Source organism: Podarcis tiliguerta (assembly GCF_965153285.1).
Source record: "Podarcis tiliguerta genome assembly, chromosome: 7".
NCBI lineage: Eukaryota > Metazoa > Chordata > Lepidosauria > Squamata > Lacertidae > Podarcis > Podarcis tiliguerta.
The window spans coordinates 36,396,809-36,505,987 of record NC_139540.1 but is presented as its reverse complement, the minus strand read 5'-3'; the positions used below and the strand labels follow the sequence as shown (position 1 = coordinate 36,505,987).

The 109,179-nt window shown below is 42.5% G+C and overlaps 4 protein-coding genes and 1 long non-coding RNA gene across 11 annotated transcripts; 3 read left to right on the top strand and 2 right to left on the bottom strand.

The window, feature by feature from the left end:
- The first annotated feature begins 5,325 nt into the window (after positions 1–5,325).
- UBXN2B (UBX domain protein 2B) lies at positions 5,326–20,011 on the top strand. 4 transcript variants are annotated; one of them, XM_083450277.1, is made up of 10 exons: positions 6,124–6,213; positions 6,253–6,294; positions 8,133–8,236; positions 8,796–8,846; positions 11,252–11,417; positions 12,692–12,778; positions 14,336–14,445; positions 16,154–16,291; positions 18,845–19,006; positions 19,183–20,011. In XM_083450277.1, exons 3-10 carry the CDS (start codon positions 8,163–8,165, stop codon positions 19,343–19,345), a joined length of 951 nt encoding a protein of 316 aa, XP_083306403.1. In that variant the 5' UTR covers positions 6,124–6,213; positions 6,253–6,294; positions 8,133–8,162; the 3' UTR covers positions 19,346–20,011. The 4 variants fall into 4 exon arrangements, with proteins under 4 accessions (XP_083306400.1, XP_083306401.1, XP_083306402.1 ...); XM_083450274.1 differs by lacking the exons at positions 6,124–6,213; positions 6,253–6,294 and adding an exon at positions 5,326–6,043; XM_083450276.1 differs by having other exon boundaries at positions 6,103–6,294.
- A 9,872-nt stretch (positions 20,012–29,883) lies between these two features.
- On the bottom strand, positions 29,884–38,323 carry CYP7A1 (cytochrome P450 family 7 subfamily A member 1). The gene is made up of 6 exons (XM_083451168.1): positions 38,180–38,323; positions 36,286–36,526; positions 33,426–34,042; positions 32,315–32,445; positions 31,806–31,981; positions 29,884–31,341 (listed from the first exon to the last, which is right to left on the bottom strand). Exons 1-6 carry the CDS (start codon positions 38,257–38,259, stop codon positions 31,042–31,044), a joined length of 1,545 nt encoding a protein of 514 aa, XP_083307294.1. The 5' UTR covers positions 38,260–38,323; the 3' UTR covers positions 29,884–31,041.
- A 19,342-nt stretch (positions 38,324–57,665) lies between these two features.
- Positions 57,666–71,603, top strand: SDCBP (syndecan binding protein). Of its 2 annotated transcripts, none has more exons than XM_083451364.1 (9): positions 57,666–57,828; positions 64,713–64,778; positions 65,660–65,738; positions 66,673–66,782; positions 67,376–67,534; positions 68,002–68,177; positions 69,294–69,465; positions 70,333–70,424; positions 70,938–71,603. In XM_083451364.1, the coding sequence occupies exons 2-9, from the start codon at positions 64,728–64,730 to the stop codon at positions 70,990–70,992; spliced, it is 894 nt and encodes a 297-aa protein (XP_083307490.1). In that variant the 5' UTR covers positions 57,666–57,828; positions 64,713–64,727; the 3' UTR covers positions 70,993–71,603. The 2 variants fall into 2 exon arrangements, with proteins under 2 accessions (XP_083307490.1, XP_083307491.1); XM_083451365.1 differs by lacking the exon at positions 57,666–57,828 and adding an exon at positions 58,410–58,524.
- Positions 71,604–72,363: 760 nt separating this feature from the next.
- Positions 72,364–108,961, bottom strand: NSMAF (neutral sphingomyelinase activation associated factor). 3 transcript variants are annotated; one of them, XM_083450981.1, is made up of 31 exons: positions 108,545–108,961; positions 98,555–98,644; positions 98,375–98,453; positions 98,215–98,282; positions 98,078–98,114; positions 96,934–96,984; positions 95,520–95,591; positions 94,359–94,406; positions 94,214–94,266; positions 93,388–93,517; positions 91,661–91,732; positions 90,973–91,081; positions 89,636–89,812; positions 88,298–88,377; positions 87,603–87,693; positions 87,452–87,515; positions 87,206–87,257; positions 85,930–86,050; positions 85,079–85,210; positions 84,365–84,407; positions 82,326–82,489; positions 81,593–81,701; positions 80,722–80,786; positions 79,355–79,422; positions 77,978–78,045; positions 77,613–77,736; positions 76,524–76,604; positions 75,357–75,507; positions 74,209–74,311; positions 73,582–73,691; positions 72,364–72,689 (listed from the first exon to the last, which is right to left on the bottom strand). In XM_083450981.1, exons 1-31 carry the CDS (start codon positions 108,598–108,600, stop codon positions 72,595–72,597), a joined length of 2,763 nt encoding a protein of 920 aa, XP_083307107.1. In that variant the 5' UTR covers positions 108,601–108,961; the 3' UTR covers positions 72,364–72,594. The 3 variants fall into 3 exon arrangements, with proteins under 3 accessions (XP_083307107.1, XP_083307108.1, XP_083307109.1); XM_083450982.1 differs by having other exon boundaries at positions 81,593–81,692; XM_083450983.1 differs by lacking the exon at positions 108,545–108,961 and adding an exon at positions 108,069–108,123.
- Positions 84,402–85,296, top strand: LOC310682594. Its single transcript, XR_014514033.1, has 2 exons — positions 84,402–84,610; positions 84,945–85,296. It is a non-coding gene; the product is annotated as an uncharacterized lncRNA (long non-coding RNA).
- Positions 108,962–109,179: the final 218 nt, after the last annotated feature.

The following is a 109,179-nucleotide window of genomic DNA, read 5'->3' as shown; positions in this document are numbered from 1 at the left end:
TCCTAATGCAAACTTCCAAGGTTCACGCCAAGGCCACAATAGATTGCTTTGTAATTGATTGCATTATTTAGTTCAGAAGCTGTCTCAGTATCAAATGTATTACTTTGGAGATAAGCACACACTCAGCTGTGTTCAAATCTATTTTATTGCCTTGCTTTCTGAATTTGCATGCTGTCTATGCAGTCCTCCCTCCCTCCCCTATTCCTCCTCCTTCAACGGGACTAAAAATGCCTTAAACCTGAGTTCCTTGTTTTAAAAGATTGGTAGTAAGGGCTATCTTCTCTGTATCACACTTATTCAGGTCACATCTTTGGGTCAATGGAATATGACTTACGTTTTTACATATGCTGGAAGCCACCCAGAATGCCAGGGGAAACCCAGACAGATGGGCAGGGTATAAATAAAATCACCACCACCACCATCATCATCATCATCACTAGGTTCATATCTCACAATGCTTATTGATAAGTTTCTGGTGTTCAGAAACTATGGTGATGTAGCTACTAGGATGGTGTGCACTGAATATAAATGGCCAGGCATTTGTATTTTATTGTTTGATAGCTCCCTGATTGAAAAATGATACTACATTTGTGTGAATATGAAATAATGAGTCCTGATCAGAGACACGTTTGGCAGTAGATATATCAATTTTAACATAAAATATTCTTCTTAAGAAATGGCTTTCTCCCACATGAAATCCAAAACTATTTGCAGCATTAACACTCAGAAATGAATTTCTGACAGTGCTGAGCTGATCAGAGTCATACTTTTTGAATGATGGTTCAATTTCTAGAGCCAGAGAGAGAGAGAGAGAGAAAGAGAGAGACAGAGGTCCTCGGTGTTACTGAAGGATTGTACAAAATTCAAATAACCTAGATGAGTAGGTTATAGATTCCAACTATCACAGTAAATCCCTTGTTCTATCAGTTCCCATAAAAAGGTTTCTTTGATTGGGTGATTCAGCACTGCACATGTTAATGTGAGCCCACTGAATAGCTCATGAATATATCCCAACCCCATTCAGGGCTCTACTCTGAGACTTGTTTCACTTAATCATGACCCAATATACAAGTTTGGCATAGCTGAGTCCCCACCACTCCTTTTATTAAGGGCAATTTTGCTCTAATGCAAACTGAGAATGATGACATAGATGCTGACTTGTTTAAATTATATTATTACATCTGAAGACTTTACTTTCACCCTTTAAACCTCACATGTAGACAAACATAATGAATGAAGTCTGACCTGTCTTATAGTACAGCTTTGCATAAGATGTTCAGATCAAATACTAGCTTTGTTTAGCAACCCTAGACCATGGTGGAGTACATTTTCATTCTGTTTTAAGATTTAAACTTAAGATTTAAACAATTTTGCCTGGGGCACAGAAAACTCTCCATCTCGGATAGATCAGTTGTATTTTTGCCATCTTGAATTACGTCATTTCAGATGCTAAAGACAAATTTTAACTCACGAAATTTACAAATTATACAAATTGGGAAGAAATGTACAGATATAGGGGAAATTTAGCTGTATCGTATTATAATTAAAAACAATATCGACAATTGAAACCAAGAAAACAAAATCCAGGCTAGATAGATACGTTTCCGATTTTATTCCCATTACATACCAGGCAGAGGGCTTTCTTGGCAGTGGCACCCACTCTGTGGAACACCCTCCCACCAGATGTCAAGGAAATAAACAACTATCTGACTTTTAGAAGACATCTGAAGGCAGCACTGTTTAGGGAGCTTTTTAATGTTTGATCTTTTATTGTGTTTTTAATATTCTGTTGGAAGCCGCCCAGAGTGGCTGGGGAGGCCTGGCCAGATGGACGGGATATAAGTAAGAAAGTATTATTATTATTATTGTTGTTGTTGTTGTTGTTATACAAAGGAAGAGCCAAATGTGCATTTATAAAATAGAGATAGAAAGTAGGGGCAGATGGGGGCGTGGCACACCGGGCACCAGGGGGGATCTCAGGGTGGTATGGGGGGCTGTAGGGCAGCACGGTGGTTGCTGGGCATCTTCGGCGCTGCAAGGGGTGCAGCCACTGCCCGTCCCTCAAAACACCAGCTACCGAAGTTTTGGCAGCTCTGCTAAAAATAGCACAAGAAGTTTGGTGGCTCCCCTAAAACAAATTTGGTCTGCCCCAGGCGCTAAGCGGGGGTTGCTATGCAGCTGCAAGCTGAAAAGGATTCCCCACCCCTAGTCTAGAGTGTGTAACAGATTCCAAACTGAATTTAGACCAGGAGTGTGACATTGTTGCCACTAATGCCATGACAGGGCTGGTGCAAAATCCAGTCACACACACACACACACACACACACACACACACACACACACAGTTTACATGACTGAATGCAACAACCTTAGTGCATGGGAAGAAAGTAGCAGAGTAGCCAATGCATCTGGTCCATCTGCCATGCAGAGTTCCAAAGTAAAACACACACGGCGGCAGAATTCTTCACTAACAGTTTGCTGAGGTTTAAAAGTGTACAGGTCTTACTGGATCCCCAGGAAGGTTCACAAACTTCAGCTCCTAAGAGCATGTCCAGTTGCAGAAACAAAGAACAGGAAAACAGAAAGAAAAAAAACTGACTGATAAACTGAGCTCAGAGGCAGGAGATATATTACCCACCGCTGAGTATATGACCTTGAGTCTCACATGACTGGCCAGATTAGTGACCCATAAAGCTCACAATCCTTAACATACCAATCCTTAAGAGCCCCACTGTTTCTTCTCAAGCATGTGTGTGTGTGTGTAGACTTTGCAGCTGGCTCTGGAGGAAGGGAAGGCAGGTACATTTAGCCAATGGGGCCAGACATCTTCCCCGACCTAAAGAAGACCCCTGGGAATGATGCTATGTCATGACAGAGCCCTCAAGATCCCACCAATTTTGGCAGTGGTGGAAAGAAGAAAAAAGAAAGAAGAGCAGTTCAGCGCACTGGTGGGGATGTGAACTGCCCTCACTGGTCATGAAATTGATTGTTTGATGAGTGGGTAATAGTTACCTATTCCTGAGTAGATCTGCTTGGATCAAATGAGGGCCGGGTGGCTGTGCCATGCGTGTGTGTGCATGTGTCATAACCACTTCAGTTGCTCACACCCAGCCTTGGAGGGTTGCCCAAGTGTAAATTCATCCCTTATGTCAAGAAATGTTCGCCACTCCAGCTTTAGTTTTAGCATGGTCCATTTATGGGCATCATCTGCTATAAAGGAGCCTTTAATTGTTCATTTCAGCCTGAAGTGTCTGGAACATCTTTTCCCAACCCTATTGGAAAAGCTCTAAGTAACAGAGTCCTCAGTCTGAAATATTTGCTATTTAGCACCTTTTTAATATTCCACATAGAGTTTATATTTCACTTGAGCCCAATCACAAATCTTGGCGTTCTTAGGGGTAGATGACATGAAGAGTTTTGTGAGTTTCTGCCACTAGGTAAATTTGGTGTTCACTTAATGTCCTTTAAGCAATTCAAAAGGCAATTTTCCTGTAAAAGAATAAGGAGTAGTTTAATAAGCAAACAGTTATGCAGATAGCCTCTTCCCATGGTTGTTGCTGTGAATAAGACCGTTGCATACTCTCTTTTTCTTCTGTGTTCATTCTTCATCTAACCCATTCCCTGCTCTTGATTGTTTTGATACTAGCAGACAAACAATTGTAACCACAGCTGCTTCCCACTATGGTTTGGGTGTTGTCTTGATGCAAATGAAAGGAGGCAGGGAAGTTACGGCTGCCTTTGCCTCCAGAGTGCTTAATGCATCAGAAAAGAACATGTTCTGTCATTGAAAAAGAGGCTCTAACATGCTTCTGGGCAATGTAACACTTCAGGACTTTCTTGTGATATAAGGTTAACATTTATCACACATAGTTCAAGTCAAGCAACCTCAAGAATAGGTAAGCAGATCATCAGACTTAGGGACTTCTATTTCCAAATTGATCATCTCCCAAACATTTGGACTACCACTGCAGATTGATTATCCTGTGTTCTGATTTTAAGCCAAGAGGGCATCAAATAAGATGCGGATGAAGCATTGGTAATTAAACAATAGCCTCATCCACCCAAGGGGCGAGTATACCTTCAGAATGGAAAGTAGCCCTGACCAAGAGCCTATTGATCTTATATAAGCAAAAGATAGTAATGCAAAAAGAAGCTATCCAGACCTCTGAAATCATACGGGCAAGTAGCAAGTGAATTGTGCCTCCTCAGTGAGATTTGAAAAATTGAGAATTGAGTAATTCCAACATTTCCACAAGCAAGATTAATTAATGTGGTCCATGGAGATCACATAGGCATGTCTAACTAAAAGATGAAATAATCAAAGCATCTGGTAGCCAGGGATGAACAAAATCGTTGAGGAAATAATCAGGAACTGTATTGTGCCTTATGTGATAAATTTTAGGTGATGTTCACCACTCCATTAATTCCATTAATTCCAACAAACCGTGGGAAATATTAGCTTAAGATATAATGGAACACTTTCATGACCAAACTGCAAAACAAAGATGTATTATCATGATGGTGATTTACTATTACAAAAGGGCAGAAGTTTCATTTTCTGACAAAATTGCTAGACATAATTAAGTTTATGTCTGCAATCTTTCCAGAGAAGGTCCTCTCAAGGAATTAGTGTCTGGCACAGGTCGACAGTTTATCTCATTTGAAATGGGATACACTTCTGCAACAATGAAATAAAACACAGAACTTTTTTCATGTCTGAAAAGTGTCCCCATGCTAGTAGTATCAGCAAAGGCATGGGAAATCAGCTATCAGTTATTTGCAATACAGGATCCACTATTTTGGGCCAATTTCCTCTGGATTTCTCTGTCCCAATAGTTAAATGCCTCTCTGTGAAACACCCCCTTTCCCCTTTGCAATGTGTCCCTTGCAGTCCAAGATAGCAGTAAAATATCAATTTATTTTAGGAACGGAAGCCTCCATAACCTGTTGGGTGCCTATCTGACGTTTTTCAGTGAGTACTAACAACATCTATAGTACAAACAGACCAAAACCAACATGGTGTAATGGTGTATTGAACCACCAGAATTTGAATTGGCAAATATGTAGTCTTATTTTCAATGAGCCATAGGAAAAACAAACATGGTAAAGAAAAAAGTAAAATGGGTCAACACCTTCAGCCATTTAAGTGCTATTTCAGCACCACCTAGTGGCAAACTGTTTCTCTGTAAAAAGGGTTTAAAAAAGATAGATGCAAGATATTGTATTGGAGAGAAATGATAGCAGTTTACAAAAAACAGAAAAATTATCAATAAAAACCGTTTAAAATAACAATATAAAACATTTGCAAAAATAATTAAAATCAACGATCAGCTAAAAACCAGTTTATAGCACTTGTCAACATTCTGTACGTCTGAATAGACTTGCCTAAACAAAAATCTTTTCAGCAGGCACCGAATACAGTGACGGCACCTGCCGGACGTCAATAGTCAAGGGAGTTCTAAAGCGTGGGCACCGTCACACTAAAAGATCAATTTCTTACAAGTGCAGAACGAATATTCTGTGGCACCTGCAGCAGTGCCAGTTTCGCAGATCGAGGTTATGGGGCGAAAGAATAATAATTATCATTATCCCTTAACCGGAAGCAAGATTGGTCGCTGCACCCTTTTTTTTTTTTTTTGGTTGGCACCACCTGACCCGATGAAGAGGGACGGGGCAACGAACGCAGACTGCGCACGCGCACACGGCACGGAGTGGGGCCAGAGTTCGAGGCTTAGCGAGGGGCGCGCGAAGAAGTGGTCCAGCTCCTGAGATCTCGTTGCCATAGCTACACGCGCTGCCGGAAGTGCTCCTCCATGGTCCCGCCCAGCTCCCCGAACCTCTCCGTAGCGCAGAGCTCAGGCTCCTGGGAGAGGCTCCTTGGCCGCTGAAGATGGCGGACGGCGGTGCGAGCGCCGAGCAGGAGCAGCAGCAGCAGCAGCAAGAGAAGGCGGAGGACGAGGATACAGGACCCGGCACGAGCGGGATGCGGCGGGAGAAAGGGCCCCGTGGAAGCGGGCGGCCCCCTACCGTCAGGGACCTGCAGGTACGGGGAGCGGAGTGGGGCGGGCGAGAGAGCCGCCGGTGTCGCCTCCCCTTCCTGGGAGTCGCTCCGCCTCGAAAACCGACGGTGCAGGTGCTCCAGAATGGCCCGCCAGGGTTGTGTAAGAGAGCAAGCCAGGAACTGTCGCTTTCTGGGAGAGTTTATAGCAAGCAGGCATTTTTTCTTGGCAGCCGCCGGGTGCTGTCCCCGCACCTTCTTTTCCTCGCAACTGATGGCGACACGCCTTGCCTTAGGTAAAACCTCCGCCGATCTCACCGTGTTGCCAAACACGGGTTGTACCGGGGGGGACTGTTAAATATAGGTTAAGAGCTGGAAATGTCGTTTCCTCATCACTCCCTAGTGAAATGAAATCGCATGGGGAAACTGCTCTGACAGTGCATTCCTCTGCATTTCTTTTCAAAAGTAATTGTCGCTGAGCTCAGTGGGGCTTGCTCCCAGGTAAGAGTGCATCAGGTTTTGGCTGGGGATATTTGCCTCAGCAATTCAAGTTTGTGTGTGCTTTTTTTGCACACCAGGTCAGACTCCAGGAACGATTTTACGAAATAAATCAAGGTAACCATATAGAGTTGCCTGTTGATGTCAGAATCTCATATCTAAAGTCTCAAACTGTGATATGTTATTTGTGGCTTCACAGTTCTATGGAGCATTAAAATGTTTATGAAAAACATGTTCTTGCCCTAAATTTTGTGCCTTCACCCTGAAGCAGCTTGTCATTGAAATGGCATCTGCCTCTCTTCATATAAATGTTTGTTGTTTCTAATCCAGATTTTAAAAATCCATTGCAGTGAAACATCAATACTCGGGGAAATTAAACTATAATACTTTAGGTTTTCTGTGTAGAAACAAACCACATAGCAGCATTTTTCTTTGTTTAATTTTTGCTTCTTGTTCTTTGGGCCACTTGTATTGATATTAATAAGATTTATTATGTAAATTACATGCAGCTTTTTTACTCTCACATCTTTGCCAAGTGCAAACCCACATCCACCATTCATTGAAAACAACAGAGAGGGCAAAAATACACATGCAAAAATACAGCAGGGACATATCTGTGTACTTTTATAATCATGAAGTTAATCTTCATAGGCTTTAAATCAAAAAGTATTTTGATAATTGCCTAGTTCGTGAGCTGGGATAGCTCAGTCAGTAGAACTTGAGACTCTTAATCTCAGGGTTGTGGATTCGAGCCCCACATTAGGTGAAAGACTCCTGCATTGCAGAGGGTTGGACTAGATTGCCCTTGTGGTCCCTCCCAACTACAATTTTATGATTCTATATAGCAAAGCTCATAATATTTCTGCCTCTTGCTTGGACTTCAGTATATATTCTATAATAATTGCTTAGACATATCATCAACTTCCACTGTGTCTACAGCAAGAAATGAAACCTGTGGCCCTCAGATATTGTTGGACCATTGGCCCCACCCAGCATAGCCAATGGTCATGGAAGATGAGAGCTGTAGTCCCCAGTTCCTGGTCTAGAAGTCAGAAGAAGTTGGCCTAATTTGCTTGTCATGTTAAACCATAGTTTAAAACAAACTATGCTGAAAACAAACCATAAGCCCAACGTTAGACAGCACCACACTTGTGGTCAGCAGGAGTGAGAAGAAGCACCATGCACCAACATGCTTCTCTTTCATTTATATTAATTTAAAAATGGTTTTATGTAATATGTGAGCTAGATCATTGTGTCTAAGCACATGCTTCTTGTTCACTTATTACATTATCCTTACTATACTGTTTTATTCTGAAAGTAAAATCATGTTCAGTCATATAAGGAAAGGATTTATAGCTGTCATGAAGAAATGTTATTAATTGTTGTGCTATCAAGTGTTGCTCTTTTGTGACATTAGTAATTTTTACTTGGCAAACAGCTGTTCTTTCAGCATGTGATTGGGGGAAAAGGTTATTTTTTAAAAAATAGTTCTCATAACCATGCCTACCCAATGATCTGCATATTTAACCGGTATGAATTAGTCACCTCTCTTTTAAAAGAGAACTACATGTAGAATACATGTAGTTAGTTTTTTTGGTCTGTAGACATTGACTAAAGCATCTGGTTTTTGGTATAGCTGGCATTGGCTGGATTGTATGAAGATGAAATGAAAAGACAACCGTCTCATTCTGAGAAACCAACAGCTGGAGTGAGCAGTCATCCGAGATTACCAGTGCAAAGGTAAATAAGGGCTTTTATTATTTTTATATGACACTGTCAAACAGTTCAAATTAACTGTGATAGTTCTTATAAGTGTGCATTTCAAAAATGCAAATATTAAGCAAGCATTTTAAAAATGTAAAGGAATCTCTTCCTAAATCCCTGAAGACTCAATCCTATGTACACTTGTATGGGAGTAAATTCCATTGTGCACAGTGGTACTTTCTTCCAAGAAAATGTGCATTGGATTGCAGTGTGAGTTGCTGTCTTTCATCAGGGAACCAAAGGGCCATGGAGAACCTTCTACATAAGCTCTACTGAAATGCATGAAAGTTGATGAGCAACACTGGGGCAAGGTGATTATAATATAAAATTTGTTGTAGACTGGTTCTTGTACAGCATTTGCATGCTATTCCTTTATTATAGCAAGAGTCTTCTAACTTAGATTTGACTGTCACAACCTATGAACTCTACAGAGGTTGGATATCACAAATTTATTTTCAATATAAAAAAAAAATTAAGATTGGTGGTGTAAAATTAATGGAAGTTTAAATGAATATTTCTTGGCTGACTTCTTCAGAAGCTTGCGAACACCAGAAAGAAGTATGAGTGATGACAAGGATAACAAAAGGTACCATAAAATAAGCATTTAATTGATTTATAATATTCATAAATAGTGTGTTTAAGTTTTATGTTCCTTTTCCCCTTGAACTTTTCTTGTCTTTTTATTATTGTTGTCATCATCCCCAGCTGTAATAATACAGTGGTACCTCGGGTTACATACACTTCAGGTTACATACGCTTCAGGTTACAGACTCCGCTAACCCAGAAATAGTGCTTCAGGTTAAGAACTTTGCTTCAGGATGAGAACAGAAATAGTGCTCCTGCGGTGCGGCAGCAGTGGGAGGCCCCATTAGCTAAAGTGGTGCTTCAGGTTAAGAACAGTTTCAGGTTAAGTACGGACCTCCAGAACGAATTAAGTACTTAACCCGAGGTACCACTGTAGTTGTCATCCTCAATTGTTGCGGATCCTCTCACATTGAACGTGGGGTTAATATCATAAGCTAACATGAGAAGAGACAGTGGAGGTATAATGGCTTTGAGGGCTTCCACAAATTAGTCTAATCCTCTTCTAAAGTCATCTAAGTTGGCAGCCATCACTACCTCTTGTTTGAGTGAATTCCACAGTTTAACTGTGCTGTGTGAAAAAGTACTGTCTTTTGTCTATCCTGAGTCTTCCAGCATTCAGCTTCATTGAATGGCTGAGTTTTCATAAATCATGCACAATTTTATGCCCACCCACTCCCGGCATATTTGACTATTTTTCTTGAAAACAAAACAAAACTCCCAAATGCTGTAACCTCTCATCATGGAGTCGTTACTCTTAAGTTTGACTGGGTGCTCTGCAAGACACCCTTCCAACTCTTTTGATTCTAAAAGATGATGCTTTTTCGTTAGTAGGAAATGGTGACAGGATAGGTGGTTGTTGGCATCTGTCTGTGTTGAAAGACAATGGAGTTCTCGTCCGGGGGTGAAATCAAATCACTGGAGAATCACAGCGCCCGCTGTGGCTGCAGAGACTGGTAACTTGTAACTGCTGCCTCTTGCATTGTTTTTGCTGAGTTAGCAAGCCTGGGCAGTGTGTATGGAGAGCTGCTCAGACAGCAAGGCCTCCCTCTCAGCCTCACTAATGTGGTCCAAAGGAAAGCAGAGCAATACATTTGGCACCAGCTTGACTGCAGGGGTTGCTAGAAGGAGGCATACAAGATGCCATCCAACTGTCTTAGGAACTCCGTTCCATATTTTTTTAGAGTTTACTCCTTAGCCTTTTCTTCCTCTGAAGATGCCCCATAAGGCAGCAGGTAGAATAGGTTATACACTCAGTCTTTATTTCTAAAATATGCTTCCTTAAACCAACATCCAATATAAGATGCACATCTTACATGTTGGAGGTATAAAATCTAAATATGAAATAATTAGTCTAATTTTTCACCTTTCTACGGTGTTTTGTTTTTGTGTGGTTTTCGTCTCTTTGTCCCTGGGGAAGTTTTTTCAAGAGCATGTCTGTGGGCCATATATGAAATCTCAATTGCATCTTGGAACCTGACACAGGTGCAAACACCCAGTCATGATTTTTACTTGCTGTCAGATTTCTCTAGTTCTTCAGCAGCAACCTGTGCCCAATCACTTAGTGTTGCTGAGGATCTTCTGGTCTTCAGAAAACTTTGAGGACGGATGGGGTTCAGGGAATTCCCTTGTGTGAAGCTCCCTTCTATTTGTGCCAGGGTTGTGTGAGAACTTAAGAGTAGTCCTGCTGAATCAAAGCAAAGAGGTATCCAGTGCAGCATTCTGTTTCCACAGTGGCCAGGCAGATGCCTGTTAGAATCCCAGAAGTAGAACACGCAGTAGCTCTCTACCACGTGGTCCCCAGCAACTCAGATTCAAAGGCATATTGAATGCACCCTATTATTTTTATGAATATCTGGACATCTTAAAGAAGTACAGATAAATTTGGAGTTCCTGACTGTTTCCAAACTCTCTCAATCTTTTAACAGCACATAAGCTGTAATGTGGTTCTAATCAGAATATGAAAAAGTCAGGAAATTAAATGGTATGGGATGGTGGCTTTTGTTAAAATGAAGATATTAACCAGAATAATATTTTTTCCTAACATTACCTGGTAAGGTTCTTCCAAAAATATTGATTCCAACATGAAGTGAAAATAATTCCAATATAAGGCATTAAAAAGCTTCAGGGATTAGATATTGTACGTAAAAATAAAAACTTGATTTCTAAATTAAAAACTATATTTACTTGTTGAAGTTATTAAATGTCTATCTTGCCCTTTCTCCCAAAGGAAGTTCCCGACCCAGAGAGCATACAGTTGAAAGCAGGGTGGGACAACCCAAGGCACTTTCCCATCTGAAACAGAGTCCTGATTCTGGCACTGCACAAACTAATGTACTTCTGTTTGAAAATTTCTTAATACTTATGACCAACAAATGCTGTTTGCTTTCTTTCTTTTTTTAAAAAAAGATTTTATTCAGGTGATTCAGAATACAGAGGGCTCAGTGTTGTTGCCTCATCCAATAATATAGCATCCAGTAAAATTGTCGCTGAACTTTTCAAAGAAGCAAAAGAACATGGGGCAGTCCCATTAGATGAAGTATCAAGAGCATCGGGGGATTGTCATAAAGCTAAAGTGAGTACCAGTACATGCAATCATTTTTTATGGGAAAAGCGCAATTGTTTTAATGCAAAAGTGCTTTTATTTAACAAGTATAGCACTTGATTCCTTTTTAAAAATTATTTTTAATTACTTTCATTACAAAATGTGAGCTGAATTTAGAGAGGCAGCGGGTAAAGTGTACTCCAATTCATAATATTTGCCTGCTTTAAACCGCTTTTCTGCCAGACAGGAATTGACAGCAATTAACACTAGATGCTAGTGTCCCAGGTTGGGAGGTTATGGGAGAGGGTCATGTGAAAAGAAAAGGTGCGGCTCCAGTATCTTTTGTACTGAAAATAGTATGGAAACACTGCCTACAACTGAACACAAAGTCTAAACTAGTCCACATGATATGGTAAATATCACCTTAGCAACTACTAGCCATTTCATTACATTGAACAAAATGAAAGCCACTGGATGTGGTAGTTGGTGACCACCCCCAGGTTCATGTTCAAACTGGCACATGTCCCTGACAACTACTTTTCATACTTTGCCTGAGTTGAGCCATTGCACCAGCCCATACTATATGCTAACCATTATTTAGAACTCACACCAGGTTGCGGATTCGATTCCCCCTACGGGCCAGCTGCCTACTCCTGCATTGCAGCTGTGTTGGAGTAGATGATCGTCAGGGCCCCTTCCAATTCTGCTATTCTATTCTATGATTTATTAATTTCCAGATATCCAACAAACAAGCCATAATTTAGAGCTGCTTGTCTGCTTTTTGTTTTTCTATCTGCTTAGCACTTCTTAGATCTACTCCTATCTCTGTGGAACAGGAACTTCTGGAGGTGTTGTGAAAGCTGGGACACTGGTTTGCTTTTCAGTTTGAGCATCATGCCAGAGCATACTTTGCAATCCCACTTCAAACTATGCTTTCAGATCCTGTTTTACTGGTTGATCAAAACGACATCATTTGGCATGCTTGAGTTTTTCCTGTGTGCTATAGGAAATTACTTTCTGCTCACCAGAAGAGAAGCGTGTCACTATCTATAAAAATATTGTTTTGAGTTGCTTATTACTTAATTTATATGAAGATTAAACCAGTTGTCACTGACTTTTGCCAAATCTCTCCCCCCCCCCCCGGTGAAGACTTTCTTTCTAAGCTGCAGGGTGCATTTTTTACAAAGTATTTACTTAACTAAATAGTGATCTGTTAATATTACTAGTAGTCAGTTGGTTTAAAATAAATGCAAGTAGTTACTGCAGCTCTATAACTCAGACCTGTATTTTAAATATTTTATTAGTCATTTTCTGGTGGTGGATACAGATTGGGGAAGTCAACGATGAAGCGCTCTGAATATATCTATGGAGAAAATCAGTTTGGACAAGATGTAAGTATAAATACGATGAACATAATTTCTTGTTACATGCAAGAGATAATTAACTTTAGGAACCCTGTCTGTGTAACATATGACATACCCAACTGCAAGAGAAATTCCTGATAGCTTGTTCCTTATATCATCAATATATACCTAAATAATTTTATAGAACCATAAGTTTCATTTGACAATAATAATTTTTTGAACTCCAATGATGCAAAAACAAATATTTTAAAGGGAATGTAATTATATCTGTACTAGGGACTCAGAGTTTTAGAGTGAGTTAGGGGAAAGGAATCAAGGTGCTTCTCTTATCGATCTGAGCTCCTATTTGAATAAAAGCTTCACTTTAAGTGATATGTCCAAAATATAAGATCTTAGTCCTTAAGCCAATGTATATGAAGTGAAAAATACAAAGTGATTCCCTCTAACTCAGGGGTCAGCAAACTTTTTTAGCAGGGGGCCGGTCCACTGTCCCTCAGACCTTGAGGGGGGCCAGACTATATTGGGGGGGAGATGAACGAATTCCTGTGCCCCACAAATAACCCAGAGATGCATTTTAAATAAAAGGACACATTCTACTCATGTAAAAACATGCCCATTCCCGAACCATTCGCGGACCGGATTTAGAAGGTGATTGGGCCGGATCTGGCCCCCGGGCCTTAGTTTGCCTACCCATGCTCTAACTAGACATCATGCCGTATTTGTGGTTTCTTCTGAATGAACAATAGAATACATTACCATGTGTTGCCTGACCACATCATGGTTTGCACTAGCAAATACCATCCCATTGTCTTCCTTGTTGGTTAATATTTCATAAGGGCAGTGAGGATTCATGTGTGAGAATTCCCATGCAGTGAAGAGAGTGAGGCAGTCCTTGCTCATAAAGAGCTACAGAGGCACAGCAGAGCTCTTCTGGACACTGAGTTGGAGCTAATGTGTCTTTGATTACATTCTGATGGCATAAATTCATAGGCAAGTGCAACACATTCCTTTTAGACTATGGGTTGAACCCAATGTTAGTTCTACACATAGTACGCATAGTAGATGCATTGAAATTAATGGACATAACTCACTTGGGTCCATTACTTTTAATGGGTCTACTTTTTGAAGGCAGCCCTGTTTAGGGAAGCTTTTAATGTTTGATGGACTATTATATTTTAATACTTTGTTGGAAGCCGCCCAACAATACTATTCTTATTACAGTGGTAACTTGGGATGTGAATGGGATCTGTTCCGGAGCCCCGTTCGCATCCCGAACAGAACGCAAGACGCGACGGCGCATCTGCGAAGCACCACTGCGTATTGACGGTTTCCCGTAGGAATGCATTGGCGGTTTTTAAAAAAAGGCGCAAGACGTTTCGTCTTGCGAAGCAAGCCGATAGGGAAATCCGTCTTGCGAAGCAACTCAGAAAACGAAAAATTCTTTCATCTTGCGAGTTTTTCGTCTTCCGAGGCATTCGTCTTGCGAGGTACCACTGTACTGGAAAACAAACCAAGATGAATATAATGATCAAACATCTGGTGTTACTTTTTTACATTTTCAAAGTACATCTGATTTATTCATAGGTTCAAATTTTACTTAAACTGTGGAGGAACGGTTTTAGTTTAGATGATGGAGAGCTGAGATCATACACGGATCCAGTGAATGCAGAGTTCCTTGAGTCTGTTAAAAGAGGGTAAGTTTATGGTATTTGTGGCTATAGGAACACATTGCTTCCAGTGCAGTGGAAGAAACTGCAGCTGGAGAGGAAATCCAAGAAGCCTCAGTAGCTAAGTATAAGTTCTAGGGTCAATTAAAGAGATGCTGCTTGGTTTGGAACACTTCCTTTTCCACAAGGTCTTCTGTTTTAAGTTGATGGCCTTAGCAGTACCTAGGCAAGGCTTCAGTGGTACCCTAGACAGATCCATGCAGGAATCAGGCTAGATCATAAGACCTGAGCTCAGATATTGTTTCAGCAACCAAGTCTCAAATAGAGCTGCAGCTTCTATTTTGTCTGCCTTTGAAGAGAGGAGCATCTTAATTTATAGTGGCCTAGTTTGCTTTAGTAGTAATTGGTGGAGCGTAGGAGGCTGTGGGTCCACTAGGCCAGAGGTTGGGAAACCTCAAGCCCAGGGGCTGAACGTGGCCCTCCAGGCCTCTGTCTCCATCCCCAGGCTGTGTCCCATACCAGCCCCATTCCTCGCCCTCCTCAGGTGCTTTCTCCTGGTTGAAATGTGGCCTTGAACTATGATAATGCATCCTGCTTACCTGGATAAAGGGATAAGCCTCTTAGCTGCAATATAGCCTACTCTACAAAGGTGAGAGCTGCATCTCTTTTTTCCAACCTCACCCACAACTGGGATGCAGCTCCTTCAAGGTTGCCTATGAGGCAATGAAGCCCTCAGGCTGTAAAACGTTCCCCATTCCTGCACTAGGTCTTCTGAACTGAGTCTGAGGAAGGCAACATGGCTTCCTCACCCTGTAGAGGTATTGGCACAACCAGCTCTTCTGGTGAGGTGTTTCTGTTTGGCTGTTTACATCTTGAACTGGGAGCAATTCCCTCCCCAAATCTCCAGCTGAACTGCTTGAAGAAGAGTTTTATTTTTTTAAGAGTGAGAGATTGGTCTCAGGATCAGAGGGTTTAGCATTTGGAGCACTAGACCATTTTGATAAAGAAATGATAAATATTTAGGGAAGGGATGGTAATTTGCAACCAGCTGGCACCAAAAACAAGCTGTTTCCAGATCAAGGAAATAGATCACAATTACCAGGGAAGTCCATATATCCCATAAATGACATGTGAGGAAGCGTGTTTATTATATATGTTGCTTTATGGAAAGGGTTGGTTTTGATAGAGGACTTTTTGTATTGAAAATGTACCAAAAAGGATTTTCTCTTATTAGGGGCTGTATCATCCTCAGCCACTGAATAGGATATGAATACCCAGCTCTGTAACATGGTGATGACTCTTCTAGACAGTCTTTTATTTTCAGTCTGCGGCTTCAGCATGTAGCAAGTGAAGTACATATAATTTTGCCTTTCTTCCCCCGCCCCTTCCTGACCATAATTTTGCCTGTAGCATTTCTTATGTATGCCTGATTAACAGCACAATACTATACATGTCTACTGAAATTAAGTCTCTTTGGTTCTTATTCTGTGGTAAGCGTGTATAGGATTAGATCTTAAACAAGCCATTTTATCTGCATTGTGGAATGTATGTGCTGATAACAGAGAAGATTAGAGCATACTGGATCTGAACTATTGTTATCAATATTTAATATTTTAATGACATGAACCAGACAAAATTGAATGCTTTTCAGTTTCATCACTTGCTCTTCATGCTCTTGCATAAATCAATAAACTTGCTTAAATTGGATATTTTCCCTTTTGTTTCTGCTGTTAAGAGAGATTCCTGCAGAACTTCAACGTTTGGTGCATGGAGGCCAAGTTAATCTGGATATGGAAGACCACCAGGAGCAGGAATATGTAAGGCCTAGATTGAGATTCAAAGCTTTCAGTGGAGAAGGCCAGAAACTTGGAAGGTTAATTTTTTTTCAAAATCCTTGGTTTATAAAAATACAATTATCTTGTATTCTTGCCATTGATACAGTTGATGATTGGAATATAAAATACCAAAAGCCATTCTATTATCTTCCCCACCCCGCTGCTGAAAACCACATTACCTCAGAAATCTGTTGGGGACTTTATACCAGTAGTGAACAGGGCTCAGAGCTACAGTCAAACCTCAGTTCCCAAACGCCTCCCTTTTGGAACGTTTCGGCTCCCGAACACTAAAAACCCAGAAGTAAGAGTTCTGGTTTTTGACCGTTTTTCAGAAGCTGAATGTCCGACGGGGCCTCCACTTGAGTGCAGGAAGCTCCTGCAGCCAATCAGAAGCCGTGCCTCAGTTGTCAAACCTTTCGGAAGCCGAATGGGCTTCCAGAATGGATTACGTTCGACAACCACGGTTTGACTGTATTGCCCTCTTGCTCATGCAGACCCATGTCTGGCATGCATTCATTCCATTTTCTTTTGCCCCTCTTTTATCTGTGTCTCTCTTCCCCAACTACATCCTCCTTCTCACCTCTTGTTATCCCATGCAGCAATTAGACTGGAAAAATAGCTTCCACTGGCAGCTGTGAAACCTATTATTATTATTATTATTACTTTGCCTATCTGCCATGTGGGGGGGGGGGCTTAACACTCTCCTCCTTGTGTCTCCTCACAAGGGTCTCTCCCTGCCCAACAAACAGCAATTCATTGCTGAGTGGAAGGGGAGGCAGGATGAAAGTGTAGGCCCTGCTGACTACATCTGGCCTACAGGCTGCAGGTGCCCCACCCCTGCTATAGGTCTTCTGCATGCTATGCAGGCTATATGCTTCTCACTTGCCACCCCATTCCAACAGTTTGTTTTAATCTTTTAAGTTAATCTTAGCATTTGTGTTTGGTTACCTTACAAAAGCAATTAGACTAAGGATGCTCAGTGGGACTGAGTAAACATGCATAAGATTGGGCTGTTCCTCGTTTGGAGCTTTTTTCCTCCAAGCTAATGGTAATTATATGCCTGGTATTGCTAAGTGAAATACATTTCAATTGCTCTGCTGTTTTAAACTGGTTTCCTTTATTATTGAAGGCTGGCAGGTTATGGATGTTGGGTTGGATCTAGATTTCCCTGGAGCAGAGTTCTGCTTCAAGGACACTGCTGGAGGAAAAGGACTAGGAATTTATTTTGTCAGTTTCTTCTTCCTCTTGAAAAACTGTTCCAGAGGATTGGAACTATGTTGTAAGTATAGTGGTACGTCGGGTTACGAACTTAATTCATTCCGGAGGTCCGTTCTTAGCCTGAAACCGTTTTTTACCTGAGGTACCACTTTAGCTAATGGGGTCTCACACTGCCGCCGCGCCACTGCACGATTTCTGTTCTCATCCTGGGTCAAAGTTTTTAACCTGAGGTACTACTTCCAGGTTAGCGGAGTTTGTAACCCAAAGTGTTTGTAACCCGAGGTGTTTGTAACCCAAGGTACTACTGTAGTTCTTGGAGCTGAAGAGGGAATTGATGAAAATTGCCTTCCCTCTGCTGGAATGGTAGTTCTTCCATTAACAGACAGAGCCTTTTTCTGTTTGCAGAAGGGCATGTCTGAACATCTTTTTATGGCTGTTGGAAGTTTACATATACTGGTCCTGAATATGAAATAGCAGTATGTTCTGTCAGTGTTGAGATTTCTTACTGCTTTCTGACATATTATACAATAATTGGCACTGTGCTTAATTACAAAATGCAATGTTAGAAGTGCGGAGAGGTGCAAAGAAGAGCTAATTTGTCCGTAGCTAGGGGGCGCAATTTGGACGGTTCTGCCAGGGGCGCAAGATCACCTAGCTATGGGTCTGGTGGTAGAGCATCTGCTTTGCATCCAGGACATCCCTGATTCAATCCTCAGCATCTCAGGGTACTGCTGACAAAGGCTACTGGTTTGAAACCCTAGAAAGCAGCTGTATATCAGTGTACACAGTACTGAGCTAGACGGACCAGTGGTCTGACTTGGCATAATAAGACAGTTATGTATGTTCTTATTTTATTTTATATTTTGTGAGTGTAGATTTACAGTGGTACCTCAGGTTACAGACGCTTCAGGTTACAGACTCCACTAACCCAGAAATAGTACCTCAGGTTAAGAACTTTGCTTCAGGATGAGAACAGAAATTGTGGCGCTGCAGCAACAGAAGACCCCATTAGCTAAAATGGTACCTCAGGTTAAGAACAGTTTCAGGTTAATAACAGACCTCCAGCACAAATTAAGTTCTTAACCTGAGGCACCACTGTACTTATAACCAGTCCCTTAAGCGACTGAAATGTTTTTAACATCCAGTTCAAATCCTTTTCTTTGTATTAAACAAATGCAATAGCACAAAATTTAACTAATTATGTTTTGATGAATTGTATGACAGCATTTTTAGAAGGCACCCTTGCACTCTCTTTGTAGACACATTCATTTGCAAGTAAGCCCCATTGACTTCAGTGGTACTGGTTGGCTTGTAGATAAAGTCTTTAACATTTCAACTGTCTTTCAGCTATTTCTCTTGTTTCTTAATTTTAGCCTTACACCTGAGATTGTCAGTACACCATCTTCCCCAGAGGAAGAAGAAAAATCCTTCCTTGATGCTGTGGTTCTGATCGATGACTCTGTGCCAACAACTAAGATTCAGATTAGGCTAGCAGATGGAAGTCGTTTAATACAAAGATTTAATCATACCCATAGGTAAGCTTAACTGTTTAACTGTACTGAAACATTGGATCTTAGTTCCAGATTATCACAACTTGTCATCTGAAGCTTATTGCAGTATTCAGAGCTGATGAGTGGTTTGTTTTTAAAGTGCAGAGCATATTGTATTGATCCAAAGACTAAAATCTACATTGTTATACTTTTGTCAATAGGATTATAGATATTCGGAACTTTATTATCCAGTCTCGCCCTTTGTTTGCCACCACTGACTTTGTGCTTCTGACTACATTTCCACACAAAGAACTTACAGATGAAAGCCTGACACTACAAGAATCAGATATTCTGAACACTGTGATTCTTCAGCAGCTAAAGTAAATCTTGAGCCTTTCAGTGCAATATCGCTTCTGTGAATGGATAATGTTGCATATTGTTCCTCAAAAATGCTTCCAAGGAGAAAGGGGAAAAAATGACAGAGGAAAACTAACTGTTTCCCACTTTAATGGATCAATTGGCATTTAGTACTGTTCTGTCTTCCAGTGATAATTCGTCTGAATTGGAATTCAGAGATATGCTAATAAATATTAATTGATTTTTGTATTCTTTCAAAACAGCCTGTATAAACTGGTGTGAATTCAAGTACTTATTTTATTGGGTGGGGGTGAGGTGGGGGTTGGGGGTAATTTATAAGGGTGCAGAAGCCATTTTTGTAGAAAGAGAAAGGGCCTCTTTTCTGGTAAGACTTGAACTGTGGAAGAATTTTATGCTGCATCAGCTAACAGCCATTAAGAATTTAGGGTTGCAATCCTATGCTCCTTTATTTGAGAGCAAGCTCATTGATCTCATTGGGATTTTCCTCTGAATAGACACTAACAGGATTGCACTATTTTATCAGCTGAGATATGTGTATGCCCCATCGTATGAAATATTGGAAATATTCTGTTCATAGGTTGTCTTCCACATATCTAGCATAATATAAACACATTCTTTAATCTAGTGCTAGTGAGATATTTGGCCTGTTGCGCAGCTCTTATGTCTGGGAATTCAACAATTTATGGTGGGACGCCACCGTCTCTGCTTAAATAGAAGTCCAATTTGCACCTTATCGTATTCAAATATCTGGCCAATATGTTGCTTAAAGTAACTTAAAGTTTTAACATAAAGACAATTAGACCGATATCATTTTTATACAGATTGTTAATAGTTGGCTTAATTTGAATCCTGAGACTCTTTTTAGAAAAGTAGTCTTTTTGGAGAACCTTTAGCTATATATCTCATGCTCAGTATTATTTGACTGATGAAAAATGGCACTTCCAGTATAGCTTGTTGCTGTTTTTCAAAGCAAAAATGAAGAAGGGGAATACATTAAGAGAAGTGTGTCTTACGTCAAAATTGGTGTGGGGGTTTTTTTTAACTATAAATATTTTTTCTGACTAATTTTGTGTTGGTCGACCATGTTTTTTGCCTTTTGATCTGTATAGCAGCTTCCCTTGAAATTCACACATGTATATATATATATATATATATATATGCAGGTTTTGGTGTCCTCGGGTGTCTTCCCGTGTAAAAGTTGGGAAGACACCCGAGGACACCAAAACCTGCATTCCTGTACCCGTGAAAATCTACGAAAACATATATATATATATATATATATACATTTCAAACAAATATTTGGAAAGGTTTAGTAGAACTTGGGGGAAGATTTTGTAAATCTAATGTCTGCATGATTGAACCAATTGCAAATTCTCCTGTGGTAATCAATAAAAAGAATGTTTTAACTATATGGCTTCTACATGTTTTTTATATTTCATTTTCTTTAAAAAAAAAGTGGAAATGTGCCTGTGTCTTGAATATGTGCCTGCTTTGAATCTGAGGAACAGGTAAGTGGAACCACAAGACAGCTAATGGGTTTTAAGTTAACTTTTTGAAGACAATGGTGCTTGTGTGTAACCCATTGTAAACCTAAGTGTTACCATTCAGATGAACTAGGTACATGCCCAAGATTCCATGCCCCAGGACCTGACACAAGGGTAGGACAAAGCCACTTCCGGCTTGCCCCAGGAGGTGGGGTTGTGGGCGTCATGCCCCCCCCCACGTGAGCGGGGGCTGGTTTAGCCCCCGCGAGAATAGGAATGGGAATCCCCGGGAATCCCGGGGGCTTCCCTCCCCAGCCAGCCAATCGGCTGGCTTAGGGGGCGGGGCTTGCCCCTATTTAGCGCCGGGGCGAGGAGGCTCGCCCTCCTTCTCAAGGCCTCCTACCCAAATATCACAATCATTTGGGCCTCGTTGATGGAAAGGCGGGTGTGGAGAGACAGCAGGTGCCCGATAGCCATGAATAGGGCCAGGAGAGCCCTGGATCGGGCGGTGGTGCGTAGAGTGGCAGCCCTGGGTGGAAAGGTGGTGGAACACCCGGGCATACGTTACAACAACGAGGCCCTCTACCGGTTTGATGGCGTGCATCTGTCTGATGCTGGGAATGATGTTTGGCTGATGGATGTAGCAAAGGGTATAGGGGATTGGTTTCAGGCATGAGAGGATTGGCGGCGAGCGTGTGCTCGTGTGGCAGTAGGCATTGGTAAGAAGGGGTTCAGAGGATGCGTGTGGGGGGGGAGGAACGCCATCACCTCCCCCCAGTGAACGAAGGGTGGTCCGTTAAAGGATTCCGGGGGGGCGTGGCCCTGTCCGAAGCCTATGGAGGTGTGGGGGACGAAGGCACGCCCCAGAGCGGAAACCGGGGGAGCTCCTAGCTGACGTGCCTCGGCGGGTGACTCCCCCACTAAGGTGTTAACCCTTCACCGTGTCTCCAGCAAATGGGCTGGAGCCGGATAGTCGGTAGGACCAATGCCTAAGCCAATGCCTCTCATTCCTGAATTCAATAAAGTTGTGGCCTAATTCGCCCATTTAACCTTATATCATGGTGTCTCGTGTCTTTAATTATCCTGGTGGGGGGAGGGAACTCGCCACGCAATATTGTGTGAGTGTGTGTGTAGAGGTCTGAGGCATTCTGCTGCTGCTGCTGCTGCTGCTGCTCCTAACATCGCCAAGTAAGATCTATTTTACTCCCTCTTCTGCCCATCCTCAGCCTACTGGTGCTTCTAAAGTGGGTAGAACCACCACCTCTCCCTTTTGCAATTCAAATTCCAGCCTTGGGGCTTTCTGAAGTACTTAGAATACAGCCCAGGTGCAGACACTTATAGGCTTGTGCTGTAATGTGATTGAGAGGAAAAGAAAGCAATGTTTTCAAATGGCTGCTTGTGGGGTGGAACTGAAGATAAATTTGGGTGAGATTCCTTAACTAATAAAGTGTCTGTTTCAATTGGGGATATTAAAACATTTTTTTAAAGCCCCATGCTAACTTGAGTAGGCATGGCCTGTAAAATGTTAGCAACAAGCTCGTTAACTTTTCAAACAGTAAAGCTGTGAAAACCAGTCATACTGGAGAATAGTCCCTTTAACTTTCCCTTTAAATTTTCGTCTCCACTCAAAGGCAGGCTAGGAGAAAGAAGCTTTTGTAAAGGGATGCAAACAGGTAAAAGCAGGCAGGACAGAAGCACCTTTAACATTTCATTTCTACTACAAGCCAAGCTGTGTGGTGAAGGCTGGAGATGGAGGACAGTGCAGGTAAAGTAAAGTTTTTGCTTTACATTAAGCAAAACAAAATCTGTTTTTCTAAGTCACTCACTAGATATTTTATTAATGTATTCATTTTGTTTAAATAAAAATAAGTGTGGTCTTCTTGGTTTAGCAGCCAGCAAGCTTCTCAAGAGGTCCTTACCTTGAAATAACCCTTGAGGCCTAACTTCCTACCTTTCTCGCTTACCAAAAGAGAACTTTTTTTACCTCATATGCCTTAAAGCATTTCTGGCTAAATTCATTTTGAGAGAATATCTTCATTATCAATTATTATAAGGCCTTTTGTTTTGGTCAAATACCAAAGTTAGAAATAATCCAAATTACAGCATTTGTGACTTGCAGAATTTGGTGTTCATGATTTCTTCTGAGCTAAACCTGGAGAAGATTAACTGATCAGTGAGGTAGTCAGGGATAGGAATTGTTAAGTAGCATTGGTCCCATGATTAACCAGTACTGCTTTACTTGGATTTAAGCCAGTCTACATGAAAAGGTGCCATCCAGCTTGGAGGCTGTTTTCAACCTTTAGTCTCTTGCAAAACCATTAATGTAGATGAACACAGCCCTTGTTAGTGCAATGAGCATAAAAAATTAAATAGAATTAACTTTAAATTAGGCAGGCTTTTTGGATAAGAAGGATATTTCAACTGAATTCTTGCTAATTATTTAACAACTTCAGTAGAATGTTGCATATTACTATCAATTTCAGTTTTTAATAAAGTTGATTTAGCATTCTCCCCTGTCAAAAGGGCCTCTTTGACATCTGTGTCAATGTGATTTCTTATTCCTGTCACAGTGCTACAGTGACATGAGAAGTTAGGTCAGCTGATCACCTCTCTGCCAAATACCTATTAACCATGAAACACTTTAAAACCACTGTCAGGGTACTTTAAATAAGCTGCCTACTAATGATGGGATATAATATGTGGCAAGTATGACTCTATGGGTGCTCATTCAAAAATATCCAGGAACTTAAGCTTGTGCTTTAAGATTGTACATGAAGCACATACACAGGAATAAATAGCACGAGAGAGAGAGAGAGCAATGCTTATAATTTCCTGCATGTCACTCCATGATTTTATTAGGTGACATGAAATGGCAGAATTCATAATCACGTTAGTGTGGTGCAAGATACAACACAGATGACTTACATGCTTTTGATACTAGGAAAATTCATGAGGAATTTAAAACATTTTAGCAATCTTTATATTCTCCAGTCCCTACAAATTAATCTGACACAAAAAAACTTATATCAGTTATTATCTACAGAACAAAATATCTTCCTAAATTCTAGAATTACTGAAGATGAAATCAATAAAACTTGTGATGGTGAGATCATCTCAAATAATTTTTCTTACAAAATTGTTGTCAACTCTTATAGACCAATCAATTTGTTAAATCAAGATAAAATCAAGATAAAAAAATTCATAGCTGTACAGTCATACCTCATGTTACGTCCGCTTCAGGTTGCGTGTTTTCGTCTTGTGTCCCGCAGCAACCCAGAAGTACCGGAATGGGTTACTTCCAGGTTTCGCCGCATGTGCAGAAGTGCCAAATCGCACTGCGCACCTGCACACGTGCGGCGCTTCGATTTGCAGGCTTTTCATGTTATGGATGGGCCTCCATAACGGATCCCGTCCGTAACACGAGGTACCACTGTACTTACTAATCACTTGAGTACAATCCTACCATCATTGGCCCATCAAGATCAAGTGTGGTATATTAAGGGTAGGCAAATATCAGATCCAATTCACAGACTATTAAATATTATATGGCATAGCAAACAACATGGAATACCTTTAGCTATTTTAAAATTACTGTAGATGCATTGAAAGCTTTTGATTCATTAAACTGTTCTTTTTAAACTGCAGCATTAGAATGGTTTCATTTTAGAAGTAGATTCTTAAAGACTATTCACAAAGTATATTATAAAAGCATAGCCAGCATTAGACTAAACGCCTTTGAAAATGGCTACATTAAAATTGGAAGAGGTACTAAACCAGGCTGTCGTCTTCCTATGGAACCTCTGGCAACAGCAGTGAGGTTTCATAGTAAGAATTCAGGCATTAAGTGTTCTGAAATGGTTGGTGTACAGCAGGGATGTCCAACCGGTCGACCGTGATTGACTGGACAATCCCCGGATGATGATTGCAGTTGATCGTAGGATCCCTATTGATCTGCAATAGTGATAAGCCCCCCCCCGGCCGTCGTTCAAAAGGGAGTTTTGCCAAGTAGTTTGAAAACGAAAATAGTTGTTACTGTTGCATCGTTTCTCTAGGCGAGCGATGTTTCCCCCCCCTCCCCCCGTAAAAAAAGCTCCTCCTCCCTAAAAAGCTCAACAACTTTGGCTTTGCCCTCCCCCCCTTAATGGGTAGATTGCAGTCTTTTGGGAGTTGGACGTGCCTAGTGTACAACATAAAAGTTTGTTTGCAGTTTATGTAGCTCTTTTGATTTCAGATCCAATTTCATCCATCACTAAAATTAAAACTTTATTAATTCAATATGGGCATCTATCTGGTTTCTCAGTCAAATACTCTGAAGTACATATTGACAATGTAAGCATTACATTCTAAGAATTCCTCAGTTTCAATCACCTGGCAACTGCGTGTGGCTCAATAATCAAGGTCTTTTTATATCTGTAAGGTGTTGCTTATATCTCTATGTCTTAACATAATATATTTTGTACTGTAATATTTCTGGGCATCTATTTAATGGAAATCACTTCTGTTCAAAGGTTCAAGGATAATTGATGGTTCCATTTACTATACAAGTGATTAAAGATACCTGGATTACTGAAGGCCCTTGACCAGTGCTAGTCAAGGCTATATTTTCAAGGCTGACTGTTTATACTCAAGGCTGACTGCTTATCAGCTAGCTACTGACAATACACATTATCTGGTATATTGTAAAATACATGTTCTTCTGTAAAGCTGATGTTGATAGCCTGAGGCTCAAACTACACATGACACGGTGGCAGATAGAAAGCAGAGTTGGGAGAAAAAGCAATGGGGCCTTCCTCACCTGAGGCCTCACATGTCTGATCCCAGAAGTGAATAAATCTGGGATAAAAGCACATAGGCAGAGGAGCTGCAGAGGCTTAAGCAGCAAGCAAGGAGAGTGTTCCTCACATTTCACCCACAATCCTCCTTTCTGATCTTTAAATTGGGGTGCCTATGTCATTGCAATAGATTCACGTTAAAAGCATGTGTAGTTTGAGCCCGAGTTAGGGTGGTGTAGTGGACAGGGTGTTAAATGTACAGCCGTACCTTGGTAGTCAAACGCCTCAGTTGTCAAACAAATTGGCTCCCAAACGTCGCAAACCCGGAAGTGAATGTTCCGGTTTGTGAACGTTTTTTGGAAGCCGAACATCCGACGTGGCTTATGCGGCTTCTGATTTGCTGCAGGAAGCTCCTGTGCCTTGGTTTTCGGACCGTTTCAGGAGTCAAATGGACTCCCAGAATGGATTAAATTCGAGAACCAATGTACAACTGAACCAGTGATGTGATGTGAAATGACAAAGAAAGCTAGAGTACTTCATTTTAAAGGAGAATGTAAGAACAGTAAGCTGTTGGAATGGAGAGAATCATTTGGACAGGGCCAGCCCAATACATTTTTGCACCTGAGGCAGACTACAAAATAGTGCCCCCCTCCCCGCCAGCGAAGAAGGGTTGAGGGAAAATACACCAGGAACAAGCAAGGAAAGATCTACATTGGGATCTGCTTCCCCTGTGGATTCTGCCACCTGAGATGGTCACCTCACCTTGCCTCCTAAGTGGGCTGGCCCTGCATTTGATACGAAGTCTGTGACGGGGTGTGGAATCGTTTTCAGCCAAAGGCCTACAGCCCCTCCTGGGGAACCTTCTGGGAGCTGCATAGGTAGGCAAGGTCATAGGCAAAAATGGGTGGAGCAGTAGCCTTTATTCTGGTCATCCTAAAGTCAGAGGTTTCAGCACATCATCTCTCCATCCAGGCAAGCAAAAGGCATTATCACAGTTCAAGAGCATAACCTAGCCAAGCAAAACACACAAGGAAGGTGTAAAGCAGGGCCAGCAGTGTGGTGTGGCCTGAATGGGAGAGACTCTGCAGTGAGTCCCATGGGCTGGCTAGAGAGTCCTAGAGGGTCATGTATGTCTCTGAGGCCTGAGGTTCCCCACCCCTGCCATATAGGAAGAGCAGGGAAAATGTACTGGGTCTACATATACTACAAATTGTTCCTGGGATGGGAGAGGCTGACCCCTTTAGTTCAGGCACTGGGGACTTCAAGGTTGGATTATTGCAATGCACTGTGTGTATGGCTTCCCTTTCACTTGACCTGCAAACCCCAGTTAGTGCAGAATGCTGCAGCCCAGTGCCAGGCCTAATTTAGTGTGTGGGGTGGAGGTTCCCATTGCTGATCGAAATAAAACAAGGTAGGGTGCTTTAACTTTTCCACCACAGGACATTTCAAAAGTTGCCTGGGCACATGCCATTCATCCGCTGTGAAAAGGCAATACATTCAGTGTTTCCTGAGTTCAGATTTTTCCTCCCAATTCTCTTGACGAAGCAATGACCCCAGAGATGGCTTTAATGTTTGCTAGTCATACTTGCCATGTAGTGTTTGCATTCAGATAAAGACTGCTTGATAGAACACCTGCATAGAACAAACTTGCAAAAGGCATGTTCCAAGTTTTCACACTGTGTGTGCTCTGAGGCAGTTCTTGTAGCCTGTTTACTTTGCTGAAGTCCACAGGGGGTTGGATGGCTTGCGCTCCTCCTCACTGCACATAGGTCCAGAGCACCTAAATTCCCCACTGTGTGGTCACAGGAAGGTCATGAGATAGCAAAGTTGGTGGAGCATTAGAACATGGGACTCTTACGGTTGTGGGTTCGAGCCCCACATAGGGCAAAAGATTCCTGCATTGCAGGGAATTGGACTAGATGACCCTGGTGGTATCTTCCAACTCTACAATTCTGTGATTCTATGAGGAGGTCTCTAGCCAATCAAAACTCAAGGCCAAGTGACAGAGCTGGCCCTCGTCAAAAATGGTTGTGATGTTTCCCAGGAAATGTAAATTTAGATTTAATCCCAATTACAAAGAGTCGGACACGACTAAACAACAACAACAACACCCACAGATGGATGGAGCTTTCTGCTTCTTTCCCAGAGTTAATAGCTAACTAGTGGTATATGCTTTCATTAGTTATAGTAAAGGTTCTGTAGACTTTTGTGGTAGACAATTTCCTACTGCTGTGGGAGGCAGTTCTGCCACTGTAGCTTTTCCTGGTCCCTTTGCAATTCATTGCTCAGAGAGCAACACATAGTTGTAGGACTTGTGCAGTATCTGAGCTACAGGGCAAACGGGGTGCTCCCTGTGGCTTTGCTAAATCTGACCACCCCTGGCTTATCTAGTTAATGCTCCTGTTATCTAGTTAATGTGGCCTGCCAGAGGTTTGAAGGAAGTCCACAAGGAAGTGATAGCTCTCCTCCAATGTTTGCCAAGTGGTGATTGTTATTAATTAGCTAAGCAGAGCTTGCAAGTTCTGAGGCACTTCTCCTATAGACAGACAGTGAATGCATTATGCACACAAAATGGCACCATCTGCACACAAGATGGAGGTACCAGGAGGCTTTGGAGGTGGGGGTGGAGCCCCAAGGTTTGCCGGAGCACAAAAAAAAACGTCAGGGTGGAAAACTCAAGTGGAGCAGGGGAAGAGACCAAAACCAGCTTATTGAGGACAGATCATGGTCCATGTGCATGGAATGCTGACTGACTGGGGGGAAAATTGAAGAGGAGGAGGAGGAGGGATGTAATGGAGTATTCTGGAAGTGGGTGAGGTTTGCTGGATGTAGCCCTGAACAGGAACTATCCACACTACAATAGTACCTTTTCACTAGTGCCTTTTGAATATCAGGTGGTAGGGGGCAGAAAAATGAGAAATAAATACAAGCTTGCTTCTGTATTTCCCAGAAGCATTGGCTTGGGAATGCCTGGAAATAACCCACGTACAAGGCTTGGGAATTTTCCTTCCAGTTGCAACTGGGGAAGTCAGTGTCCAGTTGAACTTAGGAAACATCTATGTATCAGTAATTAATAAGCAGATTATTATGGCCTATGTTGCTACTTCATAAGTTAAAAGATGAATTTGACACTGTTGGTCATCTTTTCATGAATTGCACTGAAAAATCCTTTGTATGTTCTCGGGTAATTTGGACAGAAGAGCCTTGTAAACTGAAGTTATTGCAGGTTAAGTAAACAGGAGGGTTCCGTTCTTCATATTAGGCAAACTGGTGTAGTTCTGTTGACTTTAATGATGAAAGGGTCAGGTGCCAGATGGGAATTAGCCAGAGTGGGGTTACTATTGTCTATTGGTACTCTAGGGCATAGCTGTCAACTTTTCCCTTTTCTTGCGAGGAATCCTATTCGGAATAAGGGAGTTTCCCTTAAAAAAAGGAAAACGTTGACAGCTATGCTCTAGGCGAGAGAACATGGTACATATTTTTAAAATATTTTGCTGTAATAGCATGCTCAGTTTCTGGTAGTATACAATATCTAAGGTCACTTGGAGATGGGCAATTTTGGTTTGGTGGCTTTCTCACTTTACCAGTTTTAAATTCCTGTTTCTGTGCTTTGAAACACAGCTGCGGCCATTGCCACCAGCCGAGCAGCTTTAATGAAAATTAATCATTTCACTGCAATGTCTTTATTAAAACTCATAAGTTTAATAAACACATTTTTGTATGTGGTTTTGACAAATATACACATTTTACAAGCCATTTGGAGAGTGACAGTTTTGGAGGATGACAGTGTTTTGGATCATAATCATGTTTTGAAAATTGTGAATTAGGTAGATTTGCCTTTAAACACAAACTGAGTCAAATTTGTTCTCCATCTCTACTTCCAGTAAGCCTATTTATTCTGCATTTCATCTGGTTACAGTGCATTAAGGAACTGTTATCCCACACTTTCCAGTGCATTTTCTCATCACTTTCCTTATCGCAAAAAACATTTTTTTGAGAGAAGTGGATTTGTTGTGCGAGACCTCAAAATCAACTTTAATTGTACAACCTGAATTTGCCAGTATGTGGTTGAATCCCAGCCAAAAATATGATATTTTGTAAGCACCCTGTTTTTTGTTCCCTGACCGTGTTGCTACATAATTATAAGCAAAACATCCCACCAGCTGTATGCTCATGAGCAAGGATAGTGCTTTTTCTGAGTTTTGCCCAAGATCATTATTTGCATCCCAATGGCTGAGTTATTTCTTTATTTGCTTGATTATATATTTCACAAGACTGATCAGACACCTTTGCAAAGTGATTGAAATATTTTATTGAAGAAAATGTAATCTGAAATGAACAGAAATAAACAATGTACACATATATACCTCATTTGGAGAAGTGTGACGGTTGGAACATGATACATTTAAGAATCTCGAATGCCAGCATATAGTAACCTTAAATAAGCACCATCCCTGCCTGCATAAGCATTTTACCCTCTTCCAAAGATCAGGACAAGTTTTGTACCAGCTGCCCTGATGACGCTAAATCATAACCCCTCTTTGTCTGTTTGTCTGCAAGTTTTGTTTGCGGCATTATGCAACCAGCTTCTACAGAAAGAGATAAAGTAACCTCTCCGTCAGCTCAAAAGCTTGGTCACTTATTTACTTACTTGCAATACATATATATACATATATTTAACCAAATACCTATGGTAAAAAACAACAACACAGAACATTCAAACAGATTAAACAACCATTGGTTTAAGCAACAGTTCCCACCCCATTTTTCACCTGTTGCAGCCCACTCGCTCCCCCACTGCCTCTCACGCAAGTAGGGTTCCACTTTGTGACAACAGACTCATGCTGGGACTTTTGAGCAATTTAAGACCTTTCATCCCTATTCTGCAATCCATTCAGGCTCTCATCCTGAGCAGTATTTTTAATACTTATGAATGGTTGCCTACAGGTATCCACAGCAAGAAGCATCTCACCCCTTGTCTATAGAAGCAACTGGGCAAAAAAGCAAACACAAAATAAAAGGATGGTGTCAATAAGGCCCAGATGCTTTTTCTCTCCCCTTCTCAATCTTGACAAAAATCACAGGCCTCAAAATCAGTAGCAGGATATACAGGTGGATTTGCTGGTCTCTTCCATCTCTCTTGTCCTTACTAGCCAGCACAAAACTCTGTTGTCCGAACACACATTCCTCACATTGACACCCCTACTATGACCCAAAAACTCCACTGGAGACCCAGCAGTAGCACATAGAGTAGATATGTATAGCATTTCTTGTTATTTTTGAGCCTATAAAAAAAAGGAAACATTTTCTATACAAACCATATTAAGCAACAGTCATAGTTTCTCCCAGCCCTCATTATTCCTCCTAATACATTCCATTGCCATTATTACATGAATTTTTTTACCCCTGTGGGGACCAAATATACAAACATTTTTCTTCCACAAATTCATAGGCATTTTAATCTGTACTTGAAATCAATGTCACTTGCAGGTTGTAAAACACCAAGTCCGACCCGCGATTGGTCTAAAGACGGGCATGTCACATTCTTATCAAGAAGCTCCACTTCAAAATAAGATAGCAATAAAGTCAAAATTTGTTTAATTTCATGAACGGCCAGTAATCTTCCAGGACATTTTGCAAGTCCCATTCCAAAAGGCATATAATAATATTTTAATTTGCGACCATTGCGGTAAAATGTGGTCTTTTCCTTTCCATTTTCCTCAAGATAGCGGTCATACTTGTATGTCTGCCAAAAAAGTCCAAAATAATGCAGTTTTAAACTCAACATCATTTACGAGTTCCTCCAAAAGTTGTCAAATGTTCTACCATTCTTTTTCAATGAAGATAAAATAAATTCATCTCAGTTAATTATTGAAATACAAAATAAATTACAGCTAGCAGTTCTGTAATTATTAAAGTATTAATCAACTCTTTTGTGCTCATGAAATTGGAAAAGGAGAGGGAACATTTTTAATCATATTTTTTTTACCAAAGTTTCTGCTTGTTTGGCATACAACTGCTGCTGCTAAATGTTCCTTCCTTGCTTCACTCCAGAATGCCTCTTTTAAAGAGCTCTGGAATTCATCTAGCAAAAAACCAGCACTTGTGTGCAATAAGAGGCAACAATATTGATGTCAAGTGGTTGGCTGCAAGCACTAAGGCAATTCTGCTGATGTGCGCAGCTTTGTTTTGAAGCTGTCAATTACTCACCAGGGGATCAGAGTAGATTTCTGGATCAAAATGCAACAGCTGGGAATAAAGAGCTATGGTGTCATCTTTGCGGATATTGTAGGAGTTGCTGTCTAATCGCAAAACAAAATCTTCCTTAGCAACTCTGACTGTCATAGATGCACTGGACAGCCTTATTGCTTCCTTGATAACACTATCTGTGTAGGAAAGAAAGAAAGAGAAACCTTCAACCTACAGTATACACAGGTGTGCTGCTGCTCAGATTGCAAAATTCAAAGTAATGTGATGGACACAAATAAAAGAAAGTCAATGGGGAGAACAACAAAATTCCTTGGAATTTGTATGCTTCCACCAAACGCTATTGTAGTTAGAAAGAAACTGATTGTTGTCACATATTTAGGATAACGTGACTGTAACTAAGAACATTAGAGAACTGACCAGTTTCAATCATATAAAGGTTCCTAAATATTGGACTATGTTATTTTATCGTTAGCATGTAAAAGTAGAGGATTCAGGTTAAGCAACTATACCTAATATAGGCATGTCATCCAGCTGTTTCCGGTTCAAAGAAATAGGTTTCCTGGTGGAGTCTATCTTTATCTCAGCATCTTCTAACACCCGTTGCACCTCTTTAATAGCTGCTTCCATTGCTTTTGGATTCCTGAAATTTAAAAAGTACATTTTTTTTTTACTTTTTAAAAACTTTTTTTACCTGAAACCATAGTACAATTATCACTATAATCTAGTCCATGCAATTAGTGCAAGAAAAAGAAAGTGCGAGTCATTGTCTGCAGGTGCATCCAAAAGCAGGGGAGAGTTGCAGGCAGGCCTGAATTATCAAGGATGGCATGATCATCTAGTTGTATCTTGGAGGCTTTGAGAGATCCAAGCTGGGATTGCCTGCTCTAGGTACCCTGGCCCTAGCACTGAATGTTGTTTTTCATACCAACTCAGTATGAAATGACCACTTTGAACCACACCCTCCAAACATGTAACACCTACCTAAGTAACTTGCTTTTGGCCGAACCCTCATGCCCGTCCCCACTCCTGGGAAATATACAAGCAGGACATCAGGGCAATAGCCATCTTCAATTACAGTTGTACCTCGGGTTATAGACGCTTCAGGTTACAGACTCCACTAACCCAGAAATAGTACCTCGGGTTAAGAACTTTGCTTCAGGGTGAGAACAGAAATCACGTGGTGGCGCAGCGGCAGCGGGAGGCCCCATTAGCTAAAGTGATACCTCAGGTTAAGAACAGTTTCAGGTTAAGAACGGATCACCGGAACAAATTAAGTTCTTAACATGAGGTACCACTGTATTTGTTTGTCCCCAGAATCTAGTTTTTAGATGTGCATCGCTTCTGAACATGGAGCTACCATAACTAAGGACAACTCTGGGATAGCAGAGGGAGAGGTAAAAAGAACAAAAGAAATAAAGGTGCAGTCTTCATCCCACTCACCTGGGAGTAAGCCCCATTGAATTCAATAGGACTTACTTTTGAGTAGACATCATTAGGCTTGCACTGTCCAAGACCAGAGCAGGAAAATGCAGCTCATTAGCGGCGACATGTCCACCATGTTACATTCCATCTGGTAAATGGTAAGCCAAAGTCAGTAGCATGGGAAATGTAGCTACTTACCTAATAAGAAAGAATAAAGTCCAAAAGGTTGCAGGTATTGTATTAGACTGTGAAGCCCACAGAACTGCAAGGTGGGTCTTTGCTTTTCCGTTTTCATCAAAAGTGGAGAGAGTATCATTGAAGAACATGCGGCGGGAAATGAGCTCAGAGATGTTGTTTCTTTTTTTAAGGGTCTTGTGGAGCAGAGCATTAGCTAGCTTCTCTCGTGCACTGTGGGCACTTTTGAACAGGTGGATTGGTAGGCCTGCCACAAGGGCCGGAATGACTTGGTCAAATGCCTTGAAGTTCTCCAGGGTACTGAGGATAGATGCTCTGTGGGCTTCTTGGTTGGCAGAAAGGCGGTTGTCATGGCCCACTGGGTTAAAATCTGTGCCAAACAGTGTTAGAAACCCAGCTTCAAACATCACACGGCAGCAGAATTCATAAAGTTTATCAGTTACCCAGTCACCGGAGTCAATTCTCGATGCATTTGGTTCTACCATGACATAGTGCAGGTTTTCCATCATGGACTCAGCGAGAAAGGTTAATGCATTACCCTGCAGGTTTCTGGTGAAGGTCTGGTGTATATTCTCAGTGGTGTTTCCATCATCTGGGTCAATACTACCATGTCCAAATGCCTGTTGTGAAAAAATGGGGAATGTTACAATTTATTCACAATTTATTATTTATCCGATCCCTTCCCCCTGCCCACACCTCTGCCTGCTGGCATGTGGGAGCAAAATAGTTATTCAGGCAGGCAGGCAGGCACAGCCCTTTGCATCTCATAGGGCACCATTTATGAAAAGCATTCCACCTCTGAGGGCCTTTGTTGGGAGGCTGCACCTTGAGATACAGCTGAAAAGCTGTGTCTAAGCAGAAAACTGCCTGCAGCGCTTTGGATGCTGCCCTAAGTGAAGAATAATTTACAAGTGAAATCAGAGGCAAAATATTTTCTCCATAATTTAGTACAGGAATAGAAATCATTAAACATGGATGTTGATGGATGTTGACAGATAAAGTATGACCACTTAGAACCCCTATCCAGTATCCATTTAAGGCTTTGTAATTGTCTCCAAGAGGAGTTGGAACAGGCTGTAGTTTTGCCAAGGAGGATGGCAAAATGATATTAAGTACTAAATTTGAGAGTAATCCTAAATCTTTTCTTCCAGATTTCGAAATCCATCATCTTAATAGCTGTCTGGTGAAGACGGTTTATGTTTTAAGGAGGACAGTGAAGCCAATTAACCATACAAACTTACTGTTACCAATACCAAACAAACACACACCCTGTAGAAATGTACTTCAGCTTTCATAATAACATTCCAAATTTCATAGAAGACAATAGATAAGGCTTGGACACTGAACCAGTAATCCAGAGCATACTTGACTGGAAATAAGTACCACTGAGGGCACCCTCTTTTCCATGCTTACTTTGAAGAAAGCCCTACTGGACTCATTGGGCCTTAATCTAGGTTAGCATGGATGGAAATGGAGCCTGAATCAATCAGATTTAGGTCATGGTAAGACTCATCTGGTGGAACGTTAATCTGTGCATTGTTGCTGCCAATATGTATTCATTTACTTCAAATTAAAATAAAACTTACCTAGACATCAAAACAAATCAATTCACAGCAACTATATCGTAAACTAATATCTATTCCAGCAATCTGTGGTTCACAATCCTATACATGTGACTCATGAGTAAAGCCTAGGAATTTAAATGGGGCTTGCTTACTGCCAAGTAAGTGCACAAACACTGCAGCTTGATTTTCTTAAATGGACCAATATTGATTCATTTAAATATGTACTTAAAATCAATTTTCATGTACATTAAGGAAGGATTTAAGGCTCATTGTGGAGACAGTTATATTATTGAGATACGGATATTAAGAGAAACTAATCACAACTTAATGAGAACCTTGGGTTCCACTTCCAATTGCACTTTAAAAAGGTAAGAAGGATCTCCCTTAGCTCCATTAGGATCTGGCATGGTTTGGCAGCCCCAGAAAGAAGAGGAGAAGGAGAAACACGGAGGAACAGATGGGGGAGGGCTGGACAGCTAACATGACTCGACATGAGAAAGAAGGGGTAGAAGACCGGCTAGCTCTCTCCACCATCCCTCTCATGGAGCACAGAGCCTCAGCAGGGAACTGGGAAGATTTGACCAGTCAGAGACAGAGGCTGATCAGGGCAAGGTGACATTGAAGCTGGAGACAGAGGGGCAGGACACAGTCTTGTCTCCAATAACCAGGTGCCATTATCATAGGTAGGATCAGGCACATCTGCACAGATGGAGCATCCATGTGCAGACGTGGTAGAATCATAGTGTGAGAGTCTTGTGAGAGAGCTCACTCCAGATCATCTTTAAAAGTTGGTGGGAAGAGCACTTCAACTGTCAGGGCACGTTCATAGCTTCCATTCAGTTATGAACTTCTGGTCTCGCTCGTGTACCTTGGAAACTTGACTTCTGGAGCTTGGGCTTGCTGCCAAGCTTGCACTGTTACTAGTCTGAGTAAAGATCATTTCAAGTAAGAGTCAATTTCAGTCTGGTGGGTAGGGAACCTCCGGGCCCTAGGCCAAATTTGGCCCAGCAAGTGCCCCAGTTTGGCCTGTGACGCAAACTACGTCTCACTTGTAATGTCAGCTCAAATTTGCTGTTTGGTGGCACAACTTTTATATTGGGTATTTCTCCCTTCTTGGGGCATTTTAAGTTCAGTAAGCTGATATTTGTTTAGCTTGCTCTGTTGTTTTAAGATGCCCAATAGTCTATTTTTGTACATATTTTGTTGCTGCTGATTTTATTTCATATTCCATAATTCTGGTGTCTGTATAGATGAAGGATAGACCATGAATATTTTTAACAGGTAAAGTTAAATGCTACCTTTGCAGAGATTGCAAAATGGAACTTTTTCCAGTCCAGGTGTCTTCCGTGTCCTTTCACTGCATGATATGAAAAGGGGTCAGTGAGAAAATGAACATATTTTCCAGCCAATTTGCAAGTAAAAATGGGACCATATTTTTTTTGTCTTGTCCTGAGGAAGTTGAGAGGATTGGCACCAAACTGCAAAGCACAGCCAAGATACGGCAGTAGCCCATTCTCCAAGGGTGGCTCACTTGGACGTCTGCAAAAGGCAATATATGCAAGGTGAAGATTATGGCTGTAAATTAATATACGACCTTCAAATCTGCTGCGCAAGAATCTATTTATTACACACATCCATCACTGCTAGAAGGAATTGCCCTCCTCTGAGTAATAAATGCACTAAGAAGGCAGTAGATAACTGGCAAATAATGACTTTGGTACAATACAGAAGCTTGTTATAGCCCTGATAATGAGAATGCATCAGACACACTGTAAATCAAATTTGATGAAATTTACCTTTGCTTTTAAACATATCACTTCTACCTTGTTTACTCTTGATTGGTGTGTCTTTTTATTTTAAATAGAAATTGTAGTTCATGGCAAATTATGTTTACCTGGATAAGTTTTATTACCAAATGAATATTACAGAGCATGCATGTGTGTTGGGCAGAGTTGAGATATAAATACGTATTTTTAAATGTATTTTCTATGTGAAAGAAGCCACCTCTGAGAGTCTGCTAAGCCCAGACTTGGCAGCTGGTTTGCTGCAATAGATGCAATATCTGTTTGGTTTGAGTGCTCTGCCTTGTTTGCTCTTTGGAACAATAGATCTACTAGTATTGCTGCTGTGTGTACGTCTGTGTAGAAATCAAGCCTGCCAGCTTTAACTGTGTTGACTGTTCTGCATATCTACTACTCAACTACTGCTCTGATTTCAGAGCGAAGATTCTCATGCAAAAGCAGCTGCTTTCATGCATAGCCAATGCACCTGTCCTCATTCACATTTTATTGCTAATTCAAGCCTCCTTGAACAGCCTGGTTGAATCTTTAGAAGCCTACACAGATGTGTTCTCTCCCTCATCCAGTCATCAATAGTGATGCACATGTAAAACAGCAAGTAGGGAAAATTTAATGCAGTATTGTGGAACGTTACTGATCATTAATCTCATGGGCAATGAAATAATCTGAACCCATCAAAGAAAGATAAACGAATTATTGTTGGCTTCTTTCACACTTAGAGCTTCATATTTGAACCAAGGTTGTAATTTGGGGCAAGGAACGGAAAGCACATGCTGAATTGCTATGTCTTTGGATATATTCCTCCATTTGGATGTCTGCTGCAGATTACATTTTAGTAGTACAACTTCTTATCGTTCAATAGAAAGCACACACAGATAACATTCATCTCTCTCTCTCTTTAATCTAATGGGCAAAAAACAGAAACAGTATAATGACAATGTAGGAAAAGTCATTAAGCATCCTGTTTACATTATGCAGACCAAAGGAACAATGCTAGCCACTTCTGATAAATTAGACACTCTTTATTCCAATTCACATAATTAATTAGCTGACACAGATATGTTGCATGCATTTGTTCCTTTTCTTTATATTTATTATGTGCCTAGTTTAAGTAATTGGGAGCATCTCACCTTTTTTGGAAAGCATGTACACATAAAAAGTGAATCATTAAATAAATAAATAAATAAACAAACTAGATACCACCAAACCAGACTGTTTTTCTTAAACATACTAATTTCATAAAATTATACATATGTTATATAATTATACACATTACTAATATATGTAAATATAATATATATCATTAATTTTAATTAACAAACACAAATGCTAATGTGATTTTAAACAGAGAAGAAAACTTCATGAAATAATGTATTAAAACAATCCTTCTTACCTCCTCCTTATTCCCAGAACAAGCCATAGCATTAAGCACAGAATCACCACTATTCCCCATATCAAAAGCAATGAAACCATTTCAGACAATTATAGTGAAATGTCAAGTATGAAACAATGGTTTACACTGAAGCCCAAGACTGATATAGAAGACGACAAAGGGCCACTTTTTATATTCAGCAGGAACACCTATTCACTTAACTGTACTAAAGTAACCCATGTAAGCTATTAATTAACCATTTCTGGACAAAATTTCTGTGCCTGCTGTTGGACCAAAATCTATGTAAAGACTAAGAGAGAATTGGATTAGATATCTGAGATGGTGGCCTTGAGCTGATAACCACAGTGTCAGTGAGTGGCCAAAGTAATCAAAGAGCTTTAATAACTGATAATGTAAAGGTCTCTCAGACATGTTTTGATCTATTATGTAGATTTAGCAAGTACAGTTTATAGTTCAGTTTTAGCTGTAAGTGAATTAGCTGTTTAATTACCTTACCTCTGTTGTGTTGCCAAGTTTTGATTTCAAATTTTTGTTGTTATGGAAACAGGAGTGGCTAAGGATAAAAATGATAGGTTGGCATGGGTCCAAGATTCAGTTTGATGAGTCACAGGAGGAGCCTAGCTGAATTGCTGATGCACTGAAATACCAAAGTCATTGCTAGATTAATGCTGATGCAGGAGAAAAACATTCTCATGTAGCCAATAGTGCTTATCCTGTTGAGTTTGTTCAGCTAATTTTTTCTGATTAATTTCTGGAGGTGTAGTGAAATTGAGGGACGCAGGTGGCACTGTAGGTTAAACCACAGAACCTAGGACTTGCCGATCAGAAGGTTGGTTGTTCGAATCCCCGCAACGGGGTGAGCACCCGTTGCTCGGTCCCTGCTCCTGCCAACCTAGCAGTTCGAAAGCACGTCAAAGTGCAAGCAGATAAATAGGTACCGCTCCGGCGGGAAGGTAAACGGTGTTTCCGTGCGCTGCTCTGGTTCGCCAGAAGCGGCTTAGTCATGCTGGCCAATAAAGCGAGAGGAGCGCTGCAACCCCAGAGTCGGTCATGACTGGACCTAATGGTCAGGGGTCCCTTTACCTTTACTTTAGTGAAACTGATGCTCATCACACTAGGAAAATATCTAGAAGCAGCTAGGTAAATTATGATTACCATGAGCAATTCTCACTCCTTAGCATGCACAAACTTAGGAAGTGGCCATATTGTGGGGGTAAATATGAACCGTTTGACCCATGGGGGGGGTAAAATAATGAATTGGATAGGTGCCTGGATTCAAAATGCGGGCTAAATTCACTGTCCAGAAGAGAGCCCCCAGTAGCACAATTTAAACTCTCAAAAGTTTAGCAGTATTAGAACATGGAAATATAGGTTGTTAGACCCTTTTATCCCACTTAGTTGCATAAACACTCTCCTCTTTCTGCCTCTCTTGCAATGAACAGATCACACATTGTTAAGTAAGTTTAAAATTCTTTACTTACAAAACATTCCAAAGGTCAGGTTCATGCATTTATCTAAGCAGCAAGGGGAACACCGGCAGAATATACAGAAAGTTAGCGTCAAACATGTGGTCTGAGCTTGCTTAGACATGTCTTCCTTGGTCAGTTACAAGATTGGGAAACTAAGATGACCTTAGAAATCCAAACCCAGGTGCAGAAATTGAAAATGTTGCTTTTAAAGAGTGATTTACTTACAAAAAAACAACAACCTCATAAGCTTTACAGACAAGCTTTTTAGGAAGCATATAACCCTTTCCCTCACATTGGTTCCAATACAAATACCACAACACACACACACACACACTTTGGGGGGGGTCTGGGAAAGAGGAGGACTATTCAGTTGACTAAAGAGATTTCTAGAAGCAGAAATGCTTCTCCGCTTTCTGCTTAAAGCTAAATAGCAATTATTGGTTGTTGCTCAATTGTTCACATCTGGTAACAGCACCCTAAGTAACTGAAGTAGTATTCCCCTGTCTTCGTCTGCCTTCATTTCCCACTTCCTCTGTAGTCTCACATGCATCTTTTTCGATATTGTGAGCCCCTTTGAGTACAGACTCGCATTCTTTGTAAAGTACCATGTACATTATTTCATTTTAAATGTGTATATTGCCCTTCACTTGTAGATCTCAGGGTGGTTCACAGCATAAAAACACAAGCTAAAAACACAAAATCCACAATAAAAAGAATAAGAACAAAACAAATAAGTAACACCTCACCCACAAACACCTTTAAAGGAGTATAGGATGTTAATCAGCCAAAGACTGATAATGGTGCTAAATAAATAAATATTAATAATATAATTCACACACAGTGGAACGTCAGTTTTCGAGCGTCTCGGAAGCCGAACAATTCAGAACCTGAACGCCAAAAACCCAGAAGTAATTGCTTCCGTTTTCAAACGTGCCTTGGAAGTCAAATGTCATTTTTCCCCCCATTGACTTTGCAGCCAGCCCATTGGTCCTCAGTTGTCAAACATCTCGGATGTCAAACGGTCTTTCTTCTGGAACGGATTACATTTGGCAACCGAAGTTCCATTGTATATGAGACAGTTAGGGTTTCATAAGCAAGTCAATTGAAGAGATATAATCTGTAAATATATGGTCCCCAATTATATATTTGGAGAATGATCCTTCCAGCCTATAGACCAGGTATAGCCAACAGGGTGTCCTCCCTTATGTTGATGTACTACAACTTCCACAAACCCATAGTTACAATTTCTCAGCCTAACTTGTCTCACAGGGTTGTTGTGAGGATAAAATGGAGAGGAGAAGAAATCGTGTCAGCCACCTTGAACTTTTTGGACGAAAGACAGGATATAAATGTAATAATACATAAAATAATAAATAACCCTCTACCATAGGCCATGGTGTTTAGAGTCGATGGGAGTTGGAGTCCAGTAATATCTGGGGGGTGGGGAGTGCCATATATTATACTCCTTTAAAACCCATCAAATATATACAAGGATTTACACATTACACATACCACATTTATTGTAGGGTGGAGATTAATAAGTGAGAACAGGGTACATATATGTGGGGGAAATGAGGACAATGAGCCAAATGTGTCATTGTTTCTGTTGTTCTATATTTTAAATAATAAATATTCCTTCTCAGGACTTGAATGTAGTATGGAAAGGGTGGACAGCTGAAAGTTTTATAGACAAAGGAATTATGTGTACCTCTTCCAATTTCCAGAGATCCCCTCATATTTTTCTTTCAATTTTTTATGTAAATGAACAGCTATCTTGAATAATGAAAATATTCCTTCAAAGTTAAAGCTTTTGAATTCTTCTTCCCCTCCAAACTGGCCCCTCTAGGTTCTACGAATGCATTTTCGGTGGTTTCTCGATGAGATAATGAATACTAATGAAGCTTTTACTTGAAGTCTATTTCTTAATTCCCAATACACACTCTACCATCTGCCAAGTGTGGCTTATATTTTTAAATGATTTTTACTTATCATAATTAATTTTCCATTAATAATACAGAATAACTAATTTGCATCTGATTAAGCAGCATTTTATTATTTATCAATGTGTGTAATTCACATTATGTTAAGTCAAGCATATTCATTTTCTCAAATATTCATTTTCTCAAATATCAAATAACACGAAACCCTAATCTCCAATCAGCAACAGACTCCAGGGTTTCAAGCACTTACTCAGGGCACAACCTGAGTGTAAAATACCCGCCCCCCCGCCCCCCCATCTGGATATTGCTTTAGTTTACCAGGAGAGCTCCAAACCCCAGCACAGAGCAATACATGTCTTTATGTATCCAGCTTCCAGCCTGCTTTAAGCGCACTTGCACACAACTCTCACTGTTGTTCTTTTACATAGCAAGTAGGTAAGGGGAAGGGGAAGAAAGAGCAACTCATAAGTTCTACAGGACAGAGCAACTTCTTTGGATATGCTAAATTGTGGCACTTAACTAGCCAGTCAAAGCCATTACCTTGACAACGGAATTGGCTTGGCAAGCTTCACATTACACATTCTACCCTCACAGATACAAGATCACGAGGTTTGAAAGGAGACCCAGAGTTTCATCCAGACTGCCCCCCCCCAAAAAAAACCCTCATAACACTAAACACTAATTAAACACAACTTTATTTACCTGCATTGTCAATACTTTAAGGACATTTCCACATGTTCCCCTCCTGTAATATCATCAACCGGCAAATTAAAGAGCAAGGTAAAGGAATGCTGCAATTCTCTCTATCTGAGCTGAAAAATCAATTTGGAATTTTAATTTATCAGTCATACACACACAAACATCAAATAGCATGGGGGGAAAATGGGAAGATGTCAAGCTAAGATGCTACACACACCATAATACTAAAATATAATTTAAAGATTTCCAGCAGAGGGAGGCAGAACCCTAAGTGTACCTTAACATCATGATCATTAATTTAATTTCACTAGCAGCTATTGGCCCCTTGGTCTTTACACCAATGTTGCATTTCCTGTATGCAAGTATACAGTGTCAAGCAAAAGGGAAATATTGAAGGAAAGTGCTTTACAATTTAACAATAAAGTATTTAGGATCAAAATTCCAGCAGTTAATAATTAAGCATTCAAAATTCACTGTGAAGAAAAAGGAAATGAAATCCCAGTGTTACATCACTTTCTAATTTCTAGGATTTCCACTTTGCATGCTGCAACATGTGACTGCTTGTGTTGTGCTTGCTCCAGCAGAGGGAGCAAGAAGTCTGAAACAGCCCTTTAAAAGCATCCAACCATGTATAATAGGAACAAATTAGCCCATTGCTTTCAATTTTAATGCTGTGTACCGACAATCTGCCTCTGTAACTAGCAAAGTTGTATCACAATAGTTTTAATTTATAGAACGAAGGTTGGAAGTACCAAAAATACTGGAATACAGGAACATTTTGGTTGGGGTAGCTCAGCTGGTAGAGTATGAGACTCTCAATCACAGAGTTGTGGGTTCAAGCCCCACACTGAGCCAAAGATTCCTGTATTGCAGGAGGTTGGACTAGACCGGGGTCAGCAACCTTTTTCAGCCGGGGGCTGGTCCACCAACCCTCAGACCATGTGGTGGGCCGGACTATATTGGGGGAGGAATGAATGAATTCCTAAGCCCGACAAATAAACCAGAGATACATTTTAAATAGAAGCACACATTCTACTCATGTAAAAACACCAGACACGCCCCACAATAACCCAGAGATGCATTTTAAATGAAAGTACACATTCTACTCATGTAAAAACACCAGGCAGGCCCCACAAATAGCTCAGAGATGCATTTTAAATAAAAGCACACATTCTACTCATGTAAAAACACGCTGATTCCCAGACTGTCTGCAGGCCGGCTTGAGAAGGCGATTGGGCCGCATCCAGCCCACGGGCCTTAGGTTGCCTTTCCCTGGACTAGACGATCCTTGTGGTCCCTTTCAACTCTACAAGTCTACGATTCTATTGTTCTTTTTCAGCAGTGGCTATGTTCAAACATTGTGGCACACAGAGTTGAAAGTTGACTAACCTCACCCCTGTCCACAAGGTCATTATAGACAGGTGCACCATTCCGTATTGGTTTTGTTTGATCCTGTATTGTTAAAAGTCATAGTATTTATTGTTTTCTAAAATATTTATACCCTACTTTTCTAGCTTCTTTAGTTTCATGGGCTAACTTAGTCTTTAATGTACACACCACTGTAGTCTTTTGTTTCATGGTGTTACATCATACTCTCATGGCCAATCTTCAATAAAATGAAAGTCAGCTTCTGTTTTGGAAATATAGTTATTTTTGTTGCAGCCTGCCATGAAACATTGCTTGATATCTTCCAGATGCCCAGGGGTGTCTGGCGGAACTCTCACGGAAGCAGAATGCTACATTCTATGAAACATGACCCGATCTGGAAAAGCACTGTTGTTGTTCTTATAGTCTTATATTATAGATTAGGTGGGTTACTTAAATAGGAAACTAATTAATACTTGGCCCAGTAATTTTTATCATACTATGTTGAGTATTTTTGGGAGCTGAACTGGTGAGATATAAAATAATCAATCGATCAATAAACATGAAGTTCAAACATGCAAACAAAAATGTTAAGAGGCAGGGAAGAATGATTGCGTAATCCCATTACTGTGTCTTGAGGTAAAATTCCACTTGAGGTTTTAGTTACGGTAATAGCATGTTTGCTCTGCCCACTTCCTGATAGGCCTTTCCTGTCTTTGATTCTCTGACAGGGTCCAAATTCCTGTTTCTTTTTATAGTGATGCGGAAAGCAGCAGTAAGTGCATTGTCATGACCTGCTGTGCTTTTCCTTTCTTTCCTCAACATGCTGTAATTTCTTTACTGTGTGGCAGATGGAAACGGCAATTCATAACTATATAAATAATAGTTTGTGGGTGATGAGAAAGCCACAGAACAAATGAGCTATCATTGCTCCTCTGTAATAAACACCGTGAAGACAGGTCCACAGGCTTTTAGGTGCAGCTATGGTTATAGTAATTTAATTGACCCTCTTTCCTAAGTTAAACAGCATCCATAAGCCTTCAGGAGCAACCATCTCAGTCCTGAACCAGTGCTGGAAGTTTGTGGACAATTGGATGAGGGAGAATAGACTAGGATGTGATATAGACAACATGGAGGTACGTAATACTGGTAAGGGCAGTGTGTATTTTTTTCAGGGGGTACTGAAAAGGACGCAGTACTGGCACCTATTTTGGTGTTGTTGTTGTTAAATAGTGTGGCATTTAGGGGGAAAGCACTGGGTAAGGGAATGTCATGCACCTGATAGAAGCATGTACCTGATTGATGGAATCTCTGTGATCTTGATCAACCAAAGAATCTGGGGGAGCATTGAAAACGAAGTCACTGTTGTTCTGAAGTGTATCTTCTTCCATCTTTGGCTAATAATAGTCCCCTCCCCACTTCTCCCTGCCAAACTTTGTTACACTGGTCCATGTATCTGTATATTCCAGACTTGGTTACTACAATTCACTCTGCATGGAGCTGCTGCACATTTCCAGTGTGTTGGGATGCAGGCACATATTCAAACCAGTTTGTGCTAGTTACTTTGGTTTCCAATTTGCTTCTAGGCCCAGTTTAAGGTATTGGTTTCAGCTTTCAAATGTTACACAGCCGGGGATGCGAACACCTAAAGGACCTTTTCTTCTCAAATGAGCTCACTTACCAAACCAGATGGATATTTCTGGGAACCCTGGACTTAAAAATGTGGTATCCTACAAAGTCATGGATTTCAAACTTTTTTCTCTGGGCTACACTTTCAGAATGAAAATTTGCTCGTGCCACACTGATTTTTTTAAAATAGGAAATACATTGGGAAACAAAACAAAACAAACAAACAAACAAAACAACTCCCAACAGTGGTTAAAAAGCTATCTATCCATATTCTGCAATATATTTTTTTATACTATTCTACTATACTATACTATACTATACTATACTATACTATACTATACTATACTATACGACAGTCAATGTTCCTTTGACTGTCCTTGAATCTTCATGCCACACTTGCCATCCTCTCCTGGCAAACCCTTTGAGAACCACTGTAGACTGTATCACAGTAGAGCCCTTATTCGGGGGGAGGGGGGAATCCATTCTCAAAAAAGAAAAGGAAAAGACCAGGGCATGTGGTGCAGCCTGATTTTGAATTGGCTAAAAGAAATGAAGTGAATGGGTGAATGGGTGCATTTGTACGAAGTCATTGTTCTGATGTTCTTGAAGTACGAGAACTGAGGGTGCATTCCGACATGGAGAATATTGGGTTAGTTTTCCTGTTTATAGAGCTAGCACTTCTATGCTAACTTTCCTTTCACACTGCAGTTGACCTGCTGCTTTATGGAACTGTGGCTTTTTGACAAGCATAATAGCATCTTGCACTAAATTTCATTCACAACAGAGGGTGTGATGTGACACAACAACAAATATCATTGGCAGTGGTGTGCGTCAATGGACTAGGTTAGCCCCCTAAAGGGTCCAAGAGCACTCCTGCCATCTCCTCAAAACCCACCTGGCTTTGGGAAGGTGGCAGCAGAGCTTCAGCATCCTGTCAAGTGGCCTGGTGCCTCCTTCCCAAAGCCCGGGAAGCTTCTACCTGTCTTAGGGAGGGAGGTGTGATGCGCACACATGCAATGTCTGCCCCCAACTCAGTCAGCCTTGCAAGCTGCTGCCTCTGGACCTAAATGGTCCCCTACAAAAAAATTCACCGCCCACCACTGCTAATAACTTTCATTCACCTATACACATATAATATATGGGCAGCATTATCACTTTTTATTGCTTCATAAATAGAATATTTTGAGTATTCAGTTGAGTTTAATATTCGTAGTTTTAACAAGGCCTAGTTTTAGGACAGCATCTGAGTAAACTAGCTTGAGGAACTGTACACTTTTGTGTAATTCTTTTCATAGAATCATTATCTGGATTGTCTTAGTTATAGAGACCTAGGGTTATTTTTGGCATTTTCAATGTATGAATATCCAACAGCATTGTTCTTTGTTTAACACTGTATTTACATTTCTCTCAGGTTGCTAAGTCACCTGTCCTTGTGCAAATATTTTCAAAGCCTACATGATAAATGATTGCAAGGAAAAGGTAGTGGAAGGTAGTGCAACTTCTACCTCCAGCCATTTTTGCTCCTCCACTTTTTCACATTTCTTCCTGTCTTCTTGTACACTTAAGGCCAGGCCAAAATAACATCAGCAGCAATTTAATGGAAACAGAAACTAATTAAGAAAAGCACAAACTATCCTACAGCTGAGTGTATTTTGTATAGGTTAAAAGGTAAAGGGACCTCTGACCATTAGGTCTAGTTGTGGCCAACTCTGGGGTTGCGGCACTTGCTTTACTGGCCGAGGGAGCCGGTGTACAGCTTCCGGGTCATGTGGCCAGCATGACTAAGCCGCTTCTGGCGAACCAGAGCAGCGCACGGAAACGCCGTTTACCTTTCCGCCGGAGCGGTACCTATTTATCTACAGTGGTGCCTCACAAGACGAAATTAATTCATTCTGCGAGTCTCTTCGTCTAGCGGTTTTTTCGTCTTGCGAAGCAACCCTATTAGCGGCTTAGCGGATTAGCGCTATTAGCGGTTTAGCGGCTATTAAAGGCTTAAAGGATTAGCGGATTAGCTGCTAAAAGGCTATTAGCGGTTTAGCGGCTTAGAAAAAGGGGGTGGGGAGCGAAAAAAAATCTCAAGACTCGCAAGACATTTTCATCTTGCGAAGCAAGCCCATAGGGAAATTCGTCCTGCGAAGCGCATCGAAAAATGGAAAACCCTTTCGTCTAGCAGGTTTTCCGTCTTGCGAGGCATTCGTCTTGCGGGGTACCACTGTACTTGCACTTTGACGTGCTTTTGAACTGCTAGGTGGGCAGGAGCAGGGACTGAGCAACGGGAATCCCCGCCACGGGGATTCAAACCACAGACCTTCTGACTGGCAAGTCCTAGGCTCTGTGGTTTAACCCACAGCGCCACCCGCGTCCCAGTTATAGGTTAGTGAGGCCTAAAACACAAGTAATTAGGTTCTCTGTGACTCACAGCAACAGACAGGGAAGACTTGTTCTGTTAGTGGAGCTAGAATATCAAAACGTCCCCTATAGCAGTCAGACTATCTAGCCACTGAGCACAGTATTGCCTACTCTAGCAGCAAGCAATCCAAGGTCTCAGAACCAGCTCTTTCTGCTTTCACCAAGCTGGTGACCTTCAGCTCCCATCATGCCTGACCATTGACAATGCTGGCTAGACCTCATGTGAATCCAACATCTCAAGGATGCCAGCTTGGGAAAGGCTGTATGATCCTGGAGATGCCAATGATTGAATCTGGGGTTGCTTGCATGAGTTCTAATATTCAGGTTGTCTCCCTGTCCCTGCGGGTAGATAGGGAAGAAACAAGTTTGGCATAGATCCTATTTGCATTTGTCCTTGATATTTTTTGTTTCAGTGTTTCCAACTTCAGACTGAAAGTCTAATCATACACGCGAAAGTTTCGTTGAAAAAACTGGGATTTAGCAAATTGAGATTTGCCTGCAATTATATATATGGCATATATATGTGTCAGAGCTGGCTCCAGGTCCCAGCTCACAGAGGACCAACGCTAGCCGGCAGTAATGTACAAAAGTCTTTATTGAAGTACAGTTTCCATTTCCAAGCCGCAGCGCCCCAGCTCTACGTCTAGGGTTAGATCGGCGAAGCTCCATCTGAATCTCCGCCCCCTGTACACCAGTTTAAGACTCTAGCCTTACTCCACCTCTTCCGTCTCTCCTTTCTCCTCTGGGTCCTGTTACCCCCCGGGGTCCCTTCCTTCCTGGATTCTTCTGACGCTGACGTTGACCCCCCCTGACTCCTCCCGCTCTTTCCGGCGGGCTTTGGGACCTGGCTCCCTATCCGGGCTGCCAACTGTGCCGCCCTCCTGTACATTTGAACTTGGCGCGCGCGCGCAGCCTTCAACCTTCCTCTTGACCGTTTCCTCGCTCCCCGATGGAGGCGTGGCCAATCCTGCCTCATGTCCTCCCGCTGGCAGTGCGCCGCCTGATCCCGATGCCTGGGACTCCTCCCCCCTACTGCACTCTGGTGTGGACGCTGGTCCTGATTTCCAACTGCTGCTCTCTGAGTCCCCTCTGGCCCCTTCTTCCTGGGGTGTCCCCCTCGGCACCCCCCTTGCCCTGACCATGGGGGCCCCTTTCTGTGAATCTTCCGATTCGCTGGAAAGACTCGGAGACCTCGGACCGCTGTCATCGCTAACATTTCCTTCGGACTCCTCCCCCTCGCTCTCTATTTCCTCCCTTTCCTGTGCCTCTGCTCCTGAACCCCTGACATCCATCCCCCCCTCGAAGCCCCCCCTTCCCCCCTCCCCTCCTTCAGGTGTGGGTGCTGGGTGCTCCGTCGTTGTGGGGGTGAATGCCAGATACAGTTCGTCCCCCGTGGCGTGCATCCAGCCGGATAAGTCCGGCTCGTCCTCTGTGCTCTCGCCGACCTCGATTTCCTCTGCTTCCATCTCTTTGCCGCCGTGCTCGAACCCAAGGTCCTCCCCCAACACGTCCATGTCCGTCTCTCCCCCGGTCTCCTCTGGGGACGTTGCCTGCCAAGGACCCCTCAGCCACTTCCTGCGCCACTGCTCCTCTGTTCGATCGTCCCACCAATAAGAACGGTCTGAGGCAGACCCCGCGGGTGATCCCTCCGGGGAACGTGTTTCTAGTGCCGGTTCTTCGTCCGAGGTGAACCCCTGGAACGTGCTGGCTGACAATGTGGGTGTGAAAAGCCAGTCGTCGAAATACGCGGCTGGCATGTGCCTGTGTGGGAAAATGGCATGAAACTCTTCCTTGAGAAGAGGCTCGTCCAAGGCATAGTCCGGCACCCAACGGTTGGCGCTGGCCGGGGTACCTTCTCTGGCGAGAAAATATTCTACTCCCTCTTCCCCCCATCTCGAGTCTAAAATCTCTGTGACCTGGTTGATGGGTTCCCTTCTTGGCGACCCCCTCCTTGTGGGCGTCTCCCTGAGCGGGTCTGGTGCCGTGCCCGGCTCCTGAAATCTGTGAGGAGCTTTGTAGGGCGTGAGCACTGATCTATGGAACACTGGGTGCATTCTGGATCCCTCCGGAAGTGTCAACCGGAAGGCCACTGGATTGATCTGTGCCTCGACTTGGTAAGGTCCTAGCTGCTTATGTCCGAGCTTCTTCTTCGCTAACGATCTGGTCGGCACTGCCTGGGCTGCTAACCAAACCCAGTCTCCCACCTGTATGTCTTCCCCAACCCTTCTGTGCTTGTCAGCCTGCAGTTTGTATGCGTGCTTTGCTAGTTCTAACTGCCTCCGAAGCTGTTCGTGAACCTCCTGCAACTCTGACGCTAAGGCTTCCGCTGCCTGTGGCTCCCCCTCCCCCAGTCTCTCCAATCCCGGGAAGGTTCTGGGATGCCTCCCGTTGTTGGCGAAGAACGGTGTTACCCCCGTGGACACGTGCTTCGTGTTGTTGTAGGCGAACTCAGCGAGCGGCAGGTAGTCCACCCATGTTGCCGGCTGCTGATTTGCGTAGCATCTCAGGTACTGCTGCATGATGGCGTTGACTCGCTCCGCTTGTCCGTTGGTCTGCGGGTGTCTTGCCGACGCTAGGTTGATCTTGACGTTCAGGAAACCCATCAGCTTCTGCCAGAAGTTCGAGATGAACTGTCGCCCCCGGTCGGACAGGATAGACCGTGGCAGACCGTGAACCCTGAACACGTGGTCTATGAACAGTTTGGCGGTCTGTTCCGCCGTGGCCACCTTCGCGCACGGAATGAAGTGGGCCATTTTGGTGAACATGTCCACCACCACTAGCACTGCCGTCTTGCCCCTCGAGCTGGGTAAATCCGTGACAAAGTCCAGGGCCACCCTCTCCCACGGATTGCTCGGTGTCTGCAGCGGTTCGAGCAGTCCCGCCGGCGGTTTGTGCACTGACTTGGCCCTTTGGCAGGTGTCGCACCTCGAGACGTAATCCGCGACTTCCCCACGCATCTTGGGCCACCAAAAATCTCTGGCTACTAATTCTACCGTCTTCTCTTTGCCAAAGTGCCCGGCGGTGGGTGCGTCGTGCAACTGCTGCAGTACTTTCGCGTGGAGGTCGTCTCCCGGTACGTAGAGGGCCCCTCTGCGGATGAGCAATCCGTCGCGTATCTGGAACTCGTCGTCCTTCGCCGTGCCCCTGTGCACCTCCTCCATCTTGGCTTGTGCGAAGGGGTCCTCTTGCAGCGCTCGACGGACAGCATCCAGGTCCACGGTTGCTGAAGCGCACGCCCACGCTTTCGGTGCGAAAATGTGCTTGGCCGCTGCTGGTGCCGCCTCTTCGAGGTATTGCGGCTTTCTGGACAGTGCATCCGCCATGATGTTGTTGTCGCCTGGGATGTACTCTATCCTGAAGTCGAAATCCGCAAAGAACTCCGCCCATCGTATGTGCCTCTGGTTCAGGAACCTTGCCGTGCGCCAGTACTCCAGGTTCTTATGGTCCGTGCGGACCTGCACCGTGTGTTTGGCTCCGATCAGGAAGTGCCGCCACGCCTTGAATGCTGCATGAATGGCCAGCAACTCCCTGTCCCAGATGGTGTAGTTCTGCTCTGACTTGCTGAGCTTCCTGGAGTAGAAGGCACACGGTCTCCAGTCCCCATGCGGGTCTTGCTGTAACAGTACTGCTCCCACGGCTCTGTCTGAGGCGTCCGTTTCAACCCTCATTGGTCTGCTGGGATTCACATGCAGTAGCTGCTCTTCGGACGAGAAGAGACGCTTGAGTTTCTGAAAGGACTGCTCCGCTTGCTCCGTCCAGATGAACTTCTTCTTCTTGGAGCTGAGCGTGTCGGTAATGGCCGCCGTCTGCATCGCGAACCCCTTGATGAACTTGCGGTAAAAGTTGGCGAAACCGACAAACCGCTGGACCTCCTTCCGATTGCGCGGGCTCTTCCAGTCCAGCACTGCGCGAACCTTGGCGCTGTCCATGGCGAGCCCCGTGTCCCACAACTTGTAGCCCAGGAAATCTACCTCCTTCATGTCGAATTGGCACTTCTCCAGCTTGGCGTACAGCCTATGCTCCTGCAGTCTCTGCAGAACTTCCTTGAAGTCTCCCTCGTGGGTCTCCTCTGATTCTGAAAATATCAGGATGTCGTCCAGGAAGCAGACGCATTTCTTGTAGAGGAGGCCCGCCAATACGTGATGCATGAAGGCTTGAAAACAGTGGGAGCCATTTTGTAATCCAAAGGGCATAACTCTGTATTCATAGGTGCCCAGGGGCGTGAACATGGCAGTCTTCCACTCGTTGCCCTCCCGTATGCGAATCAGGTTGTACGCCCCTCGCAGATCCAACTTTGTGAAAACGCGTCCTTTCCTCACCGTTGCGAGCAGGTCGTCTATTTTGGGCATGGGAAAGGCTGTGGGCTTGGTTTTCGAGTTTAAAATTCTATAGTCTACCACAAGCCTTTTTTGGGGCGTGTCCTTCTTCTTCACAAAGAAAACAGGACTGCCCCCTACTGCCTTCGACTCCTGGATGAAACCGCGCTTCAAGTTGAGGTCTATGAACTCCCTGAGTTCCTGCAGCTCGTCTTCAGACATGGAATACAGTTTCCCGGTTGGCAGCGTCGCCCCTGGCAGGAGGTCAATCTTGCAGTCATAGGACCTGTGGGGAGGCAGCTTGTCCGCTTCCTTCTCGCAGAAAACCTCCAAAAACGCTGCGTACTTGAGTGGCACTGCTTGCAGCGTTCCTAATTGTAGCTGCGGGTCATCCTCTTCCCCTTCCGGGCTAGGCAGAATGCAATGTTCCGCACAGTAGGAGGAGCCGAAGGTCAGTTGGCGCTGGTACCACGCCAATGCTGGGCTGTGCCTGTGCAGCCAACTCATGCCCAATACTACAGGCGTGTCCGACAGTTGGGTGACATTGAAGCTGATGACTTCTCGGTGATTCCCAATTTGCATCACCATCGGAGGCGTTTGCTGCACCACCTGCCCCCCCAGCAATTCCCTGCCATCCACCGTGACAACCTTCAGAGGCAGCGTGGCTGGCAGTAGTGCTATGTTGTGCTGTTGAATGAAATCCAGTCCTATGAAGTCTGCGTTACTACCAGAGTCAATGGTAATCGGCACTTCCATAGTGAGTCCATTGGGTAGTTGGAGCAATGCTGTGAGCTGCACCACTGGTTTGGGCGGGAGGGGGTCTGTGGGCTGCAAAATTTCTGGGGATTGCTTCACTGACTTGTCTGGCTGGACCCCAGTGCCTCTTCCTCCAGCCAGACTCTGTCGTTTCCCTGCTGTGGTTCTCTCTGCTGAGTTGCGTCTGTTACTTTTGCTGAGGCTGCAGTGTGCTTGTGGAGCCTCTGGGGACACTCTTTTGCCATGTGCTGAACACTGTCGCAGATGTAGCACTTCCTGTTCCCTCTAGGAGGCTTCGTTTTGACTGCTCCCGGTGTTAGGGCTCTGGTAGCTGACTGAGCCCTGGCGCCTCCAATCTCCATCGGTTCCTCTCCCCCTCCCTGCGGAGGTGTGGATTGCGCACGCGCTGCATCCTTGGGAAAGAGGGGAGGTGCTCTCGCTGGCGTACGTCCCCAACGTCCTTCTTCTCTGTTCCATGGACGTTCTTCCAGACGCACCCCAATTTCCAGCGCCCGCTGGACCACCTGCTGAGTGCTCTTTGGTCTCTCCCCCCTTGCAATCTCATCTTTCACATTTGCATTCAAGCCTTCCCAAAAAAGGTCTCTGACTGGAGCAGAATCCTTCTCCCATCCCAGCGCATGGACTAATCCAAAAAAGCGAGAATGGTACTGCCTTACACTGGCTCTACCTTGTTTGAGCCCATGTATGTCTTTTCTGGCGATATCAATGTCTATATTTGATAGAAAACACGAATCCATCGCTTTAATGAAAGCATCCGCATTTTGGAGCGCCGGATCCTTATCTCTCCACAGATTGCGCAGCCACGCTTTAGCTTCCCCATGTAAATGGGACCAGATAAACCCCACCTTCTCTTGCTCATCTCTAAAGTCTTTATCCAGCAATTCCAGCGCAAACAGCAGGTCTGCTCGGAAGTTAGGGTACTGCTGTAAATTCCCATCGAAATGAGATGCAAGGCTGCCTCCTCTTTTCCCCAGCCCAATCCCCTCTGATTTGGGTCCTGGTTGCCCCTGCTTAGCAAGCACTTCTAACCTGGCTTGGAGATCCTTGCAGGTGGCAGCCGCTTCCTCTTCCCTTTTCCTGGATGCAATTACCTCCGCGTTGAGTTGTGTCACTGCGTTTTGCAGGGCCGCTAGTTGTTGTTCTGTAGTCATCTTGCCTGACTTTTGTGAGCTCGCGAAGCACCAATCCTCTCCCCTCGCTGCGTCCACTCACGTTACGAGGTTTTTGGTGCAAAATTTACAGGAGATGGAGCTTACTGTCAGAGCTGGCTCCAGGTCCCAGCTCACAGAGGACCAACGCTAGCCGGCAGTAATGTACAAAAGTCTTTATTGAAGTACAGTTTCCATTTCCAAGCCGCAGCGCCCCAGCTCTACGTCTAGGGTTAGATCGGCGAAGCTCCATCTGAATCTCCGCCCCCTGTACACCAGTTTAAGACTCTAGCCTTACTCCACCTCTTCCGTCTCTCCTTTCTCCTCTGGGTCCTGTTACCCCCCGGGGTCCCTTCCTTCCTGGATTCTTCTGACGCTGACGTTGACCCCCCTGACTCCTCCCGCTCTTTCCGGCGGGCTTTGGGACCTGGCTCCCTATCCGGGCTGCCAACTGTGCCGCCCTCCTGTACATTTGAACTTGGCGCGCGTGCGCAGCCTTCAACCTTCCTCTTGACCGTTTCCTCGCTCCCCGATGGAGGCGTGGCCAATCCTGCCTCATGTCCTCCCGCTGGCAGTGCGCCGCCTGATCCCGATGCCTGGGACTCCTCCCCCCTACTGCACTCTGGTGTGGATGCTGGTCCTGATTTCCAACTGCTGCTCTCTGAGTCCCCTCTGGCCCCTTCTTCCTGGGGTGTCCCCCTCGGCACCCCCCTTGCCCTGACCATGGGGGCCCCTTTCTGTGAATCTTCCGATTCGCTGGAAAGACTCGGAGACCTCGGACCGCTGTCATCGCTAACATTTCCTTCGGACTCCTCCCCCTCGCTCTCTATTTCCTCCCTTTCCTGTGCCTCTGCTCCTGAACCCCTGACAATATGTGTTACAGTGTGTTATTTTTCACAAGAAACAGGAGGCTTTTGTTGCCCACCTCATTTGCATGTTGTTTATATATAGAACATATCTATAAATTTAGCATGTAGCTAAAATCATTGAATAAATATTTACGCAAGCCTCCCTCAGACTGTGGGTTTACTGAACAGACTTTTAAAAATAAACCATCCACAAGTGTCCTGAATTCACTTTTGTGGTGGTAGAATAGTTCAAATGTGACATACTCAAACCACAAATGTTACAATGTGTCTGTGGTTCACTCAAGACCTGCAAACGCAGTGATGTAAAATATTTAACAGAATGCATTATTAAATAATGGGAATGGAAATAGAAACATCAGAAATTTCTTAAGCAAAGAAAACTAGTTTCAGAATCAGAGGGAAAGTAAAGGGGTGAAAGGACACAATAAAGGAGAAAGAAAATATGTAAATAGGTATCAAATTGAATTCCATAAGACTTATAGAACTGAAGACCAAACATTCCCAATAGATTATGGTAGTTCAGATTTTTATCATGATGATGATGATGATGATGATGAACACTACAGTTTCTAGTGTGACAGAGATGCACTGTGTCAGAGGTTTCTGAAGGACAAGAAAGATGTTTAGAGATACAATTTCAAGTACTGAAGGCAGGCAAGCTAGTTCTCAGGATGAGTCACCAGGAAGGCTGATCATAATGAAATAGTGCAGTATCCAGCACTAAGTCATCCCATCAGCACAAGGACTTCCGACTGTGCAATGGAAATTCCTCTCCTCTCTGTGTACCCTCTTCCACATTTGTTCTGGAGAGTTGGGAGAACCCCAAGAACAGAATTGGGGAGTGCACAGGGAGAGAAAAGGGAGAGAAAGCCCCATTGCATGATGGGACAATTTCAATGGGTAAACCCAGAGTTCAGTTTTTGTAAGAAACAGCCAGATTATTCTAAGAAAAATGTAATTCTGACTGCAACATCCAGTAATAGATTAACATAAATAGCATTTTCTCCTGACCCTCAAAATTTAATATAACCACTTCCCCATCAAATACAACTGATACCTCCTGCACAAAAACATTCGTGCCCCAGAACTGTGATATAATTTGATCATGATGGAGGTTTGTTTATTTATTGAATACACTTCTATAGCACCTTTCATTAAATTGATTCCATGAATAATACAGAAGAAATTAAATAAAATCTGCCATTAAATCCAGAGGACAGCAGTATCTACAATAACCAGCAACCATCAAATGCTTGGGCCAATAAGTATGTTTTTTTAGCAAGCTGGTGCTTATCTTCTTTCTGAAAGGAGAGGATTTTACAACCTGGGCAACAACTCAGAAAAGACCCTGCTCAATATGAACATCAGCAATCTACAACACAACAGGAGGACCTCATCCAAATCACTTAATTAATGGAAAGATATATCAGGGAGGCACCCAAGTTGTTTAGGGCAGATGTTTTCAACCTTTTTTGAATCCATGGATCCCTTAACCAACTACATTTCTTTCTGTGGCACCCCTGTGGGGTTCAGGAGCCCAGTTATGTCACCCCTTGCCTCCAGAGCTGGCAGCCTCTTACCCTCTTCAAACACCCTCCCTTGTGGAGTGTTCCCTCAGCCTCCTCTCCCCTCTCCTTGGGACTCCTATGGGCAGCAGCTGCTGCCATCCCTGGTCTCTGAGCTGCCCCTCCTCCGTTGCCCCAAAGAGAGGTGGCTCTCAGAGGCACCATTTGCCTGCAGAGCTTACAGCCAGGGCTGATGCAATAAACAGCGGTGCAAGCCTTTGGGAGGCAGAGATGCAAGAGGGTGTCAGAGGAGGCAGGTAAGAAGAGAGGGACAGTGTTGCTCATGGCATCCCTGACCATCATTCAAGGCACCCCAGGGTGCCATGGCACACAGATTGAAAATCACTGGTTTAGGGCATTAAAAGTCAATAACAAAATTGTAAACTTGGCCTGGTAGTAAACTTAGATGCAGTATTGTTAAGTATGAAATCATTTTTTTGTTTCATGTGTGAAAAAGAATTATCTAAAACGGCTATACTATGGAGATGAACTGACATCAACAGTGGGCTGCTTCTAGAAATCCATGACCTTTAGAAATCAGCTGCTCTTATGAAAGTTCTTATTTGAATGATGCATAACACGCATGAAATTTGAGGAACTTTGCTGCTTGTCATGAGACTGCTTTATAGAACTTATGGGAAATTGCAGAACCTTAGTCACACTATTTTTCTACTGAGTGAACTTGACAAAGATAAATGCTGTTCAAAATACAGTATATTAATGTGATTCAAAGACCAATGTTGCTATAAGATTCCCCCTTTCTTTATGTCCATGTACACCTTTATGATCTATAAAGCAACTCCATCTCTACATGGGGCACAATCATCAGCTAAAGTGTGTATGAAAGAGCTGAGCCCAAGTTCAGCACTCCATTGGCAGCTAGACATTCACATTGGGCCAGCCCACCCATGAGACAAGTTGAGGCAGCTGCCTCGGGCAGCAGGATCCACAGGGGGGAGCAGATCTTGATGTAGATCTTTATTCCAGGACACCCATGAGACAAGCTGAGGTGACTGCCTCAGGCAGCGGTATCCACAGGGGACAGCAGATCCCAATGTCAACATCCTTTCCTGCTTTGTTCCTGATTCCTCACCCCTTCTTCCCTGGTGGGGATGGAGCTGCAATTGTGCCAAAATGTCTTTGGGCAGCCTTGCCTTAATACACATATACAAAGCGAGTCCCGTGCTTCGAGCTAGCTGACTTGTGCTGGGGGGGGGGGGGGTGCCCCACTGAGCCGAGCAGGCCTGATTAAACAAGCCTGCCTAAGACAACCACCAGCCCGCCCCCCTCCCGCCGCTGGTGGCGCATGCGCGCAGGACTCTCCGCCAGCTGGCTTGTGTTTCGCCCGACGCCGCCGCCTCCTCATAGAGGAAACGCCAGGACCCGAAGCAAGAGCCTCCGCCTCACAGCCAGCCTTGCGCTTAACGGTCCGGGAATTGAAGCCGTCGCCCTCGACTCGTTCGGTGAGCCTCTCGTCGGGGGAGGACGCGGGAGAAGCGGGGCGGGTGGGCAAGAGGCCTGAAGCAGGCTGGGCCGGGCCCTCTGTTCTTCCTTGGCGGCTGGGCCGGGGGAGGGGGCCCTGAATGGCGCTGAGGGGGCAGCAGCGTCTCCCTCCCTCGGTAAAGCGGCGCGGGGACTTCGGCCAGGCCCGCTTGAGACGGAAACACCCCCTCCCCTCTGGCTCCGGCTGAGCGGGGGAGGGGCTGGGGAGCGCGCTCTCCGTATGCTCAGAGGCGCGCCTCGGGTCAGAAAAAGGGCTTCGGGAGGCGACGCCCCTGGTTTCTGCGCGGGTGTTTTGCGCCCCCCCTCCCGTAACGGCGGGGGTGGCGGGGCTGGGAAGCCTCGTCGGAAGCGAGCCCCTTTCCCCTGAGTCTCGCGAGGGCGAAGGGGGAGCAGCAGCTTGGCGGGGCTCCCGGGCTTTTGATCGGCGTTGCCGTGGGAGGGAAGGAGGGCGGGCGGCCCACGCGGACCTCCGTCTCCCTCGAGGGGCGGGGAACAAGGTTGAGATCGGAGGGGAGGAGTCGGGCCAATAAAGGGCAGGGGGTTTAGCGCGTGGACGGGGAGGGTTGTCTTTTGGCTCAGAGAGCGAAGTTGAGGTCGGCGGAGGAAGCAAGACTCGGGTCGATTCGGTTTCGTTACGTAGACTGTTTACTTTAAAGGTGGGAGAAGGAAGTATGTAGTCCTATTTCTGTGAGTGGCGCAGAGGTCTTTCCACTCATGTGATTTACATCCTCTGAAAGTCGGGATCTGTTTTGATATTCACAGCAAACCCTACAGGGATCCATCAAACCTTTATTTTGCGCTACAGTATTTAATACACCTTGTTCTTCACCTGCGTGTGTGTACCCCACACAGATGTGACAACGACGACGACAAAACAAAGTCTTGAGACATTTTGAAAACTTAACAGATTTATTGTGGCATAAGTTTTCATGAGCCACAGGCCATTTTATCAGAGATGTTGAATTTAGTGGATGTGGCATTCTGATGGGATGGACTGTAGTCCACAAAAGCTTAGGCCATAATACATTTGATTGCCACGAAACTCCTTGTTGGGTTTACTGCAGCAGGCTAACACAACTACCCCTCTGCAGTGGTGTAGCGTGGGTTGTCAGCACCCGGGGCAAGGCAAGTAATTTGCGCCCCCTAACCCGTGGATTTGCGCCCCCTAACCCTAACCCCCAGATGTTGCGCCCGGTGCGGCCGGCCCCCCCTGCACCCCCCATGCTACGCCACTGCCCCTCTGGAAAAATGAATGGGAATTGTTTTCTTTTTGAATTTTATCTAACACAGTCCTATATGTGAAAGTGTGTTTTCAGTTAGGCTAACTTTCTAGTATGCGTGTTCAGGATTGCAGCTTTAGAGCATTCTGTGCCATCTGTTCCAAATGTATACTTAGATGAAATACACACACAGTCTTTTTGAATGAAGTTGTACTTCATATTTTGGCAGACTTTTCTCCTGCCCATAACCCCACTTTTTCTCTCTCGATATAAATTGACACTTTGGCTGTATTTGTTCAGTCATTTTTTAAAATACTCGAAATCCAGCATCTTTCTCTCACAGCAGCCAACCAAATGCCTGTGGGAAACCTGCAAGCAGGACCTGGGCACAAGAGCATTCTCCTATCCTGTAGCAACTGATATTCAGAAACATCACTGCCTCTGACTTTGGAGGCAGAGCATGGCTATCATGGCTAGTAGACATTGGTAATCTTATTCTCCATGAATTTGTCCAGTCTTCTTTTAAAATCATCCAAGTTGATGGGCAACACTGTCTCTTGTGGGAGTGAGTTCCATAGTTTAACTGTGTTGCATGAAGAAGTAGATTATCTATGCTGAATATGCATACACTCTAGTGATATGAGAGAACGAGGAAACATTTTCTGCATTCACTTTCTCCATACCATGTATAATTTTTAATAAACATCTCCTTCACGTCATTTCTGCTCAACCTTTCTCTAAAAAGTCCCATATGCTTCAACCATTTATCAAAGGGGAGTCACTCCACCTCCTTCATCATTTCAGTTGCTCTTTTCTGAACCTTTCCTAACTCTACTGTTTTGCTGATTACCGTATTTTTCGCACCATAGGGCGCACCGGACCATAGGGCGCACCCAGTTTTTAGGGGGGGAAATCAAGAAAAAAAATATTTTCCCCCCCCCAGCCCCAAAGAGCAGCGTACAGGCTGCGCACAACCTCTCCCTGCCGGAGGGGTTGCGCGCGGCTTCCCCTTTAGCCCCGTGCAGCCTCTCCCTCCCGGGAGAGGCTGCGTGGGGCTAAAGAATCCATAGCCCCGTGCAGCCTCTCCTTGCCGGAGGGGTTGCGCACAGCTATGGAGGAAGCCAAGGCAGAGAGCAGGACGGATCCCGCTCGCTGTTTTGGCTTCCTCTTTAGCCCAGCGCAACCTCTCCTTGCCAGGAGACGCTGCGCAGGGCTAAAGAATCCATAGCCCCGTGCAGCCTCTCCATGCCGGGAGACGCTGCGCAGGGCTTTCCTGGCTTTACTGGGAGGTGGGGGGGATTCCCTCACCTCTCCCAAAAGCCTGCAGAAGCCGCGCAACCCCTTTAAAGAGATCGCGGCTTCTCCTGGCTTTCCTGGGAAGTGGGGGAATTCCCCCACCTCCCGCAAAACCGGCAGAAGCCGCGCGCACTTTAAAAGGGCTGCACGGCTTCTCTTGGCTTTCCTGGGAGGTGGGGGAATTCCCTCACCTCTCGCAAAAGCCCGCTTTAGCCCCGCGCGCGCTCTCCTGACTGGAGAGGTGACGCGCAGCTATAGAGGCTCCTGCCATAGCCACGTGTCACCTCTCCAGCCGGGAGAGGGTCGCGGGGGGCTGCTTTAGCCCCGTACGCGCTCTCCCGACTGGAGAGGTGGCGCGCGGCTAAAGAGGCTCCTGCCATAGGCGCACGTCACCTCTCCAGCCGGGAGAGGGTCGCGGGGGGCTGCTTTAGCCCCGTACGCGCTCTCCCGACTGGAGAGGTGGCGCGCGGCTAAAGAGGCTCCTGCCATAGGCGCACGTCACCTCTCCAGCCGGGAGAGGGTCGCGGGGGGGGGGGCTGCTTTAGCCCTGCAAGCACTCTCCCGGCTGAAGAGGTGGCGCGCGGCTAAAGAGGCTCCTGCCATAGGCGCGTGTCACCTCTCCAGCCGGGAGAGGGTCGCGGGGTGCTTCTTTAGCCCCGCGAGTGCTCTCCCGGCTGGAGAGGTGACACGCGACTATAGAGGCTCCTGCCATAGCCGCGTGTCACCTCTCCAGCCGGGAGAGGGTCGCGGGGCTATAGCGTCTTCGCTCCATAGGACGCACACACATTTCCCCTTCACTTTTGAAGGGGAAAAAGTGCGTCCTATAGAGCGAAAAATACGGTACTTGATTGAGGTTAGGCAGCCAGAACTGTCCACAGTATTCCAAATGTTGTCACACCATAGATTTGTATAATGGCACTATGATATTGGAAGTTTTAATTTCAGTTTCTTTCCTAATGATCCCTAGCATGGAATTTGCTTTTTTCATGGCCTCTGCACACTGGGTTGACATCTTCATCAGTCTATCTACTGTGACCTCAAGGTCTTGTTCCTAATCAGTCGCTGCAAGTTCAGACCCCATGAGCATATATGTGAAACTTAAGGTTTTTTGCCCTGACACTTTACACTTGTTTACATTGAATTGAATTTGCTATTTTACTGCCCATTCATTCAGTTTGGAGAGATCCTCTTTTGAGATTTTCACAATGTCTTTTTGTTTTAACAATCCTGAACAATTCAGTGTTATCAGCAAACTTGGCCACTGTGTTGCTCACTCCTTACTCTAGATTGTTTATGAATAAGTTAAAAAGCATACGTCCCAATACTGACCCTTGAAGGACTCCCACTTTCTACACTTCTCCATTTCGAGAATTCTTCATTTATTCCTACTCTCTGGTTCCTGCTACTTAACCAATTATCGATGGTTAAGATGACCTCTCCTTTTATTAAACAACTGTTAAGGTTAACCAGGAATATTTGGTGAGGTGACTTGTCAAAAGCTTTTTGAAAGTACAAGTACACAACATCAACCAGATCACCTCTATCTACATGCTTGTTGATGCTCTCAAAGAATTGTCATATGTTAGACAGGACTCACCCTTGCACAAGCCATGCTGGCTTTGTTTCAGTAAGGTTTGTTCTTCAGCATGCTTGGTTATTTTATCTTTAACAGTATTTTACACCAGTTTTTGGGTGTAACTAGCTTTTAATTTCTAGGATCCTCTCTTCCTGCCCAATCTGTTTTTTTAAAAAGTGTTACATTGACTACAGTCCTCAGGAATGGAGGCTGATCTGAGGAATAAATTGCATACATTTGTTAGAAGATCAGCAATTTCACAGTTGAGTTATTTGAGAACTCTTGGTTGGATGCCATCCAGACCCAGCAATTTGTCACTTTTTTTGTGTCAGTAAGGGCAAGAACTTCATCTCTTGTCACCATTATCTGCCTCAGTTCCTCAGACTTGCCTTCAGTAAAAGTTAGTTCAGGCACTGGGATCTGTCATATATCTTGCATTGTGAAAACAGATGCAGAGAGTTCATTCAGCTTCTCTGCAGTCTTACTATCCTTCTGTAGCACACCACCTCCCTAGACTCTCCTGCTACTAATATGTTTTAAGAACCTTTTGTCTGCTTGCATTTTTTTGGTCAAAGTTTGTGTTCCTTTTTGTTCTCTTAATTTGGACGATACTTCCATTTTTTGAAGGAAGCCTTCTTGGCTCTAAGCATGCTGGCATCCTCTTGGTCCTTGTGGCACATTTCTTGCTTTGCAGCTTCTAATATTGAGCTTCTAATATTGTGTTTTTAAACAACTTCCAAGGTCTCTTGCGGGGGCGGGCGGGGTGAGCGCGCACATAATCCAAGCATCTAGCTACTGGCTAATTATCTCCTAGGTTACATGCAAATCCTGAAATATTTTAGAAGCTTGGCTTTTAGTGTGAATTTTTTTGTGTTTCTTTTCAAACATAAGTTGTTAGTAAGGTTAATTGAACCAAGTAAACCAAGCCAATATTTGTCCATATCCTGGGGCATGTTGAGGGCAACTCTCTTTTTGCTCCAACCTAATAGGGAAAGGGGGGACGCGGGTGGCGCTGTGGGCTAAACCACAGAGCCTAGGACTTGCCGATCAGAAAGTCGGTGGTTCGAATCCCCACGACGGGGTGAGCTCCCGTTGCTCGGTCCCTGCTCCTGCCCACCTAGCAGCTCGAAGCACGGCAAAGTGCAAGCAGATAAATAGGTACTGCTCCAGCGGGGAGGTAAACGGCGTTTCCGTGCCCTGCTCTGGTTCGCCAGAAGCGACTTAGTCATGCTGGCCACATGACCCGGAAGCTGTCTGAGGACAGTCGTCGGCTCCCTCGGCCAATAAAGCGAGATGAGCGCTGCAACCCCAGAGTCGGTCATGACTGGACCTAATGGCCAGGGGTCCCTTTACCTTTACCTAATAGGGAAAGGGGAGGAATAATACTTCCTAATAATTGGTTGTAAAACTTATCCAGGAAAGAGTACAAAAGTAGAAAGAGAGAATAATAGAATCATAGAATTGTAGAGTTGGATCCAGACAGTCCAAGCCCCTGCAATGCAGGAATCTCAACACATTATTCCCCCATCAAAGGTTTTGGAATTATTAGTTCACATCTATTATACTGTCCCTTTGACTCCCAGAGCAGTCAGTTTGTATTGGATGAAAAGATGAAAAGGAGGGAATCTGTAAAATTAACCCAGTAAAAACATGGATTCATTTGTAGCTCAAATTGACAACCTTGGCTACTATTCGGAAAAGTGAGGGTTCCAGTATGCAATCAAATATTCCCTTCTAGTGGGGCAGATGGGAAAAGATAACAACCTGAACTGTAAAATAGTTTTTAAAACAAATTTCAGCCTCCCCAATGCTCTTTCAGTACTCTTTCATCAATTACAACTGATAAGATTTCTGCAAGATACATTTGTGACTACAAATGGTGACTAGCACTCAGAACATCTGATTTCTGTTGGACTGCTGAAGAGCTGCATATTTGCATTAGATATTGTAATGGAAAGTGCAGGTTTCTAGTGTGATATTCATTCTAGGATAGGATAACCAATTATATATTAAAAAAACTGAGGCTCAATTTACTCAAGTGCAGGTGCATAACATGCATGTGAAGGAATCCCAATGGATACAAGAGAGCCTTACTTTCTCCATACAGTCATACCTCATGTTACGTTTGCTTCAGGTTTAACGTTTTCAGGTTGTGTCCCATAGCGACCTGGAAGTACCGGAAAGGGTTACTTCTGGGTTTCATCGCATGCACAGATGCGCAAAATGACGTCATATGCAGAAGTGGCGAGTCGTGACATGCGCACGCACAGATGCAGGTTGCGTCCCTTTCAGGTTGCACACGGGCCTCTGGAATGGATCCGTTCGCAACCAGACGTACCACTGTACTTCTGTCAGTGTGAAAGCATATTGGTATGCATAGAGACAGCATAAGAGGGTATTGCAAGGAATGGAAAGGCTATTCTTTCCCCTGTGTCTGTCAAGACTGTCCTGTGTGTCATGCAAGTTCCTTGTGCTATAAAGCATAGGTAACATTGCAGTCATATTGATGTTTACCTGGTAGTAAAACCTGTTGTATATTGCTGAACTTGTTTTTGAGCAAGTTTGCATAGAATTGTGCTGTAATTTGCATGGTGCACAGATACGACTTGTAAAAAGTTAGTTTTTTTCAGCATCAAGTAAAAATTTCTGAGGGATTAAAAACATAAAGCTATGCTAGGCAATTCTGTACCCAACTTGCATTTAAGTGCTACTTCCTCATTCATTTTAAGACTTTTTGTTTTATTTCTTTCAGACTAATTCTGTGAAAATGTCGCTGTATCCTTCCCTGGAGGATCTGAAGGTGGACAAAGTAATTCAGGTATGTCAAAGTATATTTTATGGGGGAAACCAGTGTTTGCTGAAGGTCAAAACAGTAACCATTTGAAAATTCTATTTCTGAAAAACATCTTTCTGTATATTCTAGACCAGCACATAAAAATATATTCTTGTATAAAGATTATCTTTTAATTAAGTGCATAGTTTCTGCTGTTATAATAATTATACTAAGTGTGAGCTCCGGTAGTTTAGGCCTCTCCAAGTATGTGTGTGTGGGTGGATGGATGGATATGCAGGCACCCTGTGAACCTTTCTGATGTAATACTTGAAGTATTTTTGCTGCTGTTCCAAACACTGTCACAAATTGCCTTGAAATTCACTCTGTTTGAAAAGTAACTTTACCATGCACAATGGGTCACAAATCCAAAGTCTCTTAGGTGTATGGAACTAATTCTTTAGTATAGTTCTTTAGAGCCTGATCTGTTTTTATTTCTCAGATAAATTTCCCAATTTGTATTAAGGAAACTAGAAGTAAAGCAAAGGATAAAGAATAAAAGCATTTGTAGTGCACATTCAATATGTGTTTTGATAAAAGTAGCTATTATAGAATAAGGCGTGTGTTTCCTCAGCATTATTAAGTCCCACTCCTCAAACAAAGTTACTCCTAAACAGGTTAGAAAATTGTTTTGAAAATAAGTTCCCCATTTTGAAATTCACATATTTTTGTGAGCAAGCAAACGTTGTAATGTAACTTGTTACTTTTAACAACTGGAACATATTGGTTTGTAACTAAATATATATTTATGTAACCTAAAGGCATAATTAAAAGCCTTTGGCTCTGCAACCCACATGCCTCTTGTATTACAGAATTATGTCTGTTTATAAACTTTATAAAGTGTTTTTTTACTTTATCTTCCTGTGCAGGCACAGACATCTTTTGCTTCAAACCCAGCCAATCCAGCAATTTTATCTGAAGCCTCAGCACCCGCCCTTCAACATGGAAGTAAGTTACTTTAGTGCTAAGAAAATATGAGGTAGCAGAAGCTAAATATGTATTGCACAAAAAAATGCAACTTTAACAAAAGTCAATTGACATAACACAAGTTCTAGCTAAACTATTTCACTGGTTTATTTCAGTGAGAGGTTTTTATTGATCTCTGGAAATGATAAGAATAGGCTGTATAAAGATAATTGCTTTAAAGAGAATTAAATGGAGTTGGGTGCTTGTAGGGTGCTTGTCAGTCTAAATCTGTATGGGTTACTTTTGCATGTGTTCATAAGGATTTCTGTTCCATCCTCCTCCTGCATTAAATGTGTGAAATTTTTTTTTTTTGGAGGGGGGAACCCTGCACAGTATTGTTTAAAAGTACTTATGAAGCAGCCTGAGGACTGCCTTTTAATGAATGTTGTCTTCTTCTTACCTATAATACCCTTTCCAAGTGGCTAGAAAGTCTAGCTGCTGCTGCACATATTCACAATGGGAGCCTCAATTGCTCCTGGGAGCATTGGGATGTGATGACAGGGTAGGGGTTTTTTTTGCATATGTTGTTCCTGGGAGGGAAGGTATGTCACTGCTCCCAGTGGCATATGAAACCCTATTTTCAACATACCTGGCATCAGCTGTGCTTTGTGGCCGCTTGAAGCAGCTATTAACCTTTTTGAAAAAGTTTTTTTTTCTTTAAAGGCAGTCCTCGGGCTACCTTGTAAAATCCTTATGTGGATTTTCTAATCTGAGAGTTGCTGGTCAGTGATCCTAATAAGCTTTCAATATGTAAATCCAGTAGCTCCAAGTGCAGTGGTAACTGTCAGCATGTTGTAAGGGAGGATAAGATTGCTTCAGTCTGATACTTGTCTTCTCACCTGTGAAATTAAGAATCATCTCAACAGGCTCTAAATAATAGTAATAGTTTAACATTATTTTTGTTTACTTTCTATAGACTTGTATCCCAAACTGTATCCCGAACTTGCCCAGTATATGGGTCTAAGCCTAAATGAAGAAGAGATACAAAGAAACATGGCAATGGTGCCTGCTGTAAATTCTCAGGGGGTAAGTATCAACCATATAAGTAGGACTAATTTAGGTTTCCTTGTGTTTTGCTTAAATAAAAGAAAAGAACATTATAAAATCAAGAGCTGAAATATTAGGGGTGTGCATCTTCTCTGTACCCCAAATGATGATACAAATTGGGGTGATTCAAGTCCTGAATCAGATTGTGCCCTTAGTAAAAAACACACACCAGATTTACCCAGCTTTTCTGAGAAACTAGACCAAACTGACTAAGTAATCACCCGAAGCTTTGAGGAAAGTGGAGAGGTGGGAGATATTTTGTTTGTTTTTAGTTGCAGTGAATTATTTCCCAATTTGCTTCAGGGCTGAAGGAATCCAACAATTTGGAAATAAACCCCCAATCTGCAGGTTGGTGTGCATCAAATGAGAAATGGGAAACCAGTTTGTTGGATTCTGCTCCCATCAATACCTGTGATCCTAAGGATTCCAAAATAATATAACTTTTATAAAGCACAAAATTGTTGTCCTGAAGTCGCTCATGGGTTTGTCTCATTTAAAGAAAAGGCCTATAAATGAGACTTTATTCTGCCAGTTTTTAAGGTTGACTTATTTTAAGGTCTTCTAATTCTCAGCTTGTTGCAAGCCCTTCTGCAGTGAATTACATGGTGGCTCCAGTAACTGGAAATGATGTTGGAGTTCGCAGAGCGGAAATTAAGCAAGGAATCCGTGAAGTAATACTGTGTAAAGATCAGGATGGAAAAATTGGACTTCGTCTTAAATCAGTGGACAATGTATGTATGATAAATCTGATTTTTTAAATATAAAAAAGTGACCCATTAAATTCAGCTATCTAGAGCTGAACACAGTCAAGTTGCTGTGTAATTGCTAATCCAGATGTTAATTTTATGGCTGAATCTGCATGTTTCACTAAATGTTCTGTTTATTTTTATTTCTCTATTTGGTCATGTTAAAACTGTTAATCATACAAAATATTATACAGATATGCAAGTAAAAATATAATAAAACACTTTGCATCTAAAAACAAATGCAAATTATATTTCTAGAATAAAATGAAATGTATGTGCATGTTAATTTAAACCAAAACTACCCCCCCCTTTAATGGTAGGTGTTGCCAAATGTGTATGTGATGCATGTGTTCTGTTTTTCACTGTGCTTACCTTGCATGTTTTCTCTAAATGCATTGGATAGATACTGGATGTTAATTTACTTTCATATGTGGACGTATCTTTGTATTTAGGGTATTTTTGTCCAGTTGGTTCAGGCCAACTCGCCATCATCACTAGTTGGCCTGCGGTTTGGCGACCAGGTTCTGCAGATTAGTGGCGAAAATTGTGCAGGTTGGAGCTCTGATAAAGCCCACAAAATTCTGAAGCAAGCACCTGGAGAGAGAATTTCAATGATCATCCGTGACAGGTAAACCCTCCAGAAATGTTACACCCCCCTTTAGACATCTTTGGGGTTTCATAGTTGTTAAGGAGTGCCTAGACGTTGAATGTGTTGGGTTTTTGTTGGTTTTTTTCAAACCTCAGTTTCCTAGTGTGACTAGCTTAAGGTCAGGGCCTAAAGTTGTGCACACAAAGGTGTGTTAATATGCCCATAGATCACACACAGATCTGATTTTTCCATGTACAGATCTGATTTTTCCATGTACACATTCATCTGCCCAAGTGCTTTCCAGTCCACACAAGTGACTGGTGCTTGATGGGATTTGTACTATGTGTTGTCTCCTCCCTGAAATTAATATTTACCCACCCTCCCTGAGTTCCAGAAAACTCAGGTCCATTGTGGGCATGCGTTCGGATATTTGGTTCCCTGTGCATTTGGCCAATTTCCAGTATACCAGATATACACAAAACACCTGATAAAACTTCTTTTTTAAAAAAATTCATGGATCATACCTGGCTCTGCCAGCAGCCTACCAAGTAGTGCCTTGCTAACAGAAGTAGGACGTGTGGCAATAGATAGCACCCAGCAGAACAGCACACACACACCACACATGAAAAAGCCCAACTGCCCAATGTGCTTCAGTATGTCTGGATTATACATTGGATTACAGTGGTACCTTGGTTCTCAAACTTAATCCGTTCCGGGAGTCCATTCAACTCCCGAAACCTTTTGCAAACCAAGGTGCAACTTCCGATTCCTGCACTCAAGCGGAAGCCGTGTCAAGACGTTCAGCTTCTGAAAAATGTTCTTAAACCGGAACACTTACTTCCCTGTTTATGGCATTTGGGAGCCAATTTGTTCGAGAACTTAGCCATTCGAGAACCAAGGTACTACTGTATATATTAACTACAGATTGGGAGAATCCAGATTGGATTGTTGCTTGGATGATGACAGTGTCACATGGATGACATAAAAGGCATGTACACTGGGATGTATTGAATCTACTTTAAACTGCTGTGTCATAGAATCATAGAATCGTAAAATTGGGAAGTGTACACAGCCTAATACCTTTGGATACAGGTTAGTGATGTAGGACATTAAGTAAATACTCCAAACAATAAACTATGAATGTTTTTCTTACAGGCCTTTTGAGCGAACTATTACCATGCACAAGGATAGTACTGGGCATGTTGGCTTTATATTCAAAAATGGAAAGATAACTTCAATAGCAAAGGACAGTTCTGCTGCTAGAAATGGACTTCTGACAGAACACAACATCTGTGAAATAAATGGTCAGAATGTAATTGGCCTGAAGGTGAGTAACATGCATGATAACACACACTCAGCAAGTATTGCATTTTGAAAAGTGGAGTGATATTGTTCTAAATGGGCAGAAGACATATGCAAAAGTTTGTCCATATAAATTTATTTGATTGATAGAAAACAGGACCTGCAATCCTGTGGTCCCTGGGAGTGTGTGTCAGGGGTCATTGCACCTTCAACCACATTCCATGGTTCTCTGGGGAAGAGAGATTCAACAGAAGCTAAAACATCCTGATTCTTTTGCCTTACAAAGTATTCTTGCTGCTAGACCTGCATAGATCAGGCTCTCTTCTTTCAAAAAGTTGCTGGTTTCTCAGGCTACTGAAAGGAAATTAAACAGAATTGTACATTCACTTCCCTATTAATGACATTAACACATAATTTTTGTCTTACTAGTTGTTCTGCTGCTTGGAAGAACCAGTAGCATGTAGTATGAAGGCAATGATGGCAGCAGTGGGATAAGCTGTGGGTCTGCTATAGGTGATTGAGAGCTTAGACTTTTAATTTAGCAAACTACATTCCAGAATATAGTCCAGCTTTTCATGAAAGGGGCTGTTTAGATTATCTACTACCTCAGGGAATGGGGAACCTATGGCCCTCCGGATGATGTAGGACTCACATCAGCCCCAGATGGTATAGCTAGTGGTCTTGGGTATTGGGAGTTGTAGTTTAGCAACATCAAGAGTCTCACACATTCCCCAGTCCAGCTCTACCTGTATATGTGTATAGAATTTATCACCTCAATAGTGCTTAAGACAGCTAATAGCAATTAAAACTATTGTGGAAGCTACATCCACAATAACATCCGTAAGTGCCAAGTTTCAAGTCAGAATTCATGACTTTCTATCTTGCTTCCTAGGATGCCCAAATTGCAGACATACTAGCATCAGCTGGAAACGTGGTGACCATCACTATCATGCCTTCTCAGATTTTTGAACACATAATCAAGAGGTACGTGTAAAATACTTCTCCATTTAAATAGACTAACAATCTCTTAAAAGAATAGGCATGCTTTGATTGTAGGATCTTCAGAATAAATATCAACAAATGTAATATGCATGTGGTGTTAAACTCTTATACAAATGTGGCTAACAGTGGCAGGGAGTCTGAAAATCTTTAACTATTCTTGTCAAGCTGCTTCCTGAAATTTCAAAACGAAAAGGCAAATTTCAGCTTAGAATGAAGCTTATAAATGCTTCATACCACTATTGATTTTGAAGTGTTATTGGCACTAAAACTAATTCTAGGAGTGAAGGAATGTAGAACTTAGTTTTTTCTTTTGCTGCCAGGAAATGGGTTGAGAAGCTCCTGCAGTAAGCTTGCCTTCAGCTTTTGAGTTTACAGCATATGGTCTTGTGCCTTGTAACAAATGACTCCAGTGTTGCACTCCTTGCTGCGATATTTTTGCAGCTTTGGAATTAATCTGCTTTTTACACATTGTTAAAGATTCATTATTATTTTCAGGATGGCTTCAAGCATTATGAAAAACCTGATGGATCACACCATCCCTGAAGTCTAGAAATCTGTTTTTGGGTGCATCTGTAATGAGAACTTCGCTAAACATGGGCTACTTAGTCTGCAACTTTTACGTTCTGCACATGAGCCTTTCTTTAAGCCCAAAGCAGATATACTGCCTTGAGTATTTACATTATTATGGCTGGGAATGTCACAATCCAACATATTACCTTGCTCAAACTATGAATTTTGTAGCCTTATACTTGTCTCACAAAAACCAGTATAACTCTTTTTCATAGGGTTATACTGTTTAATTCAACACTTTATATAAGCCATTGGAATGAAAACTAATGTATCTTGTGTCTTTTGCTATCTGTGATCCAAGCACATTGCTGCCCTTTGTACTTTTTCAGACGAATTAGTTTTTCTACTACCTTCTGCTAGGAAGGATATTTACATTTATGACCTGTAGTGCTTGTTAACTGCTGATTTTAGTAACCATGTTTACAAAGCATGCCAGTTAAACTGAGCATAACGTATCATTCCATAGACATTTTAAATAGCACAGGTGAGCATTTAGGTTTTGTCTTACTGCTGCTCTTTTACAAGTTGTTCTGATGTGCTTAAATTATGTTGCCTTAACCATGTTAAACAGAAATAAAGTCTGAAAAACAAGGTTTTCATTTTCTAACTATACTGATGAAGGTCCCTAAATTTCTCCCCCCCCCCCCCAAAAGCCAATAACTTAATTAGTAGTGGAAAGGGGGGTGAGCTGTCATGTTGAGGTGTGGATCCTAGCTTGGAACAGTATGTACAGTAACATAATTCATTTTACCTTTGCAAGAGTGTTACCTTAATTTCTTGCCTTTCTGAATTTTATTAGTTTGTGTACAGCTATTTGGCAACTGACATTTTCTTTGAAGGCTGCTGCTCAAGACTTTAAAGCTTTCTACAGTGGTTGAAGTTGTTTACATTGCCGGTCCCTATTACATAGCCATTTCAGTCTGCTGGTGAGGAGTTTTGGAAGGTGGGATTGTATAAACACAAAGGCCTTAACCCCCGTTTTTACAGGTAATGAATGCTGCTATGTTCCTATTAAAAAGTACTTCTCTACATAACTGAATCCTGATGCTTTAAAAGGAGCATTAGAGCAGGGCTTGCAAGATGCAGTTGGTCCAGCCAGCAGCCCACATCTACATGGCCAAAGGCCAGGAATGATAGTTGTAGTCCAACAACATCTGAAATGACAGTGGTCCATGCTGTATCTAGCTGCAAGGATACTGGTAAAGATATGTTTGTAATGATCAGGATTAAATTCAGAGATAGGATACACTTGTATTTTGGCTAAGGCCTGAGGTTTATCTCCATTTTGTGGAAAAATATAGACAAATAATGTTAAGTAGATTACTGTGGTTGCAAGTTAGAACTGCTTTGGTTACTGAAAAATAAGTCTTTATTTGACAAGCATTACAGGCAATAATAACATTCATAAGGAAATACAAGTGCATACTGTAGTTCAGCATTGTAATTGCAGTTTTCAACTAGACAGTGGAGCTAGACCCAATCTCAGCTCTTTGAACTTCAGCAGGCATTGCTACTTGCGAAGAAGGTCCTTTAAAAAGTTCACTTTAAAATATCCATATGTGTTTGAGTGAGAAGGCACTATTTAGTATTGCTGTTTCCAGAACATGATTTGTCTGTCTTCCCCTCCTGTGATTATGCTGCTGCATCGTTCATTCATCCACATACATGTTACAGTACCTAGGAAAGAGACAGGTGTACATCAGATACAGTGGTACCCCGCAGACGAATGCCTCGGAAGACGAAAAACTCACTAGACGAAAGGGTTTTTCATTTTCTGAGGTGCTTCACAAGACGGATTTCCCTAAGGGCTTGCTTCGCTAGACGAAACGGCCCTGCCTCTCGTGTCATGGTGACGGTCACTGCACGCACGCTCGCTCGCTTCCCCGCTCCCTCCCACCTTCCGGCTGACGGTTAGTGCCTCGCGCATTCCCCTCAGAGAGCCGTTGCCACCAGCGCCTCTCTCTCCCTGGAGTCGCGCTCCTGAGCCCCGCCGCCCTCAAGCAGCCGCGTCGCACGGTGGCCACAACGCGCGGGTGAGTCTGAGGTACCGGCTGCGACAGCTGTCCTGCTTCTCCCAGCCCTTGTCAGTGTTTAAATGCAGTGGTGCTTCGCAAGACGAAAAAACTCGCGGAACGAATTAATTTCGTCTTGCGAGGCACCACTGTACTTGTTTCACTTACCATTTATTATCCTTATCTTTAAATCTTGGTCTTATTTGGTTAATGCATTGCTAGATTACCCATAATCATCTAGAGCTGCACTCCACACTACTGTTGTGCATATATATTATAGGCCCTGAGCCAGAGATCATCATTGCAACCAACTTTCAGGTGCCATTTCAGATTCTAGGGTCACAGCTATACATCCGTATTTTGATGAATTCTGGCCTTTTGTTTCTCAGGCTGTACAATGGAAAATACTTCACATTAAGTTCTAAGGTATAAAACAGAGCCCCAGGGTATGATACATTCAAACACACCTAACCAGGATCAATATATTAATATCCCACTACTTAAAAGTTTTCAAAGTATACTTGCAGATTTTTAAAAGTTGAGAATTTCACACATACCAGAATGTCCTGCGATTTTTTCTACTATCTTCCCTCCAACAATATCCCAAACCAACAATTCTCCTGACTGACTTCCTGATAAGATGGTGTTGCCATCCCATTTGAAACATCTGCAAAAAGCAAGTTGTTAGATCACAAGTGAGTCAAGACAATGCTACTTAAAACCAACCCTCAGCCTCGTTTTTAGCCAAGCAGCTGCTGTGTGCCCAAGTTCTAGAAGACATCTAGTTAACCCCCTGCAATGTAGGAATCTCAACACACTGTTTCCCATCCAATCTGAAACCATACTGGACATATACATTAAACCCTTTGAGCAAATGCTACACACAAAATACATTCTTATGTAAGTATCCATGTATGCATGTGCGCTCACACCATTGCATAAAGTGATGTTTTTCACTATCTAAACACCCCAGTACTGATGAAGGTCATTGGAATAACTTGATCTAACTCAGGAGCAAAGAACTTAATGCCTGCTGGATTACAGCTCCTACCATCCTTGTCTATTGGCCATGCTGCCCAAGACTGATGGAAGTCGTACAGAAACTGGAGGGCATGCATGTTGATGGCTATCCATGATTCTACTGCAAATCCCTATATGAAACAGCAGTGCATTCCAAAACTTACCTTTGGGGTTCCTCCGAGCGCATGGAAGAGATGATCATTCCAGTTTGCACATCTGTCACTTTAAAGTAGCCATCTTCTCCTGTGCTTAGTAGGTGCCGGCTATCTGTGGAACAAGGTAACTGCTCTGGATTATTTAAATCAACCCCACAAAATACATTCAGTCCATTCCCATGCATATTTAAAACAGGTCTCATTAAGTTCTATGGATAGCTACTGGTGAGCAAATCCCATTGCATGGCACCATAAAGGCTGCAGTGCCAAAACTCAACTCACGTGGTGCAACAGGAGGCTTGTTCACATAGGACACTGAACACAGATACAAGCTGTCTTGACACATGAACAACTGTTTATATGAGTGTACACTAATTTGTACAGCTCAACAGTTGTACACAATAAAACAGACTCTACACTTTAACATTACATGGAAATAGCTGAGTGTACAGTTCCAGTATTGTGTTTACAGTTTCACTAACACTACACTTGCTCAATGTTATGTATGAATACCCTTTGTGTGTAGTTTTAAAATAGGCAGCTTTATCAATTACTTGTTTGAGTAAAGAACAAACCATCTCCTAGTCATCAGCACAATTCCTCTTAAAATAATCTAAATTAGCAGTGTTTTATTTTTATTTTTAAACTACCATAGGCAACTGGATGGGTGCTTATAAATCCAACTTAGCTGGTGGCTTGCTTTACCAAAACATCTCTACATGACTTGGCAGAAAGGTTTCTTTAAACAAACAAAATTATTTGGATGGCTTTTTTGTTTCAGGCCAACAACGCAATACAAATGATTTAACATTAGGATGTTTTGGTAGGCAAGCTACTCCCAATTTTCATGGGTTACTTCATTTCTGGTCTTTTGTATGACTGCAGAGTGAGGGTGGATACACACTAAAATTACAAAGCCCTAATCAGAGGGGAGCAAGTTGGTTGCAATCCTACACACACTTTACGTAGGAGTAAGCCCAACTGAACACACTGGAGCTTGCTTCTGAATAAACATGCATATGGTCACACTGGATATATCAATTTAATACGAATGTCTCTGAATTTAATACGAATGTCTCTGAATTATCTCGCAGCAGACTGAAGTATTTTTTTCTTCACAATGTATATATTTTAGAAGACATTAACACATAACATACCGGGACTAAAAGCAGCATCAGAGACAGTCCCTGAATGGCATGGAAGTTGATGCAAGATAGAAGCAGTAGTTACATCCCAGATACTAATGGATCCTTCTTTTGTTCCTGATGCCAGCAGGGTATATGCAGCATTCAAGTTGATTGTATTTACCTAGGTAATTAGGCATATGTATGAGATGATTAAAGAAGTAACAAGCACCATGAAGCAAGAAAGGCAAGTAAGCAAGCATCTAAAACGCAGCCAGTCATGACTAGAGCACTTAAACATTCAAGGCAATATGCACAGTGGCCTGGATCCTATGGTCTTATAAACAGTCAATGTAATGGCTTTATTGTAATGTATTTTTTTGTTTTTATCCTTTGATTCTTAATTTTTTGTAAGCTGCTTAAAGATTCTTTTAGTGAGATGCTAACAAGTCAAATAAACAAATCTTCTACATGGTCCTTTTTGGCAATGCTTAAGGGAACTATTACTGAATTCTCCTAGTGTTACAGATCTATATTCCAGGAATACAGGCATAATTTGTTAAGGCGCAGATAACTGCATTTTCAAAATTTAAGCCCAACATGTAAATGATTAAAAAAATTATACTTTAGTTTTTCTTCATGAAGATACATTGCTGGGTTAATCTAATCTAGATACACTTGTTTTATGTATTAAACAAGTCCAAATATACAGACACCACCAACATAACTATACTGAAATCATCAAGAGGAGTGGCTTTCATATTGCTTTTAGAGACAGAGATTGTAAACCCATAAGAACCTGTTGTCTCACTCTATGTAAAGCAGCAGATATATAGATGGTAGTATGTAAAGATAATCAAACACAGAGCATTTTCCACAAGTGGAAAACAAATCAAGTTTTCATTTAAAACAGGAAAAAGGTCTCTCATATATGTGTGTATGCATGTGCACATGTGTGTGCCTCTCTTCCTACTTCCCGTGGTTTCTCAAACCTATGTCTAAATAATCACTGGAATATGAAGAAAACATCACATTATATTTGCAGATTGCTGTTACCAATCCTGACCTTTCAGGCAATGGCAATACATCTTTAAAATAAGCCTTCACACAGACTTCCCTCCCGCCCCACCCCCAAAATTTGTTTTGCTGAAGTTTGAATTGAAACAAAATATATGTGCACACAAGTATCTTAATACTCACACTAACATCATGTTCCAATTCAGCAAGCAATTCAAACCGCTTCTTGGTGCCCAGTAAGTCTGCAGGAATGCACTGCCACACCTAGAACACAAATATTTGAACTGACGTAAGCTTCTCCTTTGGCCAGATATGACAATTTAAGTAACCTAAAAGTAAGAGCTAATTTGTAATTTTTGGGATGGAAAGCTTGTGGCTTTCCAGATGTTGCTGGACTCCCAACTTCCATCGGCACCAGCCAGCACTGCCAGTTGTCAAGGAGAATGGCAGATTAAGCCAACAACATGAGTCAACGGTGTGATGCAAACCAAGCCTTACAGTTGGGGGAGTTGCATATGTTTGGCCTGGGTAAGAGGAGACTGATAGATATTTGAAGATGGCTATCAAATCTCCTAAGGGGCTGTCACACGGAAGATGGAGCAAGCTTGTTCTCTCCTGCTCTGGAGGGTAGGACTCAAACCAATGGCTTCAAGTTACAAGAAAGGAGATTCCAACTAAACATCAGTGGGGACTTTCTGACAATAAGAGCTGTTCCATGGTGGGAGGTTGTGGACTTTTTTTCCTTGGAGGTTTTTCAGCAGAGGTTGGATGGTCATCTGTCATGGATGCTTTAGCTGAGATTCCTGCACTGCAGGGGGTTGGACCAGATGACTAGAGAGGCCTTGGGTCTCTTCGTCTATGATTCTATAACAGCAGCATCTGGAGGCTGCCCAGTCCTGTTTTAAATTCTCAGCAACAGCAGCATGGAAAAAATGGGGGAAATTCATGGATGAACTACCCAACAGGCACTACAGGAAATAACCACCACATAGAGATTATTTTAAAATGTTTAGGCCAATGCTTTGAATCTAGGGATTCAGGCAATTCGTTTGTTAATTACCCTACAATGGTGACCCTACTGTATTTCTTACCCCATGCTTCTCTCACTACTTCCTAATAGTTGGAACAGTCAGTCCTGCCACCACAAAAAGGTGACTTACTTGGACAACCAAAGCCATTTCTGACAAATCTAGGATACAATGGCAATCCTTGCTCAAATGATTAAAAGCTTTCATCACAACAAATTCATATCAAGTGGAGAACTCTACGTACTTTTACAGTTGAATCCCAAGATGCAGAATATAAACGATCATTGTGCCAACAGATCTTGCTGACAGCATCATCGTGTCCCATTAATGTATCCTGCCTCCTTGCAAAAGCTATTGAATAGAAATAGCTAACAGAAATAATAAAATAGATATAAATATTTTAAATAGTTATACTTCAGAGCACAAATTTTTATTCAGTTCATTTATTATTTTAATCAGTCCACGTTTCCAACTTTGAAAAAGTGCTTCCAATATAAAAAGGCCTTACCTCCCCAGTAAGGCAGGTGAAATATATTCATTTTTAGCTCTTTAATATAAAAGCTACCAACTGGTATTATATACAATTTGGTACAAGGTAAAATTACATACATATTGTTGTCCCATGAAGAACATACGACAGTAGTATCGCCCGGTAGGATTAAACAAGATGACAGAGCCTATGACAAAAAGATGACAATGTTCAATTTAATGATAGACTTGCAAGAGCACATTAGTACATTACGAGCCCGTCTCATCGCAAGCACCATCTGTATCCTAGGAGCTCAAGATCTGATTGTGCAGCGGCACAAACCAATTTTGCTATTGCGAAAAAGAAGAGAAAATAAACACATTTCAACAAATATCTATTACTAGAAGCTTATAACACAATTTGTTTGTGTGCAGAGATGAAGCTCTAAGGTAATGGAGCTACAGAAGGGGTGGAAAGCATTTTAAGCTCGGTTGCACATGCATGTTGGTGGGTCTGGGGCTGCACACAGAGGTACAGCACACATATTCTTACAAGCCTCTCCCTTTCCTACCCCCACTATATTGGACTCCTGAGTGATGCTCTTCTGTCTCCAGGTTAAAAAGAGAATGGTCATTAACAGAGATTGCCCATCCACTGATTCATCCAGGGTGGAGAAAAGAGGGAGGTGCCTCCTTTCCCCAGAAACACACTAGCATACACACACTCCAGCTTCTGCTCTCAGAGACTCTACTGCAACAACTCCAGCTGGTATATCCGAATGAAGTACTTGCCAGTCACTCCCCATCCCCCAACACTGCACCCTGCCACTATCGCCTTCCCATCGCTTCCGTATCAAATGGTACAGCTTCAGTGTTCAACAACAGAGTACACAACACAAAGCATCCAGAAGATGCTATGGGAGCCTATGACCTCACTCTTGTTGGACTCCCAGCTCCCTCTCTTTCCAGATCTCTTGTCATGCTGCCTGGGGCTGATGAGAGTCGGGAGTCTTAACATTATCTGGTTGTTATGAGCTGCTGCCAGAGCACGGAAGGAACCTGCAAATGGACAGGGGAAGCTGCAAGATTGACTGCAACTGTGGTAAATTTCCGTAGGTTGGCAAGGGGTTAACTGGGTTGGGTTCTATTCCAATCACGTGCCCTGCTGTAGGCAGGAACAATGATTTGTGGGAGGTCAGCTTGCTCTACTCAGTTTTTTCCTCCTGCCTAGATCTGCTCCATCATCAACTGGGGGACAACACAAGGTGAGAGGCACATATGGCTGTGTGATGTTCACTTATGAGTTATAGGTTTACTACACAATGTCTATTAAGAGTTGGAAGTAGCTCTCTAGACATTTGAGCAGCGAAAAAGTTCAATTACAGCATACCTGCTAGAATTAAACTGGTAAGCTACAGTAGTTACCCGGGGGGGGGGGGGGGGGCAGAATATTGTATTAAATTATGGAGACATTCCGCAAGATCAGCTGCAAGATTATACAAGCCTGGAAGCACTCACCATGTTTGAAAAGGATATACTCCGCTGCAGCATTTTTGATTCAGCAGAAAACATCTTCAGGGTTGAATCTAATGCAGATTTTGAGAGAAGAATGGAAAGCAGCACCATATCAGTGATTTCCAAATTGTTTTATCAAATCAACAAAATACACAGATCCCATCAGCAAACTGCTGGAGTATACTTCTATGCAGAGCCAGACTGAGCCATGTGTGAGGCCACACACACTCAGACTACACATGGAACTGCTGACACGTGCAAAATTAATCTTTGCACTATGCTTTTATTTCTTGCACAAGGAATATATCATGGTTCCCCTGAGGCAATCTGTCCCCAGTTACCAGAAGAAAAGCAGCAGAGTGCTGCGGGCAGCCAAACCACCACTAGAAACAGCAGCAAAACTCCCCCCCCCCATTAGAGAAAACCTAGAAAAACAAACTATGGCCACCCTGTCTTCAATGGTAAGTCCATCTCCCACCAAAAAGTTATCGCATTTGCACCTCTCCCTGAGAATCACCATTAAACTCCACTTTTGTGGGGCTGAATGGTGCTGCAATGGGGAGGATATTTTGCCCTGAGTATAAACACGGGTCCCCTCCCCACAGGGGCAAAAAAATTTCTGTCCTCTGGATTGTCCTCCACGTGTTCTCTCTCTCGACTGTGACTCTGAGCCACAGATCAGGCCAGCTGTCTGAGCTTTCAAAGCACCTCTACAGGTGGAGAGGTTGCCCAGAGCAAGGAGAAGCTGCTCTGGAAAGGATGTGCTGCTAACAGTGTCCTTTCCTGGCCAGTTCTCCTCAGAACAGAAAGGACACTTTCTTTTTAGCTACATAAATATCAGCACTCAGATTGATTTTGCTTTTAGTATAGATCATCCTGCATAGATCATCCTGTTCTGCATAATTTATGCTGTATTTTTTTTCTCCCATCATGGGGAGAGGCAATAAACAATGTGGGATACTAAAATTCAATTGCCAACCTTTGAAAACGTTGCTTTGTAGAGCTTCCCTAGCTTATGAAATGTCAGTAAGCATTGATGTGAATTGTCAACTCTGTTATAGTAATCAGAGATAAAAACATGATGTGGGATACTTTAAGAAAAACAACAAAAACTGATTTAAAAAAAGAAAAGAAAGCCAGCTTCTGACCGCATACCATGCATACCCTGTGCTTTGTCTGCACACAACCTACAACTCTGACCCAAGGCTTCTAGGAATATAGTGTGGGGAAAAACCACAAATACTGCTTTTACAGATCATAGGTCTCTCCTGAGTCTATTCAAAGAGGAATTCTATGCTGACCATTGGAAAGGGGCTACACAGTGTCACTGAATAATGTTCATATTACTGAGGCTTGACAGCACGACTCACCTTGAGATGTAGTGAAAATAGAAGACTGGTTGGAACTGTAAGGCACAGCAATTCCAGTGATTGCCCTGTTCAAAACATAGCAAGGAAATGTGATTAATATCTGGCAGTGTAAACCTAATCGGGTCTACTAAGTAGTAAGTCCCACCAAATTCAATGGTTAAGTGTGCTGTTTGCATCTGAAAATGTTGATACACTTTTACACAGTTCTGGAATCGCATAAATCACAAAATTCCAGCAATCTGTTGCCCAAGACACCCCTACTGAGGCAAGTAGAATATTCTGGTGTCAGACTAGTAAGTCATCTGTGCTTCCTGATGGTGGCTGGCTAATGCTTGTATGTCAGCCATAACTATGTTTGCTATCTGTGTTGGCTACACATTTGTTTCCAGGCTCATTTAATATGCTGGGTTTGGGCTTTTAACGTCTTAAACTGCCTGGGTCTAATGCACTTAAGATACCCACAAGGCATCTCTTTCCAAATAGGCATTGCCTTTTGAAATCGATATTTGACAGCTGCCGCTTTTGTATTATTTTCAATCTTGTAACTGAGTATCGCTTTTTAATATTTGATTTAATCACTTTAGTTTCTGTATATTTATTTGCTGCTCTGAATATTTTATAAGAAGTCAGGATAAAAATATGCAGTAAATAAAAAAAAAACCCCAACTGATATCAATAAGGACAATCATGTCATTTAGCCTAATCCTTGCGTTGCAAATCCACATATTTGACCCCTGTTCCAACAAAGCAAAATCCCCCTCCCTCAAAATATTACATTTTTCTTCTAATTGACTAGGCTGCACTGTGTTCTACAAGGTTCAAAGCGTTTTACTGTCTCATTCTAGACACCTCTGTATGCTACAAAGTTTACCCTCTGTGAATCTTGTGTTGCCCATCTATCTTTAATCTGGTCATGTGGTTCCAAGCAAGCGTTATACTTTCTTCTGTTAGATCTTCAAAAGATTCTTCACCTGGAGAAACTAACAGACAATAAAATATGTCAACTAATAATGAATCCCCCCCCCAACGAAATACAGTAGCAGGGAAGAGATATATTAGAGATTTCATATAGTGAGCCAACTACAGTTTATTCAGCCTCTTTCACATTCCCTTTTGTCTCCATGTTGCCTCCTAAAGAGCATTTTATGATACCCTACCAGTTTAACCAATGTGGAGTGTGTGGTGTGAGACATGGTTGAAACAATGGAAGGCCACACTGTTAAAGTGCCAGAAGAGCACCAAAGCTTAAAAAGTAGGCTGAAACTTGAGGTATCACATTAAGAAACTGTGGGGTTTTTTCCTTCCAAGGAAGGGCCAATTTATCTCTACATACCCCCTTCCCCCCGAATTGCAACTTCCTAGGCAATAATAACAGCATGCAAAAGCCCCTTTCCCACTCTGACTGCTGGAAGGGATTTTTGCAAACTGATACACCACTATTTTTCAGAGCGTCTGACCTAAATCTTTATATTGAACTTGTTGGACAAAGAAACACAATTAAAGTCAGCTGAATTATCAAATACAGTACATAGACCCTCAGGGCCCCTTCCAACTCTGCAATTCTATCATTCTAACAGCAATATCTGTAGCCCCACCAAATTTACCTGGAGACTCAGGCATCGAAAAATCGTGACTGGATGCTCGAGGAAAACTTTTGAACTTCGGGATAATCCTCCGAGGATGAGGGATTGTAAATAACTGTTTTGGAGTCTGTCCAAACTCTAGGATTTGTGTCAACAGAGCTACTCGCTCATTTGGGTCCATAATACTTCATGGAAAAAGAGAAGAAAAACGTAGGGATATCAAATTTGGTTATACCACATTAATCCATTTAGAACAGGAAGTATTTATAACTCCAGTTTATATGTTATGACAACGCCAGGCATGCATTAACCAGAACTGCTTTTTCCCTTACTTGCATACACAAATGGATTTTATATTAACTCCCCAAATATGTTATGCATGTATGCAGTAAGCATCGTTCCTGCACATCAGATTTATGGACCTTACAGAACAAAAATGGAAGCCACAAGACAATTGTTCAAAATAGCTGGCAAGGCTACTTTATCATGAGTACATTGTAAGGCCTTAGAGAAATAAATTATGCTTGTAATGAGCTGATAGGGTACAATGTTCCCATTTTCATAAGCATTTTTGCATTACCAGCTTATGTACACTAGCTTCAGTGTGGAGTTCCTGGGTGTTCAAAACAGAGGTTCCTGGGAGGTTAAGAGGGTAAAAGATAAAGGACCCCTGAACAGTTACATCCAGTCAAAGGTGACTATGGGATGCCTCGCTCATCTCGCTTTTCAGGCTGAGGGAGCTGGCGTTTGTCCAAAGACAGCTTTCCGGGCCATGTGGCTAGCATGACTAAACTGCTACTGGCACAGAGGACCGTGATGAGTGCGAGAGCACACGGAAACACTGTTTACCTTCCCACCACAGTGCTCCCTATTTATCTGCTTGTACTGGTATGCTTTTGAACTGCTAGGTTGGCAGAAGCTGGGGCAGAGCAACAGGAGCTCACCCAGTCGTGCGGATTCAAACTGCTGACCTTCTAATCGACAAGCCTAAGAGGCTCAGTGGTTTAGACGTGGGGTAGGCAACCTAAGGCCCGTGGGCCAAATGCGGCCCAATCACCTTCTCAATCCGGCCCACGGATGGTCCGGGAATCAGCGTGTTTTTACATGAGCAGAATGTGTCCTTTTATTTAAAATGCATCTCTGGGTTATTTGTGGGACATAGGAATTTGTTCATATTCCGCCCCCCCCCCCCAATATAGTCAGTCCACCACATGGTCTGAGGGTTGGTGGAGTGGCCCATGACTGAAAAAGGTTGCTGACCCCTGGTTTAGACCACAACGCCACCCACTCCGGTTGAAACAAATCAGCATCTCCATGCTGAAGACAGTGTGCAAGTGGATACAAGGATGGCAAGGGGTGCGGGCCCAGGGCTCATTTCTGGCTTCATAAGCTGTGGTTTAGCCAGCCAAGAAAGCTGCAGTCCAAGTGATTCCATGTGTTTCTTACTGTAGAAGCAGGAACCTGGCAGCTTTTCAACGTTTCTTTGTAAGTTATGAGAAGTTATTTTTCCCTGTCTGAAGTGTTTAGATGCCACCAGCTCTGTGGTACAGGACACCTCACCAACTGTTTGCAATTACAAGTGGGACCTGCAACGCAATGTTGCAGTGCAGAGTGCCTCTTCAAGCGAGCTAGCCATGCCTTCTTCCATGATATTCCCTTCTAGATTTTGTACTCACATACACTCTGACAGTCTCTGACAGTCCATCAGCTTTCTGTGGCCAATGAGCATCCTCACTGGACTATTTGGTGGGGTTTCCCAGGAATTGGTTTGTTTGCTTAACTTCTACAAACCCTGAAGATTTCCCAAGCCTGCTAATACCTTCCCTTTACGCATGGATGGTGCTGGTTTGGCTACTCCCAGAGAAGGTTGCTCTTAGCACATATGCCTGACTTTTTAAAGAATCCAGCAACAAACAGCCCCATTCTATCAAGATACATGCAAAAAGCTCACTACAAAGAAAACTGGTATGAAAACATTTTATGTTGGAAGAGAACATAATATTTTTAACTAAAGCTGGAGGTAATCTGCCCACCCAGTCCTTTACTGTTAACTCAGTTACCTGTTCAAGTCTACTCCTCCTTCATAGGTTAATGGATGAAATACTAAAAAGAAGCAGAGAGCAGACACACAAAGTGAAAATGTTTCTGATTACAGGACTGTTGGTTCAACAAAACAATACTACATCACTGTGTCATTCTCACAACCCTGTCACCTTATACATAGTAAATTTCAACTAACTTTTAAATTTTTTTAAAAAAATTCGCACATCTGACTTTATCATGGCTATAATTTACAGCGTACAGTGGTGCCCCGCAAGACGAATGCCTCGCAAGACGGAAAACCCGCTAGACGAAAGGGTTTTCCGTGTTGGAGGTGCTTCGCAGGACGAATTTCTCTATGGGCTTGCTTCGCAAGATGAAAATGTCTTGCGATTCCTGGGTTGTTTTTTTCGCTCCCCACCCCCTTTTTCTAAGGCACTAAGCTGCTAATAGCCTTTTAGCAGCTAATCCGCTAATCCCTTAAGCCTTTAATAGCCGCTAAACCGCTAATGGGCTTGCTTCGCAAGACGAAAAAAACCGCTAGACGAAGAGACTCACGGAACGGATTCTTTTCGTCTTGCGAGGCACCACTGTACATAGAAGAATTTCCTAACTGATATGCTCTGCACACCGTGTTCCTTCATGAAAAATCCTTATATTACCACCACAGAGTTTAACAGTTTAATGTATCCATTTGCATTTTCTTTTTATAAAAGTGGGGTAGGGGGAATCACCGTTCTGAGCTGCAATGGCCTCGTTTCCCTTCTGCTTGTAGCCAAACACTAAGTCAATCCATTCATGGAGATGTTCTGACACATACTGGCTTTCTAAAGCGTCTTGGCTCTTCTGGAGAAAATCCTCAGCATCTGAAAGAGATGGTGCCAATGTTTCCTTGTTAAGAAAGAATAAAACCCCCACTCCCTCTTCCCTCTCAGCTTTTTTTTAAAAGAAAGAACTCACTAGAAGCGTTGGGTGATAATACTAATCAGCACTTCAGACATGTTTCGAAGAATCATTTTTCAGGATACAACAACTTTTTATTAAACATACCCAGTGGAATCCTTTTGGTGGCCTTGCAGTAACAGAAGGATTTTTAAAAATGTTTTTATTTATTTTCATGGTACAGAAGATAAATTTTGAGAAAACAATTGTTGCAACAGTAAACAATGAATAACTTGTCCTGACAAAATTACAAACTTTTATCATGCCATGTGTTAAAGTTTCATTTGATTGCTCTTTTTGATCCAGTGGACACCTGGAGGGAGGGGATTCCGGCCAATTTGCCCATCGTCTTCCCCCCTCCATGTCACCTTCCACCCTGATGGCTGCAGGTGGGAGAGGGAACTGGCAAAAACTGCCTTTTCTTCTGTTACTGAAGTCATCAGCTAGATCAAAAGATCCTGTGAGTGCAAAGGCACAAACCGGATTTCACCCATTGTATTTAAATAATGAAAAGAACTACTCTGGATACATGGGATAAGGAATGGTACAAATACGCCGACTATTTCCCAAGCTCTTGAGATGAATGAAAGCAGATCTCCAACGCAGAAGTGAGATTATTAAGTGCTTCCAAAATTCTATTTACCCGATGCCCAAGGGGGAAGTTCTACATTGTCCACAATCTTTCCTCCTTGCGTCTTCCCCAAGTCCAATTTCAGACTATTCAGTAGGAAACTGGAATCATTTTCATAGAACTCAGGAATCAACTAAAAATAAATAAAAAGTGTGGAACAAGATTGTGTTGTTGTTATTATTATTACTGCTGTGGTTCTTAAAAACTATAATCAGTGTTTCCAAACTTAGCACACAGGGGGAAAAATATTCATATTGGATGTGATCACACAACAGACTTCAGTGTTTCAAAAGGTATCTCACAGCTTTACTTACGTTCGCTGCTCTGGGTTTTGATTTGAAAAACGAAACAGAAAACCTACGCATCAAGCAGAACTTGATGACTCAGCTCCCTTGCCAAGTACAGACCACCACTTAAGAGGAAATGAGCATCAGCACTGGCCACTATCCAGAACCTAATTGGGTCCCATTCAGCATAAAGATCGCCTTATAAACATGGACTGGAACTGCAGATTGTGGGCAAAATATGACAATGCTGCCAAAGACTGCATCCCTGGCAAGTTCTTCCCATCTTCTCTGCAATATTTAGGAACACTTATTGATGACACATTGCACAAGTTTCCCACTACAGTTCACTGGCCAGTAGGGAAAAGTATAATGCAATGCCACAATACAGGTATGTACTGCTACAAATTGCAGAGGAAAAATTGATGTCAAGATGCCCTTGTATTGCTGCTGGTTTGCGCTCCAGGCTTACCTGGTCATAAGCAGACTTCTAACCTAGATCCTGGAAGTGCACTCAGACCTAAAAATAGATTCCAGGTGGCCTGCATGGTTTTGCCAGTGAACCTACCAGAATCTAGTAGATTAAAGTAGTCTAGAAGGCTTATCGTAAACAGCAGCCTACACATAATATGTCAAAAGACACCACTGAGATCATGAAGGTGCTCTGCCAGGTTTCAAGTTTAAGCAGCTGCGTTCTGCCAAATTGGGAAACATGTCCATGTAATTCAGTATTATTGTCTGACTACAGATCAGGCACGAAGAGGTCCCATATAATCTGATCCTTATAACCAGAATTGCTGGGATTCAACATGGGACCTTCTGCATTCAAAGCATGCGTTCTACCATTGAGCTGTGGCCCCATCCCAATGGTACTGATAAGGTCCTGAACTGATTTATTGTGAATTGTTTCTGGATTCTGTACTTTTAAAAATGGAATGCTGCAAACTCTCAGCAGGCAAGAGAAAGAACGGTTAACATAAATGGAAGTATTGAAGGCTCTTTACCTCTTTGAAGTCTGTTGCTCCATCTAAACAGTTCTTCCAGGTTTCTGCAATACTGGATATGAATAGCAGGAGAATAAAACAAAAATAAAAAGTTTCATATATGTCTTATTTCAGAGCAAGATTTTGGTAGCAAAATAGGTTATTTATTTATTTTATGTCACCTAATAAGCTAATCTTTTAGGAGCCAGTACTAACTTAGATACTCAACAAAAACACAGCAATGCCATTAAAATACAAGAAACAAACCTGTTGAACATTCTGTCAGGATGATCGAACTTTCCATTTTGTAAGCAAAGCATGTATTCTGGTGCTGTGGAAGCAAGACAGCTCAGATATCACACCAGACGAGTCAAGCTTGATGACCACAAACTCAGGAGAACCTTGGCAGGTGACTTACCAACTCTGACAAGATAAAACAGAACGTAACCTGGTGACGAGTAGTGGCTCCCATACATAAACTTTGGTTCTGGCATTTCCCGATAACGTATCTATCAGCAGAGAAAGAGAGAGGGAGAAAAATTGCTCAGTGACAATTTCCTTTGGTGGTTTGTTAAGAGGCTGGGAATCAGGTCCGGCCCAGTACAATTTGGCGCCTGAGGTGAACCACAAAATGGTGCCATCCCCAGCCAGGGAAGAAGTATGAGGGGTGTGTGTGAAGCTCTACTCTGGATACAGGGGTGGGAGGTGGCAAATCCAGCCTCAAAGGAACATGCTGAAGTTATTGCCACTGCGGGAGCAGTAGCGGGTGATGCATCCTTGGAGGCCGGATCTGCTGCCTCTGCGGATCCTGCCACTCTTTGTGCAAATATCAAAGCATGTTAACATTGGGCAAACACTTAATGCTGTTTAGATCCTGCAGTTTGATAGGAACAGGTGGCTTAACTGCTTTGGGTAGACAAGGGAAGGGAAGGGTCGGAGCCAAATAATTCTATATACTAAGTTGCAGTTCAATAGGAAATACAGTGAACTTTACTGAAACATGAAATATTTCTCATCCATTATAACATAGCTATCCATATTTAGAAATGCACTAGATCAAAGGTGTTTTTAAAAAATTCGAAGTGTATAAAATCACAGAAAACAAATACATACCAACAGTCTTTCCAGCCTTTCTTTATTTAGTGCACCTACTGGCTTACTGAGGTCCCGAAAGGTTTCTGGCTTTGTCAAGTCTACAAAAAAAGTTCAAAAGAATTAATCTTCTGCAACAACAGCAACGGCCAGTGATTTTTTTTCTCCTTTCCAGTGCATTTGGAAAAGTACTACCATGGCAAATCTTACCCACCTGCCAACTTTCTCATATTAGCCCTTAATCTTTTAAAATCACAACTGCAAGTTTCGTTTTGCAGGAATTGGGACAAAACAAGACACACATGTGTTCACTAACATTTGCTCACTGGTTTGACTATGAACCGAGAATAAGGATCCACTTTTACCACAAAATGGAGTGCAGTGGAATGGGAGCAAAAATATCCCTCTCTCCCACTTTCTCTGCTTTTGAAGACTCTCCACCCCACCAAGTTGATGAACTCCTGGAATCAGAGCCGTCTAGAGAGAGGAAAGACTGAAGCAGCAGAGTACCTGAAGATAAAGGGAGGAGGGCAGGAGAAAGAGGGCAGATTCCACTTTCATCCGCAGCATACTCCATTTAGTGAACAAAGGAGATCCCCACACTTCTGCTTTTTGCTAAACTTGCCCTCAGTGGTTTGGCTATGCATGCATACATCTGGGTTTGCCTCAAGTTTACCAAAGCAGGAAGGCAGAGAAGTCAGATACCCATTTTACTTTTGGAGCCATTTTAGTTCTGAATGGTAGCCTGTCTCTGAAATTGTAAACTCAGTTATGCTTCCTTCAATATCTCAAAATAGCATTTATATTAATCAAGTTAACAGTTCTCCAAAATGGTTTGGCAATTGTTGTACTCTTCCTGAGATAAGCAAATTGAGGCAAAGGCAGATCTAGCTTAACATACATGCTTTGAAAGTTATACACACAGGTATCCCCAAACTGTTGATAATGATCTCAAACTCCACTGGATTTTGTGCAAGCCTCGCTGAATGAACAGAGGCTTTGCAGCAATGTTTATTGGATTACTCAAATTCTGTTTAGCTCCATGTACTATGATCATTAGCATTTGACCCTCACCTTTTCGCTGATTCAGTTTCAAATTTTCATGACACAACCTGCATATTCCTTATATGAAGTACACTAAACCACTGAATGCCGAGCAACCACTTAACTGAGTGCTATGCACCACTGACACCATGGACATATGAATGCAATGCAACGAAGAGGCTGGAATAAGAAGCAGCCTCTGGCAACGCAAGAATCAGAATTCACAAGAAGCATGTTCTGCACCATCCTACTACATTCACTCTTGAAAAAGAAACTAGCAATTCCTTGCTCTTGTTCTTCTACACAGGTTCTTACCCAATTCTGAACTAGAATAATCAGCTATGATCCATGGAAACACGGGATACTGGGAGAGGTCATTGCAGCTCCGATCAGCCAGATTGTTGAGGTGAAGGAGGTACTGGTAGTTGGAAATATGCCCTCGTTGCCATTGTAACATGTAACTCTCTGCTGTGTGCTCTGTAACATGATTCTCTAGACACCAGACAACAGAGAGCAGAGGAGAGATAAATGCCATTTGAAACGACTCTTCTGGAAGCATTGCATACCTAACGGGCATAACGGGTGCACTATTAGGTTTCTCTACACTTATCCTTCAAGGCATCCAGGGCTTTCAGTCATCACTCATGAAGCAAGGCAGACCACTGGCGTGACAAACTGTTCACTGACCACCAAGATGAGCAGATTAAACAATCTCCCTCAAATTCACTAACAAGTCTTTCCTGGTCTTTCTACAGCATGTGCGCCCAGTTATGAAATAAGAAGGATAACGTGGGGGCAGGGAAGAAAGGAATCATGACAGTGAGAACAATATATTGTCGGACAGTGATTCTACTCTTTTAATGTTTTTGGCAAGGACTTCACAAAGTAGCATTTAATGGGAACTAAAGAAAGCAGACACAGATAGGCTGAGATGGCAATACTTAAGGACGGAAGAGAGGGGTATAAAAGGTTACAACAGGGAACAGAAGCCCGGGGCAGCACTCTTGCAGAACAATACAAGTGAGGAATTCTGTATGTAGGAACATGTTTGTCGGTGATGAGTAAGGGATTTTTTTCCACTTTCATACGTTCATGGATAACAATGCATGCCAACTGCAAATAAATATTAGGCAGGCTTCACATTATCAAAGTTTTTAGCTTTGTTTACTAAATACAAGTAAAATAAACATGCTAATTTTGATCATTCTCTTAGGTAATATGCACTGGAAAAAAATCGGTTTGCATTGGAATTTTTTCTGATGCATACTACCCTAACCTGCATTTAAAAAAAAAAAAAAAAAATCAAATGCAAAATTCTCTATGAAACCCACATTACTGTCACTTACCCAGCAACTTAAGGCAGCATTTGACCAGTTGCAAATGTCCAATTGCTTTCTACTACTTATCCTACACATTACTGCTTTAAGGTGGTGCTCAGAATTTTCAGTTATAGATCTCCACAAAGCCAAAAACAACTTCCAATTCAATGTGTTAGCGTTAATTTCATTCCAACTTCACATTCATTCCAAAATAATACACACTTAACTTCCCATCAAGTTTAAATCTATACCAAAACAAAACAAAAAACAAAAAATGAGAGACAAACTTTATCTCACACATCCCAATTCGCCAAAGAGAACAGTTATTTATACCTAAATATGTTGCCATGAAGAAATAGGCATTGTCTCTGTCCTGAGTGTTGTAGAACTTCAAATAGATGTCCGAACACAAATTGTTCTCAGTGCAAAATACTTCGAGACCCTATCAGAATTGGAGAGACACAGAAGTGAAAAAGTTCATCAGGCAGCTTTATAATTCAGGATACTAGCACAGTATAGTTCAGGTGAAACAAAGCCTCTAGTATTTTTGTTGTTGTCCTCATAATATTAGAATTTGCTTGTCAGAGGAATACAAGCTATTCTCTATAACACCAATGAAAGGTACAGCATATAACATAGTTTTAAACCTACTATGCTTTTACTAGAAGGGCAATTGTTGCTACTTTCAATTGTTTTCTGTCAAATTTTCTCTGCCCAACACATTTGTTCACAAGAGCTATCATAGGTTTCATAGAAATGTGCAAGACAGATATGAACGTTGCAACATGATATGATGTGTTTTAATCCATGATAGGACTTGCTATGCCATAAACTACTGAGCAACTGCACTGTAACCAGGTACCTTTATTCAGTTGACACAGATAAGCCAACATGAATGTCAAACTGGAGCCACAGTTTGAGGGATGGCACAAAAAGTGTTCTTCTTGGAATGTCAAGATGCAAGTTTAAACAACAAAGCACATTTGTGCGACCAAGCGACAAGAGTAAAATTTAATCTTACCAACGGCAATAGACCGTGCCTTCTTTTATAGATACGTTTGACACTATGCAGCATCACCTGAACCACTGGCTTCTGTAACGAAATGCACAGAACAAAAATATATATAATACTCCCAATTTTCCGCATGCATTGTTTATAGTAGTGGCAGGGCTGCCTTTCCACCATTCAAGCTTCTGGGGGCCACATTCCATTGGTGGGTGGGGCCTGAGGCAAAACTAGGCAGAGCAACAAATGTGAATTTGGGCTTTGTACTGTGTAACCTAGTTCCATAATTACAGAAGCACAGAGCTGGAAGGTACCCCTGAGGATCATCTATGTAATGTAAGAAGACGCAGCTGTCCCGTATAGGGATTGAACCCGAGACCTTAGTGTTATCAGCACCATACTCTAACCAATTGAGCTAGCCAGTTCAAGCAAGAAAATACTATTTAAGGACTCATTTGAGACAGGCGAAAACACCCAAGGAGGCTGCAAAGCAGAACTGCTAAGGGGGTGGCCTGGGAAGAAAGGCAGTGGGTGTTGTCTGGGAAGTCCCAGAGGCCTGGCAGAGAGCCCTTGAGGGCTGCTTCTGACTCCTGGGCTTAGGTAAACCTTCTCCATTTTACAGAATTGGGAATTTCCCTCTATATTCCATTGTTATCCAGAACTGATTTTACATGCAAAAAATAAATCGTTGAATTTAAAAATCAAATCAAAATCAAAGCCTATTAGCTGCAAAGGAGTTGCATTTCTAATTAATTACCTAGGTTACCTATATGCATTCCAAGAAAGGCCAACTTGAAATAGTTTGATGGATAAGCTGTTTGTTGGCTGGGGAAATCAAACTTGTGACTAAGGATTAAGAATCCATTTCCACCATTTTACACAGACTCCAAATCTGACTGTAATATATGAAACACCCAATGGAATAAGCGAACAGCTCACTACACATACTGACTTGAAAACGAAGACACAAAGCACAGTGTGCCTCATTTATGAGGAATTGTAGTATTTTATAGTTTGCTAACAGTCTCAACTTCTTTAACATTCTGGCTGAATCAGTGAACATCAACAACAGACAAAAAGTTGAAGGTAATGTTCACTAGATGAAGCATCTGAAAATGTGACATTTCTAAGTGGAACCTGAAATCTATATCCTAACTTCAACTGGTAGTAACCCAACTCACAGCTCAAATAGAAGCCAGGGGTTTAGGATTCTCCACCTTTGCACACTGCAAAAATATTCAAAGGGTGGAGGAGAGACAAGAAGGGATGAACTTCAATAAGCCACCAGTGAGTGGCAGAGCACTATTTGCCTCCATAGTGGAAAACCTTTGAGACTCCAGATGTTGAACTCGTTCCCATCAATGCCAGCCAGCATGGCCAACGATCATGCATGTAAGGATAGTTCAACAATATCTGGAGGCTCAGAGGGTCCCCACCCTTGTTCTACCTGAAATATAATGCCTGGTATGATTCCCCAACTGGAAATTCAAAATGGGCACAGTGACAGCTTTCATTGGAGAAACTTAGCCCTGGCATGTGAATTTTGAATTATGGAGAAACAGAACTGAGAACTTGGAAACTTCCAGAGAGACTCAAGCTAGAGATCCATCAAGGTTGCCCCTGATGCTCACTTGTATGGCTCATAGGAAAACCTGACATAAGCACTTTGAGACACTTTAGACAGTTATTTGCTCATGGTTCAAAGAACAGCAGGGTGGAATTTTTTAGTGCAGGTTACTTACAGGGTAGCCATTAAGAGGCTGGAAATACAAGTTTGCATCAGTGATGCATACAAGTCCTGGATTAGTCACCAACGGAGTGACCATTTCAGCTTTGCATTCCATATGCAACGTTTCAGAAACATTTTGAAATCTAGAAGAGGAACAAACTACAATTATTTTGTTCAATGCAGGCACCTGCTAAAGGTTAGCTGGGTTATTTCACACCTCTTAATGTGTTTTTTAAAAGACAAAGGTCACTTCAATTTTCTAATTTCTATTAACAAATAATAATTCTCTTTACCTCACCTTTATAATATGCAATAACCTGAAGACTCCTCAGGACATAATGCAGAATTTATAGAATTTTTTTTCTCCTTTCAGGGTAAAACAAAGCAACAAGGATGCCTCACATTTTTCACATTTAGGCATATTTGGACATTTTCTCTGGTTTCAATAACGAATTATTTTACTCCAGCATTCATAAGAAATTTGTAGAACTTAAAAAATATTGAAAGAGGGAAGGGGAACAGAGGAACTCCTAGGGCAGGCTTCCTCAAACTCGGCCCTTCAGATGTTTTTGGCCTACAACTCCCATGAGACCTAGCTAGCAGGACCAGTGGTCAGGGATGATGGGAATTGTAGTCTCCAAACATCTGGAGGGTTGAGGTTGAGGAAGCCTGGCCTAGGGTGTAACTGGTTAGGGCAGCATTAAAGGAAGCAGATGACTCCTGCTGCTAGTACACTATTTGCCTTAAATCATCCTATGCAGATGGCTTCTAAAAACAGGAAATGAAATTCAAAAGCAAGAAATTTTTATGATGTGAATTATTTATATTAAGAAGCATACCTGTTCTTATCAAATGGTGTCCTGGCCAAACGTGACTGCAATATAGCAGTTATCTAATTTGGAAAAAGAAAACAATATATTACGTTTTGGACATGAACCTAAGACATTAGTTTCTACTAATACAACATCCATAGTATATATTTACCATAGCAGCCTGGTCCCCCAGTTTGTCCAGGTGAGATGCCCTGTACAGCTGTTTAAAAATAAAAGCAAGAAGATTAAAAAAAGGAGTTTCTTTAGATATATCTAATGCACCTGAAGTTCCCAGGGATGGGTCAGGCCTGTAGAAAAGAATTCTACACCAGATTCATTTCCACTTCCAGGCATGCGTTTGTGGAATAGTTGCTTCCACAACCACAAGAGTCACTATTTAATACCTTTATGAATCCTCTGGAAGCGGTCGTTATAGGCTTGAGGGCAAGGCAGCATCAATATGCTTGTGACACTCAGCTTTATTTCTCTTTAACATCTGAATCAGGAGACATTGTCTAGTCCAGGGACAGCCAACTCCTAAGAGACTGCAATCTACTCACAGTTCAGGTCAAAGTTGTTCAGATTTTTTTAGGGAGGAAAGTCCTGGTTTTTTAGGGGTTCAGGGCAAAGTTGCAGAGCTTTATTAGTGAGAAAGGGGAAAAGTTGCTCACCGAAAGATCGCTAAAGAAACAATCAGCCTAAGAAAACTCCGTCTTCCGTTCTAGAGATCGTGCAACAATAGAGGACAGGGCATGGCCAGATTCTATTTTACCACCGCTAAGGAAAGGGAGCCAGCGATCTACCGCAATCTACCAAAATGCAATTGACCTGTTGGACACTCCTGGTCTAGTCCGTGGGCCAGTGCTTGGACGCATCTTGGATGCAGTGGTGAGATGGATGAGGAAAACAATCTGAGATTGAATCCTGGCAAGAATGAGGTACTGAGGGCGAGTGGTCCCTATTTCCAAGAAATTGGTCAACTGCCTATTCTGGATGGGGACCCACCTTCCTCGGAGGTTTGCAGTCTGAAGATAACTTCTGGATCTAGCTCTGTCACTGGAGGCCTAGGTAGCCTCAGTGGCGAGAAGTGCCACATACCAGCTGAGACTGGCATGGCAGCTACGGCCATTTCCTGGACCAGGAAAGCTTGTAGTTCAAGATTCGGTTATGGACAAGAACAAACTTGAGCCTTTGCTGAGGAGGAACTATTTGCACCTGTATGAGCTATCTGCTCATTTATTTATTTTACTACAAAGGGGATTTTTTTGCTCCTTTGTAGGTACCAAAATAATGCACAATTGCCATTTGCCATCGTGTCAAATTGAATTCTCACCTGGTGAAGGGTATGCAGAACATCGTCAACTTTCCCAGCAACGTCCAGTTGAAATAGGTATTCAGTTTTACCCTAACAAAGAAAAGTGAACCATTAAAAATTACACTGAAACCCAGAGGGCACACCCACTTACCACACTTTTAAAGAAAAACAACTGTTAAAATAGGCAAGGACTACAACTCAGTGGTCCAACACATGCTCTTTATGCGAAAGGTCCCAGGAATCTGCAAAGACTCCTGCCTGAAATGTCAGAGAGATGCTGACACTCTAGATAGAGCAGGGATAACCACCATGGTGCACTCCAGAGGCTGCTGGACTACAATTTCCATCACCCCTGACCACAGGCCATGCCAGTGGAAACAATGGGAGTTTGAGCCCATTATGTCTAGAAGGCACCAGCTTGGCCATCTCTGCATAGACAATACTGAGCTAAATGGACCAATGGTCTGAGTCTATATATTCTTTTTAGAAAAGCATGCTTGTCCTCCAGCCTGTGAACTTGTTACACTTGCACAGCAGTGATGCTACCCACTGCATTTGTGAGTTATGGGCTGCCCTCTTCTGAGGATTTTCTGGCTGTTCACATTAGGATATGAACTGCAAAGCAAGAGTTTTCACAAGGTTGCGTATGATGTCATACGCATGAATACCCCTTTGCAAGCAACCTGACACGCAGCTGACTTACCATTCAAATGTCAGAGAATGGAAGTTTCCTATGAGAAGATGTACAAGGGACTCATATATCAGCTTTTTGCACTTCATGCAATAACAGACAGAATGGGGAAGTTACAAATGTCACCTTGTGGGTAACATGAACTGCCCTTAAAACTGGTTCTAACATATTTGAAGGTTTTTAAGGAGAGGTTGGGTGGGCATCTATCACGGATACTTTGTTAAGATTCCTGCATTGGAGAGAGTTGGACTAGATGACCCTCAGGTCCCTCCCAACCCTATAATTCTATAATTTCAATTCAGATAAAGCAGGCACCCAAGTCACCTTCTATATTTCAGTGTAATATTTTTATTTCCCTGAACAGCAATATAGGATCTATATTAGCTGTTTTACCAGCCCCCTAGTTTCTTCAAACTCTTTCTCATGCTTGCAGTATTTGGTAAACAAAACAAATGCCTTTACAAACACCATTCATCTATTTCCCCAAGAACATTTTTTTTAAAATAGGCACCAGCATCTGTTTAAATTTCATATTGTAATTAATAAATTAATATATAAAAATTCACAAAGGCAAGTGCCATCTAATGCTTCATATCTGCGTTCTCTCTCGCTCAAACACAAGTCTTTGCTTTCTTTTAGTGAACTTCCTCAAATAACTGACTGCTACTCTTCTTTCAGGAACAACAGGCTTTATGACGTTCAGATATTTGCATGCAAGGAGCAGGGTAAATATATACTCACTCTTTCCATTTTAAAGGGTGCAATGACATTTTGCTCTTTCGTAAGAAAAGCCTAAGAAAAAGGATAGTTTATTGAGAGTGCTTTTGGGAAACAGTTTTTTGAATTAAAAAAAAAACTATATTGAGAATAAATTTTCGTATTTGTCTTTCTTCATTGTTCCCCAACTGCTACTGTTTTCAGTCCTGAAATGTTCTCTCATCTTTCTCTTTTGTAATCTAAAATTACATCCATGTTTCAACATCTCACCCCCCCTCCCACTTACCAAACCTGATTGTTTTATTATGTTTTTATACGTGTTGGAAGCCACCCAGAGTGGCTGGGACAACCCAGCCAGATGGGCGGGGTATAAATGTATTGTATTATATTGTATTGTATTGTATTGCATTGCATTAATTATATTTATTATAATTATTCCTCCTTGCATTTTTCTCTTCCTATTACTTGAAATGCACCTCCCATTACCTATCTTCTTAAAGCCATTTCTAAAACCCATCTAATGCAGAAGTTAAAATTGAAATAAATTTAAACAAAACTTTTAAATCAAACCTTTCCTTGTCAACACCTGTTAGCCAGTTGGTTATTTTCCTCTTGAAGGCTCATAGCTCAGGGGTGGAGCAACTGCTTTGCATGCAGAAGACTTCCATGTCAACCCCCAACATCCTGCCACTCCTGCTGAATCTCCTCCCACGTACCATCTTTGTTTTTCAGTTATCATAGTATTAGAAGACCTTTAATGGTTACATGAACTGCATTTTTTAGATAAATCATTTTAACTGTAGCTCTAATGTGTGCCCTCCCATTATTCACAACCAAATGTTATCTTATATCTCTGTTCAAATATATTTTCTGTCAGGTTTATCCAGCAGCAGAATAAACTCATTTGTATGTCAATGTTACCTAACAGCTAACACCCTATCATTAAAAACATTGCTACGTACGGGTAGATTTCCCCACAAATTAAAATGATGGACTATGATTGCAATATACTATGTATATGTATTTTTTAAGCCACACAACAAGCAAGTCCCTGGTTAGGCTGATTTTCAACTAAATGAGTTTAGGTGCAACAGAATCCTAAACTAAATGAGTTTAGGATTCTGTTGCACCTAACCCTTTACTAAATTCTGGAGAATGAGGAACTTACCTGATTGGATAAAATAGAAATCTGTCCAGGGAGTGCCCTAAAACACAGATGTGAAAACCAATCACCACACCAATTAAAACCACAAGCTAAAAAGAAAAGGAAAAATTCTCTATAAACGCTTTCAAAAAATCACATACCCTGCATAGAAATCATTTGTATCACTATCCTCTGGTGCTTCTATTTTAATGCAGTCTCTCAATGGAATCTATATGAATTTACATAAATATACATTAAATTATTTTGTTTTGAAACTGAAGCAGACCACAAACCATTGCCATCAGTTACTAACGTACTTACTTTAATAATGGGGTGGCTTATTTCATCAGGTTCAAATATCACTGATTTTGAGCAGATTTTTAATGACCCCCTGATTTTCCTAAGAGTTGAAAAAACATTTAAAAGTTATTGCAGAATTCTAAGCAGATGTAACACCATAACTTCTCCAGTGTTCTCAGTTTTATGGAAGTGCTATTGTACCTTCTTTCTCTGCCATCCTTGTTAAAAATGTAATTAGCTGTATGCTGTTCAAAGTAGTATTCTTCCAGATTAAGGAGTAGCAAGGAAAACCTGCAAACAATAAAAGCAAAATTATTATTTTTTGACTATCACAGCAGTTTACGCTTTACTAAAGGAGTGAGAAACCTGTGACCTTCCAGGTGTTGTTGAACTACAATTTCTAAGATCCCTCGCCTGTGGCCATTTTGCACAGGTTCCCCACCCCAATTATTCAGAAAATATTTACTTTGTCCACAGCTTTCATGCAAACGTGAAGAAAAAGGTTTTTAGAGAAAGAGCTAATCTATATTTTAATGGCATATTTGTTTCAGATGCATTTGTTAACGCACACACACACACACAGTTATCCCTGGGGCAATGGACTCCGTAACTGTGAAGTCCTCTGCTAATGGGGGATGCCAACCTCTGACCACTCACGAAGACTTGAGGAAATACACTTCAGACCCTCAAACCACCATTAGCTGCCTTGCGCTCTCCTGATATCTTTTTGCCATAATTACCAGTTTCTTTTTTCATCTGAACTGGGGAAATTTGATTAAGCGGCTTCAGAAAAAGCCAGGATTTTAAACCTCAATCTGCAAAACTGATTTAAGTTCTGGCTTGTGCCAAAGCTGGTAGCCATTGTTTATTAAGAAGGGATGTGATTGTTTCAACACAGCCACTCTTCACACACATCACAGTCAGCATTTGAATATTTCATGCCACATGAAAGATCAGTTTCCAAAGGGATGGCCACGTTATAGCTTGTTGCAGCAAAAACTGCAATGCAGACATCTCCTTGCCTTCTGACCTCAGTCTGCAATCCCCTCTCCCCACCACACACACATACATACACATGCTCAAAACTGTGTGTACAGTTGTACCTTGGTTCTCGAGCGTCCCAGAACTCATACGTTTTGGCTCCTGAACAATCGAAAACCAGAAGTGGGTGTTTCGGTTTCCAAACATTATTTTGGAAGCTGAACGTCTGACAGGGCTTCTTCAGCTTCCTGCAGCCAATCAGAAGCCACGCTTTGGAAGCTGAATTGAACGGACTTCCAGAACAGATTCTGTTTGATTTCCAAGATATGACTGTATATACAGTGGTACCTCGGGTTACATACACTTCAGGTTATAGATGCTTCAGGTTACAGACTCCGCTATCCCAGAAATAGTACCTCAGGATTCAGGATGAGAACAGAAATTGTGCTCCGGCGGCGCAGCGGCAGTGAGAGGCCCCATTAGCTAAAGAGGTGCTTTAGGTTAAGAACAGTTTCAGGCTAAGAACGGACCTCCAGAACGAATTAAGTACTTAACCCGAGGTACCACTGTACTTATAACTCGGGATAACATTTCATGCATGTAAAAACTCTTGAAAGCTTATGCCATAATAAACTTTAAGACGCCACAAAACTCTTTGTTGTTTAGAGAATATAAGACACTCTCCTATGTGCAGCAGTGAGGCCAACTATATGTCCTTTTGATCCCTTCCCATTATGGCTGGTAATATCTAGTACAAAGGGCTTGACTGGATGGGCCCAGGGCATAATTAATGCAGTCATGTGAGGGAAGTAATCCCCACTGCCTTGAAAGAGGCAGAGGTGCATCTTCGTTTGAAGAGGCCTTCTCTGGATCCAGAATCATAGAATTGCAGAGTAGGAAGAGACCCCAAAGGTCATCTATTGAAGCTCCTGCAAACATCCATTCTGTCTCCTATGCTATTCAAGATCTATATGAAGAAATTGGGAGCAGACACAGCTCTCTCTCTCTCTCCATTCCATCTGACTCAAGAGATGCTGCAGAGCTGTTAGAATTGTCTGAATCCTTTGCTCTTGTCTTTCTTCTCAGAGGTCAGATGGTGTTCCATAAACAATGCAAAGCTCAGCTTTGGATAATTTGAGCAAGAGAAAGCAGAAATTGAACAACATGGGTTTATAATACGACTCAAGCTTCTCTCACTTCTAATCACAAGATGAATAGACAATAATAATGCAAGGTACTGAATAAATCATTGCATGGTAACGAAGAGTAGCTTGCAGAGAATCACTAAGTGGTTCCTCCATTTATCTGTGTGGTGAGATGCTTATCCTCTCTTGAGATTCTTGGGAACAAACACCCTATCAAATTACGTGAGGAATTATTCAGCACTATGTTCCTAAAACACTAAAATGACCAAGTCTTACTACCAGTTGAATTATCATCTTGCCACCAGGTGATCATCATCCCTTAAATTTGCTTCCATCAACAGACATATCATTCCATTGCAAGAAGATGAATTATTTGCAATGACAGGCCCATTAACACCAATTTCAAATAACAGAACTATTATGAAAGTGGCAGTAAACATGTGATAGATGAGATTACATGAATTAGTCTTAAGGCTTGTAGAATCAGAAAGGTGAAAGGTAAGGAAGTAAGCAGATTTCGCCAAGTCTGGTCTAACACCAGACCTCCTCCCAACTCCCTCTCCTCCCCATGCTGATCATATTGAGTTTCAAAAGTCCAAGCTGTACCAAACTACTTTGACTAAAAGCAAGATATACACCAATGGAAAACATGCATGGATTTTAGTGGAACCAATTTCCAACTGTGCTACTTAGCCTGCAGGTAAACTCAATTAAACGAGGTACACTTCAATAAAATCTAGGCTGTGGATTGGGCTTTTGGCTTTAAATTAATGTTTAATCAATATGCAGACTCTAAAGCGTCAGTGAATTATGAAATTATCTTCATCCATCAAGTCTCCTTCCTTTCTAAGGCCTAATTTAACTCGAAGCATTATTTCAGATCTGAAAATTGGACAAATCCAATTCACTCTTTTTAAAGCTGTTTAGTATGAGCCAATATATGGTACCTGCACTTAGGGCCATACTCAAGATTGCATTCCAGTTCTGGCTTCTTAAAAACATGAGTTATAGAACCAGGTGAAAATACTATGGAAGATGAAGTGCCTCAGAAAGGTAAAACAAATATGATAAACTCCCTCGATTTAGTGAACAGGCCACCACATTATTTATTTAAAAAGCAGATTATGATGGAAATTTTACTTTCTATACTACCAATTTCTTGTCATATGTCTTGCCAATAGATTTCTGAACTTCATGGCATTAGATATGGATGACGAAGTGTGCATGTATACCATGCCTTGTATTTAACGCACATACCCAACAGCCATAGACAATAAGGAATCTCATGCAGCCCAAGTGAATGGATAGGCAAAGAAGAGACAAAACACTTTGTCCCTCCTCTGCACCCAGAAGGGAAATGTAGCAGGCTGCTAGAGGAGAGATGGAGCTTTCCATCTCTCTTCTGACAGACCCCAGCAAGGCAGGAAACATCCACGCCATATATATAAAGCACAGAGCTTCCCTCAAAGAATCCAGGGAACTAACTATAGTGCTGGGTGTTGGGAACTGTAGTTCTGTGAGGGGTAAATTATGGTTCCCAGTATATATTTTTTCAGGAAAAGAGTGGAAGCCATGTACTTTAAATGTGTGATATAGATGTGACCCTATTAAGTTTTGTGGGCCTGTTTACAAGGCTGGTGAATGCATGCACACACACTCACATTGTGCTTTGCCTTTTAAGGAACAAGTGGCACTACAGCTGCAACACTCAACATGAAAGAATAAGCCGTTGAGATTTCTAAACAGGAAGCAAAGCAGCAGCACAGACCAGTACAAGTTTATCTGAGCACAGCACAATTGTTTTTCATTCAAACCATAAGCATAAGGGAAACAATGACTGCATAATATTATCAGTTACATAGATATACAAAACGAAGAACTCCATTTGATGGATTTAATAAAGCAAATCTCTTAACAAAGTATGTTTTTCAGGATACTATTCACTGCACTTACAGAATTTCCAGGTCATTTTACAATTTGCTTTTCCAGTTAAACTACCAATCATCCAAAGCAAAAAACCCTTTAGGGTAGCCTGAGATAAGGCTACCTGCAGCAGTACTTGGGCCTCCAAGAAGATCTGACTCTATCTATCATTAGCTGAATGAACATTCAAGGACACAAGGACAGAACAACCTGCTGTTATCAGGCCAATGGCCCATTTAGTCCAGCATCCTGTTCTCGCAGTGGCTAATCAGATGCTTGTGGGAAGTTTGCAAATTGGCAGCATTCAAAAGCATGATGACCTGATACTTCAGAGGTAAAACATAACAAACTTGTCTTCTACCCACTGTTTCCATACCATGAACAGTAAAAAAACAAATCTGCACGTTGGACTGGAGCACAACTTCCACAAGGATTTGAGATTAGAGATCAGGCACCCCCAAACCTTCGGCCCTCCAGATGTTTTGAACTACAATTCCCATCATCCCTGACCACTGGTCCTGTTAGCTAGGGATCATGGGAGTTGTAGGCCAAAACATCTGGAGGGCGGCAGGTTGGGGGTGCCTGTTATAGATGCATGGATCCACATCCTAATTCAAAACATTGCTATGTTGAACTGACACAGCAATCGGCAAGTCATCCTCTAATTACCACACATTGGCACATGAAGTATTAAGGAAGCAGCTAGATCAGGGGTTTCATGGGGTTTCAGCAGCTGACCACTTTGAGCTGAACACTGGGTGTTGTTTCTTTTAAGCAGTCTGTGGCCAAATGTCCATCCTGCTCAAATATAAACACTTTCCTCCGCCAGCAACCAGATCTTGAAATATTATGATTAATCTGTCAGGAAACAGAACACAAATTACACCATCTGGCAGTGATAATCTATCGTTAGTGATAATGTAAGAGATTTAGAGGGGAAAGTGTGGTAGCCTATTATCATAAAAAAAAACAAACCCTGTGTACAGCCGCAAAGAGCAAATACCAAAAAAAAGTATTCTAGCTAATAGACTTATTATGGTATAAGCTTTCATGGGTAGAACCTGTATGTGCACGCTCACATGCACTCTGAAAATCTGTATACCAACACATTTCTAGGTGATACTTATTGTTGTTGTTGTTTAGTCTTTAGTCGTGTCCGACTTTTCGTGACCCCATGGACCAGAGCACACCAGGCACACCTGTCTTCCACTGCCTCCCGCAGGCTGGTCAGACTCATGTTTGAAGCTTTGAGAACACATGTTTGTAGCTTCGATGGCCCTTGTATCTTCCAACTCTATGATTCTATGATTCTAACACAATAAGTGATACTTATTACTATTGTTTATTAAATGCTCTCACTGCAAGCAACTCAAGGCACCTTTACCTACAAGCTGTATATTTCTTAATATGAAGTCAACTCTTTTGGGTTCCACCAAGGGCTATAGCACATTCACTACCTTTGATTGCTGTTGTTTTTCTGGGTACCATCGGGGGAAGAATGATTGTAAGTGCTCCCTAAGGGATGGAAGTGAGCACCAGGGATGGGAAGTGTATAATTTTGCCCCACCTTTTATTGTGAGTTTAAACTGGAGATACAACAGCAGAAGTGAGAGTGCTACCGCTACTTACAAAAGTCAGGCTTGCATATTGGATGGGTAGGGCTAGTAGTCTCTGCTTTCTTTCTTTAAGTCTGCTGGCAGTTATTATGGACTCTCATATATTACTGTTCTAGTATGTCTTTATGTTTTAAGAGCATCTTATCTGATTGTTCCATGCTGCTTCAAAATGTGAAATTTTTGTTGTTGTATTTTTTGGGCATGTTTTATAATACTGTAAACCACATTCAGACTTCTTTGGGGCATACAGCAATACATAAAATCACCTAAACAAATAAATGTTAACAGTGTGTATATAAGGCATCTGCAAATCTCAAATATAGGATTTAGCTTGCCAAGTAAGAATTAAAAGGACAACCCTCCAGGCATTTGTGGCTACACAGACTCTATTACTTCCAAGGGCACGATTCTTACACAGGTCTGAAATGTTGTTGCATGGTCTCATGCCCTTTATTTGATGATTATGATTTGAAAGTTCTTCATTAGATATTATAGGTTAGGTTATGGATGTACTGAGAGCGGACTAATTCTCTGAGTGGGCATCATCCACACAATAGTAGGGTACATGCCATGGCTTGGGGAACCCCTAGGTTTGAAGAAGTACAAAAATATGTTGGAGTGGCCTTTCTAAGGAGGGACACCCACACCCACACATGATAAGGAGAGTTAAGAATGTTCAGTGGCCCTAGGATGTTAAAGGGGAGGAAATGAAAAATGATGGGTGGTGGGGAATGGAAGGGAGCTTTCTGGAAAAGGGCACAACTGGTTAACCCCAATGCAAAAGGCTGTTGAAGGTCGCATATGTATTAAAGATATACAGCTGGCCGGACAGTGCCAATGCTCAGCTCATCTTAGGCACTTGGTGACCTTAGGCAACCCACAACCTTTGCGATAGGAAGATAGTAATGCAGGGAGCTGTTGTAAGATCATAAATGTAACAAACACTTGAAATACATTGTAGAAAAAGCAATTAAACTCTGCCCAGAGCATTTTACTTTCTATACTCTAAGATATGGAAGATTTCAAGCAAAATAAGAAATTTCCTTCAGTCCTAAAAACTCTCATTTAAAAAGCCCACAACTGTCAATAACTTATGGCTCTTTCCAGAAGAGATCTACTAACCCTTAATCCCACTCCACCCCCACCCCACCCTATAGAGTGTTTTCTTCTGGAATTGGGTGCAGAAAATTAAACGCACATAGAAGGATAGCCCACCCCCAAAGCTGACAGCTAACTTACTTTTCATAATGTTCTAGCTCCACCCTACCTATCCTTTTCTTCCTCAACCATTTCCACTGTCTCATACCCATGTGATATTTCTTCTAAGGTTGAGCAGCTGGTGACCTCTGTGTTAACGCTAAGAATGCAGAGATGCTTTTGCATCAGAAGCTTCATCTGTGAAACATTTGCATGTGACCAGTGCCTCCGCCTCCTCCAGCATGATTGCTCAGAAAGGAATTGTAAGGGAGTATTGGAGTCTTCACACAAAGGCATTTCCCCGCGTAGGTGGGGGAACCACAAACAGTGAGGCCCAAGCTACAAACTGCAATCTGCAGTGAAAAATCCCCCTTTAGTACAACTATGGGAATACCCACAAACAAAACACAAAAATGCCAGCTTCAGCCAGAGTACAGATTTTCCCTTTAGTCTTCACAGATTCAAGGAAGAGAGTTTAGGCAGCAGTCTATTCAAGTAGTCAGTAAGAAGTAAATGTGGTCCTAGGAAGCTGATTACAGAGTCAGACCATTGATTTATCTACTTAAGCATCTACTTTAAGCAGTAGCTTTGCAGAGGTTCAGACAAGAGTCTGTTAGAAATGGCCCTTCTCAGGACTTGCTCCAATGGTTCCAATTTCACCTGGGACAGAAGGGGCTTTCTAAATTCCATCTTTGATAGCCCACTGCATTACACAGTGCTTCTTACCTTAAGCACTGAACCACAGAAGGAGCGTTTGAAATTCGCCAGGCGCCAGATGTATTTTGCACCTATCAGCCATTTGCAACCAAGTGAATATGCCTGGGCGCCAGGATGGCACCTGAGGTCTCCATCGTCTGGAGGTGCATGCCTGAGGATCCTTCGATCTTGACTATTTTCACACACTAGCTACATACCCTGTAGAAGTCTATCTGTTATATTTTATCTGCACAATCAAAGTGAATTTCAGGAACCAAAAAGTCATATTGAAAATACAGTAAGGCATGATGCAAGATACAAATATGGAGGATATGTTTACAGTTAAAAAGCTAAGATATATGTTCGTACTTTGGGGTAACCTGAAGTTTGTACAGAAGTATTAAACATATTAAGCTTGCTTTTTAAAAAGAAAGTGGAGAAGAGGAAGGTGCGGTAAGGGAATAAAATATTCCATTGTACCATTTTTTATTATTTTCTTTAGAAAAACATCATAGATTAAGCCTGACTTGGAATTACACTATCTGCTCTGGAAGCCTTGCATCTTAAATAACCAAAGCGTGTTTTTAAGGCCCATGGAAGTTAGTGGGACTTACTTGCAGGCAAAATCACATACCTGGTGCTGGGAACAGAACAATGTTGCATAGTAGTGAAAGAGACACACTATTAAGACTACAACTGCGTGCAGATTTGGAAGTCCCATTAAACTTTCTAATGCAAAATATCATACTGCAACCCCCTATCATTATACCATATGCTGCCAATTATGCAAGCAGGACCTGCAACAAAGAATTGCAGTATGGAGTGCTCCTGTTTAAGGTCCCACCACCATGTCAGCTGACATTTATTTAGATATCTACTGCCTGCCCATTAACCATGCCCTGTGGGTGGTTCACAAACATGAACACAAGAGTCTAAACTTTAAATATTAATATAGCACATAAATATTAACACAATAAGCATAAGATCATTCTAAAACACGGTTTAAATCCAAGAGAAAATGCCCTATCCTCCTGTGGTGCAAGTGGGTGTGTCTGGCTGTTAACAAGTAGGCTGGTGCTTCAAGCCCACCCAGGGACGGCTGTGGGCAGGATTCTTGCATTGCAGGGGGTTGGACTTGATGACCCTTGGGGTCCCTTCCAGCTCTACAATTCTCAGATTTTTTTTTTTTTTTTTTTGTCATAGTATCTCAGGTATGAGAAAATCCAGACTGTGGGAGCGGGAAGTGGAGGAAGGTAGTGATCTGGAGGTGAATGGAGAATTAATGGAGGTACAGAAAGTTTACTATCCCCATTAAATGACAAGATGTATGAACCCTAAGTGCCCATTTGTGCCTGGCCTGTGACTGGTTCTAACTCCCCTTTCTCCAACTAGGGGACACTATGGACCCATCTCCCTGACCTTACCAGACAGTACCAAAGCCCAACCTAAGTTCTCCGCTATTGGAATAATTGTTTCATCTATTCATCCATGAAATGTTGAGAGGGTATAATCAATGCCAATGTTTTGGCCGGTATGTGCAATGAGGTCCTAGAATAAGCCGACAAGCATTGGGCAAATATTTTCACACTTATGAAAAAGTTAATATCCAATACAACTAAATGTCCTTAGCCTAATGTTTCAATCTATATTTCAGCTATGGAAATGTATCCGATCCTCTCATGCCTCTCACTCCAAAAATGCCTGTCTGTGAGCCATGATCCTAAGTTTATAACACAAGTTGCAGCAGCTACTCAGTGACCAGGGGAAATGCATTCTGCACATGCTCAAATGCTTCACATTCCTTGCATGACAGTCCCGGTTATGCAGGTCTCGCACAAACTAAAGCCGGGGAACAAATTGATCACACCTGGAGCAATACAAACACTCAAAAGCTCCCAGCTACACCAGTAAATACAACCGAAAGTTTATTGGCCTGTCACTTTCTACTCAAAACAACGCTAGGAACACCCGTCCCAAACGATAGAAAATGAGAAAGTTGCTCTTTTTTCGAAAGCAGAAAAAAGCGAAGGCGAGTGGGCGGAATTTTACGCGGCCGGGGTTTGCGCGCGAGAAGGGAAGCCTATTCCAAACACTATTCCGCGCCATCCGATGCCCTCGCAAACGCCGCCCCCCCCCCCCAACTTGCTTTCGCCGCACCTTGCGCATCCTTTGCAGCTCCCGGAGCCGAGCCGGCAGTGAGCAGGCACTGCGGTGCCCCAAGAAAAGCAGCCCCGCTCGACTTCCGCGTCGCAGGGCCGCCTTCGCAGCAATGCAGGACCAGCGGGCGCGACGCGCCCCCTCGCAGCTCTGCCCAAGCGGGCCGCTTTCGCTCGCCTCCAAAGCCCTCCTCGCCGCCCCCTCGCATCTTGGTCGCCCCCCGTCTGAGCGGCTGGGAGGGCGAGGCCTAACCGTGGGGCAAGGACCGAGGTGGCTCTTCTCTCGCAGGCGTCCCACCCTCGCCAGCCCGGCTTGAGCTTTACTGGGACTCCGGGGCGCTTCTGAGCAGCCGGCCGGTGCGCGCATTACGCCCGAGCCGCCCCCCGAGCTGCCCCCGCCAGGCTTGAGAAGGGCGGCCCCGCTCCCTAACAACGGGCCGGGGGAGGAAGCTCGCCCCGCAGGGGCGCTTCACGCACCTCTCCTTGGAGTAGAGCTGCTGCTGCTCCTGCCGCCGCTTCCGAATGAAGGCCATGGAGGCGAGTCGGCGCCGCTTCCGCTGGGCAGCTCCTTTGTAGCGCGCACGCCGCGCGCTCACCGCCAGGGGCCCCGCGCAGTGCCAGCGCCGGCCATTTATACTGCAGAGGCCGCCGTCCCAGGCGCTCGCTCGGGCTGGGCTGCTGCCAAGCGTCGCCTGCCCTCTCTCGGCCGCGGCGGGCCTCTCCGCCTCCTGGGCCGCGCGCGGGGATTTCAAGGCAGCCACAGCTTGGCCCGCGGAAACCAAGAGCCCTCCGGTGGGGAAAGGCCGGCGGTGTCTCAGCTTTACGCTGTCGCTGCGCCCTCGTCTTCCCCCTCCGTCCAGGCCCAAGCGCTGCGCTCTCCAGAGCAATTGAAAAGAGGCAGGGAGTGATCCTGCGAGCCCAAAGGGAGACACGTCGGGGCAAAAAAGAACACCTGTTTCGCATACAGGTTCATCAGGTCTGAAATGGCACCGGCTGAGCCTTGGGGTCGCAGTGAATGGCGCAATGAAGATGCTGACCCAATGTGCTGCAGCTGTGAAAAGCCCAAATTCCAAGCTAGCGGGTGTTCGTAAAGGAATTGAAAATAAAATTGC

Bases quoted from the DNA above. Each gene is read 5' to 3' on its own strand.
- UBXN2B (XM_083450274.1), top strand. From the start codon at position 5,891: ATGGCGGACGGCGGTGCGAGCGCCGAGCAGGAGCAGCAGCAGCAGCAG. The intron at 14,446-16,153 runs GTAAGTTTATGG...TCTGCTGTTAAG, and splicing joins CTTGAGTCTGTTAAAAGAGG to AGAGATTCCTGCAGAACTTC. The intron at 16,292-18,844 runs GTTAATTTTTTT...TCTTAATTTTAG, and splicing joins GAAGGCCAGAAACTTGGAAG to CCTTACACCTGAGATTGTCA.
- CYP7A1 (XM_083451168.1), bottom strand. From the start codon at position 38,259: ATGGTTTCATTGCTTTTGATATGGGGAATAGTGGTGATTCTGTGCTTA. The intron at 36,527-38,179 runs GTAAGAAGGATT...TGCCTTTTGCAG, and splicing joins GTTCTGGGAATAAGGAGGAG to ACGTCCAAGTGAGCCACCCT. The intron at 31,342-31,805 runs GTGAGTAATTGA...CTTTTTTGGCAG, and splicing joins AAATCTACTCTGATCCCCTG to ACATACAAGTATGACCGCTA.
- SDCBP (XM_083451364.1), top strand. From the start codon at position 64,728: ATGTCGCTGTATCCTTCCCTGGAGGATCTGAAGGTGGACAAAGTAATT. The intron at 64,779-65,659 runs GTATGTCAAAGT...CTTCCTGTGCAG, and splicing joins AGGTGGACAAAGTAATTCAG to GCACAGACATCTTTTGCTTC. The intron at 69,466-70,332 runs GTGAGTAACATG...CTTGCTTCCTAG, and splicing joins AGAATGTAATTGGCCTGAAG to GATGCCCAAATTGCAGACAT.
- NSMAF (XM_083450981.1), bottom strand. From the start codon at position 108,600: ATGGCCTTCATTCGGAAGCGGCGGCAGGAGCAGCAGCAGCTCTACTCC. The intron at 98,645-108,544 runs GTGCGTGAAGCG...TATTGTTTGCAG, and splicing joins CAGCTCTACTCCAAGGAGAG to GTTTTCCTTGCTACTCCTTA. The intron at 89,813-90,972 runs GTATAAATAACT...TCTGGTGTCTAG, and splicing joins CTTCATGGCAACATATTTAG to AGAATCATGTTACAGAGCAC.